General features: G+C 43.5%; 4 protein-coding genes and 1 pseudogene across 4 annotated transcripts; 4 read left to right on the plus strand and 1 right to left on the minus strand.

The window, feature by feature from the left end:
- Window positions 1-3,009: 3,009 nt before the first annotated feature.
- Window positions 3,010-33,287, plus strand: LOC136645015 (suppressor of tumorigenicity 14 protein-like). The gene is made up of 16 exons (XM_066621274.1): window positions 3,010-3,093; window positions 6,476-6,543; window positions 7,842-8,038; window positions 10,134-10,380; window positions 11,019-11,161; window positions 13,167-13,264; window positions 13,638-13,750; window positions 15,665-15,798; window positions 16,532-16,636; window positions 17,417-17,527; window positions 17,889-18,008; window positions 19,998-20,181; window positions 20,806-21,080; window positions 21,457-21,593; window positions 23,730-23,871; window positions 33,214-33,287. The coding sequence occupies exons 1-16, from the start codon at window positions 3,010-3,012 to the stop codon at window positions 33,285-33,287; spliced, it is 2,232 nt and encodes a 743-aa protein (XP_066477371.1).
- LOC136646309 (5S ribosomal RNA) lies at window positions 28,971-29,086 on the plus strand (annotated as a pseudogene).
- Window positions 33,288-33,945: 658 nt separating the features above from the next.
- Window positions 33,946-43,121, plus strand: C3H3orf52 (chromosome 3 C3orf52 homolog). Its single transcript, XM_066621275.1, has 5 exons — window positions 33,946-34,023; window positions 35,668-35,791; window positions 37,117-37,274; window positions 40,389-40,459; window positions 42,902-43,121. The coding sequence occupies exons 1-5, from the start codon at window positions 33,946-33,948 to the stop codon at window positions 43,119-43,121; spliced, it is 651 nt and encodes a 216-aa protein (XP_066477372.1).
- Window positions 43,122-58,768: 15,647 nt separating this feature from the next.
- On the plus strand, window positions 58,769-104,156 carry CD200 (CD200 molecule). The gene is made up of 10 exons (XM_066621276.1): window positions 58,769-58,859; window positions 60,770-61,105; window positions 64,279-64,590; window positions 68,422-68,567; window positions 79,684-79,785; window positions 85,639-85,720; window positions 88,259-88,585; window positions 89,842-90,111; window positions 91,645-91,749; window positions 102,661-104,156. Exons 1-10 carry the CDS (start codon window positions 58,769-58,771, stop codon window positions 102,666-102,668), a joined length of 1,779 nt encoding a protein of 592 aa, XP_066477373.1. The 3' UTR covers window positions 102,669-104,156.
- Window positions 104,157-121,560: 17,404 nt separating this feature from the next.
- LOC136645019 (B- and T-lymphocyte attenuator-like) lies at window positions 121,561-134,189 on the minus strand. Its single transcript, XM_066621277.1, has 5 exons — window positions 134,085-134,189; window positions 126,495-126,797; window positions 123,629-123,784; window positions 122,754-122,800; window positions 121,561-121,920 (listed from the first exon to the last, which is right to left on the minus strand). The coding sequence occupies exons 1-5, from the start codon at window positions 134,152-134,154 to the stop codon at window positions 121,561-121,563; spliced, it is 936 nt and encodes a 311-aa protein (XP_066477374.1). The 5' UTR covers window positions 134,155-134,189.
- Between the last annotated feature and the right edge of the window lie 6,752 nt (window positions 134,190-140,941).

Below are 140,941 nucleotides of genomic sequence, written 5' to 3' on the forward strand. Positions count from 1 at the left end.
CCCATGATTGGTGCAGTTGAAACCTTAACTAGAGGGCCAATTGGATGGTAGGATTTCGATCCATCACCCGATTGGCCAGCCATAAGTCTGGGCCAATCAGTTATGCAGGATTTCGATCCTGCATAACTTGCATACATAACAGGCTCATCAATCCTCACTTATTCATGATCCCACAAACTATGGTTTGTTAGATCATCTGGACTGACCAATGTGTGCCTTATTCCTCACTTGTCCTGGTTGCTAGTCACCAGACTGCTAAATTAAAATTTATGAAGAAGTTGAATTTTATTTGCACGGACTTCAATAAATATAATCGTTTCCTGTTAAATTTCAGAATTAATTTGTTGAGAAGCACTGGGCAGATTTTGTTACTACTAATTACTGCTGCTATCTATCTATCTATCTATCATTTATTTATTTATTTATTGGATTTGTATTCCTTTCTCCCCGAAGGGCACCCAAGTGGGCTTACCTTATAAAAATTTAAGTTTGACACAGCATTCCTCCCCTTCCCCTTCTTGCACTTCTCCAATCCATAGGAGCTGCATTTCAGTTTACAAACAACCAAAAAACATATTGGCAGATGAATTACATATTCCGTCATACCTAGTTTGGTTGTTTTTCCCAGGACACAGCTTGGAAGTGAAGTCCAACCTGGGTGTCCCCATGGAATGAAATAGATTACACCAACGGTCCCCAGTCCTTTGCTGACCTTTGCAGCAGTTCCCAAACTATGGCTTCAAGACCCATCAATGGGTTGTGACCCAATTTTTGGTGGTTTGTGCATCAAGGCTTAAAGAAGCTGCTACTTGGGGGGGGGCATTGCTGCCCAATCACAATTATAGCCACACCCCTTGGCATTTATAAATCATGCAACAGACTAGGGCCTCTAAAACGTTTGGGAACCACAGTCCTAAGATAAATCTTGAGAAAAAAGTTGATGCAACTATAACTCAGCTCTAGGTTCAGTTCTGGTGATCCTCATTCATGATTGAAACACCAACCAATGGCAGAACATTTGGACTATCCAATGTCACTAGAAATGCAATATTTTTAGTGCAGTTAGTTCACGCATTCAGAAGCCAGTGATTCAGTGATGAGTAATCATATGTTTGTGCATTGTAAACCAGCCCTAAAAATACTGTAATGCATTGGGATTGCCCTTGATGATGATTCAAAAGTTACAACGGAGCCAAAATGCAGTAACCTACCTAGTGATGGGGGTTGCTTGCCCTAAACATTGTACATCCTGTTTTTCTTCCCCTTGGGGAACAAATTCAAAATTCCAAGTTTGGAGGCTATCTGATACTGGGTTTTAATGAGATTTCAATGTTGCTGTTTTATTGATTATAACTTCAGTTCCTAGTGTTTAAGATGTTGTCAGCCACACTAAGGACCCAATCCTATCTAACTTTCCAGTAGAGATGCAACTACAATACAACCCTAAGGTAAGGGAACAAATATTCCCTTACCTTGAAGAGGTCTCTATGACTGTCTCTGACCAATGCAGGGTGCAGCACATGCCCCATTGGCATGGCTGCATTTGTGCTGGTAGGATTGGGCCCTGAGTCTTTGATACAAGGGACAACAGAAATATTAATTGATAATAATACTTGATACCATTTATGCACAGCATTTTGAAATACCCCTACGTGCTATTAAAATATCATCATTCTACCTGAATAGTTACTAAGGATGATGTGTGCATAGGGCCATGGTGTAAACAATGATAAACAGAGAGAGGAAGAAGAATTATACTCAAGATACCAAGATACAAGTCCAGTATTCTTTCTGACTATTCACAGAGCTGACTCGTTGATAAAGCCCAATGAAATGGCCACCTCAGGTAGCGGATTAGTCACTTTCACCTTCGCTGGCTACCTGTTGCCTCTACCAACTTGCTGACATACCTGCCTCTGCCAGAACTGCCAGAACTCATGAGAGATACTCTAGGCTAACTCTACTATCCTCACTTCCTGTTTCGCTCCCCAGTTTCTTCCTTTTTAAAATTAGAGAGTGAGAAGTTGGTGAAGAGAAAGAACAATAGTGACCGTAAATATGAATAGTGCATGCACAGACCCATATAATGACACCCTGAGGCATGGGATAGGACTTAGGGGCCCGGCCCTGACCATCACCAAATTATTCACCTTTAGTGAATTATTCAATAAATATTGAATTATTCTATTAATTACTAACAGCACTTTGCTAGTCTATCCTAAACGTTCATAAAAGTATATTTCAGCAAGCCCCCATGTGTGGGTGCACACACTTCAAAGTGCCAGAAATTTGAGCCCCATATACAGGTAAGTACAAGGTTCACCTTGTACTTTTAAATGAATTGTATTGAGTGTGCCTGATTTGTGTGGATGCCATTTTTTAATTACCTTTAATGACCTTACTGTTTGTTTATCTTTTTTAACCTGGTCCCTTTTCAACCTGTTATTTCAAATAAATGTCCCAAAATGCCCGCTAATCATATTACACACAAGGAATAAGACAGATTGAACTTTAAAAAATGGTGTGCAAGCTTTCCTATATTTTAAAGGATCAATAAGGTACTTTGCATCCCTCAGTAACAGCTAGATTTAAGTCTCCTTTAAGAAAGAAAGGAAGGACACTGGTCCTCGTACTATTTTATGCATGCAAAGCAAATGCTAGTGTAAGATTTCAGATAACTTTGTTTCCTGGCTTTTCTACAATGTTTTCCTAAGCAGCTGCAGGTTGTCTTGTTCATGTGATTTTAAAGGAGAGGCTTCTCCACTGAGATTCCGTTTCTTTCCCGTGCACCTGATCACACCAGTCTAGTTTGGGACAGAAAGAGTTACAGTAGGACTGACTTAGTTTCCTTCCCCGCTGTTACCCGGAATGCTAGTAGCGTGAAGAAAAATCAAGGACAACAATAGAAGACAAAGGCTTCTATTTCACTTGATCTCACTAGCAAAGATGTCCAAGTTTCATTCAAGATTTTGATATTTTGAATTGTACGGAATGAATCCCGGATGCACCATGCCGAGGTCTTTCCCCTCCAAGCGTCTCCCTGTTATATACAGCATCCCTATTTCTAGTGACTTCGAGTATCTCTCTGGACTGGTAAGAAATGGCACGCACACATGTTCATTTGGAAAATTGCTCAGGGATAATGTGCGAATAAATGCAGTCTCAGCTGAGCAAAGACAGAATCATGTTGCATGACCTGACCTGTTGATTTCTCACTCTCCCCCCTCCCTTTCATTCTTTAACAGGGTCTGTCTCTTCCCCACAGCCAGACACAAGAAGAAATGGCACATCTATGGCATCCTTTTGACAAAAAAACCAATTTGTGTGTTTGGAAAAAATGGCTACTGGAAATGTTCCCTATGATGGCCTTGACTATCACTGTCATTTTGTTGATCCTATATTATACATTATGTAAGTTACACTCCTTGAAACTGCTGTGCTTGGTTTTCAGTAAGCATGTCAAGTTAATATTTGTTCTGGTTTCAGATAGATAAACTTTAAGGTTACTTTTAGAAGAAATGTGAAAAAAAAATCCCCCAAGAAATTTCACTTTAGATAAAGAAATTTGCTTTGACTTTCCCTTTGTGAAACGGAAAGTCATTGCGTTCTTTTATCAATATGTATTATTTAATGTTCCAGGATTCCAATAATGTGTGTGTTCATCATCAGCCTAAAAGAGGGCTCTTTTGGTCTCTTTCCTAATAATAGATGCTTGTACCCAGACATCACAAAATGTTTCCCTTCTGCCCATTACTGTAGTTCAGACAAGCAAGAGCAAACTGTGACTGCTTGTTACACATTTGCCCTGCCACCAATGCAAAAGGCTTTGTATCTCCAAATGCGAAGTGAACCTATGTTGTTGATTCTATACTACAAGAACAGTCTAAGTAATGAACAGCAACAAGCTAGTATTGGCATTTACCTATTAAAGGCTTAAACATGCTAGAAAACACAGTCAAAGCCAATTTTAGGACTAACATTTGCTTTCTGAAAAGTAGGGAGAAACCACCTATAGTAACTTCCTCCTTGATTTCTGAAGCATTTTTGTTTTTGCCAACCATGTAGAAAACAGATGGGGAATGGGAGGTTATTGTTTGCAGTGCAATTTCATGCATTTTTATTTCACTGTGCCCAGTGCAGCTTACTCTCTCTGTACTGTGTTTAGGATTGCAGCCTTTTTTCATTTGCTCCCATTGAAAGCTCATTGCTGCTGGAATAGTAAATATGTCCACAGAATGTTTTAAAACCTACATAAAACATCTTGTAATGGATGCTTGTGCAGGTGATGCATAGTAAGGCATTTAATTTACACTTTATTATTATTTTTAATTAATTTCTATTTCTAATCATAGAAGTTAAATTGGTATATTTGCCAGCAGTGTTTTTGTCAGTACTGATAGCTCGTTTGTGTCTGTTTATTGGTGCCAGATGTCCCTCTTCTCCCTTTCCCAGCTCCAGCATTCTCTTTCATCTACATTGGTGGAAGTGTTGAAATTCCTAATCTGACTTACACAAGTGACCTAATGCAGCCTAAATCAAATACATTTGTACTGCAAGCTGAAGCAGTCCAGAATTATGTAAGTTCTCCTGTGAAAAACATAAATATAAGACAAAATGTAAATGACCTTTTTTGCTCCAATTTCATTAGACAGTTCCTCTTATTGGAATATGTTCTGTAAGAATGCTGATGCAAGGTGTGTTTCATTTTACCTTTTCTTAATGTCAAGGATGGGAGTTGTGGCTAGAGGAGAACTGAAGCTGTTATTGGGGAGAGAATTATCATTGGCCACACAGAGACAGCCTTTGTCTTTAATTCTATTTTTGCCACTAGATAATGGTACCATGTTGGTTTTATGCTGCAGGCACCAAGATACCAAGATAACAAGGCACTAATGTGTCCCATCTCTGATTAACCTGATTACAGGCGTGCTCCGGTATCAGCCGGGGTTCCATTCTGGAACCCCCCACAGATATGTGAAACCACAGATACTGGGGATGCCCCCTGTGCCCTGGACCCTTCAGATGCAAGGGGAGCTATGCTCCCCTTATGTTTGGAGGCTCTTCTAACTCCCACAGTGGTCACACACATCTGCTAGCTGTGGGGCTTAGAATGGCTGTTTCGGCCAAAAAAAAGTCACTTCCAGTTTTCCAGCAAAACCGGAAGTGATGTTTTTAATGCCTTTAAATGTCATTTTATACCTCAGCTCCAGAGGGTGTGCGGAGGGGGCGCATCTGGGGATAATTGAAACCATGGATACAGGATCTGTAGATACAGGGCCCCCTGTGTATATGTTTCAACCCAATCCGAACTCCCTCTCTACTTATGCATTCACACCAAGGAGGCTCATACTGCATCCTATGATGGGGGGGGGGGGGAGCTTGGAGGAGGTATCTTCAGGGTTAGTGAACTTTGGATCACTAGCCATGAGGAAAACTTCCACTGTCCCAGCAATTTTGCTGGCTCAGGACTGAGGCATGTAATGATGAGGGAGACAGGATTTGGCTACAAGCTAGTGCTGCTGGACCTGCCCCTTCCTTTCTCTCATTTTGCCTCCTTCCCCACCCAGAAGCTCCTCATTCCAACTTCCCTGTGTTCCTCCAACCTTACCTCACATCAGCAGATGGTGGCCTGACCACCAGCTCATGCGCACAACTTCCAGCAATTATCTTGTCTTATAACTTCCAGCAATTGTTGAGCGCTTCAGTGCGCTGGCCAGCACAGCATGGCCTCCAGTACAATGTCACACAACTTCCAGGGCAATGCAGGGACTTCTACCTGGATCGTGCCTGCTCCTCTGGACAAATCTTATGCCACTGGTGGACAATTCAATTTTGGACTTGGAAGCCTGAAAAGAAACAACGTTGTAGCTTCTTCTGCTTTTACAGATATGCAAAATGTTAGTTTGCACTTCGTCATGTGTGGATTTTTATTTGGGCGGGGGATGGGGGTTTATCAATTTTGATTTAAAGCCTCTTTTTAAAATGCCATTTTCCAGTACAACAATGCTTTCTTTCTTTCATTTTTTCTCCAAGTTTACTCTGTTTGTGAGATCAATACACTTTTCTGGGTCCATGCTAACAGAAGCCTCGAAAATACAAAGGATCTCTCTGTTAGCCTGCATTTCCCAAATGAATTAGTCGTGGGTCTCAAAGCTGCTTTGTGCATGAACTACATGAGTTGTCTATGGCCTGAACAGAAGCCAGAAATGACAGCTATCTTAAGCAGTGTAAATGCTCGGTGAAGAATCAGTATCAGGTTACCTGATAAATTGTTATCAAATTGAAGTACAATTTGTATGATTATTAATCCTTTCCATCACTTAGAGATACTTTGTCCAATTATTTGAGAGAAACAGAAAGAAAACGGGGAAAAAAATATTATATTATTTTCAAAAAAGAAGAGATATGATGACATCAAAACTTAACAGACTTTTTTTGTTCTTTATATTTAGCTTTCTAATTGTTTAACTATCAGTTTGCAGAATTGTATGGGTCTTCAGCCTTAGGAAATTATTACTTGAAATCTGTTATTACTGCATTCAGGTAAGTTATTTCCTAGTACATATTCTAGCTGAAGAAATAATTCTTTAATCTGTCAGCATTTCTACATATTTTCTTAAGAGTTATAACAACAAAGACAAACAGAAAAGCAAATTACACCTAGACTTCACTTTTGTTATAGTTCGGGCTATACTTTGGCTAAAATCCAAAGCATGCTCGTCATCCAGCTCAAGTTATTCATTTTAGACCAAGTTGGGTAAGTGAACATGTGCAGTGAGAGGGAATGATCATGGTTTCTGGCCCCACACCTAACCTATGTGTATTATGTAATGGCGGTGTTGGCTACTCAACATGTTTCTATTCCCCCTCTTCCCTCATTCAATGAACCTAGTGAGAAAACATTTGGAGAAAGTATGTGGTTCAGTTGCTTTGACAGCAATAAGACAGACAGCCCAATCCCACCTAACTCCCCTTGCAGCTGCTTCAACTGGGTTCATGCTGCATCCCACGAGGGAGTTTCGGGCTGTGAAGGCCTCCTTGAGGTAAGGGAACATTTGTCCAAGGGTAAGCCCTCACCACCTTGCTGGGTCTGTTTGGACCTGCGCCAGCTCAATAGCTGGTGCAAGTCCAAGTGAACCTAGGAAAGCAGATTGAGTCCAGGAAGGGGAATGAGAAATTGGTGGTGCTTGTAAGTCAGTGTGGGGAGTGGTTGGAGGCAAGGAGATGGGTGGGTGAAATAGGGTGGAGAGGAGCAGAATTGAGTGAAGTTCTGAATGGGGAGGAGACCAGGTAGTGATTGGGAAGAGGGCATTATTGGCAGTGGCAGCTCTGTTTCCTGCACTGCTTGCGGTGTTGGCCAGGGCCACACTGAATTACAGCCATAAAGAACCATACATTGTTGGGACACTCAATGCTAGAGTGTTGATGGTTGATTCTTATGGTTGATTCTTGATTTGAATCAAGGCTGCTAAATGAGCTTGTCATCATAACTCCTCCAGATCCAGTATGCAAGATGACTCCATTCTGGTTGCCCTTTTCTTTTCTCATTCTGATATTGAAGAGGTTTATTTATAGAATGGTGCAAAATGAGAGGAATGGCCCTGGAGAGATGGAGTCTACTGCAAACAGGACGAATCTATGTGTGGATTGATAATGAGTGATGTTTGCAGTTTGATTGTGTGAACCAACTTTGTTATGTGCTGCCAGACCTCCTGGAACAGTTAACTGTAACTGTTACAATGACTTATATAAACTTCTGTATGCAGGCTGATGGAGACACCATCACAGCTGAATGGGACGCCACACCTGACTTTCATTTTGTCCTTATTTTCTTTCTACAGTGAAGGAAAAAATGGCCTTCGTGCTTATTACTGGAGCACATTTTGGACCCCACAAGATTTTGTTCTCCCAATTAAAAATCTCACCTCAGTGAATCAGAAGCGAATTTTTGCCAAAAGGACACCTCTGCCTTTTAATAGCAGTGCTGAAACATTTTCTTTAGAAGAGGATTTTGATATTGTTACAATGGAGCTTTTTGGTAAACTGATATTCTTCAGGTGTTTAAAAAAAATATGTATGTATACAAAGAATTCACATAGTAACTATTAATAATTCTTAGTTTCAGATTCTATGGATTATGATGTAACGCTAAAATCAGGTAAGAACTAAGCTTTATTTCTTGTGCCACTTTATGCCACTAGCCAGCTATCCGATGTTGTTGCTATGCAGGCCCGTATTCATTTAATTTGAATTTGCTCAAGGGGGACAGTGCACCAGTGAAACAACTTCAATTCATGAGTCATTGAAATGTATGGGAGTCTGTTAAGGTTTCTTGGGTCACTCTCAAGTTTCAGTGGCACTAATGCCACTAATTTCAGTGGCACTAATTTAGCTCTAACAGACCAACCCTAAACCTATCTACTCAGAAGTAAGTCCCATTGTGCTCAATGGGGCTTATTTCCTAGGAAAGTGAGTATAGGATTTTCTCTTTCTGAAACTTCTTATCTTGATAGTGTAGCTATAGGAGGGGTGGTGTGGTAAGTCCTGAGGCACCACAATGCGCCATGTAAGTGGTCCCTCCCAGTCGCCATTGGAGCCTTTTCAAGTCGTGACATCAACACACTATACAATGCTCTCGCTGCCCAGAATGCCTCCAATGGTGAGTGGTGGTGGGGCACCTACAAAGCACATTACACTACCTACAAGACTTACAACCCCCCCTAGCTACACCATTGTTACTGATCAAGGTTTTTATTTTTAATCGTAATTACACATGCATGAGATTACAGAGCCCTGTTTTCTGCCTCAACCCTTCATGACTGATAACAAGAATCTCCTATCCTGGGAAATTATTACTGAGCCATTAGGCGTGTAGCTGAAATATTGCATACAGCCAATCTTTTCTGACTTGTTTTGTTGCTACGTTATAACAGTAGTAAATGTGATTTTGTCTGGAAAGAATAATTAATGCTACAGACTGGGTTTAATATGGACTTGTCTTTTGTACAAAGGCAAACATAGATTGTTTATATTCACATGGTTTATAGTTTGGAGAAGAAGCTTTGGAAATTAATTTAGATTATTGGATTGAGAATTGATCTCAGTCATGGATATCCTGGGCAGCCTTAGTCTCAATCCCTTATCTGTAAAATGGAAATGGTTGATTTCATACCAGTGGTTTTGGTGTCACAAGAGTTAGAGATTGTAAAAGTCCATATGATTAATAATAGTTCGCAAGAGATTTAATAATGAGAATTTTTGCATGGCTGCTTTCCTAAGAACATTTAAGTTCTTAAGTACATCTCACTTCATATTGCATTTGTGTGGTTGGCCCCCCCCTTTTTGTTTCATTTAAGGGGGGATGAAACATTGAAAAACCACAACAGTGCTAAGACAATCTATCTTTTAGCTTCCACCACAGATTGTATCCCATTCATGTGCCCCCATGTGCTGTTTATATTTTTTTTAAATTATTACTTTTTTAAAGATACAAAGTGAACATTGGGGAGTTGCATGATTGGGGTAGAAACTGTGCCAGGGTGAGAATTAAAGCTGTCTAACCCCTGGCAGTGTTTCATACACTCCCCCCCCCCCACTATTTAAATTTCTTTTTTAAAAAAAAAATTAAAACCAGGGCCAAACTCATGTTCATCACAACATCGAGTTTGGTTCTTATAAAATCCCGCAAAATTCAATGGGATTTAATTTTTGAAACACCTGCACTTAGGCTCATTTGGTAAGAAAGATTAATTGTCTCAAGCCGTCTGCTATTGTTGATCCACTTAACCAGATCTGGCTCACTTGCTTTCTCCATTAGCTGATGCACTCAGAATTGACTTGTACTGAGCGAGCTGGTGAAAGCTGCTGGCTGAATATCTAGAAATTCAAGTCCTTGGGCTACAAATCAGGTGCACGAAGGCGATCCTTTTTCACAGCCTTTGTGCCTCAGGCATGTCCCAAGGGGCGACAGCTTCATGGGGTGAGAAGATAGCACAGAGCAGTCTCACAACATTTTCAGGCCTTGTCTGATGAGAGAGACAAACCGACCTTTTGTGGTGCAGACATCTGTTCCCTGGGATCTGGGCTGAGAGGATTAATTTCTCTTTTAATTTCTTCTCCTTACTGCTTTTCAGCCACTGATCTGTTTTGGTTTTGTCTACCAGTGGCCTTTGACCTCTACGCAAAGCCTGGTAATAATAGGACATTAACACTGATGAATCCTAAGAAATCTTTTTATCAGTGGAGACTCCGAGTCCCATCCGACTATGTTGTGAGGCTAGTAGCTGTTCCTATGCATGGAGTGAATCCAGGGAGCTGTGCTTCTCACAGGCTGTCTGCATATGATTTTCTTCTCCCTCTGCAAAACAAGATCATTACAAGGTAGGAGTATAAGGAGGTAAAGCTGCTGCATATCCAAGCTGTATATGCAGCAGAGTGATAGAGCATAAATCCTGCTGAGTGGGCAAAGACAAAAGAGGCGCCTCTCTTATTTTTAGTAGGAGGAGAGCAATTTTTGCTATTCATCCCAGCAAAGCATCTTCCCAGTAGCTGTTGCTGGTGTGTATTTCTTTAGTGTGTTCATCTTATCTTATTGGGGCAGGGAACAAGTTTTTCATTCCTTTTGCTGTGTAAACCACTTTGAAAACTTTTTGTTGTTGTTGAAAATGAGAATAATAATAATAAATGTATCCTGCATGTAAATGGTCCCAAATTCAAACACAAATTCAAGATTGAATAAATCTCGGACAGAAAAGGCTAGGAAAGATGCCTGACTTGAACTCTTGGAGTGTGTCTTCCAGTGAAAATAGGCAGTAAATGGGGCAGCTCTCAGTCTAATGTAGCTTCAGACATTCAATACAACTCTAATTCAATCCTGTCTCTATTCAGAGAATCAAATCTTGTTTCAGTTTTAGTTCCAATGCACCAAATCAATGAGCTCAGACATGGATGATTTTACCTGATCAGAAGGTGAAATACTGTACTGATTTCCAGCTGTATTCAATTGGAATATATTTCAGGTGGTGTGGAATGTCCGGAGCTTGGACTCCTCCGGTTTTACGCTTAACTTCATCAAGCAATGTCATGTTGGTCACATTCTCACTGGACCAGAGAAAAGAGAACAATGTACTCAAAGCATATTTTGAAGCGGTTCCTAAAATTGGTATGTGGTCAAACCCAACTGGAAGTAGGGCACAGGCATTGTCTGTGAGCTGCTGGTCAAACATTAGATGTGATGTGTTGTGTGGGGTTGTGATCTGTGAATATTGTGGAAATATTTCTGTGAACTGAAATGTGGGATACAGTATGGAGTTAAGGTATTTTTTTCTCCCTTAGAATCTTGAGTAGTTGGATTTTTTAATACTATTGGTCACAATTTAGTATCTTTCTACAGCCAAGAGTGCTTCGGTGCAGTATTATATAACTTTTTATTCTGATATATGTTTCAACATTAACAAGGATGAAATAATAAGGAAATACGGACATCTCCGGTATCTGCAGAGGATATTTGCCTAGTTCCCCTCCCCGCAGTTACTGGAAATTGCAAATAAGGAGAAACTCAATCTTTGTGCTCCCCGTGGCTCAATCTTCGTGACCCCTCCAGCTCCCCTGCATCCTGTTACTTTTGTTTATGTTGAAGACCTTTGCGTAAAGGGAAAGCGTTTCTTACTTTAAACAAATTCTATAAGCAAAAAGTTTATAGCCAGATGAACAGGCAAGCAGAAAGTAGCCTAGAAGGGAGCCGAAATGTTCACTTCCTGTTTCCTGCGTCCCATGCTTGCGGAAACAATGTTAGGGGTGGGGTTCATAGCTGATAGGGAGAACATATGCAATGCAGGCTCATGGTCTCCTGGTATTCTCCAGATAGGGCTGTCTGAAATCCTGCAGAACTGCAGTGCATAGACAACACTGAACTGGACTAGTGGTCTGACATGGGATCAGGCAGATATGTTCAGAAATGACTTAAAAAAACAAAGTAGTATTAATTTTCTTCTGCATGATTACACTGACACCATTAGCTAGCTAATTAGCTATTAGCATCTGTTAGTTTTAAACATAGAGATCTTACTTTTGTAATTTTAGAAACACTTCGGAAAAGTGTTGGAATAATTTTCAGAGAAGCAAGTTGCAGTATTTACCCTCTCCATTCCCTCTCCTGACATATCCCATTAGTTCCCCTCCCAGCTAAATGAAACCCCCCCCCCCAATACTAGCTCACCAGTATGGAGCAGGTTGCTGGCCACAGCAGCAGGCCACTGTTGCCACTGCTTTGTGGTGGTGATTCAAAAATGGTTGCCAGTGGCACATGTGGCATGTTGTTGACAACCTCTTTATGACAGTGGGATGCTGTCCCACTGGATGGTAGGATTGGGGCCTAATCAACAGGGGAAGGCGGATCTTTAATGAGAAATGTAGGCCCCTCCCCTTGCTTAGAGTTTGGTTTTATCCACACAGAACTTGTGTGTGACAAGGGTGTCTCTTGACCAGTGCAGAGAACCAATCTGAGCATTCGGAGGAATGCATGTGAGGATTGCACCTCATCAACAAATGAAAACATTTGTTGTTCAATATGTTATGTATGCAAGTTATGCAGGATCAAAATCCTGCATAACTGATTGGCCCAGACTTATGGCTGGCCAATCAGGTGATGGATCAAAACCCTACCATCTGATTAGCCCTCCTTCCAACTACACCAACCATGGGGAGTCTGGGCGGAGCTAAAGGGTATAAAAGCCAGGGGTGTTTGCCTTGTGATTCATTGCCAGGTTCTGTTCTGAAGATAGAGCTGTTATCTCTATGCCTTCCTTTATTCGCATGGACCCACTATATAACACAATATCTGAAGACTTTAAACATTCCATAGAAATGCTAAGTACTGTATTGTTGCTGGTGTGGGAACTTCAGGACCACATCCCAGTTCCCATGTATAGAAGAGTATATCAGACTGGGTCAACTGTCTCCCACACAACCCTTTTATCACAGAAGAAATGTAATGGCAACTGTAATACCAATTTATTCAGTCCTAAGGGCACACAGAAAGATGATACCTTACAAGAAGAAAAGAGCTACAGCCCCTTCTCCCCCTTTGTTCCCATACTTTTCAAAAGAGCAATAGAAGAAGGATCACTTCTTAACAACACTGTTGTTCTGTTGTTTACAACTTTTAGTCTGTGGTGGCCGCTACATCTCTTGGAATGGGACGGTAAATTCTCCATATTACCCAAGCTACTATCCACCCAATATTGACTGTCACTGGATGATCAGGGTATGTACTCTTAGCAGTAGCTGTGAAGAGTGACAAGCCTTTCAAAACCTCTGTGTATGTTTTTAAAGGAAAAATTTCTTTCACAAACTTGAGCATAGGAAAGCTGTAAGAATAATAATTTTAGTGTTCAATAAAATTAAAATGATGATGGGGAGAAGAAGGATCACTATCAGCCTAATGTGGACTATAGATTATAGTTATTAAAGTTTGATCCTGCAATTTATTCAAATGACCATGGTACATTTGAGAACTGCTGCCTTATGGTATTTAGTAACTGCACTTGTTTGAAAGGGCAGAACATACAATGCATTTTTCTTTACCATGCTTATGTCTCCTTTATAGACTCAGTTTTTTTTATTTTATTTAATCTTAGGCACCACTACCTGGATATAGACTGCAGTTAAAAATGCTTGTAATACAAGTTCAAGAACCATCTCCAGGATCAAACAAATGTGATCGAGATTGGCTGGAAATCGATGGTGTCAGGTGAGCTACATACTTTAATTTGAAGCAACTTGTGCAATCAATAAGACCTTTTCTCTTTGACCAACAGCCCCTTCTGTTCTGTTATATTGCACACTCATTTGCAACGCCTCCTCTTTTTTCAGAGGGGCTTGCTATGCAGCAAAGAGAGGTTAGTTGATGGGTCAGAGAGGCTTTTTTTCCCTTACATCAAAACCTTGACTGGGGACACAGTCATGCATTCTATATTATAGATGAGGCTACAGTGATATCAAACTACCATTCCTATCCTAGGTTGGTTCATAGCATGCAGATTAACTGCAGTGATAGAATTTTTAGAACAAAGTATGAATTCTAGCTGATAGAAATGTAAGGAAATATAGTAAAATAGTCTTTCAATTTTTTAAAAATCAATTACAATAGTGGTAAAAATGATAGAATCTTCAGTAATTAGAAATGGTCAAAATGGCACGTTTTGCCAAGATATTGATAGGTTAGCGCAGTGTTATTCAAACAGTGTGGCGCAGCTCTTTAGGGAGGCGCCAGGAACTGAAAGGGGAGGCATGGGATGTCCTCTCGCAGCAATGCAGTCACACCTCTGGGCAGAATACGAGCCCATCGTCTGTGCTTTTTTTTAAAAGCAGAAGAAACGGGAGTTGCTCAGCTGCGAGAGTGGCTGCTGCCGCCCCGCCCTCTTCTCCCTCCACTCCGAGGCTGACGCCTTCTGTGTTCACTGCATGTTGTTTCCAAAGCTCTTTGACTCCAACCCCCATCTGGCAAGTAATGAGCATGCTGAGCTTGCAGTCCTTAACCCTTGCTGATCCTTGTCTGGTTGGTTCCTAGTTCCCAGCCTGGGATCGATTCTCATCAAAGTGAAATCTCTCTTTTCAACCCCCTCCCTCTTCCACGCCCCCCTTTCGATCTCCAAACCTTCCAGCTTTCCTCCCCCTCCCCAAATAAATGCTTCCTATTTTACCAGTCATCAGGACTCTTAAAGTTGTTTCCATGCAGTTGGCAAAGGGGGGTGGAAGAGAGAGAAGCGCACACTTTACTTGGCCAGGAGCAGAAAAAGGGTACTGTTTTTAAAGTGATTTATTGTTGTTTGACTGAAGAGGAAAGGCTGTATTTTTAAAGTGATGAATCTTGCTATTTGAAGGGAATACTTATCAGCCATTGATGAAATGATTTCCAGCCCAATCCTACCCACACTTTCCTGGGAGTAAGCCCCATTGACCCATTGAGTAGACATGCATAGGCTTGAGCTGTGCATCTCCTAGTATAGGAGACAAATCAGCTTCCTAACCAAACCCTTATCAGCTCGGATATATTTTCATGGTCTATTTTTGTTTTCCCCGCCAGCTGCTGGAAAAATTTAATTTCATTAAATTAATAAAGGGTTCAATCCTATCCAAGGAGAATGGGAGAAATGACTAGTTGGATTGGGGTCCACAGGGGTGTGTGTGTGTAATGTTGGTCAGACTGGTTGTTCACAAAGTTCATTTGATAAAACAATTCTATTGGTATGCTTACAAAGTTTTAAAAAATGAGTCCTCCTGGACCAGACAAAATCTACCTACTCCAGCATCCTGTCTCCAACAGTGATCAGCAGCTGATCATTTATAAAGCATGTATATTGCTGTGTATTAATAATATATTTTTAAGATCTGCATTTAATTAATGATATGATTAATATCAATAATATTAATATAATATATTTAACATTATATTATAATAAATATAATATTATAATATTATAGTTAATATAGTTAATATTTCTGGCCACTTCCTGTTTAATGATGTCACTTCCAGCCCTCAGGAGCATGATGGGGAGTCATGGCCAACATTCACGGAGGTCAAGGGAGCCATTGGCCGGAAAAGTTTGAGTACCACTGGGTTAACCCTATTAAGAAAGTGTGATATATCTGTAATTGGTTTCAGATATTGCAGACCTATTGCCGAAGGCCACAGGATCAAGGAATATGGATATTCCATTACAATCCGTTTCCATTCCGATGAACTAGTCACACACAGGGGGTTTTATTTTGAATTCAGAGCTTTCAGCCACATGGACCGTAAGTAGACTAACCAATAAGCTTAAGTAAGCATAACTGAAACCATCTACCCCATCTCCATTCCTTTCCCTCCCTCTTTTGTCTCTGTTGTCTCCCATATGTTAATATCTAGCTTGTAAGCCCTTTGGGGCAGGGGCCCACTCTATCTAAATTGCCATGTGTATTGATAGTGCTTATTATTATCACTAATAACACAGATAATGGAATCAGAATTATTTATTTTATTTATGGCATTTAAACTTTGCTTTTCTCCCCAAGGGGACCCTTGAATTGGGGGGGGGGGGCAGGGCAGTGTTACAGCTTTTGGAAACTATACTTCAAAGATCTGTTATACTATGACTCAGATTAATAATGTCATTTCCTCTCTCATGATAATTGATTATTTGCATTTATTTGGGTGGCATCCTGATGATAGTTGCTGCTATTGGGAGCTCCCTTTTAAACAGAAATGTTCTTTGTGAACAGAAGAAAGTTTCATTTGTAGAATTTCAGACTGGAGATATAAACTGTATCTTTAGCTTTTGTGGGGGTTCATGATTTTCATTAGGACTACAGAGTGCGGGGAAATGAATGAATACCCCCTGCTTCCTGTGCAATGCACCCAATTCTGATTTCCACCTTGTTACCCCAGCTATTTAAGTTTATTTTTTTTAATTCAACAACATGTTGAACTATGTACCCAGAGTTGTTGAGAGGGCACCTTTAGCTACATGCTCTACTGTTGTTGTTTCAGCTTGTCCTGGGCAATTTAAATGTTCTGATCGAACATGCGTTCCATTGAGCAGTAAGTGTGATGGGTGGAAAGACTGCACAGATGGAAGTGATGAGGCAGACTGTGGTGAGTTTATGAGTGTGGCTTAATGACATTGTTTTGAACGTTGGTCAGTAAATGGGCGGTTTGATTTTTTTCTTTGGATGAGGGAGGACAGGAGGAGGAGCCAAGGGGGTTCTTGCCTTAGAATTGGCTGGAGAAGCCCAGGGAGCAGGAGGAAGCAGAGAAGCCAGAGGGAGAAGTGGTTCATAGTGATCACACTTTCCAAAAGCATGGCTACTTTTGGCTCTGTTGTTACTTGAGAGAAGGAAGCCTCACTGAACAACTGGTGCAAATGGAACTACTTCTGAATAGAGCTGCAAAGAATCAGGTCATCCTGGTAAGCCTCCCAGCTACTGCGCGTGACCCTCTTCCCTCCTGCCTCTCGTGTCCCCACCCTCAAGCAGTCTGTCTCACCCTTCCTGCCTTGTTTACAGATGGGCATAGACATCAGGGGAGTGGTTAAAGAGAACTCTGACATTTGCAAACAGCCCGGTAGCAGCTCAGTCTTTTTCTACGGAGCCATGACTGTCTTATTAAAGGGAAAGACTTGGAACTCAAGTCTTTTAGAGTAGCCAGAACAGTCTGGGTGACTTGAAAAGTTGCCCCATTAGGTCTCGTTTTCAAGTTGAGTTACGGGACGGAGACTCATGACTCAAGTCAAGTTGTGCTGGACTTGCCCATCCCTGGAGGAAGCCATGGAAGTTGAAGTGACAGTCGCACTGTAGGTCTAATGTAGACTTGCTCTCTGGGGGTATCTACCATTGAGGGGAGTGCTACATTCTTGACTTTACAGTTCTTCTCTAGGCTGTAATCCTGAACAATCTAACTGCGGCAATGGAAAGTGTAAACACCATTCCAGGTCTTGCAAAGGAGATGACAGTTGTGAGGATGACAGTGAGGAAGACGGCAGTTGCTGTAAGCATGATGTCAGCTAATTTTAGCCTGTACTTGTGGATGAAGTACAAGTGAAGATATGAAGAAGATACTGGGTATTTTAGGGTTTCTTGGGGGATTTTCTTCTGCTGCCCGATTTCTAACTTCCAAGGAGTGTGGCTACAATGGTGATTAATCAGCAGTGCTTCCTTCCTCCCCTGCCCCAAGCAGCAGCTTGTTTAACCCTTAATGTGCATAGCCTAATCAGCCATATCAGTTTCACAAACCACCAAAAATTGGGTCATGACCCAGTGGTGGGTCTTGAACCCACAAAGAAGCTCTGACTGATGAGACAGCACCATTAAGCACATTAATATTTTTCTCATCTCACGGTTCCTTTCAGCATATAAAAGTTGTTCACAGCACTCCTATAAATGCTTGAATGGGAAGTGCCCAATAAAGCTAAATCCAGAATGTGATGGAGTCAGAGATTGTGCAGATGGGTCTGATGAAATGAACTGTGGTATGTATGAATGTCTGAATTACTGCCGTGATCTGAATGCCTGTGTGCTCTGCCTATATGAGGACCATAAATCAAAGTTTTATGCATGCGCTAATGTGCACATGGTGCTTCCAGGTCAAGGAGCTTTCTTGGTAACTTCAGCCGAGAAAAGCTGCAGCCATCTCTGCTCACACAACACTCTTTCCAACACTGAAGTCAATGCTTGAAGTATATGTTCATAATAGAGCTTTTACTTATTGAAGAAGCACCTGGAGACATGGCAGAGAGGACAGCCCTAGTCTCACTCTAAATTCTCTAAATTCTTCGAACATCTGAAAGTAATCACTAGGAAAATCATCGCATCACTGATATAAGTTGCCCTTTTCTTTGCCTTACTGACACAGATCCAGACTGAGGCAGTGCTCAGGTGACTTCCACTTGTGTCAGTGCCTTCTGCAATTCTGAATGCTGGACCTGCATTCCACTATTCTATCCCCCCTCTCTTTTTTCTTCTATCCTGACTTCACCCTTTATAGGTGGAAATTATCAGCATGTGTCAGGGCTTGGAACAGTCCATTGAGGTATGGTGCCTCACAAAGACAAATATGTAACTTTGCTTTTTAAACAAAAAATTAAAGCTGAGGATTTTAATTTATTTCATGTGGCTTGAAGACCGGGCTGGCCCATCCATGAGGCCAACCAGTGGCATAGCTAAGGGGGTACAGGGGGTAGCAGTTTCACTGGGCATCAAGATTTAGGGGGGCAACAAGCTGAGCTTGACACTAGTGGCCAAAATTGTGAAAATCTTGGTATGTACGAATAATACTATTATATCATTGGAAAGGTAATTTAATGCAGAATGCAATGAAACAAACCACATTAGAATAACTGTATTCTATCAAAAGTTATGGCCAAATAACCAGAAAATGAAAACACAACTGCCTTAGGAACAAAAGTGGATTTCTTTAACTCAAAACTGATCTATGAGACTGATTGTTCTGAGAGCCAATGAGATGTCATTATGATACAGCATGGAACCAATAAGGTGTTAATAGAGCCAGCTCTCATTTCCATGTATTATAATACAGCTACTCCTGTTAACTGATAAAGAGGCAATTATTCAAGTGGTGCTCTTCTTATATTTAGCAGGGAGAGATAAAAAATTCACCCCAGCACAGTGTCTCTAACCAATAAAGAGAAAACTTTTTATTTATTTACTTAATTAAATTTGATTTTGTCTTGGGGAGGGGGCTACAAAATTTTCTTTTATCCCAGGTATCAGATAGATGCCTTAGCTATGCTACTGGCTGAAGGCAGGTGGCAGATCAAGTGGGTGGTGAGCTGCTGGGGGGAGGAGGTAGGTTCCCCTCAATTTGTACTTTAAAAAAAACCTAGGCATGATGTCACTTCTGGTTGTGACATCATTTCTGGGGCATCATTTTGAGCTCTGCACCAGGCTACATGCTCATTAGCTACGCCACTGAGGCCAACTAACGCGGTCATCTCAGGCATTAGAGCAGCCGGGGGCACCCACTGCTTGTTTCAACTGATCCTTTTCCTCCACCTCCCTGAAAAGGTAAAAGACAAAGTGAAAGTAAGGAGTAAAGAGGGCGGTGGGGTAGAATGTTAGAGGTTGGTTGGCTGGTTGGCAACCTTCAGTCTCGAAAGACTATGGCGTAAGCCTATAGCACCCAGTATTCCCAGGTGGTCTCCCATCCAAGTACTAACCAGGCCTGACCCTGCTTAGCTTCCGAGATCAGACAAGATCGGGCATGTGCAGTGTTAGAGGTGTATCACCAGTTAAAGGCAGGCAGCATTTGGCATGCCAAAGACCCCTTCCTGAAGTCCTAGAGAGCTGCTGTTTATCACAATATAGAGCCAAACAGGCCATATGTTCATATGATCAGGCTTCCAAGCCTATGCTACATGTTTTGAGAATACTGTCCTGAACCTGATAACATATTGTTGTTGTGCTTACTCGATAAGTAATGTCTATGTTATTTTTATTAGCGTGTGGAAGGAGTCAGGTAAAGAAAAACAGAATTGTTGGGGGCGAAGATGCAAGGTCTGGAAAGTGGCCTTGGCAAGCAAGCTTGCAGATGGGAACATTTGGACATATATGCGGTGCCTCCATTGTTTCAAATAGGTGGCTGATATCTGCTGCCCACTGCTTTCAGGACTCTGAGTCTATAAGGTATGCATTATGTCATGTAAAAGAAATATTGTGCTCAGCTTTTGGTCATCATAGTTACGTTAACAAAAATAGAGGCCCTTTTTAAATGATTTATTTGCCTTTTATGAAGAAAAGAAAAAAATAACATAAAATACACTGACATCACAATCCTATGCATGTCTACTCAGAAGTAAAAAGCACTGATTTACTCCCTGGAAAGTGAGTGTAGGATTGCAGCCTGAATGGACTAGTGGTGAATAAACAAAAACAAAAATAAACATGTAGTGTGTACTTAAGCAGACCAAAAAATAGACACACATCTTTCTCCTTATATACTTGGATGTTTTAACTACTTTCAACTACTTTGTAAAACATATCTCATTTTTCATTATGGTGTATTATTATTTTGATTGTACAATTAATGTTTATTATTATGTATGTTTAACTATTGGTTCTACCTATGTGTCATCTGATAAAAGAGGTGATTTTTATTGATCAGGAATTTCTATTTTGGTCTAACTGATACAACGACATTGTATCACAGCTTTTACCAACTTTTGGTGTGATCCACTGAAAACTGAGCCTGTGCACTCCCCATCCAAATGAATGGAATCTGATTATGAATTTTTGTACTCTGTTTTTCAGATATTCTGCAGCAGCTGGCTGGACTGCATATATGGGTGTAAGGATCATTGACAAACACAGCAATAACCATAGAGCCATGCGAGCAATCAAAAGGATTATTATCCATCCACAATATGACCAATATATCTCAGACTATGATATTGCCCTGTTGGAAATGGAGGCACCAGTATTCTTCAATGAGCTGGTACAGCCCATATGTTTACCAAGCAGTCCTAGAGTATTTGTTTATGGAACTGTCTGCTATGTAACTGGCTGGGGAGCCCTAACAGAAAATAGTATGTTTATTTCTGGATATGTTTATTGCAAATTGCAAGTGTGAGATTAATATGTAGCCAAAAAAATTATCTCAGCTGATTAACAAGATTTTTAATGTGCTCTTAGAGGTTGGTGTTCATAGGCCATTGGGAAGGTAATCTCCTTAGATTTGAAGAAAAGTGTAATTCTGTTTAATATGTTTAATTTACAAAATGCTATGCACTAACTTTTGGGAAAATATAGGCAAAGCAAGGTTAAAAGTATTTAAGTCCTTCATAAAGGCCAGAGATTCTTCATCTGTGGGTCATTTTTTATTTTTAGTGTTTCAGCTGATAAAACATAGCATGATTTCTTTTTTTTCTTTTTTTAACCTTTGTAATGTTTCTCTTAATTTAGGTCAGCTTGCGAAAACACTGCAAGAAGCCAAAGTGAAAATAATTAATCAAAGTCTTTGTAGCAAACTTTATGACAATCTGATAACTTCTCAGATGCTGTGTGCCGGAAATCTCAATGGTGGTATTGATGCATGTCAGGTAATCTCAAAAATAACAGTGTGAATAACCACAGTGATTCATATATTAATACACTTTTCACATTGCATTTCTGGTCATAGGGGAGTTTTCATACTCTGTTGTTTTTCCTTGAAGATTTCTAATCCTAGAGACCCTTCAAACAAATCTCAGGGATTTGTCTGTGGATAATATTTGCAACAACACAGTGGTATAAGCTCTAGTTGTGGCTATCACAGGTTTCTATTATAACTTAATTTTATTTACTACAATTTTACTTATCGCTCAATTCTAACTTGTGCTGGAACAGGCAGGCCAGCAAGTTCGGGGCTGACTGCAGGCCAGTCTGGGGCAAGTGGAAATAATTCCCCTTATCCTAGATAACACTGCAGCAGGCCCAATGGGGCTACTCAGATCCATACCACCTATAGAGGTGGCGCAAATCTAAGCAGCCAGGGGCCGGCGTGCATCCGTGTGCTGGCCAAGCCAACCCCAATGGTGGCAAAAACATGCAATTTGGAACCCACCCAGGTCGGTGCAAGCAACTTGCACCGGCCGTGGACGCAGTTTGGATTGCACCTCTGCTGTATTAATATTTGCTTTTCTATTAAATGCTCTGCATGACTAAGGGCCCAATCCTATCCAACAGTCCAGCACTGATATAACCCTGTCAGTGTGGCATATGCTGCATCCTGCAGTGGGGAGGCAGCCACGGAAGCCTCCTCAGAGTAAGGGAATGTTTGTTCCCTTACCTCAGGGCTGCACTGCAGCTGCATCAGTGCTGGAAAGTTGGATAGGATTGGGCCCTTAGTCGCTACAGAAATAACTACAGATCATGCAATTAAAATCTAAAATTCAGTATGTACAGATTAGTATCATAATGATTAAAATTATTCCACTTCACGGGTGCAAAAGAAACAGGAACCGCCTACATTTATCCTATGTGGGGGCGGACGGGAATAACTTCAGCCATTTTCTTGTTTCAGAAGCTCCCCCCATAATATCTACTACCAGCCACAACCACTGTTCAGTTGCCTTTCTGCCACATGGTAAGAGAATTTGGCTGCATACACTTTCCTGAGAATAAGCTCCATTGAATACAGCAGAATTTCTGTCTGAGTAGTCTTGCATAAGATTGCACTGGTTGCCTTCTGCTGTAGCATCTCCCCTATAGATCCATATTAAGAAAATGGCAGTTGTACCTTTCTTCTGCCACATGAGGGTGCCTTTATACAACCATTATCTACCAATGATCAAACACAGGCAGCCATATTCATTCACTAGAACAGTGTTTCTTAAAGTTTGTCTTCTGCCTTACCACTTCACGTGGTCCACCTATGTGAAGTACCAGCAGAAGTAACTGGCGACGACATCATCATTACTTCGGAGTTGGGGGGCCAGATGCAATGCAATAAATACCAGTAAGAGGCTCAGAGTGGAAGGGAGGGCTTTTTTGAGCATGGAAAAGCATGCTTTGGAGCCCTTCTCATCCAAGTTGAGCCCCCTACCACTGTTGGTTGCATTGCATTCCACTGCCAGGCTGCAGGTGTCCAGGGATTCTGCAAGTACCACCAAACACCACCTCAAGTACCACTGGTGGTACTCATACCACTGGTTGAGAAACACTGCACATAAGAACATGAGAACAGCCCCACTGGATCAGGCCATAGGCCCATCTAGTCCAGCTTCCTGTATCTCAGAGCAGCCCACCAAATGCCCCAGGGAGCACACGAGATAATAAGAGACCGGCATCCTGGTGCCCTCCCTTGCATATGACATTCTGACATAGCCCATTTCTAAAATCTGCACTAGAACAAAATTCACAGGGATAGTAGCATAATATCAGTATCATTACTGGGTCTAACCAAAAAAACCCTTCAGTTTACGTCCTTCCAGCTGATCTACCTGGGACTGGCCTGAGGGAACACATCATGGCATTTTTGAAACAAATTCACCAGCAGCTGCCCACACATTCCTGAACACTTTTCAGGCTGCTGGTATTTATCTTTAAAGCCCTTTCATCTTAGGACCTGCTAAAGGATTGGCTTTACTCCTTTGGACTTGCCTTTGTGCTAAGAGATCTTTATCTTAGTTCCTTTTTTTTTTTTTTTTGCAAAGTAGCCTCTTTGTTCTAACAAGATTTCTGTATTTCTCTTTTAGGGTGATTCTGGAGGTCCATTAGCCTGCTTAGGAAAGGGGAACAGATGGTACCTTACAGGCATTGTCAGTTGGGGTGAAGGATGTGCACGAAGAAATCGCCCTGGTGTTTACACCAAGGTCACAGGACTTTACAACTGGATTCGTCAATACACAAAGTGACAGATGAGTTGAAGAGAAAACTAAAAAAGAACATATCCTTCCTGAAATGTCTTAATTATGAAGATTATGAAGAACAGAACAGATTTTATAATATGATAAATCTGATGTAAAGAAGAAACCATGTTGGCATACTGAATATATATGAGCCAAAAAAATACTGATGAATTTTGCACTGCTAAAGAATTACGTGGACTAAATGCACAGACTTTATTTCACTTTCTTGGTGGCTTTTCATTGGGGTTCCATGAGCAGGAGTGGGGAATAGAATCTCATCCATTGATCAGTATCTACCTGAAACTATTTTAAAGGTTGTTCTGCCTTGCATCACTTCTTTTGATCAAATTTATATTGCTCTTAATGTGTATGTGGTTTTTCCTCTTCCTTAAGGTCGAGATTGTTCAAGTTTGGGGATTAATGCACCCCTGTGGGTGACACAAAAATACTGCATAACAGGGATGGAAACTGGAGTCAGGTGACTTCTATTAGGCCCCTTCCAACTTTATGATTCTATGAGTCTGAGTTGCAAAAAAATGGGAAGGGTTAATGTTTTGCTTTTGCATCGAGCAGGAAGGAGGGGAGGTGGGAGCAGACTCTCTTTTCCATATCTGAAGCCCAAGGGGAAGGGCAGAAGGACGAGCCCAAGGATTGGCTGGAGGGGGGAAAAGGAGGTGAAGAAGCCAGGAAGCGGTTCCTCATGGCTCCTGCCGTTGTTACCTGGGAGGAAGAAGTTGCCTCATTGAATGACAGGCAATGGACTACTTCTGAATAGAGCTGCAAAGGATTGGGTTGTACTCTTAATGTAAGCCTCCCAAGTTGCTGCCACACAACACTTCTCCTGCTTCTATCCCCTCCTGTTGTCTGTCCCATCCCATCCCGCCTTGCCGAGTACTTCCCAATGCCTCATAGTACCTTTTGGCCCATAACCTGGCATACCTGACCCAAAAGACTCTGGCTCAAGTCGAAAAGGGAATTTTCGGGGGCAAGTCAGCAAAGGGCTCCCAATAAGAATTGTACACGAGTTGAGTTGTAGGGGTGGAGACTTTGGACTCGACTTGAGTCCCGCCATAGTGCCCAGTTCCCATCCCTGCCGGAGAGAAAGAGTTTGTGATGGGAACTGAAGACCATGGAAGTTTCAATTTCCTTTCTCTGTCCTGAATCATATCTGATCTGGCCTGTCTCAGTTCTCCAAGTCAACTTTCTATCCATCCATCTTCTGTTATGGACTTATGGGCTGAAAGCATTAAAAACACTACAGATAATGAGCTATATACAAACTTTAGCAACAGAGAGGTATCTAATCAGGGTTTCTGAGAGGAATTTTTCACAGGGTACAAAGTTTCTTTGTGGCCCCTTTGCGAAGGGTGGGGGTGAAACAGAGCAGGGGAGGGTGGTGATGGGTGAGTAAAATAGGGGCAGGGAGGGGTGAAGCAGGGTGAAAGCAGGGGAGAGACAGCTGGATAAGTCTTTGGAGCCCAGGTCTACCCACCCATGTGGCATCAGTAGTGTCCCCAGCATCCCCAGTCACGGTCGTGTCCCCAGCATCCTGTACGGGCAACAAGTCTGAGTAGATAGGAAAATGTCAGATCACAGGAAATTTCTGGGCCCCCTGCTTTGGCTCCTGTCCCCCTTTTGATCCTGAGTGCAGATACAAATTACCCCATTTACTCCCCTCTCCTAGGCCCTGTATCTTATAAGTGAAGGCGGCAATCAAATAACACTTTCCTGTGAGTAAGCCCCATCAAACACAAAGGAACTAACTTTGGAGTAGACATGCATAGGGCCGTGTTCTTGGTACATTCCTATTAAAATTTATTATAAAGCAGTACTGCCTCTGCTGTGGTAAGTATTGCGCAAATCATTAATTGTAATAAAAATGCCAGGCAATGTGCCAAGGTGTGATGTGAGGATATCTTCAGCAAGATTGCTGCAGGTCTGGGGCTGGTGAGTGCCTGGAGAAGACAGTGCCCGGTAGCCTTGAGTAGCTGGTATAGGAAAGGTAGGAGTTATTTTGTTTTGGTTTTATATATATTGTTTTTTTTCATCCTGATATGTGGCTTGTGGTGCTGTAAATGCTCTCTTTGCATATTCATGTATACTTTCCGCCCTCTAGTCTGTTCTTTGGTGGGAGGATGAGTGGGAGGGGGAGAGAGAGAGACAGAGAGAGAAAGAGTTTGTTAAAAAAAAATTACTGAATAAGTACAGAGAACATCCAACATCCATGCCCTGATAACTTTACTAAAAGATACAACAACAAAAAAGGGAATCTCTTTTCTAGGATTTCAATGTAGATGAAACTGCACAATGTCAGGGGAAAATATGAAACAAGAGGGCCTTACTGGATTAATAGGTTGAACTGTGTGGTCAGCTCTGAGAGTGAAAGATGAGCAACAGATAAATGACTGGGCTGCTCACCATTATGGTGTTTTTCGAAGCAAACGAGATCTTTCAAAGGCTGGTATCTGTTTAAGGGCACAATCCTATCCTGCGTTGGAATAGGCAAGTCAAGAGGCTTGCGCTGTATCCGGCGCAGGATAGGGGCCAGAAGCGGCTCAGTCAGAGGCAAGGGGAAATTTTTCCCCTTACCCCTGGGTAAGGGCCACTGGCCCCTATGGGTCATCTCAGACTTGCGCCACCTCCTCAGGTGGTGCATGTCCAAGGAGAGCAGAATGGCTTGGAGCCACTCTGTTCTTCCCGGGAACGGGGGTTGGGATCCAGTATAACTGCCGGATCGCAATGTTTATCCAGTATAAACATGTTCATGTTTGCATGTTCATGCTCATGCATGCATGCAAGTGTGTATGTTTCAACATACAGATCAATACCGAGATGAGGACACTACACTGTTTTGTGGGAAAGCAGCTCCAACTTGCTCAGCTGAATGACTGAACTCTGGCATTCATGATCAGTGACAGAGCCCCATGTCCACAAAAGAATGTAGTTAATGATTGATCTTTCTGCTCAGCTTCCTCACCCACACAAGAGCTTTCTGAGAGCCTCTTGTCTCCATGATTTAGTGCGACTTAGTGAAGAGCAAAAGGCACTGACATCTAACAAAAGGATGCTAAAGAATAAAAACTCACAGGGAAAGAGGTTTCAAGCATGCATGAAACGTTGGCAGCTCTGAAATGAATGCAGAATTTCAGACCTGCGTTCAGCCTTCTGAATTACAATGAAAGGTATGCCTGTTTAGAGCACTCCTTGGCAAGTATCAACATTACACTAATGCGATAGTAAATGTGTGTCCTCAAATTTTATGAAAGAATGTAACTAGAGAGCCCTCGATTCTTCTCATGTTCCGAAAGCATCCTGCACATTCGGTGAATGTACTTCAGGGTGACGAACATAAAAATTTTTGATTACTAGCATATGCCTTTTGCCGGCAGGAGACAGATTCTGCTGCTATAATGCTGCTTCTGCTCTATACACATGCACTAAATATGCCTCTTAAGGCAGAACATCTAAAGACAGAATTAGATATTAATACTTAGTGATGGTACATTCATGGAAAGCACCTTCTGCGCTCTCTCTCTCTCTCTCTCTCTCTCTCTCTGTGTGCGTGTGTGTGTGTGTTGGGGTTGGGGGAAAGAAAGAAGTGTGCAAGCATAGCCCTTTCTACTGAAGAATTCTAGAGAATGAGCTTGGGATATATTTTTTAGGGATTTCCCTGCAGTGATATGTCAAAATCCAAGAAACTTCTAGAACTTTTTTGGGCAAGTGCTGGAGGCCAAGAGCACTAAATGATGTCATTAAAGTATATTATCTCAAATATTAAAGGTATAATATTGTATTGATATATGGGGGATGACATAGAATTTTGTCTTCTGTCAGTTGGATTTCAGAATACTCACAGTGGCTCACAGAGGAAATGATAAAATGTGTTTCTAGTTCAATAGCAAATCTGTCATGGGTAGCTTCATTTTTTTTTTCCACACCCCCTATATTTGAGCCTTTAATTTAATTTTAGGAGGTCAGCTTGAATTAGGCTGCAATCCTATCCAGACTTACTGGAGAGTAAACACCATTGTTTATAATGAAGCTTACTTCTGAGTAGACATGCATAGGATTGGGCTCTTAGACATCTTAATAAATAAATGCACAATAATGTTAGTAAGGGTGCTGTCTCATCAGTGTGAAGGACCATGATTCAAAGAAATGTGTATATATTTGATCTGTGTGCACTTGATTTTTTTTTTTTTTGGCCGTGTTTCCTCTTCAAAAGTGTCCCCACTGATCTCCAAAGTCCAGTGCCTTTTTAAACATTAAGCAGCGTGGGGGATTTTATCTGAAAGCAGTTTCAGAGAAAATGGCTTTGAGTCTAAGTGCAGTTATTTCCACCTTGTTTATTTTAGTTTTCTCTCATGCAATTTAAGCCAGCATTTCTTACTAACATGTTTGAAATTTCAGAACAGTTATTGGGGGTGGGGGGTGGGTGGGTTGGTATTTGTGGAAAGGAGAACCTCTGTAAAAAAAAAAAAAAAAGATTCATGTGTGCACATTGAACATGTGTGCAAGTCCATTTGGCCTGCAGTAAAGTATGCAAAATAATATTTTTGACATATGTGATCTGAAAGGCTTGATTAACAAGACCAGGGACTTTTTTGGTCAACCCACTTTGAATATGTACATAATTCCTAGTTGCCGGTTATGTGAGCAAATGTATATGCACCTACCAGCACACCTGCCATTGGCACACACATGATGGCACAAGATAGCAGAGGCATCACAAAGCAGATGGATAAGTGATCCAGTATCCTGGATATGTGGTGATTGCATTTACAAGTCCTGGAAAAGCTCACCTTGCACAGTGGAATTAACAGGAAAACAAACAAACTGTATACATTACAGGCACAAATATGCTGAACCTGTACAAAGTGATTATTCTATAAATCAACCCAACAATACATAACGTTTCCATGCACCTGCTCAACAAAACTGCATTCTGCATGGTACTTGAGGTGATGTCTGCTGGTACTCGCAGGACCCCTGGACCCCTGCTGCCCGGCAGCAAGACCAAGGTGGTGACACAACAAACAGCAGTAGGAAGCTCAGCTCAGCTCTGGAAAGGGCAGAGCTACGAAGTATGCTTTTCCGTATATCCTGCACATGCCCGATCCCATCTGATCTTGGAAGCTAAGCAGGGTCAGGCCTGGTTAGTACTTGGATGGGAGACCGCCTGGGAATACCTGGTGCTGTAGGCTTATACCATAGTCTTTCGAGACTGAAGGTTGCCAACCATTCAGAAAAGGCTCTCTTGTCCACCCTGAGCCTCTTACTGGTGTTTGTCACATGACTTCTGGCCTCCCACCCCAGAAGTAACAGGCAATGATGTCATGGTGTGTGTGGGGGGGATACCTCAAGAAATACTGATGTCAGTTATTTGTAACATTTAAATGTACATATTTATATTTTGATTGTCGTTTTGATAATTTCTCCTATAAAAATACTTTTGAAATGTGTTGGGAACAACACTGTTTGCACCTGGCTTATCTGTGTGTGCTCCTACATCTTTCTTTTCTACATTTGTGTAGAAAATGTGTACATTTGTGTAGAAAATGTGTACTTTTCTACATTTCTACTTTCTACAACTGCTTTTAATTGTGATGATAACATTCGCCCTGCATTTTCCCATCGGAAGAGCAAATGGGTCTTATTGCTTCTTTTCTAACAGGGCTACACAGAGATCATCATCTGGCACTGTACCAGCGTGGGGCTCAGAGGCAAAGCCATTCACTTGTATGATGGAACACCTCCACCTGCAAGCTTACCAGTGGCTATAGGCATCAGCTATGCTAACCTGCTCCACTGATGAAAAGGAAGTCTTCAGTGGCAGCCTCTCACTCCTTCTTACCCTTGGAGTATAGAAGGAAGAGGAGCTGCCACCACCTCCTTTCTCCTTTCACCAATTGGAATGGAAAGGAGGAAGCGGTGGTGCTGCAGTTGAGACTTTTGGAGCAGTGGCATCTAGTCTTCCTTCTCCCACCCTGCCCACCAGCCAACAGGCTTTCTTCTAAAAATCCCTGCCTCTTGGAGATGTCAAGAGCCTTGCAGCAGCAGCTTCTCCTTGTCCTGTTCTCCCCACTGACCAGGGTCTTGAGGCCCTGCAAAAGGCCTCTGCATGATGCTCCTATTTGTAGATAGGATGTTCTCTTGGCTGATGCATGTCACTGCTGACATTGGTATGGACGGTATCAGGGCTAGGTGTAACATCTGATGAGCATGGGCCCTTGGCCAGTACCTAGCCTGGCCAATCCCCAACATCACTCCTAGAGATACACACCTACACCTTATACTTCCAAAGCAGGTGAAATAAGCTGCATGTTGCAATTTGCATTTTAAAGACTCGCCCAGGGCACTAATAACACAGGCCAACACACATTTTACTTCCTTAAACATTACACCAATTCCTGGGTACATTTGGGGTGCTGATTCCAAAAATGGCATCCGTATTGCCCTATCACGTCTAGTTTTGGAGACACAGCATAGCCTCTTTAGTGAATGGTTCAAGCAGCTTCCTCATGAGGAAGCCTACACCATGGCTTCCTCATGAGAAAGCTGCTTGAGCTATTCACTAATGAGGCTATACTATATCTCTAAAACTAGACATGATAGGGCAAAACGGATGCCATTTTTGGAATTGGCACCCCAAATTCATATCAAACCACCATAAAGTTTGGGAAAAACTTTTCTGACCCTCAATTTTGTAGGCCTGTGTAATCAAACCTACAATGAGAATTTCAGGAATCTCTTGGTGCCTTCAAGCAGACTATATCTTGAGATAAATCACGGGCCGCTTAGCCTCTCTGACTTAGTAATTTTTGGTTGCTTTGCCTTGCAGTCCTTGTTTCTGATGTGCTGCCTTTCTCTGCTAGAATTATTTCAGGGAGGTCATCACCTGTGAAGGTTTTTATTACACTCTAAGAAAAACGTGAACTTTGATTACTTCAGAGAGGGTTTGGTTGCCTGAGGTTAAGTTCCCTCCTTGTGTCTACAGAGGGCAGGCTTAGTAAGCCGGCAAACTGGAAAATCCAGCCTTGCACAACCTGAGAAGGGGAATGCGTGTTTCCTGACTGTAGGTAAATGGGACTCCTTGACTTTACGCATTGCTTTTCCCACAGCACCATCATGGTCTATATATTGTTTCTAGCATTCTGTGTCATCGTACCAATTCCTGGGAAACAATGGTCTGAGTGGTAACTCTGCTGGCTTGTTCCATGTTATCAGCAGAGACATAACGGCGAGCGACTCAAACCCCAAAGGAAGTTGGTGGTTTATTCCCCCCCCCCCCCGCTTATGTTGCCTGCGCTGAACAGTTCCTAACAGAGCATTGGAAGCAATGAATGGCCATGTTGCTGAACCAGAAGCTCAGGTCATTGAGTTACCTGAACTTGAGAGAGAAAATGCGCGTGACCTGACTGAGCCTCTTAATCCCACCGCTACGAAACGCTGTCAGGTAGGAAAATGAATTATTCATTTTGGAGTTTGTGTGGTTTTTTCTGTTTTTGTTTGGTTTGGGTTTTTTTGTTTTTTTTTTTTTGGAACAAAACAATATCATGCAACAATTTCAGCAAATTTTTGGCAATGCTTGGACAGAACTTCAAACATTTAAATGTAACGGATACTGTAAAAGTAGCAATTTCGCCATGAAACCACCTCTGCATACGCCCCAACTGCACCTATTAAACAACAACAATACCTGTATTTGTGCTGTGTACACCACTTGTGGTATTCACAGTACTTAATTTGTACTTGATGCCAGAGATTATACAAAAGTACCTACAGTTAAATCCTATGCACTTAGAAGTGAGAGTCATTGATTTCACTGGGACTTATTCCCAGGTAAACGTATGTGGGAATGCAGCCCTATTTGGTATCTAGAACACACATTTTCTTGATTTGCTAGAGTGCTAGGACTCTGAGCTATGTTGTTTTTTAAAAAAAACAGGATGCAATCCAGGTAAAGAGATACACATTTCATCACATTAATTCCAGTTGGAAAGTTAAGCCTGTACTTAAATCTCTCCTGTTGCAATACATGGGATTTTGGCTGGTTCATGCCATCATAGTATTTTTAAGCAAGAGTTCTGTATCACTGAAACTTATGTGGATTCCATGAGAGCTGCTGTCACGTAGTGGCTAAGACATGGATCTATGAATCAGGAATTCCCTGGTTTGATTCTTCCCTTTACCATGAATTCGTTAAGTGGCTTCAGGCTAGCCACTCCTCCTCAGCCTTCCACCTGCAGTATATTGTGGGGATATTACTCATTTCACACGGTTGTTGTAAGGATTACAACTGTAAGATAATACTGTACAGTACTCACAAAGCACTTTAAACACTTGAAAGTGCAAGGCAAATACAAATTAACCATTTCTTAGGCTAATTTTACAAGTTAATTTTCATGGGTACTTTTTTACAGTATTGCACAAATTTCAAGATAAGGTTTCTGTATCCAGCTAGGGGCATTTCACCTCAAGCTGAACAAGGCACTGTGTGTGTGCACAATATATAGGTCCTGCAAACAAGATTCCCCTTCAAGATCCAACATTTGGGGGGAGGGGTTAGCTGATTGGATAATTGGAAGGAGGTGCAGGGGACTGGATTCAATCTCATACACTCCTCCTTTCCTGCCAAATAGTTGATGAGCAAGAATTCAGCTTTTTTTTCCTTTTCTTTTTTAAAGTATTGAGGCTGTAATCCTATATACACGTTCTGGAAGTAAGCACTATTGAACACAGTGCGACTTACATTTCTGAGCAGAAGTGCATAGAATTGTGCTCTGATTGTACAGTTCCATATCCTCCATGTACATTGTATTGGAGTGGACCTTGCAGGGATCTGTTCATAGGATATGTTTCCAAGAGAATCATGAAACTATTAGGAGTTGTTTTTTTTAAAAAAAATAAATCCCTCAATTTGTTATTGAAAGTCTCACATGTATTTTACTGCAAAACATATATGACCCTTTGGAGTGCTCTGCCAGTCCAATTCTAGTAAATTATGGTTACCATCAGGGATGGGAAAGTCCAGCACAGCTTGAGTCAAGTCTAGAGTCACCACCCCCAGAGACTTGACTCAAAAACAAGTCATAACAGGGGTACTTTCCAAGTCATCCCTTTGCTACTCTAAAGGACTCAAGTCAAGTCGTCCCCCCTTTAAAAAACCCGCCATGGAAAAAATGTGGCTGCTGCTGGGGGTATGTGTGTGTGTGTGTGTGTGTGTGTCAGAGTTCTCTTTAACCATCTCCCCTGCTGTCCCCATGCATCTGTAAACAAGGCAGGAGGGGGTGGAGGGACTGCATGAGAGTAGAGACAGAAGCGGCAAGAGGGAGGATGGTCACACACAGCAGCTGCGAGGCTTACCAGGACAACTCAATCCTTGACAGCTGTACTCAGAAGTAGTCCCACTTCAGCGGGTCATTCAATGAGGTTTTCTCCCTTCCCCCCAAGTAACAATGGAGCCAAGCCATGCAGTGAAAAATCTGTTTGCTATGAGCTGCCTCCCCTCCCCCACTTTCCTGCCTCCTCCTTCCTGGGCTTCTGGCAGCCAACTGTAAGGCAAGAACCCCCTTGGGCTCCTTCTCCGGCCCTCTCTCAGCCAAAGAAATAATCAAACCTCCCACCCTTGGTCCATTGGTTCCTTTCTTTCCTATCAGAGATAAGGAATAGAGCTCACTCCTGCCTCCCCCCCCCCTCCAAATGATTCAAAAGGAAAGCATTAACCCTCCCCTGCTGCTTGCATGGTCTGAATGATGGCTCCACAAGGTTTTTCACCACGTACAGTAAACAGTAAGCAAGCACACCCAAACACAGGCAGACTAGAGTCTGCATGCGTGACAATGAATACTGAGTCTGGGGTCCTTGACTCAGGTATTTTTCTGAGTCTTCCACACACTCAACTCACAAGTCCACGGGTCAGCAATAAATGTGCATTTTCACAACTTGAGGCCGAGTCATCCTAGTCGAGTTTCCAACCCTGGTTACCATATAGCATGATCCTATGCATGCGTGCTTGCTTGGAAGTTTCACTGATTTCTGTGGGTCGCACTGACTTGTAAGGATGCATAAGATTGAAGACCCTATGGCCCCTTGCTGCTGGTGGAATGCGTTGCACCAGCTGGTATATGGATGTCATAAAGTAGGTGATGACAGTTTGCACTAGCAGGCCACCAATGGCCAGGCTGGAGTGGCTTCTGGGTGCAGGCAGATGGCCAAAGTGCTGCTTGGAAGATAAGCCAATGGGGGAGGCAGGATGGGCTGGAGGAGGGGGGAGCGGGTCCAGGAAGCGGGTTCAGCAGCAGCAGCATCCACTGAATCCTGACCCCCTTCCTGATCTGCCTGCTTTGCTCAACACAGACTTGCACCAGGAGGTGCAAGTTGACCCATATTGGCCAAAACTCCCATGTGGGATACAACAGTAGCCACATTGGTGCTGCTGCATCGCTGTGGAGGGAGTTGGGATTGGGCTGCTTGAGTGTTTACCATTCTTTTTCCTCCAGTCTTTATTGACTGGAAAATAAAAACTATCTGTATAGGTGAAATACAATTCTTCTTTAAGCTCAGCTACTAAAACTGAATGTTGCATGCTGCGTGCGGTTTATTCCCACAGAAGTGTGCATAGATTGCAGACGTGACTACAGATCTGTTTATGGTTTCTTCCTGGGTTACTTCCTGTTTGTAGTGCATGCATCAGAATTTCAAAGGTTGCAGCAATGAGTCTCACCTGAAACTTGTAATCTCTGTTTATATTTGTTAGCAACGAAAGCATACATGGGCTTAAGAAATGATGAATGTTTTATACTTAATGCTTTCAACCAGGCAACAGGTGTCTCCCAAAGGGGTCACATCAGCTCAAGGCGTTAGGAGCATTGTTGCTGCTAAAATCCAAGTGATGAGCTTTACTAAGACACTGAGCACATCACCAGATTAGATTATTAGTGACTAAACAGTGTGTGTGTTGACTAAACAGTGTGTTTCATTTTGAGTGTACAGGAACAAATTTGTACAGTACTTATTAATTTTCTCTAGGTGCTTATTCCTTAGTGATATTCAGGATGCATAACTGAAAGTAAAAGTACAAGCCCTGCCTGTTATAGTATGACCTGGTTGAGTCATTGCATTTCCGGCTAAAACACCATGGTTCATTGACCAGAACTATGAAATAACATCAAAGTAGATGTTTATAGATCTGAGTTTATAGATCTGTAATCTGTTATCTAGTGGTTCCTCGGGGGGGGGGAGGGGCAAGGAAGGGTATACATTTTTTAAACAAGTGAAGAGCTGGACATCTCCTTCCCCTCTTTTCCCTTTCACTCAGATGCCATCTTCATAGACAACTTCCTGGCTATGCAATGTTCAAACCGGGAAATGGATTTGAGTGATCCCTCCAAATCAGGATTGTTCACCATGGTTTCATGTTGGTGTTTTGCAATCCTGGATTGGAGGGATCACCTAATTCCCAGTTTCTTGGTTTCTATGTTCTAGCAAACTGTAGGTTTAACAAACTCTTGGTTTAACAAACCAAGAAGTCTTCTTCGGAGGGATCAGTCAAATCAGTTTCCTGGTTTGGACATCATATTTAGCAAACCAGGAAGTGTGGGAAGAAGCGAAGGGAATGGGGAGGGACTCAAGCTAATTGCTTATTCCTGGTCCAATTCCTGGTTGTTGGACTGGAAATGCGATTCCGAACTAGGCCACCACATGTGTGTGATTTCACACATTAATGATTCTCAAACTTTGTTACTTATTAACACACTTCATTTTTTATTCTTTGTGTCCCTAGGAGACTGCCAATGTGACTTCATGTTCTGAGATTGTTTTTTGGAAATGCAAACTGTGGATGGTTATAACTTCAATGTTCGTATTGTTAATCATTGTGATTATTCTTAGTTTAACTTTTCACTCAGGTAAGTATGCCTGACCTCTGCCAAGGACTCATTATGTGACCTTGAATATATCACTGTTTCACCTGTAGAATGGAAATAAGTGTAAACTCGCAGCTATTGTGAGGATTAGCATAATGTATACATGAAGGCACCTTCCAATTAAAAATGATCAGGTAAAGCAGAAGATCAGGTGAATGTAATCTTATGGGAAACCACTTTTAATTTTGAAGGTGCTGCAAAATCTGCCTTGAATCTGGATTGGAATCATGATGGAGCATAAGCTCCTTCCCCCACATGCTGTAGTCCTGAGCCTCATCCTTTCCTCCCCCAGCCTATGGCTGCTCTTTCTCAAACACAAAAAGGCATATCAGTGATGCAACCATTAACATATAATGGTAGTATCACATGCTTTGTATATACAGGCATGCCCCCATATCCATGGGGGTTACTTTCCGAAACCAGCTGTGAATCTGCAGGTATGAGGGAATGCCCCCATCCTCTGGAGACAAGGGGATCTGTGCTCCCTCTGCCTCCGGAGAGTCTTCTGAATCCGGCAGAGGCCACATGTACTCGCCCGTGGCCTCCACCATGGTCAGATTGACTCTACGATGAAAAAAGTGACTTTCGTTGTTTTTTTCAAAAAACACAGAAGTGATGTTTTTTATGCCTTATAAAGCATTAGGAGGCCTGGGGAAGTCCCTAGTGGCAGAGCTCCCCTTGCCACCAGAGGGGACACGCTGGGGGGCCCACGAATCCAATCCGTGGATAAATGAAACAGCGGATACATGATTCACAGATATGGAGGGCACCTGTATATATAAGACGCTGGTTCTTGGTTTGACTTATCTGGTTAAAAGGTCTCAGAAAACAGAAAAAACTTCCTTCTGAGAACTTGGGGAATTAAACACAATTCTGATTTTCATTGATTATTGATATTTAAAATATGTAGCTGACTTTCTCCACCCAAATAAGAGAAAAAGTTAAAAAAAGAAATGTAAATCTGCAATAACTTTAATCTAATAAATAGACAGAATAGGAGCATCAATTTCAAAATGCTCATTTGAAAAGTTATCTCAGTTCATTCCCTCTCAGTGCCACATCGGAAAATAGCCGCTTAACCTCATGCAGTTTGTTAAACTTGAAGTCAACAATGTTGCTCCTGACGCTGAAAGAAATGAAACAAGTAATTGGATGTCCTCTTAGCCTGCTAAAATAGTGATGTGAAACAGCAGTGCATTGACCTGAGCGTACTGTAAAAACCGAACTTAGAATGATGTGATGCTGAAAAGCATAGTGACCCTATGGATAATTATTACTACTAATAACTTATTTTGTGTTTGTTTCAGTGGTTTATATTGATGAAGATGAATATTGGGATCCTGAATTAATAGCAAGTGGTCATCATCATAATTTTTCAGGGACAATAAAAATTAATTGTGCTAATCCTGACCAGTTACTTTCAGAATCAGCATCTAATCTGGTTTCTGAACATCTTAGTAAAATGGTAAGTTTATAGTCAGACACTTGACTATAACATCTATATCTCTTCTTAAACATTTAGCTACATTCCTCAAGTCATAGGTATGCATGAACTATCCTCATTTTGGAACAGTATACAAAGCCAATGTGCTCATTTATCTACGTTTGACCCAACCATTCCAAAATACCTTACTGGGAGCCCAATCCTTCCCCATCCCAGCCGGTGCAGCCACTCCAAAAAGGCCCACTCTGTAACCAATGGGTGGGAGGGGGGTGGACTGGGAGACTTCAGAGTGGAAAACGGATTTGACCCATTCTGCAATGGGTCTCCTTGAACCTGCGCCAGCTCTTTAAATGGCACAAATCCAAGGAGAGCAAGGGGGTGGGGAGGCTGGATCCATTCTTCCCTACCCACCCCATTTTGTCCTTTCCCTGCCTCTGCATTACCTGCTCTAACATGACTAGATCCAGTGACATCCCAGGAGTACTACTGTGTCTTGCAGCAGTGCCCTAAAATGGCTACCAACTAAGTGCTCTGTGCTTTGTTGGTAGCCATTTTGTGACAGTGGAATGGAGTTCTGTTATGGCAAAGCGTTACAGCTAGCTGCCCAATCTAGCATAGGATTGGGCTGTTATTTTTCTACTATTATGCTACAAATGAGCTATTTTCTGTTGAGTAGCAAAGCAAGAAACGATGCCCTCCACTTTCAAAAACGTTGGGAAATGGTTTAACCACCCATCAAAGTTATCTCCCAAATATCTTTATGCCATATTTAAGACATGAGAAAGGTGTTTTCTGGGACAGATAGGTGGGATTCATAGAGGCATATTGTGTGATATCATCCTATTGACTTTATTGCAGTAATAAATGCATTCGTAATAAATACTGTCTGGCATTTATTGAGGGTTCAATGGTAACCCTGCCCCCCACTGGTCAACTGGGCAATCTGCCTTTCATAATTTGAAACTTATTTCTGTCTTTACGATCCAAGAGAGACACCTAAAGTCTTGTGTAGAAGCTCAAGTAGAGCAGGATAACAAAGCAATATTTTGGAAAAGAGTATACAAAATAAAAGTATCACAAAATCTTGTGCTACAGGACATAATTGTCAACCATTTATTCTTGTTGAGCTATATTTGAGTTAGGATCAAACTAGACATGACCTAAGTGTACAGATTTTTTTCCTGTGGTAAAATGTGTGTTTAATCAATTAATCAATCAATTAAATAATACTTTACCCCTACCAGAGTTGTAGTCAAAGCTGTTCTGCATGCACTATTTTGTTGGAGGGGGGAAGCTTTCATTGGATTTCAATGGACTTCTTTTTCCTCCAGTAAATATAGCACATGGAGGATCGTGATCGCCAAAGGTAATAAACCGTGCCAGGCATAGAGACAAATTTTGTAGCATGCCATACTGGGACGTGCTTATTTGAATACAAAGTCTCTACTGGAAAAATTAGTGTGTAGTAGTAGTAGTAGTAGTGGTAGTAGTGGTAGTAGTAGTAGTAACTTTATTGTCATTGTGCTACAGCACAACAAAATTTCTGCACCTTTGAGATACAAGCATAAATACATACTACAATTTCACCAATCACACTCTACACACTCACCCATACATTCTATACAATATGCATCTTAATATAAAACAGTATAACAGACCATAATGCCCAGGAGCATAGTAACAACTATATCACCTTATTCAGTGTAATTATGGCTGTGGGATAAAAACTGTTCAGGAATCGTGTGGTGCTGCTCTAATAGTTCTGCATCGTCTACCTGAAGGCAACAGTTCAAAGAACTTATGAGCCGGATGGAAGGGGTCTCTCAGAATACTATGTGACTTATGCAGACAGCGAGATGTATAGATGTCCTCCAAAGCTGGTAGATGAAGGTTGATGATGTGCTGTGCGATCTTAATAATTCTCTGCAGAGCTTTTTTGTCCCCTGCAGAGCAATTTCCATACCACACCAAGATATCATAGGTTAGGACACTCTCAATGGTGCAACGATAGTAAGACACAAGCAGCTGCTGTGACAAATTTAACCTCCCAAGCTTCCTCAGAAAATAGAACCGCTTTTGTGCCTTTTTTATCAACATGCTGGTGTTAATAGTCCATGTGAGGTCTTCTGTGATATAAATATCTAGGAATTTGAAACTAGCGACCCTCTCCACCTCCTCACCATTTATGTATAATGGTGTGTGTACATCCCTCTTTTTCCGGAAGTCAATTATAAGTTCTTTAGTTTTTTTGATGTTAAGTGAGAGATTATTTTCTTTGCACCACAATAACAACTCCTGTACCTCCTTCCTATAAGCAGACTCATCATTCCCGCTAACAAGCCCCACCACTGTAGTATCGTCTGCAAATTTTATAATTTCATTGGTGTTATTAGATGGGGAACAATCATGTGTATACAGGGAATAGAGGAAGGGGCTCAGCACACAGCCTTGGGGAGCTCCTGTATTTAATATCAGAGTGGAAGATTAATAAGAGCCCATCCTAACTGACTGTGGCCTATTTGTCAAAAAGTCCTTTATCCACAGACAAATGTCTTGCTGTGTGCCCAAACTAGTCATTTTAAAAAAGAGCCTGCTAGGTAGAATGATGTTAAAAGCAGAACTATAATCCACAAATAACAGCTGTACATATGTACCCCGTTGTTCCAAATGACGGACTATATGTAAAACAATAGAGATGGCATAATCAGTTGACCTATTACTCCTGTATGCAAATTGACAAGGATCCAAGGTGGGTGGAAGACCAGACTTAATATGTTTCAACACCAGCCTCTCAAAACACTTCATAATTACCAAAGTTAGAGCCACAGGTCAATAATCATTGAGAGAAGCAACTACTGTCTGCTCAGGAACTGGCACTATAACATGTCTTCAAGCAAGTAGGGACAGAGCACTGTGACAGAGGTAAATTGAAAATATTTGTAAAAACTTCAGTCAGCTCTGCAGCGTAGTCTTTAAGGACCCATCCCGGAATTCCATCTGCGCCAGCTGCTTTCCGGACGTTAATATTCTGTAAAACCCATCTCACATCATCAGGCTGCAGGACAAGTGACTGATGTGTCTGGATGTGCTGTGTTCATACTTTCTAATATACAGCAATAATCTATGTTTCTTAAGCTTACAGATGTATACAGTGATTCACCCGCTCTTGGGCGATATTTTATCTCTGCTGAAGTTATTCCAGTCAGGTAGGAAAGTAGAATTAGCTCCATTGCTTTAATTTTATAATTTAGAACTTATGAATATGGCTCAGATAAAAGATCGTGAGAAAAATATTGGTGCTCAAATTGGGGAGGGGGGAGTCTCTAAGCGTTATCTGAAAAAGTTGAAGAAACAAAAGAGGTCCTGACTCATGACTTTAATAATTCTTAATAATTCCTGCCATTCCTCCTTCCTATATATTTATTTATTAAGGGCACTTTTACCCTGCCTTTCTCCCTGAAGCTTTGACTTTTTCCCTGAGGTTTCAACTTACCTCAGTAGCACTGGAAAATTTTGAACAGGATCTGTACCCTACATGGTGTTTGCCAGGACTCAGTGTTTAAATGGGGGCTAGCATCTACCCCACAGTGTGATTGCGGGTTTCCCTGCCAAACCATATACCACATTGTGTCTGGCTGCAAACTGAGGGTGTATACTGGCCCACGGTCTGACTTTTTCAATGAAGGAAACTCTGCCCTTGAATGGCTGGATGAACTGGACATTGATATTTGATCTAGTTTAATTGTTATATAACTCCATGTATTATATGCCATACGCTAAATAAATCCTTGAAGCGGCTCAAGGCATCTTACAAAAAGCAAGTAGAAAATACCGAACAATATATTCAAAAAACAATGTATTACGCTTTGTCCCTTTCCCCCTCCAAAGCCTCCCAATCTGCCCCCCTCTCCCTCCTGGATTCAGAGCACTAATTTATCAAATCCAGAAAACTGTGGAACGTAGCAGAAGGTTCTTTAGGTGCTGCAAGGACAAACCATGTTCTGTGAGGAAACTTGAGGATAAGCATCCACATGAAGTTGGGAATAGGATAAAGAATAGATTTCTGCATTTATGACAACATTTCTGGGTGTGGTGCTTCTTCCCTGGCAACGCAGGCTTTAGAACACCTTGCACAGCACTTCTGCATGCTGAAGAGAATTGCCTGATCAGGCAGACAAAGAAAGTTAGTTACCTTTAAAGCTCCTATTGCAGTGAGAGAAAAGGCAGCTGTGGCTCCTCCTCTCTATTCCTTCCCTGGTGACTACCACTCTGCCTGTCCTTATGCACTTACAGCCCAATCCTAAAGCCGGCAGCTCTGCTGGGTGCAGTGGCACCAAAATGGCTCCCACTGCATCCAGCAGCACTGTTGAGGCCACTGCTCCTTGGGGGAAGGAATTTTTGTCCCCTTCCCCCTGAGAAAGCCCCAAACCCAGCAATGGGGCTTCTCAAGTCCTCCAGCTCGACATGGAGTTCAGGATCCCCACCCCACTCTCCCCCATCCTGGAACACCTCCCCCCACCCCAAGGCCCTCACTACCGCCTAGAGCTCTTACCTAGCTCCTGGCAGGGTCCAGCTGGTGCTGGGCTCAGTGCTGACTGGTGCTGGGCCAGCACTGGTGCTGACACCTTGCAGGGTGTCAAGGACATGCCTTACAGCACGTTTGTGACATGTTTGTGCCACTGCTGAGCTCCTGGACCTGGTGGTATTGGCCCTGTTTAGAATTGGGCCCTTAGGGACTGATCCAGAGCCCAGCATGCCAGCTTACCGGTAAGCTGGCATGCTGGGCAGTGAATGAGTCCCTAAGGGCTAAGTCCCTAAGGTGTGCACTGTCGCAAATGTACCATAAGACATGTTTGCCCACTGTGGGTCCAGTGCAAGTGGGTCCAGTGTGTTCCACTGTCTGGCAGCTTGCCTGAACCACCAGGTGGCAGAAAAGTGAGTGAGGGGTGTGGGGGGAGGGGGGAGGGAGGCGTTCCAGGGCGGGGAAAGATGGGGACAGGGCGCAAGGGAGTGGGACTGGCAGAGCTCAGCTCCACTGGATCCGGAGCCCCATGTTTGGGTTGCACAGCCCAAAACGGTACTCCTTGATTCTGCACCAGCTCAAGAGCTGCCGCAGAATCAAGTAGCCCCATTGCGGGGCTACTTCCCTTACCCAGGGAAATGGAATGAACGCCCCCTTCCCCCCAAGGTGCCACCGCGGGCTGGATGCCATGGTAGCCATTTTGGTGCCACAACAGCCTCGCACATCGGGCAGCTCAGGATTGGACTGTTAATTAGCTAACTTGCTGTTGATCACAGTAGGTGATTGAGGTGAGCAAGGAATTTCTGCCCTTACATTCAGGGGGTGGAAGGAACTGCAGTCAGCATCATGGTAGTACATAATTGCTGAGTGGATATGATGGCACCAAGGTGCATTTCTCACAGTGCAGCAAAAACTTGAAAAGTAAATGCCTTTATCTGGCAGTAACCATAATAGAAAGATATGAGGAAACACCTTTGTCACATGCATACTTTGGGGTACACTTGAAGAAAACATTGGTGGACCCTTAAAAATGTAATCTGTAAAAAGATCTTTAGAATGAAAGAAGGGAATTGAAATTGTTGTACAACCCATCAACTATTCTTGCTATGCTTGATCATTATTTCAGGTATGGAAACAAGACTGCAGCATCCTACCAATTGTGTTTCTCAGTGCCACCTGAGACGGAAGACTTCATGAGATACCAAATGAGTAAAGAGTTTGTGATGAATGTTTTAAGGCAAAATATTTATGACCAGGAAGGAATGTATGGGCTGGATGTACCTGGGTGTATAAATATGACACTTGATCCAACTTCTCTTTTACTAACACGTAAGTTACTCATGTAGAAAAAAAAAATTGAACTTCCTAGAACGCTAGAGTGAATTTATGCCCCAATCCTATTCAAGTAGTATGCTGGCAGATTGTGATGTCCTCTGGCAGATTTTGTGGGCCACTGGTGGGGCAGCTACTCTGCCATTCTGTGGAGAGCTGTCGCCGGTGCAAAGGACAAGAGGCCACACACCAGCAGTGCTGTCCTGCAGACCGGCTGTGATGGTGGTGTTATAGTGAAGGGGGTGGATCAGGCTAGGTCAGGATGGATCGGGACCGGGACGGAGTGAATCTTGGAGGCAGTGATATCAGGTTTATAACCCCTGTCCTGGGTCTGGCATGCCACCTGTGGTCGAACAGATCTAGTCCAGCAAAAGAGCTTGTATAGATCTAAGTAGGCCCATAGGGACCTAGGTATTGATGGAGGATGTAAGTAAAACTTTTCATTACTTTTCAACTCTTCCAGTCAGCCTGGTTCCCTGGTCATCCACAGGATATAACAGAGGCTGCAAGGGTGGCCCTGAAACCTGTGCACTCTTAGTAAAACATTGTATCTTTATATGCAAATTATGGCATATTCTGATTCTATCCTATTCCATCATACCCAGAATTCGGATCATTATTCCCATTCGTTTTCTTTACTTGAGTTAATAATCACCCATTAGGTTGCTCAAATATTACAATCCATAGACAAAATCAATAATATTTGACCTTAACCAGCCAGAAGTAATTTTATTCATGGAGTCAATCATTGAAAATGTGGCTTTGACCCTAGTTCTGGTTCATCAGTACCATACTCATATGTAGGCAAGTTTAAAAATGAATTAATTCAAACAAGATGTACTGTATTAATGATTTTTTTCTCCATTTGTAAATGAACTTGATACTATAGAAATACAAGTAGCCAATGCAGAAGAATGACTTGTATGCAGACTGCTGGAGCTCCAGAATGACCTAGGGAGAACCTTTTGTTATGGAGCTGGGCTTACTATCTTCAATGAAAAGGCACAGCAGATGATTTTGAATTTCCAAACAGCTCCAGGAAAAGACCCCTGAATCTACCAAATAGAGAAGATGGTGGCTACCTGGTAGGAAATCCAAGCTAGCAATGTTAAACAGAAAGGTTCTGAAAAGCACAGAGACCGAGTGGACAGCTGACAGATCATGCTGGTTATTTGCAACATTTTGCAAGATGTTGAAAGGGCACCTTGAATGAGAGGAGGAGAGGTCCATCAAAGAGACTCATAAAGACGTTCAGCCTCAAGCAGTTTCTGAATACCATGAGCCGACAATGTTGGAACAATTCTGAAAACCATTCCATGCATGGATGCTTCTTGTGCCTCAGTTAGGAAGCTATTTCTAAGCTGTGCTCACTGTGCTGCTACATGATGTACAATCAGTAACAAGCAAATGTGCATTTCTTGGGCAATAAAATAATCCTGCAGAAAGGGCTTGAAGGTCAGAAATCGATTCCCTTTTCTTATGCCCACTATTACTTCATGTTCCTCTTGTGGTTGACCTAAAGTGTAGATAGTTTTGTTTCCGTATTCTGACATGTACTTCCCAGGGACTAATGGTCTGACACAGTGTAAGGCAGCTGCCTATGTAACATTCATACACACACTTGATCATGTATAGCTATATATGCACAACAACAATCCCTCCTCTCAGAAAGCATTTGCATCAATGAAAGAGATATATAGAAAAGCTGTACTCATTTGGAAAGGTTTTAGGAAAACATTATTTTTAATTACAATGTTAACTATAACATTTTCTTATCTGAAAAAAGCCATTGCAAGCTTCTTTACAATATGGGCATTTTCAAGGTAGCAGGAAAACCATTTCTAATTAACCATCACATAATCATAGTCATTGTTGTCTTGGAGGCTGGTAGAAGTCACTGTTTGAGGTAGAATGATTTCTGCATACTCAGTGCTGTTTGTGTTTATCATGGGGGCATTTCCTGGAGATGCATGGTCAATAGTAGCATAGAATATTTCAGAGGGTGTGGTGGAAATTTTGCCATAACTCTTCTCCTGAGAAGAAGGAAGTCAGAGTTAACATTTTTACATGCTGTGAATAAATTTTCTCCCTCTTAACACCCCGTTTTTCCACAGCAGGATTTTTAAAGGGGGGGGGACTCAACTTGCGTCCTTTAGAGTCATTAAAGGGCAACTCAGAGACTCGGAAAATGCCCGTTATGACTCTTTTTCGAGGCAAGTTGTGGGGGGCGGTGACTTGGCGACTTTACTCGAGTCAAGCCATGCTGGGTTTTCCATCCCTGCTTAACACTATCACCACTCATTATATCACATAGCACAGGAATGACACCGCCAAATCTTTTCACTAGTCCTCATTACTTTGTAACCAGCCATGTGACCATTTCAGCACTGTGGGTTCCATCTTCTGAGGACTGCTGTCAACAATCGTCATTCATGGAAAGTTCCTTAAAGTTATCTGGTTATCTGGAGAGCTCCTTAAGGTTATCTAAACTTAACTTTAGATATCTAAAGTTATCTAGCTCCTTAAAGTTACTTGGTGGAAGTCCCACTGCTGAGGTCTACATAAAGGAAGTCCCTTTATGTAGAAGTCTCCAAATACACAAAGTGTGGGTTCTACTTTTTTTAAATGGATCAGCTAGTATAGGATTTGTGCCTTGAAGATGATATGGCTTAGAATGAGGCTGGTCAACAATCTGAAACGGACAGCAGAGGACAGGGTGGATATCTCTCTAGAAATGACCTTATCACAGCACCAGCAGCTTGACCTAAGAGAATACATGCATCCACACCCACATCAGATCAAGAAGGTGTTAGTAAGGGAAGTCTGCAAGGTGAAAAGCTGACCTGAGAGTGAGAGAGTTGCAGTTTCTTATCTTGAAAGCATCTTTCCCACCAATGCTGATGCCATCCTACCATCACTAGCCATCCAGCAGGCATCCCTTTTTGACAAGTAAGAGGTGAAAAAATGCCGGAAAGGCATGTGTAACATTAAGTTGTGACCTGCCTCTCATTTCCTGATCAGAAAGGGATACCAGTAAGGAGAAAACAGCCCTCAACTAATGTACTCTTGGACTCTTCCCTACACATTTCACACCAGGTAGTGACCATACAAGGCATGATGTTGTTCTTTTGATAGACTCATCAAATAAATGCAAATGAGATGCATTTTATGTGCTTTCCATTGTAAGACACTTTGAACGCTTTTATAAGTAATCTGCCTATACATTTAAAAACACAACAAAAAATGCTGGCTGCTGATGCAAGCCACAAAATTTATTTCATGGTTGAGCCAGCACTGGGGAAAAAACAACTGAAAGGCAATGGCAACTAAACTTTGATTAAATAAATATGACAGGGCAGTAAACCTGAAGGATGTAACTCTCCACTTTTGTTTCATTGGTTTCAGTGGGATTCAGTCATGACTAACATTTGCTGGCTTGTGCCATAAATGTTTGCTTGGACACAATGAGACCTGGAAACCCAGAATATTCATCTGAGTACCATACAATGAACCATTCTTGTAATAGTTGCTTCTGTCAAGTACTGGGAAGTTTCTCAATCAAAAGAGGTTACGGGGAAAAATACAAAGGTTACAGGGAATTTGCAAGTCATCCTTATGACAACCTCTTTTAGGTTCCTAAACTTCAAAGCATGACTCTGTTCAACATGTTAAATAAGAACAAGATGAGGTAAGATAGTTTGGAATGCAGAGGGGGAAAAAATCCCCCATCGATACTATAAAGTTCTCCTTGACTAACTACTCATTCCGGTTCATCAGGTTTACTTTATGCAGGGTCTGATCCATGCATAAAGCTCTTATGTTCTTATTGTATATCTCATATGTGGCTGAAAACATCACATACCATTTTAATGTAAGCCTAAATAATTTGCCTCACTTTTTTTCATATGGCCATGAAAACTGCCCTGTAGGATCAGGTCTAGAGCCAATCAGGTCTCTTTCTCCCACAGTGGTCAGTCAAATGTTCTGGGGAGGCTTACAAGTAGGTCATGGTAATGATTATTAGAAAGAATAGCCTAATAACTTCTTTTGTTATTTCCCCATGTGCTCCCCAATGAACACAGTGAAACAGTGAGACAGTGAAATGGGTCACTTTTGTTTCCTGCAGCAGGAAAGGAATGATCATACTCAGTTTTTTGTAGTGTGGGCAGCTGGTTGCCTAATTTCCCAGGCTGGGCATTTACACCATGGCTCCAAGCTGTGCTCCATGAATGCAGTGTGCACTTATCACTGTAACCCCCAGAAGGGGCAGAGGCACCTGGACCACACAAGCACACCCCAAACTAGGAGGCATTTGAGGCAGCCTCTGTGATCCAGACCAAAAGGCTCCCCCTGCCAGCTCCTCAAGCCAGCCACCCACCCAGAAATGATATTGGGTTCTCCCCCTGCCTTGGCTGACCTCAGGGTGCACACCAAATGCAATCAGCCTCCGGTTCTTCCTTTTCCCATCTCCAAACAGCTAAAGAACCACCCACACCACTGACCTATCTGCTTCATTGGGGCATCTGGGCAAATCTGGCACATGTCGGCAACCACTGGCCACTGGCAGCCACTAGCCATTTCTGCTAGCGACTCCACTGTGTGCCACAGCAGTGTGATGCTTGTGCCATCACTGGGCCTTGTACAAGAGCAGACTGGAAGATCCGCTGTTGTAGAAGGCCTACAGGTTTGGGCTATAAAATATTTTTGATACAAGTGGAAATAACTTGTTTCTTTTCTGAGTCTTCCCAATTCAAACCTAGGGAAGGCTGCTCAACCCTCTAGTTTTGCTCCAGCATTTGTTAATCAGAGGCACACTGCTTCTGAAGTCTGCAATTTGTATGTTAGCATTTAGGATTGGAGCACCAATCTAACAGTGGAAGATTGAACCATACATTTTCCACATTAGAATTATCATATTACTGTTTTATCACATTATCATTTTATCATATTATCAGTTATAGGAAAAATCTTTCAATACCTGGCCAGGATCTGAGGAAACGTCTATAGCCGGCACTGGGAAGAGGAGGAGAAATCAGACTTGAGGGTCAACATAATGAAATATGAAAAACTGTGTGTGCAATAAAGGTAGATATCACCAAAAAGGTCTGGAACAGATTACCTTAATAGGCAGAGAAAGATCAGGTGTTTTCGATCCATTGTTTTGGACAATCTCTAACTGACATTTTCATGAAACTGAAAATTCTTTTCCCTAGCCAAATTTACCATTGGGCTTAAATATTGTAAAATTATCACTTACTTTCAGTCTGAAAGCTTTTCTTTCTCCTGAAATTGGACCAAGGTGTTTTACTGTGAAAGAAAGGAAAAAAAAATCTGTTCAGAATTGGCACTCAGAGCAGATTTTTGGCTTTCACAATCGGAATATCTGATGACTGCTACGGAAAAAGGTGCTCAAGTTTGTCCAATGCTTTTTTAGTGTGTCTCCAGTTAAATGGGACTAACAGTGCCAAACTAGAGAATGCAACTATTGCATATGCTTGCATGCAATGCAACTAGTATTTGCACGCTGCTTGTTTTTTTTCTAAAGTAGAGTAAATAGCACACATGATGAAATCTCAATCTGGACTGGGACAACAATAGAGGGAAATATGGCTTTACTCTTTTGCTGCCCCCATAGTCTTAATTGAGATTGCCTTCCCAAGGCTGCTGTTTGCCCTGGGTGAAAAAGGTATTGTAGATTTGAAAAGCTCCATCCCATTAAGATGTGGTGATTCTTATTTGTATTGGTATGACGTAATTTCACATGACACAGTATCATGTGCCAGACAATTTTTCTTTGCTCTCATGTCAAATTTTTAATGAAATAATGAATAAGACAAAGTTTTTTGATTTTGAAAGGATAAACAAATTCCATCAAAAGAAAAATGAAGTTAATGGCACACCTCATATCAAACTGCCCATCCACTGAGGTCAACAGGAGAATTTGAACTATGAATGCTATCTTTCAAGAAAGTTTGGTTGAGAGTAAAGATGGAATTTCTTCATTGTGTTGTCCCCCTGATGGAATTCTATCCCAGATGAGATTTTCATGATCACCGCTTTGCCTATTTTCAATCATAATTTAAAGACAATTGTGTTTTGTCATGTATTTTGCCTGCTCAGCTGTGTCTTGTTTGTGCTTTCTTCAGTTGTTGAGTTGGCTATCCTTGGTTTTCTTGTGAATTTTTTTTTTTAATTTATTGTTATTGTGTTTTGTTTTTATTATGACCATTACCTGATTCCCTCCTGATGAAGGAGAAAAATAGCATATAAATATTGTAAATAAAATAAATATATATAAGAAAAATAAAAAGGAAATGCTGACATACTCAACAAGAGGCACACCTTAAAAATCTCAAGTGCGACAATAATCTGAATTTAAACTGGGTCAATTATATCTATCATGCCCTTATACAAAAATGACATGGATAGATTTATGCATAAAATAGTAGACACAGGGCCCAATCCTATGGTCCGCACTGCACCTCTGCGGCACCCCGGGCAGCTCAGGATTGGGCTGGCCCTTAGGACTGGGCTGCCCGTGGGTAGAACCCATAACGTTCCTTCCTTTGGAAAAAGATCTTTGTTCTGGAGAAGAATTCTTGCTTCAAGAAGGGAATCTGTGAATACTCTTTGAGAGAATACTGAAGATTCAGATAGTTGGTTAATTTTGGTTGAAGGATCTTGATGTCCATAAATGTAATCTTGGCTGTTTATGGTCCAAACCACTGCAATTCTGTCTTTGACAACCTACAACACTTCGCAGTTAGCAAATCCCCAACAACAGGTGAAAAGGAACTCCATTATGATATTCAGTCCTATTTTAGGTCAAACAAGTAAAACAAGTATAATATGTTATTTGCCTAGCAATGCAATTAATATATTTCTGGAAATTCTAGAATTTCTAGGAAATTATGGGGTGTGGGCCTAATGTCTAGCCTCAACTGGTGGAAAGCATAATTAAAGCTACAATTGTTCAACACATAGGAAATTAGCTCTTGCCAAGAAAGGATTAGCATGGCTTTGGCAAAGGGACATCCTGCCTCACCAATCTGTTTGAGTTCTCTGAGCGTGTCAACAAACAGGCAGATGATGATCCAATAGACACTGTATACTTAAATCTCCAAAAACCGTTTTACAAACTCATTCATCAAAAATTCCTGAAACAATAGCTGTCCTCCAAATTTTAGAAAATATAAAATCCAGTAATTACTCTGTATCCACTACTAATCAGAATGCATAAGCCCCTTACAAAGCAGAAACAAAAGAAATACGGTAGTTTTCCTACAAGCAATTTGGCTTCTAGACTGTACCTAGAGCTCAACCTAAAGTTGATCTCCAACTTTGTTAATCCAGAGTCAACAGAAGCCAAACTGCATAGTAGTATGAACTGGGTAATATCATGTTTGAAAAATATGGCATAGTCATTGTTGTTCTTTTGTCCCAGTAGCCCTGGATGTATCTTGAAATCTCTCTAACACTTAGTGGTGCTAATTCAATTTTCTGTGTCAGTCTTGAACTCTATCTTAAGACTCAAGCAAGGTGCAGAGTTTGTAAAGCCAACTTTGGCTTGATCTATCAATGAAGCTCAGCTTTTGAACAACAGGACTACAATTGAACAATTTGAACAGGTTTTGATGTCAGCTATCAATTAACGCAGCTTAGAAACCATAACTAAGGTGAAATTGACCAGATTAAAGAAGGGACACATAGTGTGGGGGCGGCAAGTGAGACAGAACCACCCTAAAAATTGCCACAGTCTTCTAAAATTGCCACAGTCGCCGTTGTGAGTGTGCATGTGGTCCAGCCACTGTTGTGACTCAGAAAACAGCTGAAGCACATGCACAGCTCGCAGCAGCGCCCATGGTGATTTTCGGAGGACTCCAATAGGATGGTTCTGCCTAACCTGCCATCCCCACACAACACACCCCCAGTTTAAAGACAAAACTGTGATCATTTTTCAAAGCCGGAGATAAGTCCTTAACATTTAAGACAAGTTGCAACTTTTGTGGAAATCAATGTAACTAACTGATTATTACTGTGATTATTACTAGAATATTATCCAATTATGATATATTTGTATAGCACCAGCCACACACGTGTCATTTTACAAAGCATGAGATGATAGCAGTTAGGTTAATGCATCAATGTGACATAGAGGTATTTTTTGTTTGGGATGATTTACCAGGTAAGAGAGAGAGAGAGAGAGAGAGAGAGAGAGGTGCTCACTCTTTTCAAGTGCAGTTGTATGCATGTTTACTCAGAAGCATCCCAGGTAGGACTGCAGCCTTAGAATCTTCAAAACATTTTTTTTCTTTCCAACTAATGTTTCTGGTGAGGACACCACATGTAATCTGATCTTTAACTGCCTTTGAAATTTATTTGTATTTTCACATTTTTATACTGCCCTTCCTCCACAGAGCTCAGGGCAGTGTACACAGCTGCTCCCCTCCTTTTGTCCTCACAACAACTCTGCAAGGTAGGTGAGGCTGAGAGGAAGTGACTGTCCCAAGGTCACCCAGGAAGCTTCATGGCTGAGGGGGGATTCAAACCTGGATCTTCCAGGAATAAGTCCACCTCCTAAATCACTACACCACCCTGGCTCTCAGCTTTTCACTTTTACAAGCAATAACTCTTACATGGAAAATGCTCTCTGGCTTCTTTGGGGAAATTTTGGGCCAAAGCATACTGACTTTGAAAGGCCCACATTGTTCAGAGGGGAAAAACAAAGAAATCCAACCTTACCTCTCTTTTACTGCTGTGTTTCCCATCCTTTCGATTGTTGTGTTTCAGTCAGGCTTCGTTTAGTTGTTTTCCTTTTAAAAAATGTTTTCCTTCCTTGTGTGTTTCAGTAATTTCTCTCTCTACTGGGAATGTCACAAAGACAAATCCTGTTTCACACAGTTTACAGGATCACAAACCAGCACTGCGAAAAATTTCCCCGTCATGTCATAGCCAGGGGTGCAGCTACAATAGAGATCAGTGACCTAACTTTCAAAAAAGGGAACTCGGAATGGGCCGGTCGACACTCAAAATGTGGCTTTCGAGTAAAGGAAAAAACAAACCCAGATGTTGTGGTTTGTTTGGATTCTTCATGGGTCATGAGATCAAAACTTCCACCCTGGGGTTTGTTTGCTAGTTTAAGGCATATAAATCCTGTCTAAACAATTGGCCCACTGGAAATACAGCACAAGAGAAAATGATTCAAAAGCAGAATGAAAGCTCTTTGCTGTTTCTGTTTCACTCAGTAAGTAACGTGACATCTGCCTCTTGTTTTGCATTCAAACTATACAAGTGGGCAAACTATGTAAGTGGCAAATAAAATGTGATATGATAGACTATATAAGTTTATCACATCATATTTTATAGCATCACAGGCTATACAAGTGGGCAAAAACAAACAACTTCGGAAGGAAAGAAAGAACGCAACCTTTCCAGAAACTATATTCCCAGAAACTGTAAGCACTGACAATGCTGTCTTCCTGGTAATGAATTCTTGCTCATTTTGTAGCAAACTGAAACTTCCAGAGCATGCTAGTGAGTGGTTTGTGAGGAAACGTGGTTTTTCTTTTTATAGCACTTTGAAAACATGTGGTTTCAAAGAAGAATGAGTTCAGCAGCTAGCGTGGAGTTAGGCACCTCCTCCGGACTGCTTGTGTCACAGATGTTACTCCACCAATGGAGTAACATTGGATGGTTGAGTTGTGGTGGCTGGGCCTCAGCTTCTTTGGTTTCTCAAGTTCTGGCTCACAGGGAGCTTAAGCAGCTGCAGACTGTTGGGTAGTGAAGGCTGAATGACACACGAAGTAGAAGCACTGGTGTACTGGGGGGGGGGGGGCAAGGGTTGCAGATGCCCCAAGCAGCACAGGAAAGGAAGGCAGTGCCACACTGCCATCTCTCCTCCCCCCCCCCTTGGCACCCTGCATGGAGGCCCTGTACTGAAGCCTCCAGAGGTCCTAATACCTCTGGTTTCCAGGCAAAAACCAGAAGAGACGTTTTAGGCCTTTAGAAGGCTTTTGGAGGACCTTCCAATACTTACAGCTTTATGTCTTAATATTATTATTATTATTATTATATTATTATTAAATTAAATATATTAATATTATTATTATTATAAATTATTAAGGGGCTTTAGGCCCCTAAAAATGGGGTTTTAGGCCTTACAGAGGCCCCAGAGGGCCTTCAAGGAGCCAGGAGAGGAAGGACTGGGGGAGGCCACATGCAGCCTCCTCCTGCTCTCCGAAGTCCCCCCCCCCCGGTGTGACGATTTGGGGGTGACACTCTGAAGGGAGGCAGCATTCTGCAAACTTGGCCCTGGGTGGCACAGGGGCCAGATTTGCAAGTGAGAAGAAGGCTCACAAATGGGTTTCCTAATGTCTTTTTCTTTTGCTAAAAGCAGCTGAAAGTGATTGGGAGCTGAAGAAGGGGTTTGATGGTACTGATCCAAAGCATCTCCCTGAACTACTGCTAGCCACAGGGGCAAAATCCTACAAGTACAATGCAAACCTGACTAAAGGCCCAATACTATCATGCAGTTACGACAGTGGAACTCATGCTCCGCTACCATAAATGGTACATTACTCCCAAACGCGAGGGACCCTCCAGCGGAAACAACCAGCTGCTCCCCTTGTGCTCCAACAGCTCACTCAGGTTGTGATGGAACCAGTAAGATATGGAGTGGCGAGGGATAGAATTGGTCAGTTAAAACATAGAAGTCTGACTATTATGTATTTCTGACTGTATGCTGATGGAGGGACATTGATTTTCCTGTACTCACAATTCTAACCAATCCCCAACCCTAAGGACCTAACTGGACATGTGTTTAAATGTGAAATATGGTCCAATGAAGGAGATCCAAGGCCATTTTTTTTTTATTAATAGTGCACTGGAAAGGGGCTGTGAAATCTAGTTTTAGCATTTTGCCCTTCTGTGGTTTGGATCATGATTAGCTTTTGATGGAAAGTTTTTAAAATTAGAAATAGGAGGGCTTGCAATTGGGATCAAAGCTGTGGCAGGGCAAAGCACCGAAGGCTCTCCATCCCACTGCCAAAGCTAGATTTTGAGGGCCCCCAAGTACTATCAATAACACACACACACATTCCCCTCCATTGAGTCACACTGTGCATGTGCAGCGCAATCCTAACTGCATGTTAGGCTGGCACAAGTCCCTTGCACCAGCCTAGGAGGGTTGCAAACATGCCGTAAAGGACATTTGCACCTCCTCAGGAGGAAGCTGTACCAGCGCACAGAGGTGTGCTGAAGCATGGAGGCTGCATCCAGCCTTGGGGGCAGCTTCCCCCAGGTTAGCTGCATCAGCTGAACTCAGCCGACACAGGGGTCTGGCAGGGGGGAGGAGGTGGGGAAGAGGTGGGAGGGAGGCCTTCCGGGGTGCAGGGTGGGTAGGCGGAGGGCGGTCCTGGGGGCAGGCAGGGAGAGCAAGAGGCAGGGCTGCGATGCAGCTGTTATGCCAGATCCCAACCCCCATTCCTGGGCAGTGTGGAGCAGCTTCAAGCCACTCCACTCTCCTCGGACTTGGGCCACCTGAGCCACTTTGGGCAAGTATCCTGTGCTGAACACAGCACAAGCCTCTTGGCTTGCCTGTTCCAGTGCAAGATAGGATTGCACCCTTAGATGCATATCTAGGCTGGCCCTTAAACTGCAAAAGGAAAACATGCATTTCCAAACATATCGTACATGTGCCAGGAAGCTGTGACCATTGTTGCTCTCCGCATATGTCTCCAAATCATTCATGGCATGTGTTTTCCTTTAGGGCAACACCATTTTTGACATATATACTTAGTATCAAATCACATTGAAGACAAGTCAACGCAGGATGTTGGAGTCATCAAGTAATGAACACTTCTCTCTCTCTCTTCCCCTCTTGTGTGTGTGTGAGTAAACCATTTGAGGGTAATGTGGAATGCAGACAGGTTCCTTTTTATTATTTCATTTAATTATAATAATAAAAGAAAAAAGAAGGGGAAAACACAAAATAAGAAGATGAAAAAAGGAGAAAAAAAGTCAACATTAAAGATACATTTTAAAATATGCAAAGAATACTTCTAAGCATGTAGCACAGGTGAAGTTGAATGTGCTAAGTCGATGTTTCTCAAACAGTGGGTTGGGATCCACTAGGTGGGTTGCAAGCCAATTTCAGATGGGTCCCCATTCATTTCAATATTTTATGTTTAATATATGAGACTTGATGCTACCATGGTATGTGACTGCATTTGGGGAAATGTCACAGACCTGTACTTTTAACAAGCTACTATATATATTTGTTCAACAATGATAATTAATGGGATTTACTCCTGGGTAAGTGTGGGTAGGATTGTAGCCTAGGATTGTTAAAAATTTTCCTGCTTGATGATGTCACTTCCAGTCATGACATCACTTCTGGTGGGTCCTGACAGATTCTCATTCTAAAAAGTTGGTCCTGATGCTAAATGCGTGATAACCACTGTTATAAGTACTAACAGCTTTATATCTTAATAATCTAAATTTCCACCCATACATACCTATATCTCCAATAACCCCTTTTATCTTCTCAGGAATGCAGAGGTATTCCTAATCTTTTCTCTCTGTGCTCTTTAACAGTGAAATTTCCCTCTTCTCAATCCAGTTTTTGTTGTTGGGTGCCCTGTGGTAAAGTTTTGCACTGGTCCTCCCATGTTGCCTTACAGCCTCCACCCTGATTGGGTGCTACCACTGTACAGGACCTGAGAGTTGAGGGGCTGGTGTGGCCTGTTGAAACCTCTGATGGACCACGTTGCCAATGGCCTCGCTTTCCAAAATGTGCACAGCCTCTCCTTGCTCCATCTTTGTTCCTTAGCTGACATTCCTAAGAGTCAGCCAGTACTTTGCCCTGGAGGTAGTGTGGCAAGGCTCCTTCTAATCAGGTTCATGCTAATAAAAGGCCATGGGTCAGAATGGAAAGCTGTAGCCCTGCAGGGCATCTGTCTGTCAACTTCTTTTAAGGGCTTGCAAATTTGGGTTTTCCACCTTGCCGTAATCTCACTTGCAAGCACAAGTCTTCCTGATTAATAAGTTAAGTTCAATGGCCAGGCCACCTGGACAGTCCTTTCAGTCTCCTTCTTCAGGAAACCTCTCCCACCAACATTAGTATGGGTGCTACCCACATCCTACCATACCTTCTGTCCCTCAGGAACATCTCCAACTGGGATGCAATTAAGGCTTTGCGCCCTCCTGGATGGACACACCTGAACCAGGAACCTCCTCACTGCACACTCAGAAGATTTTCCATTATTCACTAAGGAATGTCCGTGTTTTCTTTGTCCAAAGTCCTATAACTGCCCCTTGCTCTGGGATTAGAAGTTTTGTGCTTTCTCTCCCACTGAAGGCACCCATACTGTCCATTCTGACAGTCTCTTCCCCCAGTAGAGAGTTCCACATAGTCAGTTTTTCATGGGGTTTTTTCCCACTTGGAAAGCCTCTTGCTAGGTAGCTGCCCTCACCTTCACTAGAGCTACTTTCCCTGCCAACTAAGGGACACCATTTTGGTGGGAGTGGGCAGAACGGGGCAGAGAAGGGGAGGAATGGAGTGGAGACCGGGGCGGGGAGGTCAGATCAGGGCCGGGAAGGGGGATGGTATCAGTGGCAGTGGCACCACCACTATTCTATCCCCCTTTCCTGTCTCAATCAGCTTTCCTGGGTCTACTCCCACCAGCTAAATTGCTGGTGGAGGTCTGACCCATTCAGGAAGCATAGATTACCCCCAGGCAAGAGAACAAATGTTTCCTTACCCAGAGGAGATCTCCAAGACAGCCCCAAATGCAGGATGCAGCACATGCCTCAGTGGTGCGGATGCATTGGTGGAAGGACTGTTTTGATAAGTATGGACTGTTTGACTTGTAATGTGACTTTTAATTTGTTTCTAGTTAACCTTTGAAATTTTTTTTCTGTCAACTCTTTATTATCTGATACGCAGTCAAGGTAGTGATTATAGTGTTGGTCAAGGACTGGGGAGAAGGGAAAACCAATGCTTGTTCAAATTTTACAGTGTTCAAATTTTCAGTCATTTTAAAAAAGCTAACAGGGTGACCTAAGACAAGTCACTTTTGTAAGTGAACTATGCCACAGGGTTGTTGGGAAGATAAAACGTATTTATTTTAAAAAATTTATACCCCACTTTTCTTTTACGATTCAAAGTGGCCGACAACCACAACACAATAAAACAGCAAAATATCATATGTATAAAACCAGAAACCAGGAAAACAACAGAAATAAAATGTCAGCACTAGAAATGAAACATAATGTGGAAAGTAAGATAGGAAAGTTCCACAGGTGGGACGCCAACACGGAGATGGCCCTTTCACATGTCCTCATAGTTGCACCTTAGGACAAAATGTCTGTGGCACTAAGATACTCCAGAGAGCTTTGCCAAAGGATTTCAGAATAAGAGTAGACTCATCTGGAGTCCTTCTCCTGCTAAACATAAAAAGAGCACCACTTGAAGAATTGCATTCGGGCAGCCCAATCCTGAGCTGCCCGCCGTGCCCAGGCTCGGTGGCTCCGTGGAGGGCTGCCGCCAGATCCTGCACCTCCCGCGCTACTGCGGGAAGCTCGTCAGGAGAAGCTTGTCCCCTTCCCCCAAGTAAGGTAAGCAGCCCCGCAATGGGGCTACTCTCTTTAACGCCAACCAAACGGCACTAAAGTTAGGGTGCTCGTGTAGGGCGCGCAGCCCTGCATGAGCGCTCTGGATCCTGCGGAGCACAGCTCCGCGGATCTGCCTCTCTCCCTCCCCCCGACACACCTCCCGCCTGCCCCCTGGCACACCTCCCGCCTGCCCCCGCTGGCCTCCCCCCTCCCTGGAATGCCTCCCCCATGCCCCCACCTCCCATTCCGCAGCCCAGCGGTCTGGGAAACTGCCGAGCCGCAAACCTAGTCCACTGCCGCACACTAGCCCAGCTCCAGCCAGCGCTGGGCTAGCTCTGGCTAGCACGGATCCATGCCGCGGCCCTCAGGATTGGGCTCTTACCCAGTTAGCAGGGGTAATTGTATTATGATATATGGAAATGAGCGCAGACTCTTATTAACACCTTATTGGTTCCATGCTGTATCTTAATAACATGTCATTGCGACATGTCAATAACATAATAACATATCATTAGGTCTTAGAACAATCAGTATCATAGGTCAGTTTTGAGTTAAGAACATCCCTTTTTGTTCCATAAGGGAGTTGTGTTTTCATTTTCTGGTTAATTGGCCGTAACTTTTGATAGAATGCAAATATTCCAATGCGGTTTGTTTCATTGCACTCTTCATTAAATTATCTTTCCAATGATATATAACATGATGGTACCATTTGTACAGTCCAATTTTTTTTTTCACTAGTGTCAAGCTCAGCTTGTCGCCCCCCTAAAGCTTGATGCCCAGTGCAACTGCTACCCCCTGCACCCCCTTAGCTATGCCACTGCTTCCGACTGTTTCAAACTGCATTCCCTGCTGTTCTTTGGACTTCACAGGCAGCAGCGCTGATATAAATAATTAACTATCACACAAGATAGAAATAAACACATTTCTCCTGGGATTTTGAAAACTGATATGTAACCAAAAAGTACCCTGAGAGTGAAAGAAGAAGTATCATTATTCCTTTCACTTCTCTATAATTTACCGTAACATATAGTAATGTGTTTAAAGTCAAATGCAAACTGATCAGAGGCTCTTATCTTATCACAGAGGCAAGATGATCTCTGCTGCTCTTCTCATCTGCATCCTCTGGTCTGCTGAGGCAGGTAAAGACCTAATGAATGGTGATTTGATCTGTGTGGTGATCACACACTATGGCACAATCCTATCTCAGGAAAAAACACCCTAATGGGTTAGTGGTTTTCATTGATTATTGGAAGATGAGGGAATGGTAGGTCAACAGCAGCAGATCAGAAGGTGCTGGCAGGGCTGGGTTTAGGAGCTGCTAGGCCCAATTGGAAACATTTTTTGTGTGGCCTCAGGTTCACAGGTCTGTAGAATCTTAGAGGTATAAATAAAATTTATTCTACACTTTATACCTTTATGATAGAATGGTAAGCAATTGAAATGTGCGCTTAAAAAGTGCATGTGAATTAATAGACACAGGGCACAATTCTACCAGGTCTACTCAGAAGTAAGTTCTATTTTGTTCCTTACTCTCAGGAAAGTGTGGTTAGGATTGCAGCCTAAATGGATCTGAGCATATTTTACAATAGAATTGCATACATGTAAGCCTACAAGTCAACAAACAAAATGTATAGATTACCTTTGAAAACTAAATAGTTATGAAACCACTTATTTTAGTGACTGTGAAATGATTTAGTAAAAATATTGGTTTTATTTTTTGTTTAGAAAAAAATTCAAAATGTCCATTGCAATGTGTTGTTGTGTGTATATTTGATAATATTAGTGCCGGGGGCCCTAAGGTGTAGAGCCCAATTGGGAGCAAGTTGGTCCAATTGGCTTAAAGCCAGCCATGGATGCTGATAGGCTGAGTGAGGAGAAGAAAATAGCAGTGAGAGAGGCAGCAGTTTTTTTGTGTAGCATTGACTTCTGATATGATATTGTCACAGACTGCATTTGACAGCTGATGAACTGATGGACCAGTGCTAATATGCAATGTAAACATAGTGTACATGCACTGAGAAAGCAGAGTTCGTCATGGTTCAGCCCTGGCAGTTCTTTTCCATGCCAAGGCTCAGACTCGGAAGATGTTTTACAAGCAGGTAAACTAGAAGCCTGAGAAGCTGCAGAGTGCATTTCCCTCACCTCTGAGTAATGACAGAGCATTCCTCCACACCAGTGTTTGATGGGAAAGATTGTGAAGTCAGAGAATGATAGCGAAACTTGGTGAATTTGTTCTTTGCGAAACTCAAACCTTAGCATTTCGTTTACTAGAGATGAAGGGTGTACAAATCAATGGTAAGGTCACATTTGGAGTATTGTATACAGTTCTTGTCACCACATATCAAAAAGGATGTAGTGGAACTGGAAAAGATGCTGAAGAGAGTGAGTAAAATGATTACTGGGCTGAAGCAGCTCCTTACAAGGAAACTACAGTGTTTGGGGTTCTTCAGAGTATGCACCCGGGAGGATGGACATGATTGAGCAGTAAAAATACAGAGGATGGATAGAGTGGACAGAGGAATGTTCTTTTCCCTTTTGCATGAAACACGAGAACCAGGGGAAAAGCTACTAAAATTGAGTGATGACAGAGTTAGAACAGACAAAAGAAAATATTTCTTTACCCATTGTGTAATTAATCTGTGGAACCCCTTGCCAAAGGTTGTGGTGATGGTATCTGCCCTAGATGCCTTTGAAAGGAGTTTGAACAAATTTAGGGAGGAAAAGTTCTTCAGAGGTTACAAGCCATGGTGGGTATACAAAGCGACTGATTTTAGAAGCAGGCTATCTTTGAATGCCAGATTCTAGGGAGAGGCAACAGGATGCAGGTATCTTGTTGTTTTGTGTGCTCCCTAAAGTATCTGGAGGGTCACTGTGTGATACAAGAAGCTTGAACAGATGGGCCTTTGGCCTGAGTCAGCTTTTCTTATATTCCTAAAGTGGGCACATAACATGAGATTGCTGTGACCAATGATAGGAATGGGGTTTATTTTATTGTGAAAAAATGTCGGTAGTCTGAAGAACTTTGGTCACTGATGGTTTTTGCTTGCAGGTGCAACACCGGTGATTTGCAAGTCCGTTCAGATCGCCACTGTTGGAAAAAATGTGACTTTGCTGTGCACATTGTCGAAACACTATGATGTTGTCCAAGTGACCTGGCAGAAGGAGAATGGAAAAACCAAGACCAACCTAGCAACTTACAGTGATGCTGATGGCTCTAAGGTGCTCAGCAAAGACCAGAGTCATGTGCAGATTTCTCAAAGTGGTCTGAGTATTTCGGCCCTCACCTTCCTGGGTGTTCAACTGAAGGACGATGGCTGTTACAACTGCATCTTCAATACATTTCCCTTGGGTTCTATCCCAGGCAGGATTTGCCTCAAAGTCTACAGTAAGTTATATGATCTCCAAAAGGGTCTGTCATCTCCCTGGAGCACCTGTCAATCTGAACTCCTTTCATACAATTCCATTTAACGGTACCACAGCAAAGCAATGAAGGATAGGGCAAGAAATACATAATTTAAGAGATTCTGTATTGTAAGCAGTTGGGAACCCTTGGTGGTTTGTGCCTTAAGTAAGGAGATATTTATTAAGAAACTGTAGAGGAATCAGAAGGGATTTGAAAGGGTGATATTACATACCTTGAACAGCATACAGCCACTATTGTGCAGTGGCATGGACCAAAGTTTAAAGCTTAGGGCTAAATCACACATAACAAGTATGCACCACGTAGCAACATTCTGGTGAATGACTGACCGCATATACGACATGGCCTTACCAAACTCACCAGGCTTGCCTCAGTAAGTCCTTCCTTGCCACCTCAATTGTTTATGTGTTTTCCATGCACTTTCTCTGGAAAGAATGCAACTAACTGAGTTCCTTCCTGCTTTCCAGCAATGCAAGGCATTTGGGGGTGTTAAAGGGCTGCCACAAAGCATTCTTGGGCATGAGCCAGTAGCCTTTAATAGCAATGACTGATGGGCCTAACTATGGGGTTTACAGAACTGTAAGCTGGCACATACCTGTATTTGAAATATGTGATTTTGCCTAGTGATCTTCTACTTTTAAAAAAGGCAGCTGATGGGAAGGCACAAAACAGAACAGAACTGCAGGGAATAAGGGGCTTTAGCATTTTGCCCCCACTGTAGTTCTGATCCCAAATACATCACTGTGCACTATTTTAAATGGGAAAAAATGCTTCCATTGGCTTTTCATTGATGCTTCCCTGTCTGTTTAAAGAAACACAGGGACAGCATGATTGAGATGAGAACCGTGGTGGGGGCAAAGTCTTAAAGACCCCCTACACCCTTCTGTGTTTCCACCTTATTTCACAGTCATCTTACCACTGCAGCTATGTGTATTTAAAAATAATAATAAGACCACCAAGCAATTTCTGCATTTCAGGTAATGTCTGGTTTAGCCTGTAGACAAATTGAAACTGTAATTTAAGACATTGCCACCTAACATTCAGACGCACTGCTGCAGTTTCATAGTGAGACTGAACTCTGACTTCCTTAGGGCATTTTTAAAATGGTGTCATACAAAAGAGTCAGGGCACTTCCAGATGGGGTATTTAGTCCAGGATTGTTAAAATTAGTTCACTCACTTTTTACTGGGGTTTCACACTATGTTGTCATCTCCATAGTTACACCATCACAGTCATCAATGGGGGAAACCAGTGAATAATGAGAATAGTGATACAGTAGTGCAATGAGTGTAGTGAACACTACTGTTTGGAAATTGTTCTGGCTTCTCCTTTGGGAGGTGCATACCCAGCTTCAGCAACAGAAGCTGGGCACAGAAAGGAAGAAGAGCCTGACTGCAATCTTATACATACTTATCTCGGAGTATGTCCCATGAAACTCTAACCCTTTGAGTAGACATGCCTAGAATTGAGCTGCTGGTCTATTGCAGCAGTCTCCAAAGTGGAGACAACTGTGCATCAGCAAAGGTGTTTCTGGTGCAGATGGAGCTTACTGTTCCACCTGGGGGCTTCCCTGTCATGCTGCAGATCTCCCCTGACCATTGTGCTGGCCAGCTGCGTATGCCGGGAAATCTGGGCGCAAAACCTGTAGGGGCGACAGGAAATGGCTGGCCGGCATGAAGGTCGGGGTTGATCTGCGGAGCGACAGGGAGACACTCCCCCAGGCAGAATGGTAAACTCTGTTCATGCAGGGGAAGGATTACAGTGGGTGCTGAATCTGGCTCACAAGCCAGGGTTTGGCATCCACTGATCTACTGCAGTCATTATGCTGAAGGAACATTTAAAATCTGTGAGTGTGATTATGAGTGGAAAAAAATGACAATGAGACCGAACTGTGCATGCCCTCAGTGCCTTTTGCAAATCATTACTTTCCCGACCCTTTACTCATCAGTTTAGAGGAGACGTACAAGAAGTTTTTTGTTTGTTTGTTTTGGCCTTCATGGTTATGAGAAGTTCCTACAGAGTGCTTGCATTAAGGGCCAAATTCTATCCCACTTTCTAGAGCTAATGAAGCCTTGCCAACAGGGCATGCGCTGCATTCTGCAGTGGAACAGTCACTGAGGCCTTCTCAAGGACTGCGTTGCCGCAGTTTGTATGAGATTACAGGTCAAAATGCCCTGGGAAATTCCATCCGAAATCCCCAGGTGAAATCAGGTGATGCCAATATAAGCAAGGTAGTATAATTACTGATCTCCTTCTGCAGCAAAACCACCCAGTGGGGGGGGGGGGGAGAAGAGTGTTTGAACATGCGAACTTTGAAAGAGAGAGAGTTGGTACCTTGTTATGGTACAATTGTAACTGTGAACATGTCTTTCTAAATCATTGCTTCATCCCTCAGGCAGACCATCAGCTTGGTTCACTAAATGCACCAGACAGAGGTTGCAACACTTGTAGTTCTTTTCCTTTAACTGGAGCCTCATTGGAGAATGTTGGTTTCTGTACATAAGCCAAAACATAAAGTTAGACAAGGCTTCAGGTCAACAGTCTGGTTGACCAAGCAGTCTGGTTCAGCCAAGCAGGGACTACGTCTGGTGTGCTTAAAGGGTAGAAACATATTTGATGCAGCCTAAAGAAGGCTAGATCAATGTTGGTAAGGCAGTTCATATGAAGCTGCCTGGCAGTAGTCAGACCATTCATCCATCCAGCTCAGTATTGCCTGCAGCAGTTTTCCAAGGGTCTGTTTCAGAAAGTGGTGTTTCCAATCCAACCCTGGAGATGGCAAGATTGAACCTGAGCCCTTCCCCTTCTGTTTCATCTCTGGCATAATCCCAGACATAGAGAATCAGACCCAGATTCCCCCTTCCTTTACTCTCCACTTCTAATGGCTGGGCATGGCCTAAATGGTTGGAAAATGGGCATGTTATTCTCAGGGAAGCAAACTCAGCTATCTTTTAGTGGATGACAAATGTGGGACTTGGACCAGGGAGACCTGTGTTCTGCAGATCCCCAAATTGTCATAAACCTCCCAGGGTAGGTGGCAGAGGCAAAAAGTTACTATCTCCAAGTCGAGTATGCATCACCAGGGTCGTTTGAGGATAAAATGGGACAGATATGACTCTCGAACTACTTTTGTTTTAAAGGTCTAACAGAACCTATGTTGGATGTGAAGCGTGTTGCTAGTCCAGGCAATGAAGAAACAGAATTGCTGGAGATCAGCTGCTCGGTTACAGGGAAACCAGCTCCACAGATCACCTGGAAAGGCATCAAGCCCCTGTTGAAAAAGCCAAGCCAGTCCATCATCTACCATCCAAACCAGACCGTGACTGTTGTTAGCAATCTCGTGCATGTCTCCACCAAGGACGCCTGGGAGAACCCAATAACATGTGTGGTGCAGCATCCATCTTCAAACACTACAAAAGAATTGACTTTACCTGAAATTGAGATGGAACAAGGTGAGTTTGACCATGGATGGTTGAGTACTGTACTTCTTAGTGTTACAGGATGTCATTTAAAGGGACTGCCTTTTTTTAAGTTCATCAGGTAGAGGATTTGTCACCTCCACAGTAACATGTGTCGTGTCTTGGATGTCTCCATCATCTTTAGCTCTTTGCTCTGTAGTCATCTTTCTTCACTCTCTTCTTGTGGCACAAGTATTTTTGCTTATGTGTGGGCTGTGCATGTGCTTGGGTTGCTGTTATTTACAGCAACTACAGTCAAAAGAAAATGCATCCTGTGACGGAAAATGCATCCTGTGCCCCTACCTAACTCCTCTCACTGAACACAGGGAGAAGCAGAGCAATGCCTCCTGTGAGGGAAGCAAGAAGCTTGCGCTGTATCCAGTGCAGGATAGGGGCCCAAAGCAGCTCAGACAGAGGCAAGGGGAAACTTTTCCCCTTACCTCCGGGTAAGGCACCCTTGCCCCTCTGGGTCTCCTTGTACTTGTGCCACCACTTGAGATGGAGCTTCAAGCAGCTCCAAACTCCCCGGGAATGGGGGTTGGAATCTGACATAACTGCCGGATCCCAGCCCCACCTCCTGCTGTCCACCCACCACCTGCCCTCCCCCTGCCCAGGAATGCCTCCCTCCCACCTACTCCCCGCCTACCCAGAGCCTTGTGTCGGCCCAGCTCGCCACAGAATCCACCATGGAGGCTGGATTCAGCCTCCGTGTGCTGGCACACCTCTGTGCGCCGGCATGGTTTACTCCCAAGGAGTAAGTGTGCCATAAAGCATGTTTGCAACCCTCCTGGGCCGGCGCAAGGGACTTGCGGCGGCCCATGTCATTCTTTGGATTGCGCCCTGAGCCACACAACTCTGTGAGCCAGTGCCTCTCAGTGGAACACAGGGATAAGTAGAGCAAGGGCTGGCAATAGCACAAGTTCACAGGAGAAAGGCTTTTCAAAAACGTGAGGTAGTAGAACTTCACACTGAGCCAAAAATACACTTCATTTTATGTTCAGTGTAAACACTAAAAAGACTTAGGGCCCAATCCTATCCAGTTTTCCAGTGCCGGTGCAGCCATGCCAATGGGGCATGCACTGCATCCTATGGTGGGGAAGCAGTCACAGAGGCCTCCTCAAGATATGGGAACCGGTGCTGGAAAGTTGGATAGGATTGGGCCTATTTTTCTGTTATTTTCCTGTTATTATCCCTTGCCATACTGATTTAACAAGGGTTAAGTTAAAAGGGCCATGTAGGCCACAGGCTTCTCTCAGGCAGTAGTAGCACAGGGGGGGAAAACCAGGCCTAAGGGTTCTTTCTAACCAGGAAGGGTTTTATAATTCACCCCCTGAATTTAGATTTGCTCCTTAAGGGGTTGATTAGGGCAAAATCCTGATGCAGTTCTGTTTTTAAGTGTTTGCATGGGTAACCTTTGTAAGCAAAAACCAAGTCAATATCTCATTGGGCCTATTGAGGAATCTGTGAAAACACATTTTACCTCTTTTTGCTGCCTTATGGGTCAAATTTCTAAAAATCCCTTCTTAGTGGGTCATGGAAGGAATATACTTCCTGAATTTCATGTTTCTAGGTCCAGGGGTTTGGGCTGGGCATTGAAGAGTCAGTCAGGACATTCGTTTCTGTATATATAGATTGCAAGTTAGAAAATGTACAGTGATGGCAAAATGAACTTTACAGCTGTTACCTGTGCCTATGCTGGTGATGTCAAGAGATGAATCAGCCCAGGACAAAATGCACATGTTTATAGTGGAACCAGCATGTCACGGAACAACTTACAGCCCAAACCTATGCCGGGGTCTGCGCCAGCAGTCTGTGCACTGTCCCAGCAATGGCTGTTTTGCAAGTCCCAAGGGACTGCAGCGCCAGCGGAGAGGCCAGCATCACTAGGCGCTGGGCCTCTGAGCCAGCGGGACACTGAGAAAGCAGGGGCAGGGGGAGGGTGGGGGGAAGGTGGGGGGAAAGTGGGGAGGGGAAAAACTGGGTGGAAGGAGGGTGGGCCAGAGAGTGGCCTGGGAGGTGAGTGGGAATGACAGCAGAGGCTGCTGCCAAATCCTATCCCCCTCCCGTGCCATGGAGCCTGACACGGGTATCCTTGGTTCTGCACCAGCTAAGTAGTTGGTGCAGATTCAAATAGACCTATTGGGGCTGTTGGAATTCTACACAGGGTAAGGGAATCAATGTTCTCTTACCCTGAGTAGTCCTCCAGATTAATTTCTGGCCCCGCAGGACACAGCGGTGGCCATTTCGGCGCTGCTGTACCACGTGCACCAGGGCAGCATAGGATTGGGTTCTTAAGAGGAACTCCACTTGTAACATTGTGCACAGGCCAACCAGCATTTCTTCAATACGTCTCATTTAGGTTGATGATGCTTACTGATGCACAAAGTTTTTGACTTTCATCGTAGAACAGAACACCTATCTGATGTTCAAACACTGCACGGATTTGCACTTATGCAGGGATTCTCTAAGATCTTGGTTGCACAAGACAGGGCCTAGGAGAGGGGGTAAAGGGGGTAAGTGGTACCGGGGCCCAGGGTCAGAAAGGGGGCCCAGGAGCCCAAGGAGGGGGCCCCAGAACTTTCCTGAATTCTTACTTTTTCAATCTCATCCAGACTCACTGCCCATGCAGGGTGCTGGGGGCATTAACGTGGGCACATAGTGGTGACTACTGCCACAAGTCATACACATCAGGCCCAGAAATACACACATTCCTTAACAGTGTCACATCTGGGAGGGAACTGACCTGCTACAGGTTTGGCTTGTGAATCCACTACCCATTAAGGAGTGTAGAGGACTCAGGGACTACAGCTGCTGCAAAAGTAGATTTTGGTGCACACAAGACACTTTCCATTCTAGTGTGAACCCAAATACAATGATACTAATATCCTGTGATGATTTTCTATATTTGAAAGATTTTAGAGAGACTTAGGACTGTGTTTTCCGTATCTAGCTGCCAACGCCAGGCAAGCAGGTAGACTTGAGCTTTGTGTTGCGAAAACCGGTAGACCTGGGCTCCAAAGACTAGTCCAGTTGTTACCACTTTTCCCCCTCCTCTTTTGCCCCCATTCTGTCCATCCTCACTGTCACCGCCACTGCATTTCACCCCACTCTCTTTGGGAAGAGGCCCAAAAGAAACTTGTACCCCCTAATAAAATTCTTCTCCAAGGGCAGACGGCAGACCACCAATAATAATAATAATAATAATAATAATAATAATAATAATAATAATTATTATTATTATTATTATTATTATCATCATCATCATCATCATCATCATCATCATCATCATCATCAACAACAACAACAACAACAACAACAACAACAACAACTAGGTATTTATATACCACCTTTTCTGGTCATCGGATTACTCCTTGGACTTTATTCAAGGTGGTTTACATAGGCAGGCATTTCTAAATCCCTCAAGGGGATTTTTTCAATCACAGAAAGGTTCTCTCTTTCAAGAACGACACAACATTTCAGATGGATCTTTCTTGGTCTGGTCTCACTTCTGGCCTCCAGTTGCCTCCCACGCAGGTTGACAAGCAGCTCCTTCATCTCTCACTTGAGGGGCAGCCAAGATGCTTCTTTGCTCACACCAAAGAGCAGGTGGAATAACTCATCTCAGCTTGTCAGCTGCTTCAAGGTCTTGCCATTCACGGAGCTGCCGGTGGCCTCGAACTGGTGACCTTCTGATGTTATCTTCGGGCTAACGGAGGCTCTACCCTCTAGACCAGACCTCCTGCCTGTTGCACAATTTGCTATTTTTTCACTGCTTTTCCTGAGCCCTGTTTCAGGAGCTGTTCTTATTTGTTTATCTATCTGCAGAACAAAACAAAGGTCCAGGGACTACTATCATAGTTATCTGCATATTGGTTTCCATGTTTCTCCTGGGACTAATAATCTTTGCCATTTCCTGTTGGAGAAGACTGCATGATCTCTGTCAGGAGAAGAAGCCTGATCTTCTCTGTCAGGTAAGTCTTTCAAAAACAAACAGCTTGTTTTTTTTACGTTGGGGCAGCATTCTTAAATTGATTGCAAGCACTGCCCACCACCACTGCTGGTGCCACCGCACCAGCCTACCATCCTGCCTGCTTCCTTATCCAACATCACCACTGCCGCCACCTCCTCCCTACCTCCTCTCTCTTCCCCCCTTGGGCATGCTCTGCATAAACAGGACTCACTCACCACTGCTTCTCACCACTCTCTTTCTGCTGGATAAGGATATGGAAAAGAAAAGAGTGGTCAGATCATTCTATCTAGAGCATCTCTCTGTCAATGGAAGCTTAAATGTATATTTAAATTTAAAATTAGCATGTCAGGGGAGCACAAGCCCAATGTGCTCCAAACATTGGCAGGGCAAAGTACCAAATTCTCCCTCCCCCCACTGTCCCAATTTGTGGCCTACTTCCTATTTTAGCCTTAAAAAAATTCCCCATCTGACCTAGTTGTGCAATTAGATGCATGTCTGACAAGGCCCCAAGTAAACTTGGGCTGTCACTGCCTCTCAGCCTAACCTACCTCACAAAATTGTTGTGAGGATGGAGAGAATCATGTGCAATCACTTGGAGGAAGGATGAGATAAAAGCGTAACAAATAAAAATCTGTTTTGATGAAGGTCTGAGGCAGGGGTGTTGTTGAGGTTGAGGGTTAACACGCATCAGAGATGCCACCTGGCCAGACCCACACCTGAACCTTCAGTGCTGGTAGCAGTACCCAATGTGCCATCAAAGGATTGGCGGAAGGAGGGGGAATGCAATGCTCTGCTGAAGGGCCATCAGCAACCAGCTAGCACTGGTCCAAAGTCAACATAGAGTCACTGAGGCATATGCACTGCCACCCCTTACTCCAAGGGAATTCACATCCTCAGGTTGGATGAAAGACACTGAAGTAGAGACAGTAGATGCAGATGTAGTCTTTTTTTACCTTTCGTGTAACTTAAAACACCGTTCCAACTGGACTAATCAAAATACAAAGAAAATGTTGCTTCACTTCTCAATTTTCTCTCTCTCCTGCCTTCCTCAATGGCAGGAGCTTTGGAATCTATGCCTGGGACTGTTTTACATAGAGGCCGGAGTGCTGAGGAGAACTTAGAAGACTGGTGGGGGAATATCAAATTCCAATTTGCAAAGTGGATCACTCTGACCTCCAGACTTTCTCATTCTCATCCTTCTGGGGTACCTCCCTCATAAAAAGTGGTCTCTGAGGAGGTGTCCTTTTCTTCTGAGGTTCTTGTTGCCTAGCCCCATTCCTCAGAAGGCCCCCCTTCCTGATTTGGTCCTCTCTAGTTCTCTTCAGTCTCCTTTCTTCCAAGTTCTCTCCCTGGTCTTGTCCCAATTTCTTTTGCAATGCCTTTCCAGTCTGCTCTACTTTGCCCCCATTGGCATCATCTTTTCCCTTCTCCACTCCAAGTCTTTCTCTCTCTACCTATTTCCTATCTTCTTGCTCCATCCCTCCACCTCACACTCGCTCTGTCTGCCTTCCCTGCCTCCTTCCATCTCTCTTGCCCCAAAGCCTTTTTTACTGGCTGATACCAGCTCTCATCTGTTACTTGGGGGGCTAATGAGCTGCTTGCCTGCTGTTTATAAGCTGTGTGACAGACAGCCCAATCCTATGCATGTCTACTCTGAAGTAAGTCCCATTACAGGCAGTGGGGCTTACACCCAGGTACATGTGAATAGGATTGCGGCCAGAAGCACATGATGATGACATCACTGCCAAGGGCTTCCCACTTGCCAAGGGCTCAGGAAAACCGGGCCTGCTCAGTGCTGCAGTGATCCACAATTTGCTACAGTCAGTTTGAGAAAAGATTTCTCAGCAGAAGCTTCTCTAGGGAACAGAGTTTCATGCAAAACCCAACAATTTGCTGTAATACATTGCCTTTCTGCCAGGTTCTTCCTGTGTGTCCTGGGAATGTAATGTGTAGAAGATATCCCTGCCCTGGAAACCAAGTCCCAGTGAAACCGCTTCATGAAGGAGCCCTTTTGGACAGATGAAAGGTCTTCTGGACCAAATCCTGTTGTGTGATGAAACTTCACAAGCCGTAATTTTATTCTGCTCACTCAGATGTTTGTATTTTAGTGATGAGATCTATCTACTTTATTCTATATAAAAGTTATTGATTGTTGTTTATGAAGTTAAACTGTAAATTGATGTTCAATAATACTTATTTAAAGATATATCTCTGAAGGTGGATTAATAACCATCAAACATATTTATTTCCTACCCGTCCTGGGCACTGTGACTATAGAATTGCGAAATCCCCAAAACTGTTCTAACTTCAGGGGATCATCTGAAAGCAAAACTCCTTTGCTGGAGTCAAACCCTCCGGTTAAAGGAAAACAGACAATAACATTAGTGGTTCCAGAGTGTAGTTTGGAGTCTGTTCCTGGGCTGAGAGAGAGGTTTGGAAAGAGTTTAACTTGTGCTCCAGCTGTCCATACTCATAACTTAGAACAGGGGTGCTCACACTTTTTTGGCTTGAGAGCTACTTTGAAACACAGCAAGGCCCGGAGATCTACCAGAGTTTTTTTTACAATGTTCGCGCCATCATAACATATAACATTTATGTGTACAATGTATGTTGGTGTACCTTGAGCCCCACTGAGTATAACAGGACTTACTCCTGAGTAGACATGCCTAGGATTAGGCTGTGAGGCTGCAATCCTAGCCACACTTACCTGGGAGTAAGCCCCATTGAGTACAAAGGGCCTTACTCCCGGCGTTTCCTCCCAGAGGCACCTGAAGGGGGGGTTGGCACTCCACGATCTACTCATTTTGCCTCGCGATCTACCGGTAGATCGCGATCCACCTATTGAGCACCCCTGACTTAGAATGATCCATACATATTGTATGCACAAAGCAGAGGTGTACCACACCTGCGGCAAAACATGGCACATACCCTGGGCGCCAACTGGGGAGGATGCCAGAGCATGAGCTCCAATTGTTTCCCCACTCAGGAAGCAATTAGAGCGCATGTGCCCTCTCAACAGTCAGTTGGGTGAAATCACCCGGCTGGCTGCAGAGGTCACACTCTCGCTCCAACTGCTTCCTGACTGGTGAAACAATTAGAGTGCATGCGCACTCTCAGCAGTGGATTGGGAGAAATCACCTAACCAGCTGCCAAATGCGCACTTGCGCTCCAAAATGCTTTCCGAGTGGGGAAGCAATTAGAGTGCGTGCACCCTAAAGACATCGTGATGCAGTGTGGCGTCATGATGTCAGGGTGTTGCCATGGGTTCCAATAGCCCTGGGTACGCCTCTGGCACAAAGCACTTCTGCATGGTACAACATTGCCATATGATTGCCAAAATTGCCTTGATAGCTTATGAGATGCTGCTGCTGTTAAAATGAGGAACTGAGAAGTCCCTGTGCATAAATATAAAACCTGCAGGTGGCACTTGAATGCTGACCATTCTTCCTTTTTCTGCTGTGGCTTTTGACAGATGCAGCTGTAAAATCAGTTTTTCCTCTCTCTGTGTCAAGAGGGGAGGAACAGGGCAAATGGAACAAAGAAAAGTGCGTGCAGACAAAGTGTGGAGAATACTTTCCTGTTTTCTGTGTTTATGGTTTTGAATTGTTGCAAGCCGCCTTGCCCTTGCAACTTTGAATGCTGGCCATTCTTGGCCACCTTGGTCTCAAGAGGAGAGGTGGGGTAGAAATCTTTTCAATAAATGTATTATTTATACAGGTGTTTATATACCGCCTTTCTTTGGTCATCAGATTTCTCCTCAGACTTTAATCCAAGGCAGTTTACATAGGCAGGCTGTTCTAAACCCCCGTAGGGATTTTTACAATTGAATAGTTCTAGTCTTTCATAGAACTCCTCCTTCCAGCTGGATTCCTTCCCAGTCTGGCCTCCCTCTGGCCCTTCACCTCCCACGCTCCACTTGACGGCAACTCCTCTCTGCCACCGAGGGTCAGCTCATCAGTATATCAGCATGTTGGGTACTTCCGGTTGTTTCAAACTGGCAGCCTCAGATCTTCAGGCATACAAGGCGGCAACTCTACCAACTGAGCCAGACCTCCTGCCTATGTAATAATGTCAATTCATCACACCAGCCATTAAAAGAAATGAAATCATTGCAGACCAGCGCATTTTCTGAAACATAACAAAATACATGGCTGCAATTCACTCCAAGAGGGTAAGTCATTAAAGGCACATAAGTGGGTGACATTGCTCACATGTTTTTTTAGAAGAAAGGAAAACAATTAGTGCCCCGCCCCCCAAAATCTAGTCGCCTTCTTTTCCACTGGTCCTACTGCGTACAAGATGTGGTTTCCTTTTAGCTGAGGACACTGTCTAACTTTGGTCATTTACCTTTAGCAAATGCCAAGAAGATTATTACAGTGAAATTATTTTCTAAATAGTTCTTCTCTAAAATAGATCACGTTTATTTTAGCTGAGTAGATCCTTAGTTGTCCCTTGTAGAGTGCTGCCATCTGGTGTTGTTTTGTGTAATTAATGGGGACCAAAAGACAATTGCATTTTGACAGGTGTGCTTAGACTGGAAAATCTTAAGGAGAAAAAAAACAGCTGTGGGTGAAGCTGATACAAATCAGAATTGTGGTGCATGGGAAAGGGTGCGGTGAAAACATTCCTCCCCCTCCCAATTACATTTGGGGGAATTTTGGGGGCAAGGAAGATAGCTTGAGGAGAAGGACTTACACTTTTCCTGTGCACTATCATCCCAAACTGGACTACCCTGCCAATGGGTGCTTTTTGTTAAAGAGGAGACATTTATGGTCTTAAGCACACATTTTAAAACTGCAATAATCATAACATATAGTTTAGCCTTGTGCTTGCAACTCGCAACACATTTACAAGGGACTAAGGGTGCAATCCTAACCAACTTTCCAGCACTGGCATAGCTGGGCCAGTGGGGCATGTGCTGCATCCTGCAGTTGGGAGGCAATCATGGAGGACTCCTCAAGGTAAGTTAATGTTTGTTCCCTTACCTCAGAAGTGCGTTGCCCTTATGTCATTGCTGGAAAGCTGGTTAGGATTGCGGCCTAACAGTCTAATCCTGAGCTGCCTGGTGCCCAGAGGAGCAATGGTGCCAAAATTTGTCCCCATCCCTCTGGTAAGGGAGCAGGCTCTGCACTGGGGCTACTCAACTTGTGCTGGCTATTTAGCCAGCACTGAGTAAAGTGGTTCCGAGTCGGGCTATGAGGCCCAACGCGGGGGTCTGAATCTGGCAGAGCAGAGTTCTGCTGGTCCTGCCCTGCTCCCTCCCCCCACCTCGCCTTCCACCACCGTTCCCCTCCTCTGGAACACCTCCCCATTGTCCCCACACACTGCTCCACTGCCCAGAGCTTGTCCATAGCTCTGGGTGGCATGGGGAGGACCTCTGGCCGGCGCTGAATTAGCGCAACTAGTGCCGAGCTGGCAGCAGCCCAGCAGTGAGTGTTGCAGGTGTGCCTTATGGCATGTTTGCAATACTCAGCACTGGTGGAGGGCCAGCATTGGGTTGATTGGATTAGGCCCTGAGCCTCACTGAATGCTGTGGGACATAGTTGTGAGTAATCATTAACTGGCTTGGTCTGTATAACTCATGTTGAAGTCACTATTCCATATCTTGTGTACATTTGAGCTTCCAAAGAAATGTCATGGAATGTCTTGCATCTCACGGCAAAGTATTGTGTTTACATTTGTCTATACCTATGTATATATATGTACAGTTTTGCCAAGTGAGAACAGCACTTTCAGAGTCTGATGAAATGGGTTCTGGTTGAAAGCTTATGACACAATCGATCTGTTAGTCTTTAATCCCTGCAAACTGGGCAATGCAGCATTTTTAAAGCTGAGATTGTCTTATATGTTTAGCTGGGGGAGAGCAACTGACTTAACTCATCCCAGCTTACTTTGCCTCCTAGTGGCTGTTGCTGGTATTTCCCTGGTCTTTGTCTTTTTCATTAGACTGTGAGCCCTTTTGGGACAAGAAACCAGTTTTTCCCCATTTCTGTTGCTGCCTACACCACGTTGTACACTTTTTATTGAGAAGCGTTATATAAATATTATCAATAAAATAAAGTGCCACTAGATGCTTGGTTGTTTTTGTTGCAGCAGTCTTGGGTAATTTTGTGCCTTGGAATAAAGTGGTCATGAACTTTAGAAAAACACTATAAAACCAACAAAGTGGATCATGCAGAAAATTGGCTTGGTAACTGGAGGAAAGCAAACTGCATGAGCTCCCATCCTGGAATGGTTCTGTCCAACCTACTAAGGCTCATCAAATCATTTGTATGTGATTTTTGCAATATACTTTAGTATAAGCAGTACATCCTGTACACAGTCTAAAAACAAAATTAATGGCCCAATATCATCTGAGATGGGCAAATCCAGCGCAGTTTGACTCAAGTCGAGTCACAAGTCCCTGCCCCTTTAACTCGACTCCGCCTAACAGGTGGACCTTCCGAGTTGCCCAGAGCAGTTTGGTGACTTGAAAAGACTCAAGTCAAGAATCTTTTCCATTAAAAAGTCAGCAGAGGAAAAACACGGAGCTGCTGCTGGAGTGTGTGTGTCGGAGTTCTCATTTAATACTCTCCTGATATCCCCATTCCATCTGCAAACAAGCCGGGAGGGGGCAGAATGGACTGCGTGAGAGTGGGGACAGAAGCAGTAAGAGGAAGGAGAGTCGTGCACAGCAGCTAAGAGGCTTACCAGTATGACCCAATTCTTTGCAGCTCTACTCAGAAGTAGTTCCATTGTGGCCAGTCATTCAATGAGCCTGCTGGAGCCATGCCATAGTTTCTGCTGGATGGCTAGGAACCAACATCCCCACGCCTTTTCCCCTCACTTGTCCAGGGAAAAACCTTCATCCAATGATCATCGGTTCCTTCAGAGATGGACAAGAGAGCCCACTCCCACCCACCCCCGCCTCCTGCCTCCTGCAAAACCAAAACATTAACCCTTCCCTGGCTCTTGGCTGGAACTTCCCTGCTGCTTGCCTGGTCTGAATGGTGACCCCAGGAGGTTTTGCATGCTGCAAAAAGAGTAAGCAAGAACACCAGACACAGACAGACTCAAGTCTGCATGTGTGGTGACTCAATTCTGGATCAATGGCCTCAGGCGCAAGTCAGTGCCAGAGTCACTGACACACCTGACTATCATGTACATGAGCCAGCAAAATAACATGTGTTTTTGCAATTCTGATCAAGTCACCTGACTCAAGTTTCCATCCCTGCTGTACTCTGTTTTTTCAAGATTCAGTTCTCATGTTTTCTTTAAAAATGAACACACATAGTAACTCACAAAAGAACGCGTGCACAGGTATAGACACCCAGATGCATGCATAATATAATGTGTGAATATATAGCCTTACAGCCACAGTATATTGTGTTCATTTTGTCAATTCCGGAGAAGCACAATTAAAAATCAGTAGCCATGCTTACAATACACATAAACATAAGTGCATTCACGAGGATGCAAGTCCCATTGAGCTCTGCAAACATTTAGGATCAGGCCGCTGCTGTAAGCATTTGGCACGTGCACTTTTAATCATCCACATATTTGCTTAAAATGTTTAAAGAGAGATTAAATAATGTTGGTGTCATGAGACAAATTGGCTAAATTTCCATAGTAAAGCTACTGGACAATGTACCTACTGTTCCAGAATGTAATAGGGCAGAACTATCAGTACAAGAACTGACTCTGGTGCAACTGTGTTCTGTCTACTGTGGTTTCTGCCAATTTCTCCCATAGACTTATCTGATCTCCTCGAGCGGTGCCCTTCTAAGTTGCATGCATATCAAATAAGTCTTAAGTTTTTCATTAGTAAGCAGTCAAGCGCAAAACAATGATCTATATAAGAGTATCGTAATCAGAACCCTTCTTGTCCCTTTCGATCAGTTTCATCAGTATGTGCCAATAGATGTGGAAGAAGATGATGACTATTATGCGCGTTCAGTAGGAATGCTTAGAACTTTGATTCATCTCTTAGATCTGGCCTGGTTTTTTTTTTAAAAAATTTAAAAAAATATTACCACAATTACAGTGTCTTTTCAGCTGTAATTGATAGTTAGGTAGTCTAGCAAATTGCAGATTCTTTAAGGATTTCTTGATGCACAATGCTGACAAGACAGAAAAAAACAAAAAGCCCTCTAGAGTTTTTAAAGAGAAGACTTGATGGGCATAAATTGGAGATAGGGAATCTAGCCTTTACAGAGGGTCAAACTTTGACTATCTATCTCAAAAAGTCCCAACCCTGTCCCAAAGGTTGAGAAAATCTCTCTGTGTCAGAAGAACAACGTACCACATTTCATTTTTTCTGAACTGAGCTTCAGTTTGTTCATTTTCATCCAGTCCATCATTGACTCTAGACACCAGCTCAGCACTCTCCCCACCCACATGGGGCTTTGCAAGCACAGAGGTTGCATTTGGGGGAGGGAGTTTCCAGGCAGTGTTGGGGGGGGCATAGGCCTTGCTATGAAGCAACCTGAAATGGTGATGCAGAGCAACAACCTTGGAGGGGTGACAAATGGATGAGCTCACCTCCCAGTCTGCCTGCCTTCCTGCTGGGGGCTCCAATCCTCTTTTGATCTTCTGAGAGCAAGCAAAAGAGGATCATGGCAGTAGCAGCTTCTGAAGGGAAAAGGAGGTAGGGGGAAAAAGCCACCATGGCTCCAAATCTATTCTCCCTGCCCAAGCGGTGGTTTGGAACCTGCTTCCTTCCCCTCCCAGTTACCAGAAGCAGAGCATGCAAGCAAGCTTCCTGCTCCACGCCTCTTCTGTTCCAATGAACTGAAGCAATGAATGCTGGATTCCTAGCATGCACCACTTCTGTTCATTTGAAATAGAACTGGCATAGAGAAAAGAGTCTGAGTGCTGCACTCCAGGAAGTAAAGGGAGGGAAAGGAAAAAGGGTGGATAGAATTCAGATAATCTCTCCCCACCCACTTGTGACTTTGTAAGCACAGAGTGGCATTGGGGGAGATGCAGTCTGTGTGTGGGCAGGCACAGGCCACCACTGGGGGCCCACATATTAGTTTGGGGCATCCAGCAACTAACATGCCCCCTACGTGTGCATGCAACCCATACACACAATCTCTTGAGCAGTGAAAGCAAACTTTCTTTTTATTTCTAAAATTATGTTTTCTGTGCAGCATCTGACAGCGTTTCTTCATCACCAAGAGACACAGACTCTCTACTGAAATCATTTTTGTCTTGTTTTTGTTCGTCTTGTATTGTAGAAAGTTCTAGTCTGCCTTGACAAGCTGGAGGATTGATTGGTGTTATTTAACTTCCCTTTGTCTAACCTCCTTACCTTTCTGGCTGCCTGATTTGTATTTAGAGGTACCAGACATACCCACAGGGTGGGTGGATGTGTGAACCAGACATTGACTCACATATATTTTGCATGGGCTCCCACTGTCCTGGAATCAGTGTCTCTTATTGTTATGGTGCTTTTGCTCTCCTATCAGCCATCTCTTCTGCCTGCCTGCGTACAAAGAAGGAAAGAACGCATCACATAGGGAAGCACAATTTCTCTGTCTCTCAAACTGCAGATACTAGTTTATGCACTGCACAAACACACTCTGTTGTAGAACAGTGTCTGGGCCAGCAACTATTGTTTGGAATGCTACTTCTTTCTTTCGAAGGCTATTTTTTTTATTGCCCCCAACAAATCTCACAAGATCTGGACAATAGCGCATAGATACAGGGAAATAAATGTCCATAAATATCCTCAAGCATGAATTACAATTTAGGCTCAATTTTTTTTCTTTATAGTAATGCAGTTGCAACCTGGGCCAGGCTTTCCTGGATCTTGAGGTCCCAGGAAAATGCGTCTTCTCTCCCCCCCCCCCCCCCACTCCACCGCAGCTGACCTTGGGCTCTGCATGTGTCTGCTTTAGAAGACTGTTTGGAAGCTGCGATGGGTTCAAAATACTGCAGCAAGATTCAGACTTCAACTGATGTACAGAGCACATCTCAGCAGTTTTAAACTGCCAACCCATCTTTTGAAAACCAAAATCAATACACTTTATGTATTTTTAAAAAACAACAGCACTGACTCCTGTTTTGTATCTGAGCACAAAGTGTGAAATTCTTTAAGGCTGCAGATCAGTGGTTCTCAAACCACTGCATTGGAACCCCCTTTTTAGAATGAGAATCTGTCAGGACCTGCCGGAAATGATGTCGTGACCAGAAGTGACATCATCAAGCAGGAAAATTTTTTATCAACCCTAGGCTGCAATCCTTCCCACACTTACCTAGAGTGACTATCATTGTTAAAAGCATGTACATAGTAGCCTGTTAAAAGTACAGATTTGTAATATTTCCCCAAATGCACAGTTAAGAATGCATTTGTTACAGATATTACAATTTGTTACAGATTTGTAACATTTCCCCAAATGCAATTTAAGAATAAAATATTGAAATGAATGGGCACCCACCTGAAATTGGCTCACAACCCACTTGGGCCTTGACCCACAGTTTGAGAAACACTGCTGTAGATGTTTTGGGAGCAGACCCACAGGACGTCTCCTGCAGGAGGAGCAGTAACGTATCAGCAGGAACATTCAGGTGCCTTTTTTGAACCTATCCAAAAAAAGAAGCATTCGGTTCTGCAGGAGGCAAACTGAGAAAGTTGTCTGGGAGCATATGCTAATATCTGTGCCATCATCTTTCCCAAGTGCTGCTTGCGAGACACCATGTAGCTCATGTTAACATTATGGTTTCTATCCAGCTTGTCAAGTGCACTTACCGGGTGTAAGGCTTAATGAAACATTGAAAATTGAACATGTTGAGACTTCTGGCTGAACGTGCATAGGCTCACTGCTTAATGTAGCTGTCATAATTATTTGGGATAGTTTTTAGTGTTTGCACATTTTTCGACAACAACACACAACTATTGCCCTAACTCCAAGAGTTTGGGGATAAAAAGAGAAAAAACTAAGCCATTGAAACATGTTTGCTTATTTAATACTGCCGTACTCGTACCGCTGCCCCAAAGGAGATGAGACTGTGACGGAATTCAAGATCAGCACTTCCAAGTATGTACTCGTATCACTCATCACAAGAGTTCCCTCATGTTGCTAACTCCAGTAGGGGGAGCATTGGGGGCTTCCAGAATGCCAACTTTTCTCCAGTCGGTGGCTTTGTTATCCCTCATTGCTCCACGATTTAGCTGGACACAGCAGCTGCTCTTGGATGCACACCACTTCCCACACTTCAGAAGCATGCCTGCCAAGGTAAGAAGGACTGATACACTATCCAGCTTGTCATGCTTCCACTCAGGCCCATCCCCCACCTCTCTCTCCTGATTGCAAGGCTCTGAGGGACAAACTGGGGCTGTATCACTGACGTGAATAGATGAATGAGGCTTAAGGATAAAACTTACATTTCCTTTATTGGTGTTCTCTCTTGCGCTTTCTGTTCAAGTAGCTTAAGAGAGGTTTAAAGATGTTGTTTTGTGTTTAGTGCCAGCAGCGGAAGCAATCTAAAGTGACAATACTATGCACACTTACTTAGAAAAAAGGAACATTGAATTCTGAGGTACTTCCTTCTAAGTCACATCATGCATGGGATAGGGCTGCAAGAATATTTATGACATTATGACAAGAATATATAATGACACTTTTCTCACACTCTATGGAAATGTCATTGATGTCAGGGAGAAAGCATTCAGTTCAGATAACATTTTGGGGCTGATCTTGGCCATTGTGTGGAGTGGTGAGACATCGTACCCATTCTCTCTGCCCACTTGGTGTATAGTCTCTGCGCCTGCCACCGATGCAGGTCCAAAATGTGTGCATGTATAAATAATATGCATAAATAACATGCATAAGTGCATAAATGTGGCCATGTATAAATAGTGAAACGTCTAGGTTGTGGCCTGCACATATTGGGTTTTATGCACCTAGGCACATTCTGTTGCTGCATGGATGTGTGCAAATGGTAGAGGCAGGGGTGGCATGCTCGGTGGGCAGAGAGGATTGGTACAGCCTTTTTCTGTTTCCCATGGTGGGTTGGATTTGCCTGCAAGTATCCTGCAAACCAGTCCCATGTTTAGCACTCTGCATGTTTTCTAGCAAGTGTATACCGTCTACAGCTGAAGTGTAGACAAGAGAAATGCAAAAACAATTGAAGTCACATGTTGCAATGTTCACAGTCTCATCAATGGATGCTTACTCAGAAATCTCCAGTATAATGAGATTTGCTCCAAGGCTAATATATATAGTTTTGCAACTGCACACTGCAGTCCTACACTTGTATGGAATTAAATCAAATCGAGTTCCTTGTGATTTACTCCTTAAGTAAGCATGCTTAGGGTTACAAGTAGAGAGTGTGTCATTTGTGTGTATGCCTAAACATGGTTAAGGCTGGATAGCAACTGAAAAAGGGCAATTCCAACCCCTGCTAACTTTGTCGAGGTACTTCTTAAAGTGATACTTCTCTTAAATTTAGCAGGGGTGAGTGACTCTCCCTTTTCATCCCTGCAAAGCGCCTCTTCCAGTGACTGTTTCCTGGTATTTCTACTGTATCTTTTAAGATTGTGAGTCTTTAGGGGATAGGCAACCATTTATTTATTTTATAGGCAAAGCACTTTGTGAACCCCCCCCCCCGATGAAAAGTGGTGCATAAATATTTGTAATTATAATACATCAATTTATACTGTGAAAGGCCATCATGGTGACATTGGTACTTCTGCGTGTGAGTGGCTATTATTTAATATAGATTCTAATGCTAGCCTCCACATGTTTGGATGGCTACTCAAAGGCGTAAAAACCATTGACCCCAATAACTCATGAACTTTTGAAGTTCATTTCATTGTGTGTCATTGCTCTATTAATCTGGCTGTTACAGCCATAGGACCACTAAATGAGCAACAGTCAGGAGATCTGAGAAATACATCTCCTGGGTCTATAGCCACCAAGATATATGATATTCAGTGCATATGTAGGGGGTGGCTGGTCTCCAAACAACCTTTGTTTTTCTCGTGAGCTTTCCTTTATTCTGTTAAAGAAGAAGGTATCCTGAGATGCCTTTCTTCTAAAATGTCCCAATTTTTTAAGCCAGGACTGTATTTTAGAATAGTTTCTCTCGCTTCAGATGCAGAGAGTGCTGACGATCAGTAAAGATCCAACAGTGTTTTCATATGCAAGGCATAAAATACCTTGACACTTCTCTTATGTTATGTGAACATTTGAACATTGCTTATGTACACAAGAAGTACTGATAAAGCCAATGAACATTCTGGACAATGTGGGTTTTGCAAACAATTGAAGCAACTGCTTTTTAACTGATTTTAAGTTTCATGTGTGAAAATGCCTTAGGAGAGTCTTAACCTTTTGCAGCTCAGTCATCCCAAGGAGAATTTCACACTGCTTATGCACTCCCATACTTTATTTCAGTTATTAAGAATTGCTGTTTGATTGAACGTATACAGCAACAGCTGGAACTTAAATTTCTATTATAGGAAAAAAGTTGATTCGTTCCACAGAATTTTGAGTGAAAGACAATAAAAAAATCATAAGAAAAATAAATGACAAGGATGAAAACAATACAATTTGTGGTCAATAAGAAAATATATTCTTGAATTCTATTAGCCCATCAGTAGTCAAGGGCAAATTTAAACCAATTTCAAAAAATGTTGAAAAACATGGGCCATGTCTAACTGTTGCTCTGAATGATTGTTTGTCCATTCCATTTTTTTATTTTCTATTTTTGGAAAATATCATGAATCCTTGATTTCAGATACTCCAAGAGGGTCTGGGAGAGGAATTTTATCAGGGGATACAAAGTTTCTTTTGGTCCTTTCCCCAAAGGGGGAGGAGGTGAAACAAGGCAGGGGAAGGGTGGCAATAGTTGGAATAGTCTTTGGACCCCAGGACTACCAGGATTCCCAATGCAGAGCCCAGGTCTACTTGCCAGATGGTATTGGCAGCTAGACATACTAGTACAGAAAAACAAACACACTCCCGATTCTTTCTAAAATCTTTTAAATATGGCAAATCACTGCAGAAAATTAGCATCATCATATTTACGCTCACAGTGGAATGGAAAGTGTCCTGTGTGTACAAAACTCTTTTCTCTATGCTCTATGCTCTTTTTACCTATTTTTTTACTCTGACTGCTGTTTTTTATGATGTGTTAATATGTTTTTATTTGTTTTTAAATTATGTTTTTATATGTTGTAAGCCGCCTTGAGTCCCTTTGGGGAGAAAGGTGGGATAAAAATAAAGTTATTATTATTATTATTATTATTATTATTATTATTATTTTCTGCAGCAGCTGTAGTTCTGCAGGTATGTCCCTGAGCTCCTCGACATTCCTTCACACCACAAGCCAAAGAACTCCTGTAGAAGGCCAGTTTCCTCCCAGATCTGACACTGTGTTAAGGAGTGTCATGTATGCATTCGTTGGCCCAGTGCATATGGCTTGCGGCACCCACAGTAATGTTCCCAGCATCCCACACAGGAAGCGGGTCCGGGTGAGATTGGAAAATGTAAGCTCCCAGGAAATTTCTGCTCCCTCCCTTTGACTCCTGGGCCCACTTTTTGACCCTGGGCCCTGGTACAAATTTACCTCTACACACCTTGAATGCGCCCTGTTGTCAAGTAAGCTTTATTTATTGTGAAGATTTAGACACTGCCTTTCAGTCAAATAACCCCTGAAATGGGCTTAAAATAAATTACAATGAGCATTACACACACATGAGCAGAGAGAGAGAGAGAGAGAGAGAGAGGTTAGTAGCCAGAATGTTCTTTACTTCAGACCTGCAATCTCCAGGCTGCTGAAGAATCCTATAGGATTTGGAATCTTGGTGGTAGACACCATCTTACTTGTTATTGGACCTAAAGAAGGCATCATCCTTCAGTATGTGCATGTATTACTACCAAATATCTATTTCTGAGACAATTCTCTCTCGGCCTGTTCATATTCTCTATTCCAGATCCTCTTTTCTGTGAGGCATTTAAACATTTCTATTGACCTTCAAGTTGGGACTTAATTGTTTCTCCTTTTGTTTTTCCTTCTGAGTTTTCCTATTGTTTCTTGCTCTTCTGAACTCAGACTCTTCCTTCCTTGATCCTTTAGTAGAAAATACCGCCTTTGACTCATTTCCCTCTCATTCCTTAATCACGGTCTCATTTCCCATCCATGATAAATCTGTTTCTTCAACATTCTTAAGTGTTTCATGCCTTATCCATTACTATCTCCTGCTACCTGATTAAAGAGGCACTTTTTAAGTGGTGACTATCTTATGTTGAATGGGGAGAGAGTGATCCTGTTCAGACCAGCATGTTCTCTCTCTCTCTCTCTCTCTCTCTCTCTCTCTCTCTCTCTCTCTCTCAGCTGTTTGCTTGTGTCTTCCTTGTCTTTTTGCAGATTTTGATTAAGCTAGGCAGGCATTGGTAATATTCTCCGAAACCTCTTCCTAATATGCCCCTTCCTGTGCTTTCTATTAGTTTGTATCCTGGAATAGCCATTATCCCACTGATTCATTCCTTTCCACCAGATAAGTTCCACTCCAGTAAAGGAGTCATCCAGGTGGTTTGCAGGTTTCATCAAAGCAATGTAACTACCAAGTAACACATTATAACAATAAGAAGGCGAACAAAAACAAAAACTGGCAGACAACTTGAGAAAAATGAAACTGAAACACAGCAGAGTAATCAGAAGAAACCGATGAAACAAAAACGTTTTTTATTCCCCCCTTAAAATGAAGCATCAAATGCCAGCTGAACAGTATGGTGGAGGGAATTCTGTACTGGGGAGCTGCCTCTAAAAAGGCCCTGAACCATTCCCCCACTTTAGTAGAGGTGGGATACAGGGCAGAGCTTCAAGTGCACAATGCAGACTGGCTCATGTGAGATAATACAGTCTTTCAAGCCCCAAGCCATGTCGGGCTTAACAGATAATAACCAGCACTTTGAATTGCACTTGGAAACATAATGAAAGCCAGCATTCCAACAGACAGGTTCCCAAAAGCACACTACCTGCTGCAGTTGTAGAAGAAGGACCAGTTGTAGTCTTGTTCTCATGATGTGGGAACTCAGCAAACCACATCATCTCTGGAAAGGCCTAGTAAACCAGGCAGATGCTCTAAGTTCCTCAGAGTATGTATCTATCGAACGAGTAGTGTTATTTTTCATCTATGTAGTCTCCAGAAGTCCTGAGAGACCAAGGTGTAGAAGGCTCCATACAGAGCTGATGTTCCTCCTGCCGGCTCTCTTTCCCACCTCTGCGTTATGCAGATAATAAAATCCTTCTCCTGGGACTCGTGGTGTTAGAATCTCTGGGAGAAAAGCTTTATTTGTAGGCCTCATTCTAGGGCTAAAAGCCTAGTGCAACAAGCCCTTTGGCCCTCACACTTCAGCTCATGCCAAAAGGTACTTCTAGCAAACCAGAGACTGAAATACCTGGAAGAGGGGCATAAACCTATGGCCCAACCCTATGGGCCTTCTACAACTGTGGATCTTGTGACCCACTGTTGTAAAAGGTCCAGCAATGGAACAACATTGCACTGCTATCATGCATAATGGAGCCACTGGTGGCTCCCTGCGCATACCAGAACTGCCCAGATGCTGTGCCAAAGCTGGTAGGTTGTCAGAATGGGCAATCCATGGGTGGTTCAAGGGAGGTTTGGAGCGGTAATTGGGCCTGGTCAGGGGTGTGTCAAGGGCAGGCCAGGGGCAGATACTGGCAGCACCAGCATCAGCACCAATATCTTATGCCACCCCCCCCAGCCTGGGCTCAACATGTCCCCTTGGACTCACTCAGATTTACTCCAGAAGAACAACTGGCACAGATGCGAGTAGGCCCATTGGCGACCAGGCACTGGCAGAGGTAAGGAAAAGTAAAAATTTTTTACTCTCCATAGCATGCAAAAGAGGCTGCACCCAGTGCCACTGTGGGCTTTTTGGAGAGGGCAGGATCAAGGAGTTCTGCTTTGACAAAAATTTGAAAATCCCTGGCATGATGTTATGGAAGTCCTACAGCATCCTCCTTCATTATGCACATACCCAGTACCTAAGCAGAGCACTGAAATAGAAAGAGATCTGTTGTTTATCCATAACACACCTCTCTTTTTTTGTTCATAGGGAAAGGAGGGCTTTTGCTCTCTGTGGACTTTTCAGAGTCTGATTATGGGTATTGTCTCTCTCGTTCTTGGCAGGGTACAGGGTAAGTCTAATATGATCAATGAAGCTGTGCATTAGGCTGTGTGAAATGTTTAAAGACTAGGAGCCAATTACCACTGGAATCTCATGGGATCTCATGATTACACTAACACTGCAATCCTATGCATGTTTATTCAGAAGTTAGTCAAGTGTGTTCAATGGGGCTTACTTCTAGGTAAGTATGTATAAGATTGCAGCTTAAGTGGTTCTTCTTTGGCCCTGAAACAAAAACATGTGCACCTGCATGACACATGCTCTCATTGTCTTCGTGTTTTCATGAAAACCCTCTCTTCATTTTTCTGTACACCAGCATTTCTCAGATGTGGGTCAGGACCCACTAGGTGAGTCGCAAAGCATTTTCAGGTAGCACCTAGCTCAGCCACCATTGAAAATACCCAGCTAAAAATACAGGATACTGAGCTGCTGGGTGTGGCAGGCTCCTGGTTGGAGAGAGGCATGGTGCTTTGCCCTGAATAGGTGGGAAGATGGGACACTGGAAAAGGGGGGGGGTTCTGTGTGGTTGGAGAACGATCCAAATCTGTGTTCTGGTTTGACTTCCAAGCTGAAATGTTTGGATTCTGATCTATGCAAAATAACATCATGAGTGTACTGTGTAGTGGGACCATTGTCTGATTGTGGCTTAGGTTTGAAGACTAAGGGCGCAATCCTAACCGGCACCTATGCCAGCATAGGAGCCCTGGGAGGGTCACAAACATGCCGTAAAGCCTCCGTGGGAGGAAGCTGCATTGGTGCATCTAGATGTGCTGACGCACAGAGGCTGGTAAAAGCCTCTGTGGCGGCTTCCTCCCTACTGCTTCAGCACACCTGCGCCGACGCAAGTGGAGAAAGTAGGTTGGGGGGTGGGGAGGAAGCAGAAGGTGGCATTTCTGGGTGGGGGAGGGCGGGTGATGGGCGACCCCAGGGGCGGGCGCGCTGGGGCTGGAACCCGGCAGTTTTGCCGGATCCCAACCCCCGTCCCTGGGGAGAACGGAGCAGCTTCAAGCCATTGCGCTCTCCTCTGACTTGTGCCACCTTCAGAGGTGGCACAGGTCCGAGGAGACCCACTGAGGCCAGCAGCCCTTACCCAGGGGTAAAAGGAAGAGTTTCCACTTGCCTCTGGCTGAGCCGCTGCTGGCCAGTAACCTGCATTGGATGCAGCACAAGCCTCCTGGCTTGCCTGCTCCAGCGCGGGTTTGGATTGCACCCTAAATTGATGATGTCGCTTCTGGCAATGACATCACTTTCAGGTTAATGACATCACTTCCACTGGGTCCTGACAGACTGTCATTCTGAAAAGTGGGTCCTGGTGCTAAAACATTTGAGAACCACTGCTCTACACTACTGCAGTCTTCTGCCAGAATCATGTAATAAAGAAAATCATATAACAAGCTGGAGAGCCTAGAAAGAACTACCAGGAGATGTGGAGAGAAGCACTTCAATCCTCTCACATGGGAACCCACACAGCATGGGAGAGCAAGGGAATGCTTGTGGAGATGTGGCTAGTGTGGCAAGAAGAGTTGCAGGATTGGCAACAATGACTGTCACATGATGGCAATCATGGGAGGCCAGATGAAGAATCTCTGTGCTGGGTAGGAACCCAGATGACTTTCCAAAATAATAAATATTTTAAATAGAGGAATAACTACAGGTAGGAGCATGATAATCTTACAAAGAATGAACGTGGTATGCAGCACTGTGAATGACGTCAGGGAGCTATGCAGAAGACTGCTCAGTGGAAACAGTCATGAAGAACTGGGAGAGCAAGCTGAAGAGGAAAATGTGGTTGAAAGATGTTGGAGGGGAGGGTCAGATGGGAGAATGTCAATGACTTCATACCTTCTTTCCTTCCTATCAGGAACAATTTGTTGTAGGGGGTGACAGGTGAGGCAGAACTGCCCTACCATAGTCCACAGAAAATAGCCACAGCCTCCTCTGCAATTGCACATGCACTGCACCCACTTTCTGTGTGCTCCCATGGAGTACATTTGCAGTACCAGGGGAGGCTGTGGCCATTTTCTGTGAACTATGGTTCTGCCTTACCTGCTGCCCCCACACGATACGCCCGTGCTCCCTACTGCACTGACATCACAGAAACAACTGAAACGAGGCACCTGCTCAGCTGTAAAGGGCCTTCCAAAAATCCTTGAAAACGTATAGGTGTGATGTTGGCTACAAGGCCTTTCTGTTTTATTAATTCCTGACAAAGATGGTAGGCTGTATCCTCAGCTCTGTAACAAATGAAATATGGACACAGGCAGTTCACTTGGGCCTGTTGGTAGGCCTGAGGCTTAATAAAACAAAAATATCCTATGCAGGCTTTTTGTGGTACTGAGATTGGTGACCAAGGCACTGCAGCTTCAGCCACCTCAGGGAAGCCAAACAGCTGATCTGCCTGCCTCATCCTGTCTGGCTCATTGGGAATTGCTCTTTCTGTGTCTGCTGGGCTTGGTGCACTGTTTTGTCTTAACTGGAAGTCCAAAGATTTGTTGTCATTTGATGGGAGTGTCTGTTATTCATTACAAATTATTTCGTGTTGCCACAGGTGACATCGTGACACGAAATGAAGAAGTGGAGCTGGGTGGCAACGTTACCTTGAGATGTATTCTAACAGGGACTCATGATATTGCTCAAGTTTCATGGCAGAAGCTAATTGATAACAACTTTGAAAACATTGCAGTCAATTCTAATTCAACAGACGCAAATGTTCTTGGCCAATACAAACATCAACTCAATTTCACAGCTTTAGCCCTCAATGACACTGCCATCACCTTCTGGCATGTTAGCACCAAAGGAAATGGTTGCTACAGATGCGTATTTCATATATTTCCCGTACCAGAAGTCCACAAAATAACCTGTCTTTCTGTGTACAGTGAGTATTCCACTTTCATACTCAGTAGGGGTTGAATTAGAGAGCATTTATCTGATTACAGTACTTGCCCGTTATAATCTACAAAAACAGGTGGAGCCTGTTTATCTGCAGAATTTCCATCCACATACCTGGACCTGTGTGGAGAAAGACTTGACCCCAGCTGAGCCCTCCAAAGGCAACCATAGCTGTGCTCCAGTCACCTCCAGGCCCATGGAGGCCACGCACAGCCTCTACAAGCCTCAGAATGGCCTTTGGAGGTCCTATAAAGGCACTTCTGGTTTTTACCCAAAAATCAGAAGTTGTCTTCCAACACTTTCGGGAGCCTTTCTGAGGCCCGTGGAGACTGGCGTGCAGCCTCCATGGGCCTCAGAAATGCCTCTGGAGGTCCTAGAAGGGCACCTCCAGTTTTCAGATGAAAAACCATAAGTGCCCTTCTAGAACTTCTGGAGTCCCTTCTGAGGCCCATGGAGGCTGCACACGGCTGCCACTGGCCTCAGAACAGCTCTGAACATGACCAAAGCAAGGCTTCAGTCACATTTGGAGGTTGGTGGTGCCTGGAATTTGCATGACTTGGTTTCAAGCAAAATTCGGTATCCACGAGGAATCCAGGAACAGAACCCTCGCAGATAACAAGGGTCCACCTGTGTTTTCTTTTTGTGGTCTCTTGTCACTACCTTCTGCACTGCTGGAACAATAAAAAGAGTACAGAGTTTGCTAGCCTTAGTTTAGCATTGCCAGTAGGGCCATGGGCAAGGTTATCTCTTTCATCAAAAAGCTCTATCGGTAAGTGAAGGGAAAATAAGGACATTCAAATTTATATTCAGTAGAAATCTTCAAGCCAGGAATCTGAAAGAAACCAAATAGTTTAGGTCTGTATCTGATGGCAGACAAGGACGTGTGGTGGGTGGGGAGGCAGGTGAAGCAGAGCCTCCCTACCGGAGTCCTTCAGAAAGCAGCACCACCACCATGTGAGGTACACAAGCACTCCCAACCCACTTGCAGAGATATGAAATGTGTCCTAAGGTCCTGGCTTCAATCAGAACTTTTAATCAGTATTCATGAAAAAGGGTTCCATTTACCATGCACAGTGTTGGGGAATGCTTAGGCTGAACTTTTCCTTCCTATTGATCTCTGTCATCCAATTTCCCATTTAGAAGCTGGCAGATTATTTAGAGCTGCCTCATTTATTTCAAGATATTTTCTTCTTCATTCTGTTGTCCATCCAAGCTCCTCATGGTGACTTGTTTGTGTCACAGGCCACCTCACAGCATTTGTACACTACGAAATCTCAGATGGGTACCTGAATGCCACCTGCTCCGCAACTGGTTTTCCACGCCCCAACATCTCCTGGGCTATACCACCAGATGAAAAGGATGAAAAGGAAATGACAAACCCCAATGGTACTGTGTCTGTCATGAGCAGAATCCATGTAAAGATTCCAAGCAGCAAATCTGCCCAAGAGCAGATCTGCAAAGTTACACACAGAGGGAACGAGACATTTTTCAATGTGCCAATGAAAGAAAAAGGTCAGTGAACAGAGCATGTGAATATGGGGCCTGTCTCTGTAACAGCCACATCAACTTTCTTTGCTTAACTCTTATGTAGCTGCTTGTATTGTGCTTTTGCTTCTGTTCTAAGAAACAGAATTCCCACAGATGGAAAATATGGTGAGAATAAGGTCCAAATGAGGGAACGCCTGGGTTCAAATTTCACTGGAGAGCATGAAATAGCAGTGCTACGATGATGATGATGAATTAGCTTTCAAAAGCCTGAGAAATGCATTACTTTGTTCAGAACTTAAAATGGGTTCTGGAAAGAAGCTCAGCATCAGAGGCCAAATATTCCACAGATCTTGGCAAACAGACTCATATTTGTATTCTTCAGTAGTCCAGAATGTACAGGGGGAAACTGATGGTGGCTGATGGACCGTTATTCAGTTCGTACTATACAGATAGAAGAAGGATAAGACTATGTGCATTTCTAACACCCACACAGTTTCGAAACTCATGATAGCAACAGAAGAGTCTAAGTTTGCCCAGGATCAGTCTCTTTAACATTGGTTTTCTGACCTTTCATGGGCTACAAGGACATTGTTTTAAAGTCACACTGTTGCAAAATTCATTAGTTTCAAAACTGTTTGGGTGTTAGAAATGCACATAGTCTTATCTCGTTCTTCTTGCTTCAGTATCACACACACTTCATAACAGTCCATCAACCACCATCAGTTTCCCTCCGTACAGTCTGGACCAGTGGTTCTCACACATTTAGCACCAGGACCCACTTTTTAGAATGCGAATCTGTCAGGACCAGAAGTGATGTCATGACTGGAAGTGACATCATCAAGCAGAAACATTTTTAACAATCCTAGGCTGCAATCCTATCCGTACTTCCCCAGGAGTAAGTTCCATTTGCTATCATTGTTAAAAGCATATACGTACATAGTAGCCTATTCAAAGTACAGACGTGTAACATTTCCCCAAATGCAGTCACATGCCATGGTAGCATCAAGTCTAATATATTAAAAATAAAATATGGAAATGAGTGGGGACCCACCTGAAATTGGCTCATGACCCACGTAGTGGGTCCTGACCCACCATTTGAGAAACACTGGTCTGGACTAAGTACATGCTGCAGTTCTGTACAAGGTTCAGAATTAAGTACTGGTCCCAGAATTCCTTGCTTGAAGAGCCAGTTACTGTTTCTTCAGACTGAAAGTATATTAGGGTTGCAAATGTGTTTGCAAAGCTCAATGAAATTTCAGGAGCAAGAGGAGCATCTGATATTACCTATAGCTAAAGTTAGAATTCAGTGCCCTGAATAGTGGTTTAACCCTTCCTAGCACTAGAGCTAGGAAGCTCTATTATTTAGTAGAATAAATTATGCAAATTCATCAATTTGCATATGCATGTTTTCCATAATGTGTACAGGTTGCAGAATTCAGAATTTCTGGCATAGTTTTAAGAGTTACCTTGATGCAGAATTTTGATTTTGTTTTTTTGTTTTTTAATAAAGAATATTATACTATGCTGTCACAGCAGTGTTTCATTTTCTTCTGATAGGCCACTGGAATCCAGTTCCCACTGTGCTAACCGTACTGGCTGTAGTTGTTGTGATCTTGATTATTGTGGTGGTGTGCTGGAGGCGACACAGGAGAAAGCAGAGTGGTAAGTTATGGAAATCCGAATCAGGTAGTCAACGTCGTTTCCATGCAGCCTCTTTGAATGGCTGCTGCCCCTGCATAGGAAAATAAATCGTGGTGTGTCCTGCCCTTGCTGTTCAATTTAAATGTACAGCTTTTAAAAGGAAGCGTTAGGGTGACTGGCCATGTTTTTTCTTCTGGATTTTAGATGGGAAATAGATACCTGCTGCCTTTACCCAAAATACCCACACAGGCAGTTGTAAACTGCTTCTCTAAGCCTTGTTCTTCAGAAGGTCTTCGCTTGTTCTTCAGAAGGTCCCTCTACATTTAGATGAGAGGGAGTGGAGAAGAAGATTGATAGAGTTCTGTCTATGGTGGGCTAGAGACAGCAAGCTCAGGGTCAAGAACACCCTGAGTCTGTCAGTGCCCTGCCTCTCAATGCAAGTTGCATCACTGGTGTCATGGACCACCGGCCCTGACAGTTCTGCAAAGATTCACACAGAGGTCTTTCCAGCTTCTCTACCTGTAAGCCTTTTAAGTGGAAATGCAGGAATGTCTCTGAGACTGTCTGCATGCAAGACATGCACTCTGCCACTGAGTCTTTCCCATTGCCATTCCATCTCTCCTGAAGTCACATCTTGTTTTATTTTATCAGTAAGGATGCTGCTAACATTGCAAATGCCCTTCAAATCTTGAACAGCAGATTGGAAAACCACTATGCTTCAGCGAAGAATTATTTTGTATTCTAGTCCACACTTTGAAATTAAAGCATCCATTTCAGATGTTCAGGATAATATTATAAAATCAATATCCGTTTCAAACGAACTTCTCTTTAGCACCTTCTTGCTGGAAAATTAAACTTTCATAATAGAAACACCAGCTTTAAAAAATGTAAGGCTGAAATGAAACTTTTCTTAAATCTCTGAACAAGGCTGCCTAAATCTTCTGTATAAAGATTTACAGAAGAAATATATAAAAAACTAGCATATATACTGAACAAGGCTGCCTAAATCTATAGGCTGGTATATATTCAGTATACCTACACTAGTTTTTATATATTTCTTTTGGCATTGTGTTAAGAGTTAATAGCGTCTTGTATTGCCATGACTTCCAGCCTTTTTTCCAGAAATATATCCTGCTGGGAATGTCAAGAGACGCCCCATTAAGACAAATTGTGCATTCAAAGGAAAGGCATGGGAGTGCCTTCCTGTGGAATCACATCTTGATGCCAAAGGTCACAGGGAGGCAAAATGCTGGCTTCCTTTCTCAAACAGAAGAAATAAGCAGTTATGAATTTTGATTCCCCACAAATTCAGTGAATGGTATCAGGAGCTTAATATTTGGTGGGTGATATGTATACATCCAGTGAGAATTGGCCCATGACTCCATATCAGCAAGACTTCAAAAGAAGACAATGTTTTTCATTCACAGGAAAGTGTACTTAGCTGTTAAGAATTAAGGTACAGAACCAATCTCACCTCTAAAAAAATAATTCATTGTGAATTTTGTACTTCTGTATGCATAGTCAAGTACAAAAAAGTCTTGTAGGGACCAACTTGATGCTTTCCCGGTTTGCAAAATTGTGACCTGGAGCATTTACTGTGTAGTAGAATTGCTATTAAAATATATAGTAAATTACATTTACAAAAACTGCAATTTTTAAACTTGCTAGTGAGATCCATCTTTCATTATGATTGATAGGAGAGAGGAAGGGCCCATAAATTGCAGTGATGCACACATCCTGTTCTGCAAAGAATGAGGTTGCCAATGTTCTGGGTGGAAAACAGGTTTTGTCCCCAACATAGTGGTGTTTCTAAGCATAACAATTCATTTAAGTGAGAGAAATAAAGGAGTGCACATATAACCCCATCCTGGGTTCTGGTTTTTGGTTTTTGGTAGAGTAAGTTCTCTTCAAACACATACACTAAGGACCCAGTCCTATCCAACTTTCCAGTGCTGATGCAGCTGCAATGCAGTTCCAAGGTAAAGGAACAAACATTCCCCTACCTTGAGGAAACCTCTATGACTGCCCCCATCACCACAGTATGCAGCGCACACCCTGTTGGCACAGCTGCATCAGTGCTTGAAAGTTGGATAGGGATGGGCCCTAAGCAGTGATGGGATTGAGCCGGTTCGCACCGGTTCTATAGTACCACTTCCTAGTTCACCTCTTGGTTCGGAGAACCGGTTGTTGGCTGGGGAGCGCACGTGCAGCTATGACCCTCCTGCGACTGCGCGGAGAATGTAGGAGAGGGGCGCAAATGGCCAGCGTGCAGCCTCGCTGATGAGGAGCAGTTCAGCTGCTCGCCACACACCTCTCCTCCCCGGCTAGGCTCACTAGGCTCAGCACTCCCGGTGAGTTGGGGGCGCGGGAGGAAGAGGAGGGCGCTGGATCCCAAAGAGCCCCCGCTGCCCCCCCGAGGGCGAGCCCCCCTCCCCGCCGCCATGTGTCCCCACCCACTAACGAGGGCAACAGGAGCAGCTGCCCGCCCGTGCCTGTCCTCCCCAGCTGAGCTAGCAGGTGGGGGGGCGCGGGAGGAAGAGGGGGACGCTGGCGCCGCTCCTGCTCAAAGAGCCCCCGCTGCCCCCGAGGGCGAGCCCCCCCTGCCACCATGTGTCCCCTCCTGCTAACGAGGGCAACGGGAGCAGTCAGCATGCAGCCTCGCTGAGGACTTCAGTTCAGTGCCAGCATGCTGCCTCGCTGACGAGGAGCAGTTCAGCTGCCCGTCCAGCGCCCTGAGGATTGCAGCCTCCGTGACTAAGATGAGATGCTTCCTTCTTCACATTCCGATTGACAGTGGCTGCAATCCTAACCACACTTTCCTGAGAGTAAGCCCCATTGAACAACATAGAAGTTACTTCTGAGTAGACCTGGTTAGGATTGTGCTCAGTGCCTACATAGAGGTAAGTTCCATTGTGTTCAATGGGGCTTACTCCCAGGAAAGTGTGGCAAACTCTGCCACACTTTCCTGGGAGTAAGCCCCATTGAATACAGTGGGACTTACCTGAGTAGACACTGTCAGTCAGAAGGCGAAGAAGGAAGCATCTCATCTTCGTCACTGAGGCTGCGATCCTATCCACACTTTCCTGGGAGTAAGCCCCATTGAACACAATGGGGCTTACTTCTGAGTAGACATGCCTAGCATTGCATTGTCAGTCTGGAGGAGAATGAAACGCAGCCCCCGGACCTCCAAGGGGCACCTCCTCCTTCCAGCTCCAGACTGCAGAAGTTTTTGGAGCTCCCCCTCCCCCTTTGATCCAGGCAAGAGGGTCAGTCTCCCAGTGTCTCACCCCACCAGTGGCTCTCCCCAGAAGACTTTTCGCTCCTAAGAGACATCAAACCCCCCCCCCCCCATCTCTCACACAGGAAGGGACTGAAGATCGCTTATGTCTCCCCGGCACACTTCTCCAGCTTGGATGGGCTCAAGGTCCCCAATGAGAGGAGCCAAGGGAAGACTTGCCTTCTCCTGTGAAGTGCAGGTGCAGCTCCGCAGCTGCTCGCCTCCTGCTGCTGCTGCTGCCCAGAGCAGATGGGTTGCCAACCCCTGGACTAAGCAAGCTAATTACTGGGCTGGGGCACCTTCCTTATGAGGAAAGGCTAGGCGTTTGGGCCTCTTCAGCCTAGAAAAGAGGCGTCTCAGGGGGGACATGATTGAGACATACAAAATTATGCAGGGGATGGACAGAGTGGATAGGGAGATGTTCTTTATGCTCACACAAAACACCAGAACCAGGGGACATCCACTAAAATTGAGTGTTGGGAGGGTTAGGACAGACAAAAGAAAATATGTCTTTACTCAGCATGTGGTTGGTCTGTGGAACTCCTTCCCACAGGATGTGGTGATGGCCTAGATGCCACCTGGCCTAGATGCTTTTAAAAGGGGATTGGACAAATTTCCAAAGTCCATCACAGGTTACAAGCCATGACATGTATGGTGCAACCTCCTGATTTTAAAAATGGGTTATGTCAGAATGCCAGGTGCAAGGGAGGACACCTGGATGAGGTCTCTTGTTATCTGGTGTGCTCCCTGGGGCATTTGGTGGGCTGCTGTGAGATACAGGAAGCTGGACTAGATGGGCCTATGGCCTGATCCAGTGGGGCTGTTCTTATGTTCTTATGCAACCCTGACCCCCTCCCCTATTTTAACAGTAATTATTGCCTACTCTTTATTCTATAATTTCAGGGAACAAATGTTCCCTGCCCCCCCACCACAGGATGCAGTGCATGCCCTATTGGTACAGCTGCACTGGCACTGGAAAATTGGATAGGATTAGGTCCTAAGTCCTCTTAACTGTAACTTTCCAGCACCAAGTCCTGGAGGTCTCCTTGTGACAAGGAAATGTTTGTTCTCTTACCTCGGGGCTGAATTGGCTCTGGAAAGTTGGATAACCCTTAGGCTGCAATCCTACTCACACCTGGGAAGCAAGCCCAATTGACTATATAATGTGATTTGCTCCTGTGTAGGCTTGCATAGGATTGGGCTGCTATTCCCAGTGTGCTGAGGATGGTACAGTTAGCATTGCTCCTTCTCTCGAAGAAATGTTCCTTTAGGTTATTCTCCCTCCCCCCATGCAAGTGAAATGCCAGGCTGACTAGAAATTGAAGATTTTTTGAACAAGTTTGCAAACTGGGTTTAGGTCTTATCACCTAATGAAAAAGAACTGGAGAAGCACTGGGAAGAACTTGTGATCAGGGTGAACCTCAAAACCTGCAAGGCTTGTTACATGTGCTCTTATTTTCATTTTTAGGCTGGGTTGTGGGTGCTGGGCACCTACACAGCTGCAACACTTTCAAAGGACTGTGGTGGGGAGGTTCTGCCTCACCTGCCTCCCCACCCACTGCAGGTCCCTGCTTTGCACTCCCTGGTCAGTAGCAGCCCTCAAACTTGTGGGAGATTCACCACTAGAGTAGACCAAAGTGATGGGTATCTGCTGTTGCCTGTCGGAAAGCAACCTAGAAGAATAGTCCCCTCATAGTACCTTTTTGCTCATTAGTGAAACTGTCCATCAAGGCTGCCATTCTCTCTCAAACCCTGGAAGTCAACAACTCCCCTTGAACTTGTTGGCCTTCTGAGTAGACGTGCATTGGATTGCAAAGTTGGAAGTTGGAGGGGGAAGCTTTAGAGTTCACTGGAATTCTTTTTGGGGCTGGGTGGTAAAAGCAATAGAGCAGCATTTCTCAACCAGTAGTACTCATACCACCAGTGGTACTTGAGGTGGTGCCCAGTGGTACTCATGGCAGGACCCCCCCCCCCCAGACTTCCACTGCCTGGCAGTGAGACCAGCAATACGATGCAACAAACAGTGGTAGGAGGCTCAGTTCTGCTTTTCTTGCACTCAAAAAAGCCTTCCCATCTACCCTGGGAGCCCAATCCTATGCATGTCTACTCAGAAGTAAGTTCCATTATAGTCAATGGGACTTACTACCAGGAAAAAGTGGATAGGATTGTAGCCTGAGCCTCTCTCTTACAGTGGTTTGTTGCATCATGTCTGGCCTCTTAGTATGGAAATAACTGGTGATAAAGTCATTCCAGTTACTTCCAGTTGTACTTCCCAGAGGTGGGCCATGCAAAATGGTACAGTGGGTGAGAGGCAGATGCTGAGGAATGCTGTAATAGAACAAAAAAGAAGGGGAGATAAATAGATGTTACTTTGCTGTTGTTGCTTTTGGTTGATGATGAGGTGTCAGACTATGTGCTCAGTGCACTTTTGCTGACCAGATGTTCACCACTAAAAGTGAACCAGATCCTTGAGAGGATTGACTGCTCTGGTAAAAATCACCAAGTTCCCACTGAGAAGGAAGGTGGCCCAGCTCAAAGGCCAGTGCAGCAAGTTGGTTTGTGCAGATGTGAAGGTGTGGTGCTGTGCTGTGCTGTGGCACAGATGCTGCTGTGGTGTCTCCAGAGGTTGGTAACCTGGAGCCCTGGCAGTTCCCACCTCCTCTTCTTGGTGCCTTCCTGATTTCATTATACAACTGCCTTGAGAATTCAAGAAAAAATGTCCATTTGAAGTGTGCATGTCAGCTGCATGTTTATCCTCCTTGGAAACTAGTGGCCAGAGGCCTGTAAGTATGACTATAGAGGACAGAATTACAGCCTTGCAATTTGGATTTAGACATTGGGTTACAGTAACTTGGTTAAAGTTACAGTGCAATCCTATGACTGTCTACTCAGAAGTAAGTCCCATTATGTTCAATGGGACTTACTCCCAGGAAAGTGTGTACTGTACAGTATAGGAGTGCAGCCGTAGTCTTTCAACTTCCTTTGCGACAAACAATTGAAGCTGAGTTGCTCATTGCTCATTAGGACATAGAACCTGTTGTTAATTTAAGCCACCTTAGAGTCGATTCCCCTGTGTTTTCTCCAACCCCACCATGATATGTGTGGGAATGTCAGAACTATGCAGCGGGACAAATTCTGTGGATCTTCTTTGCCTGACTGGCACACCACTCAGAGGAACAGTGATGGTTCGGCAGCAAAGACCAATCTGATCAGCCGTGCCCAGGTTGTTCACATATTACAGCCATTTGAGAGAGGGCATCACAGGGAAGCAACACCTTGTATGCTTGCGCATATGCGTGTGTGAAGTAAGTCTTAGACTGTGAGAAAGGGATGAATCTTCAGATTCATAGCAAAAAAGGAAAAGTAGCAGTCATCGAAGAAGGGACACGAAACTATTGTGGCTGCTTCTCGAACTCATTAAGTTAATGGAACGACTATTGTGTCCTGTGGAAAAAAGGACCTCTCTTTCAGACTGTGAAACACAATTCTACAGCTTCCTCCCCCTTCCCCATTTAGGCTGTGGGCTGACTTTCAGGTACATTCATTTACATTTAAGGTTGAAGCCTGCAATTCTAAGTATATTAGCAGCCCACTCCTGGCTATGTTCACGCTTATAGGAAACAGTTTGCTTGCATTTTAAGTACCTGCTTCATGGTAGTATTTTGAGTTCCAAAACAATCAGATATGAACTGGAATGGCGAATGAGAGATTCTGCTCCCAGATAAAGAAAAATACACATCTTTTCTGTCTGCTTCTTTCTTTTTTTTTTAATCCATATTGCTTTAGCGAGTGTTATTATAACATTTCAAACTTGCTGTTTTATCTCTCTTTACTTACAACACAAACAGCTACAGTTCAACCCTACCTAAATCTCTCCCACGGATGCCGCTGCACCAACGGAGCATGTGATGCATCCTGTGGTGGAGGCAATCCCAGAGGTCACCTCGAGGAAAGGGGACATTTATTCCTTACCTCAGGGAAAGCCTCCACTTCCCGAATAGGTCTACTTTGACCTGAGGTAGCTGTTTTGCTGAGACAACTCCAAATAGACCCAGAAAGGTGGATCAAGACCAGGAAGGGGGTTGGGGGATTGGCAGAGCTGCCACCACTGACGATTGCCTCTTTCCCACTATTGACATACCCCAATCCCTCCCCATCCCAGTTCTATTCCTCCTCCCAGCCCCTTTCCACCTATTCCCTGCTTCCCACCAGCTCCACCACCTGCCAACTTACTGGTCCCCGGTCATCTTCACAGGTCACTGTTGCATTGCCACTGCTGTTCACCATTTCTAGCAACAGTCCAGTTGCATGCGATAGCATATCATGGTTTGTGACATTAGAAAGCCACTGTGCTGCCAGAATGCAAATTCCGTCAGTACAGTAACCTGATAACATTGGGCCTCGGGTCTATTCAAATTTGTCATTTGAACTCATGTTGTCTTGTTTTCTGGCTTGGACACTGGCAAAACTGCTGCTTAATAGTCAACTAAGATGAAGGCTGGTTTATACCTCCTTGCCAGGGTTTGAACTGGGACCAGTGTTTTGCCTGGGTAGTGTGTATCAAGAGACAGGGAACAACAAGCAGATTGAATTTGGTCAAAGAAAGAAAAAAAAGTGCCAATTTCAGAGCTGAAAGACAAGAAGCAACATAGGAGAAACTGCAAGGGGGTGATGGTGTTTTGGAAATTGATGTTATTTTAGAAAGTAAGCACTGCCTTCTGCAGGTCTGCCTGCCTTAAGCTCAACCTGTATTTTTGTAAATAAATAGTTTATTACAAAAGGCATCACAAATATCTAGTACAGGGGTGTCCAAACTTTTTGGCAGGAAGGCCGCATCATCTCTCTGACACTGTTTCGGGGGCCGGGAAAAATAGAATTAATTTACATTTCAAATTTGAATAAATTTACATAAATGAATATATTAGAGATGGAACTTATATGAATGAATGAAGGTCTTGCAATAGCTCAAGGCCTATAGAAGTCCTTGCACAAAGCAAGGCCGGCCTTTCCTTCGCTGCTGCATCACAGGTGTGAAACAGCAAACAGTGGAGGAAGCCTTCGTCCCACAGCTCACGTGAGATGTCAAACAGTTGCCTTCACGCTGAGAGCAATTGCGTCAGGCCAGCATGGGCTCCAGCAAGTTTCCAGAGGGCCAGAGGCTGATTGGAGACTGGGGATTCCCCGCGGACCAGATTGGCAGTCCTCAAGGGCCACAAGTGGCCCCAGGGCCAGGGTTTGGGCACCCCTGATCTCGTACAATCTACAAAAAGGTAGCCAATTCTATGAACAGCTTCCTTGAAAAGTCTTAGCATTCAGGGAAATGGGGAGCATATTATATTAGTCCATGTAACACTCTGTTTCACCTCTCAGAATACTGTTTCCTGTGCAGACAATGGAGAGCTAATCTTTTCCAAACAGTAGCCACATTTCCAAGCAGGATGTGTCACTGCCGTCAGAGCCCTGACCCTGCATTTTACTTTTCTACTACTGTTGTATATCTTGCAGCAATTGGGCTAGTGGGTTTTGGGTTCTGACTAGCTCAGAAGTTCTACACCAGACCAACAAGCACCCTTCAATGTATTGTGGGATAAAAGAAATCATTTGGAGTAAAGACAACTTTGGTTTTTTTCATACTAAGTAAACATCCAACAGTCCTCTGCTGTGTGATCTATTTTTGGTCAAATATTAAATTAAGCCCATATTTTCCCTGCCCCTCCAGTGATCTCAGTACTTTGAAAACAAGGCTAAAAATGCATGCTTGGTTATGTTTCAGCCATGATTGTGGCAATTTATTTGCTTGCCTGCGCTGGATCCACTTGGTAGGACAACAGCTGTTTGTAGTGCACGGCCAAAGGTATATGACACTTTAGATGAAAAAGAAATTCACAGAAAGCATTTTTAAAAAATATATTTATACACAGTTGGCCAATTCCCACCTCTTCTCACATACCCAAACAACATTCACTTTGATTGATTCAAATACACACAGAGCACTCATCACACACAGAAGCAGAACTTTAATTAGCATTGTGAAGGCAGGAGAAGTCATTTTTTTACACTCCACAGCTAGCTATTAGTGGAAATTATCTTTCTGGTCTTCAGCTGGTTTTCCCATGAATCCAATAGCATAGCTAGAGGGAGTGCAAAGCACTAAGTTTTGCAGGGAGCCGCACCATGCTGTGCAAGTGGCCCCTCCCTCTTCCCTAGGAGCCATTCCAGGCTGCTAGAGCAAAACAGAGGCATAAGTCTCTTACTTTGCTCAGGCAGCCTGGAATGGCTCCTAGGGAAGAGGGAGGGGCCACTTGCACAGTACAGTGAGGCTCCCTGCAAAACTTAGTGCCTTGCACTTCCTCTGCACTGTCTTCCTGCATGAATCTTCAAGAGAGAGAAGCAACCCAGAGCCTGAAACCTCAGTGCTCATCAAATCTCCTCAGCTATAAGGAAATGGAGGGGGCGGCTTTTCTGTAAGTTGGTGAGAGAATCAGCCACAGAACAACCCATACAGATAAAAGACTGAGGTAGGAGAGACAGGAATCTGGCTTCTGCTGTGACACATAAATCTGGGCCTGATTAATACACATTTCTTTAGCTTCATTCCATTCTTCCACCTTCTCCATACAATGGCTTGCTGTTGTTGCCAGATGGCAGGTGTGGGAACAACACACAGTGCTTATTCGCTCATTCAGTACCATTCAGAAGACATTCACCTCCTACCCCATGCCCCTGGCCCAGGAAGTGGATCTCTAGACAGAAGCATTGGCCAGATTCTTCCTAGTAGTGTATCCGGCTCTGGGGCAGCAATGAATGCATAAAGTTATTCCTTCTAGTTCTGATAAGGAGTATGTTGCTCAGGAAGACAAACCTAAGAGTTTGCCACTAGATTTTTCCACGTTAGACATGCCCAGTGATATCTGACTATGAGATACCTAGTCAGATCATAGTCATTTGTTATATTTTTGAACTGCAATGTGTTCTTTGGTTTTGTTTTGTTTTGCTTTTTAAAATTTTTTTTTAATGTTTGGTTGATGATGCATACTAGGGCTGATTCATACATTACTGTTGTGGTGGGGGCCCTAATTCCATGTGGTCATGTTCCATGTCACATCAGTACGAACGTGATATCTTATCTGGATGGTATGATTAGTTTCCATGCCAGCAGTGCCTGTCCAAGAGAGCTGGCATGGGAAAAGAAAGTACAGTCGATTCTCATTAACTTCTGATTAGGTTTTTGGGAAACCGCAGTTACTAAATCATTGATCCTATGAGGAAAATGGGATTAGGTTCCTGCAGACCATATAGTGGCTATATGAACTTTATGAACCTGAATCTTAACTTGAACTCTATGGTCTGGGTGATTGCAAGGACAGTTCAACAGCTTGGTAAAACACTTTCATTAACACTGAGCTTCACTGCCATTGTGGAAATTGTGGCTGAAACAGCATAAACCAGTTAGCACTTCAGTTAGCACTTAACTGTGACTTGTTAAGCTGGAAAAAACAACAGAAGCTGCAAGAACTGCCAGAGGGCCTCTCAAAATTCTTTTAGATACTGCAAATGGGCGTAAAAAGGCCACATATGTGGTGACATAAGTAACACTTTTTTGACGCAGATTGTCTTTAACATGATATAGATAAGATATATCTGTTCTCTTCCAGGATTTTAAGGGATTCAAACCACAGCCAGAGGCTTATTCTACAGAAATGAAAAATAATCTGACTTTCATGTCTGAGAAAGTCCCATCATGAAAGCAGCATCGGTTTAAAGAAGTAACACAGCCGACTGTGTGATCCAGCGTCTCTCAAAGGATGTTTATGGGACAGACCTAATGTCTTCTGCCTCTACTTGGACAATGGCTGCTCACCAACCTTCTTCTTATCCATTTAATTTGATTTTTCATATCCAGCAAGAAAATGACAGAGGTGAATATTTTCTAGGTAAAAACAGGTTCTTTCACAGGCCTAGTGTTTATATCCCTAATCTGCTAGGTAATGTTTGCCATAGAGACGCCATTAAAATGTGTGTGAAATATGATGAGTTCAGTTGATAAGCCCAGTCACTAATTAGATGCATGTGCCCCAGACATCCTGAGCCATTGGCTCATTTAAGATTGCAACGAAAACAAAAACCCAAGTAGGATAGAATCAACCATCCTTCAATTTCTGCTACTTTCACACTTGCCTGCATTGTTGAGTTTTGTTCTTTATGCTTATTCAAACGGTTCTAAGCCCTATGCTAGACTACCATCCTTCTGCTCCCTCTTGTTTTTCCCTTCCCATTTGACTTTCATTGATATACTGGTGCAACTTCACTTGCAAAATTGGCTTTTCATCCTCCTCATCCTACTGCAATCCTTTGTGCTCCTCACCATCTCTTTTGAAATTGTGTCAGATGGGTCTCCAGGGGCTCTAGCAGGAAGGGGGAATTGGCAGAAATGAAGCAGAAGGCAACTAATTCACTGTAGCTGGAGAAAGTGGCTGGAGTAAGCTGCTAAATAAAGAGTCAGTAGTCCCTGAAAAGCCTCCATACTGCACTGCCAATCCATAGTGAAGAGGCAGGCACCACAAGTGCACTTTTAGACCTAGTCTAGATATTAGATCAGTTCTGAGACAGGAGGACAACCTAGAAAATACTGGAAGGCAATACTGAATGGCCATAACAGAACCTAGATTCTCCATAACCTGACTTGAAGATGTCCATTCCAAACTAAGGTCCCAATCCTATCCAACTTTCCAGTGCCACTGCAGCTGGGCCAATGGGGCGTGTACTCCATCCTGTGGTGGATGGACAGTCACAGAGGCTTCCTCAAGGTATGGGAACATTTGTTCCCTTACCTCAGGGCTGCATTGCAGCTGCACTGGTGCTGAAAAGTTGGGTAGGATTGGGTCCTAAGCCACCAGTAGGGAACAAACCTAAGGCACTTTCCTGAGAGTAACACAATGGGACTTACTTGTGAGGACACCTGTGTAGGATTGCGCTGATTCAGTGCAATCCTATGCATGCAAGTGTGGATAGGATTATCTTTCTGTTTATTCAGGCATTAGTATAATGCTTAAGATATTTTTGTGCCTTCATGCTATTTATTGTGCCTCCTCTGTGACTACCTCTATTGAAAGTCCTTGCATTGAGTATATGGAAATATTTCCCTGAAAAAGAAACCAAATAAAGGTATTTCAAAACAAAGTGACGTGAGAGTCTTCTGTGGTTCCCTTTGGGGTTTTTTTTCCCTATCACACTGAAACCCAATCTAACAAACTACGTTCTTGATGCAAAATTGCTGTAGGTGACTCCAGTTTTAGGGTTGTTTTATGCTCTAGATCAGTGGCTCTCAAACTGTGGGTCGGGACCCACTTGGTGAGTCGCGATCTGATTTCTGGTGGGTCGCAAGAAGCTGGCAGCAGCCATCTTGGAAGATGGCAAAAGACCTAGGCGGTGCCATTTTGGAAATGGGCAAAGCCTGGGTGTCGCCATTTTAAGCTTCCCGGCATTGAGACGTAACTAAGAGCAGCTCGCAGGTGTGCAAAGAAAGCAGCATGCCGCTTTTCCCCAGAAAGCGTGCTGCTGCCTTCCAGCTGGACCTCCCTCTGCACTTGCAAGCTTCCATCAGGGGGGCCAATTGTGGAGTGCAGGCAAAGAAGGACCGGGAGAGACGTGGACAAGCCAGCCAGGTTTCTCCCCATCAACCTTTGTCAGCTTGGCTGCCTTGATGGGATGGGCTGCCTCGGGGTTGCAAGACAGCAGCTCCCCCCCCCCCCACAGCTGGGCTGGGCTGGAGAGTGTAGGCAGAGACCTGAACACAGGGCTTGGGTGAGTAGAGGCAGACCCCCGCGATCTCCCCTCTTGTAAGCCTGCCTTGAAAGCAGCATCACCGCCACCACCACCCCACTGCCATTCTCGTCCTCTGCATCACAACCTCTCTCCCTCTCTGAAATTGCCTGGAAACTGTGATCCTTTCCTGTCCTGGCTAGCACGTCCTCGCTTTATATCTTTGCTGGGGTGAGGGGGGATCCCTGGTTGCCTGGCTGCCAAAAGAGCAGCCAGGAGGGGGGAAGGGGGAGGGCAAGCCTAGTATGTGGGGGGGAAGCACCCAGAGAGAGTGCTGCTCCCCCAGCTGCCTCTCTGATGTGCACCCTTCCCCTCTTCTTACTTCTCTCTTAGGCTGCAATTCTGTCTACTCTTACCTGGGAGTAAGCCCCATTGACAATAATGGGAGTCAATTCTGAGTAGACATGCATAGGCTTGGGGGAGATGACGGGAAGCGTCCCTGCTTATCTTCCTTCTGAGGGGGATACTACTGTTTTTATTTCCTTTATTTACAAAAGTTGAAGCTACTTCTTGTATTGAGGTGCATGAGTAGGGTGCGCTTGTTTCTGGCTAGTGCTGAGCACAGTATTAATAACCACATCAGTGTCTGTTAGTTTCAAGCATAATACAAGAAGTAGCTTGAGATTTTGTAAATAAAGACAGAAATAAAAACAGTAGTAAAAAATACAGAAATAATTTGTTCCAGATGTAGTTTTATTTTTTGCTTGATAGCAATGGTAGCGAGGGCAGGGAGAATTGGAAGAAACTTCTGAGCTGGAATGCTGTCTCTTGACATTTACAGTTTGAGTTTCTAGGCAAGAACTTCCTACTTGATGACATCACTTCCAGCTCTCACACCACAGTGATGTCACTTCCTGTTTGATGATGTCATTTCTGGCTATGACATCACGTCCAGGTTGCTGACATCACTTCTGGTGGGCCCCAGACAGATTGTCATTCTCAGAAGTGGGTCCTGGGCTAAAAAGGGTGAGAACCATTGTTCTAGATCAGGGGTGCTCAATAGGTGGATCACGATCTACCGGTAGATCGCGAGGCAAAATGAGTAGATCGCAGAGTGCCGACCCCCCCCTTCAGGTGCCTCTGGGAGGAAACGCCGGGAGTAAGGCCCATTGTACTCAATGGGGCTTACTCCCAGGTAAGTGTGGCTAGGATTGCAGCCTCACAGCCTAATCCTAGGCATGTCTACTCAGGAGTAAGTCCTGTTATACTCAGTGGGGCTCAAGTTACATTGTACACATAAATGTTATATGTTATGATGGCGTGAACATTGTAAAAAAAACTCTGGTAGATCTCCGGGCCTTGCTGGGTTTCAAAGTAGCTCTCGAGCCAAAAAAGTGTGAGCACCCCTGTTCTAGATGGCTTTTTTTTTTTGTCCTTTTTAATTACGCAGGCCACAAAACTGAGGGTCAGAAAAGTTTTTCCCATACTTTATGGTGGTTTGATATGAATTTGGGGTGCCGATTCCAGAAATGGCATCCGTTTTGCCCTATCACGTCTTGTTTTGGAGATATAGTATAGCCTCATTAGTGAATGGTTCAAGCAGCTTCCTCATGAGGAAGCCATGGTGTAGGCTTCCTCATGAGGAAACTGCTTGAACCATTCACTAAAGAGGCTATGCCATGTCTCCAAAACTAGATGTGATAGGGCAAAATGGATGCCATTTTTGGAATCAGCACCACAAATATACCCAGGAATTGGTGTAATGTTTAAGGAAGCAAAATGTGTGTTTGCCTGTGTTTTTGTAAACCCCCTACATAAAATGCATATAATACTATAATGGTGACCATTTGAAAAATGCTCTTTGAACGTGTGAAGATCATGTGTGTTACCTTGATATAATTCTTACAACTTCCTTGTAAGTAAGTATAGTAATAACATTCCCTTAATGCAGCTGGGGAGCTGAGGCTGAGTGACTGGCCTTTCTAATGAGTGCAGGGCAGACCCACAAGTCCTGATTGATAGCTTAGACACTCCTGAAAAAAACAACAAAGGAAACATACCTAAGAACCTCTGCTAAACCATAGCAGCAATAAAGAAGGCCAATTCTATGCTTGGGATCATTAGAAAAGGTATTGAGAACAAAATGGCTAATATTATAATGCCTTTGTACAAATCGATGGTAAGGCCACACCTGGAGTATTGTGTCCAGTTCTGGTTGCCGCATCTCAAAAAAGACATAGTGGAAATGGAAAAGGTGCAAAAGAGAGCGACTAAAATGATTACTGGGCTGGGGCACCTTCCTTATGAGGAAAGGCTACGGCGTTTGGGCCTCTTCAGCCTAGAAAAGAGGCACCTGAGGGGGGACATGATTGAGACATACAAAATTATGCAGGCGATGAACAGAGTGGATAGAGAGATGCTCTTTACACTCTCACATAACACCAGAACCAGGGGACATCCACTAAAACGGAGTGTTGGGAGAGTTAGAACAGACAAAAGAAAATATTTCTTTACTCAGCATGTGGTCGGTCTGTGGAACTCCTTGCCGCAGGATGTGGTGATGGCATCTGGCCTGGATGCCTTTAAAAGGGGATTGGACAAGTTTCTGGAGGAAAAATCCATTACGGGTTACAAGCCATGACGTGCATGTACAACCTCCTGATTTTAGAAATGGGCTATGTCAGAATGCCAATGCAAGGGAGGGCACCAGGATGCAGGTCTCTTGTTATCTGGTGTGCTCCCTGGGGCATTTGGTGGGCCGCTGTGAGATACAGGAAGCTGGACTAGATGGGCCTATGGCCTGATGCAGTGGTGCTGTTCTTATGTTCTTATGTAATGACCTACCAATTTGAAAACTTTTGATTTAATTTTCTAATAACACAACCCTATGCACAAGTACCTGGAGGTAAGACTCAATGAACAGAATGGATTTACTTCTGAGTAAACATGCATAGAATTGCAATGTAATTATTTTCTTTCATGTGTAGGTTGTACACGCTTCACTCCAATGTAAGAGAGCTGATCTTGTCAGAATTAAGGGGCACATGGGGCACCTAGGGCAGTTCTCTCCTCACCCCACGGAATCATTCCTTGTAATTACTCCTTTGACAAGCTGGCATTCTGTTCCTCTGCATTCGTTTAGTCATGATGAATGGATCATCATGCATTGTATTTGCATATACTTGTCTCTGATCATGAAGGAAGTCCTTTATTGTGGGCTTCATAAGTCAGTTCCATGGCAGTGATATGATAAAGACAGGAAGCTGAGAACATTGCTGAAATTAAGTTTCCATTTCCTCGGCCAGAACTACACATAACCAGTGCCAAAGTCATTTTCTCCCATACAATCACAATTTAATTCGCAGAGCAGGGAGAATAGTTCATCATGGGAGACCAGATATTTTGCACTTAGGTATGTATAGTGGCAGTTTCAAAAAGCTGACAATTTTAGGCGCCCTATCATATGTCAGTGGTTTTGACATGTTCTGCCTTCAGAGGTCCTTTCTAGATTGACCTCTCTGCTAGGGTAGAGGATTCTGGGAAGCACTGGCCCAGGTGTATTGGACCTCTTCATCACTCTGCATGAACTCTGTGTGTGTGTGTGTGTTTGTGCGTGTACTCCAGGACATAGTCTGGTGTATGTACTCCAGGGTACATGTACCCTGGGGTACATAGACTATGTACCCCAGGACATAGTCAACACTGCCCAGTAGCATCACATGAAATTATGAGTGGTAGCAGACAAGCTGTTTATCATAGTTGCTTGGCTACCATTACTGATCTTCTTATTGAGCTTCCAAGGAACCCTGGAGCTCTCTAAAATGTTTAGTAAACCTCTTCCATAAGGGAAGCACTTCAATTGCCACTACACCATTGTCCTCAGGAGGCTCATTCCATCTTTCAGTATGATTCTCAACACAATTAGCAGAAATGATGCTTAGTCCCACTTGGTTTAAGCCCCATGTGCCTTTACAAAACCCCTTACAATATAAGAAAATCTATTGATACAAATGTTAATTCTTGTCCTGCAAAACCTGACCACAGATCAAATTGCGATAGAGGATAAACTTCTACCCCACTCTGTCCCTCAATGAGTGTTTCAAATTTCTGGCAGTTTTCTAATAACTGAGGACTGCTATTTCCATTTTTGGAAAGTTCACAAGTCATGGGAAAATTCCTCCCTCTTGCAACAATGGAATAAATATGTCCATTTTCTTTAATCAGAAGGATGTTCTGCAGTTCATTCACAGCCGTTTGGTGTCCCAACTGATACATTCTTTTTCTTATTTCAATTACTACGAGCTTTACTCGTAGCTTTACTCAAAACACAGAGCGATTTGCTTGAAAAGTGCAAGTATGCTCTAAAATGGTAGTCCTAAAAAGAACAACAACAAAAAAACCCCCACACACATACAGTACTGAGCAACAAAACATGGATTGGAAAGAACAATTCCTGGAATCCTGTTGTGCCTCTACCCTAACCTACAGTGTTTTCTGAAGGAAATAGCTAACACTGGGGCAGCAGCTCACAAACATCACTTTAATAGAGCTCCTGTGGAAACAAATTCAAACAAAATGGCAGCCAGTTTCAGTGTCTGGGTTAGATAACACACAATGAAAATCAAGCATCATAGGAAAAATGTGGTTTATTGGGCGAGGTGCTAGTAGGTGGGGTTACAAAATTGTTATGCACCCAAAACTCCCTATGTTGAGCTTCCTCTCTAAGCTGCCACTATAACATCCTTCCTCACTACTGACCTTTTTTGTGAAGCTTTGACCTAACACTTTAGTCCCCCTTCTATAACTATGCCTGAATCAGTGCACATATTAATCATTCTTAACATTTGTATAGCACATGAGTGTGCAAAGCATGTATAATCTTAATGTAATCCTTAGAACAATCCGATATACAATTTTCTGTAAGGCTGCAGTCCTAACCACACTTTCCTGAGAGTAAGCCGTATTGAACAAAATAGGACTTCATTCTGAGTAGACCTGGTTAGGATTGTGCCCTAAACCCCATTGTACACAATGTGATTTTCGCTGGAATAGTCATGCATAGGATTGTACTGTGAAGCTGAGGGAGGGGCGTGGCTTGCACAAGGCAACCTAAGTAGAGGCAAGATTCAGACCTGGGAAACCCTGATTCCCAACTCAGGCTACAATTCTACGTACATTTACATAGAAGTAAGCCCCATTGACTATGAGACTCATTAGATATGAGTAGTACTGGGCTAGCTATGTATTGGGCTGTTAGCAACTCTGCTACATGAGAACATAAGAACATAAGAACAGCCCCACTGGATCAGGCCATAGGCCCATCTAGTCCAGCTTCCTGTATCTCACAGCGGCCCACCAAATGCCACAGGGAGCACACCAGATAACAAGAGACCTCATCCTGGTGCCCTCACTTGCATCTGGCATTCTGACATAACCGATTTCTAAAATCAGGAGGTTGCGCATACACATCATGGCTTGCACCCCATAATGGATTTTTCCTCCAGAAACTTGTCCAATCCCCTTTTAAAGGCATCCAGTCTAGATGCCATCACCACATCCTGCGGCAAGGAGTTCCACAGACCGACCACATGCTGAGTAAAGAAATATTTTCTTTTGTCTGTTCTAACTCTCCCAACACTCAATTTTAGTGGATGTCCCCTGGTTCTGGTGTTATGTGAGAGTGTAAAGAGCATCTCTCTATCCACTCTGTTCATCGCCTGCATAATTTTGTATGTCTCAATCATGTCCCCCCTCAGGCGTCTCTTTTCTAGGCTGAAGAGGCCCAAACGCCATAGCCTTTCCTCATAAGGAAGGTGCCCCAGCCCCGTAATCATCTTAGTCGCTCTCTTTTGCACCTTTTCCATTTCCACTATGTCTTTTTTGAGATGCGGCAACCAGAACTGGACACAATACTCCAGGTGTGGCCTTACCATCGATTTGTACAACGGCATTATAATACTAGCCGTTTTGTTCTCAATACCCTTCCTAATGATCCCAAGCATAGAATTGGCCTTCTTCACTGCCGCCGCACATTGGGTCGACACTTTCATCGACCTGTCCACCACCACCCCAAGATCTCTCTCCTGATCTTTCACAGACAGCTCAGAATCCATCAGCCTATATCTAAAGTTTTGATTTTTTGCCCCAATGTGCATGACTTTACACTTACTGACATTGAAGCGCATCTGCCATTTTGCTGCCCATTCTGCCAGTCTGGAGAGATCCTTCTGGAGCTCCTCACAATCACTTCTGGTCTTCACCACTCGGAAAAGTTTGGTGTCATCTGCAAACTTAGCCACTTCACTGCTCACCCCTGTCTCCAGGTCATTTATGAAGAGGTTGAAAAGCACCGGTCCCAGGACAGATCCTTGGGGCACACCGCTTTTCACCTCTCTCCATTGTGAAAATTGCCCATTGACACCCACTCTCTGCTTCCTGGCCTCCAACCAGTTCTCAATCCATGTACTTCAGATAAACTTGGACAAAGGCTCAGAGGCTTGCCCAAGGCCATTTGGTGAGTTCATGGCAGAGGCAAGAGTCACACCAAGGAAATCCTGAATCACAGCTCAGTTTCTTAACCACTAGGCTCCACCAGCAATCATATAGTTGGAGGAGAGAGAAGAGAGAGAGTGAAGAAAAAAAAAAATCAGGAAAGCACCAAAGGGTCCTGTTATGGCATGAGACTGAGGCTTGAGTCTATGTTTTCTGTAGCCTGAACCAGGGCTGCAGTCACTGGACCCCCTCACTTTCTTGCAGTGGGGAAGCTTTCTCACTCCCTGAATATTGTACTCTGGTGTTTCAGGCCCGGTGGTGTAATGGTAAATTTTGAAGAGCAGGGGCTTGTCGTGTCACTTGCCATAATATAGCCTTGCTCCACTTTTTGTTTTAAATCATCTTTCAATTTCTCCATATGCCTCTGATTCCTACATTGAAAATTATTATTGTTGTTGTTCTTGTTGTTGTTGGAGTGGGATGCAATAGTTAAAATCAAATGTATTAAATTGAACATTGAAAATATCTTAGTTATATATAAAAGATATATTAGAGTCCTAGTCTTGGTATATTTATCCCAAAGTAAGTTTCACACTGTCCAGTAGGACTTACTCCCAGGTAAATCTGCATAAGATTGTAGGAAAGCTTCCTGTTCCACCTTCCACCAACCTGTTACATTCCCTCTCTGCCTCAGGAACACCCTCTTGCCATCCTCTCCCAGCCCCAGTGTCACTTTACTTACTCCGCAGGTGCCCAGGGAGTAAGTACTCCCTTGCACTCAGACCTTCTTGCTGGCACTGCCTACGGTTGCTCAGGCAGCTCTCAGGAAAGATGATGGTGAAGATCAGTGGTTTCCAAACTTTGGGTAGGTGCCCACAGGTGGGTAATGACCTGATGTTCAGTGGGTTGCCATAGGGTGATGGAAAGATCAGATAACTATCTGCCTCAATCCCTGTGCTATTCAAAAATCAGATACTGTAGCTGCTAATTACCCTGCAAAGAACTTGGCTCCTGCAGGGGCATAGGGAGATAAATGCTTGAGGATCTTTTTTCTTGTTATTATTACTTATAAATAAATACAATATTATTATTTTTTGTAGATCTCCTTTTTTAGATTTCTGCCCAACGTTACATATACGCAACAGGGACCAAATGTGTACAGTTGTAAACTGGGCTAAAATGGGTTTTAAAGTCTGGTAAACCTAGGTGGGTCCTGATTATCATTTGAAAAAGTGGGTCCTGGTGCTAACGAGTTTGGGAACCACTACTCTAGATCCAAACATATGCCCCCTAGGCAAATTTCTCAGTGTCCCTCCTGCTGAGCCTGATGCTTCATCTTGGCTATGGGCCTTTGAAAAGTTTCAATGGCAGCATCTGCATGTTCTCCTGCTGTAGAAGTCCTGGAGTTCCAGTTCTCCTTGACTACGCTTCTGAGATAGAAGTTAAATGAAATCCTTATTTTCAGAGTCCTCCATAGGTTGGTTAAGGGGAACTGTGCTTTTGAGGCTTGCAGCCAATCTCTAGTCCTCCCCCTTAAACTGTAAAAAAAATAGGCAAAGGAGTTGTGGTCGCTCACAACACTCACTTCAAACAAAGGAGGAAGTTATAGAAACATGCTGCCATGCATATTGCCAATTTGATTGCTAATGAGACACAGTAGTTAGGGGTTCCAAAGGCCAAGGTTACCTATCATTCTCTGCTCAGATGAGGCTTGCATTGCTGTAGGGATCATGGGGCTTGTTTGAAAAAGGGCAGGGTTAGACACCTTAGCCTTAGAGCCTTCTCCAGCCTTACAGGGCTCTGGCCCTTCCCATTCACCTGGTCTCCAACCTGCTCTTAGTCCTGACCCTTTCTTTATAGTCCCCTGGTCTTGTTTGGTCCCTCCCCCTTCCTGGTGCTACCCACCCAGCTTGGTTGTCTTCTAAACCCCCACTTCTGGGAGATGGGAAGGTTCCTGCAGACATGTGCCTCTGTAGCTCCAACATATGCAGGCGCACTTTGCTGAATGGGCTGACAGCTTGCACCCTCTCCCATCGATGCCTTTCCAGGACCTGTTCCTGTGTCCACTGGGCAGTCCACTCCCTGGGTCTAGTAAGACCTGATGACATCCCTGTCTATAGATTTAGCCTACTTATGTGCCTTGACTTGGAGGGGTGGGGGGCATAGTTCAGTTCATCTGAACAGAATGCAGAAATTCCTGGGTTCAATCCAGTGGCCTAGATGCCTTTTAAAGTGGGTTGGACGCTGAATGGGAAGTCTGGACAGAGGCTGCCTGGCTCTGATTTGGTATGTGGAACTCCTTGCCACAGAAGGTGATGTGATGACACCTGACAGCCTAGATGTCTTTCAAAGGGGGTTGGCCAGACAGGGGTGCTGGACTCAGGGCAGGGCTGGCAGACTCGCTCCCTCACTGTCCTTGGCTCTGAGGGTGGGGGGGGGGCTTTTCATGGCGTTGCATAGGTTCTGTGGGCAGGTAGGCCTTCTCGTGGCCAGCTCTCTGGAGCAGTGAAGCACCCTGTCTGGGTCTCCCTGCGTGTCTGGAGCTCAGCCCAGGTGCCAACATTTCAGAGGCAGGCTGCGAAGGGGCGAAGAGTGCAGAGCCCAGTGTGCCCTGCTGGACTGCTGTAGGCAGGGACGCCTCCCTGGGGGCTGCTACCCACTTGCATCAGCAGACACAGGTCAGACCAGTCCTGCTTGGGGGAGAGAGAGGGGAGGCTCTTGGGTCCTCTCCCAGGAGTAGGAGAGTCATCCAGCTGGAGGGGGGTCAGGAAGGGGAAAGGGGTCTGGGAGGATGCAGCAGCAGCACCCTGGGGGGCCCAAGGAGCATCTCCCCCTCCTGTCTGCCTGCGATGTGGGGCTGGACAGGGGTAGGTGGAGCCCCCTCCACCCCCCACATAGGTCACAGGTCCAGCCCACCTGAAGGGGCACCTGGGCAGGCGAGCCCAGGTGGCTGCACCTGGTGGAAGGTGGAGCTGGAGCTGGCAGCAGTGACGTCAGGGGAACCCTGTGATGCCACAGCTTAGCTAAGGGTGGCCCGGAGTATCCATCCATCCATTTCTCCCTCCCTCCCTCCTTCTCCCCATCCATCTCTCTGCCCATCCATCCCTCCCTCCCTCCTCCATCTGTCCATCCCTCCATCCCTCTCCCCATCCATCCATCCTTCCCTCCCTCCATCCCTCTACCTCCCCAGCCAGGGAGTGGAAGGAGGAGCAGCAGCAGTGGAGGCAAGTAACCTTAGCAATTTTCAGGAAAGGAAGCAAAGCAGCCTCTTATTCAACAAAAAAGTCCACAAAGGGCTCACAATCTAAAGGAAGACCAGCAAACAGCCACTGGAAAAGACATCGTGGTGGGACGAAGAGGGATAATTACTCTCCCCCTGCTAAGTAAAAGACAAGCACCACTTGAAAAAATGCCTCTTTGTCCAGTGAGCAGAGATTAGTATTGAACTAGCAAATTGCCTGTCATTGTGACGGAGAGTGTGTGTAGAAGAAGAGGACCTGTATACTGCACAGGCATTGACTTCCTCCCCAAGAGTTCCATCTCTGATACTCAGGTGAGATGGAACCTTGGGAACCTGCTTTCATAAATGTCAGCCATTGATTTCCCAAACATTCATGACGTAAAATAAGCACTGGCTGCTGAAGTCTCGTTTTTTCTAAGGATGCAGTTACACATATGCTTAATTGCACAACTTTCCCTTAGCAGGGTTTAAATTTAATTATAAATGGTGTGTGTGAGAGAGAGGGAGAGAGAAAGGCTATGCGTGTGTTTGTGAAACACAATGAAGCTGCACTGGAAGGTAGGGGGAGTTAATAGTTTGCTTGTGCCACAGTCTTGATCTCTGCATGCACCATTTTTCCCCTTTATTGGTGAAATGATACAACAAATAAGACAATTACTAAACAAAACATCAGTGTGAAAAGAAAATAAATAAAAGAAACGCACGATTTTTAAATAGCACACCTTCCATTGGCTTTCAATCTTTTTTTTTTTTCCATTTAAAAATGGCCTGTGCATGATCAGGATCAAAACCATGATGGAGGCAAACTTCTAAAGCTTCCCTGCCCCTCTGCTGCCGTTTTGCCACATTTCAGATCCCAAAACACTTGCTAGTTATAATTAAACCTAAACCCTAATTGGGTCAAGTTGCATGTGCAAGCACATGTATAGCCATTCTCTTCATCTCGCTTCTTTGATTTAGCTTCCTGACAAGACTGTTATATCTAGTTTTCATTTTGTGCATGATATATTTTTGACTCACAGATTTCCACATACATTAGAAATGTGAAAAAAAAAACATTTTATTACTGTGGCATGCAAACATATCTCTAATGACTCATTGTGATACTGAGGAAGAAAGGAAGTCTGGGGCCTTTATAGAGTCATAACCTTAAGGGGTTTCACTGATTTTCTTTAGAGTCACATTTTTTCTCTGCTTGGTTAAACTGTTTTTGGTGAGCAGCCATGGGAATCTTGGTCATTTGATTGTTTTGGCACAGAATGGGGAAAATGTAGATATACACCATTGCCACTTTTAAAATGTTGCTTCAAATAAAGTAAAATGAAACATTTACCCATATGTAGTAACTCATTCCTAATGTAACTCATTTCCATAGAGCACCTCAGTAAATCACTGGATTTGAACTAGGATTTGAAAAAAAGCCCACTTTGGAAGGGAGGGGCAGGGCTGCTTTATGATTCTCATGAACCCTAGGCACTTTTTGGCACAGGCTTTGTGGACCCCTTGTGGATCCCTCCCACCATAATTATATGAATATCAGAAATTATTTTTGATATAACTTTTAATACTTCAACATTTTTTTCTATTTTAGGCAAAATTTAATACGCTTTTGTGGACCCTAAACGTTTCATTTTTCCTGTTGTAAGAAAAACAAACATTTTTTTCAACCCTAAAAGTTCATTTTTTCCTTCTGATTTTTAAAGAAATTAAAACATTTTCATGGGTCTCTAAAAGTGTCATAGGCCCTAGGCACTGGGCCGACTATCCTAATGGATAAGTCAGCCCTGGGGAGGCAGTGAACATTTCTCAAGACAGTTGCTGTTCAGTCGTTAAGTTGTGCCCAACTCTTCGTGACCCCATGGACCACAGCATACCAGGCCTCCCTGTCTACCACTAACTTCTGGAGTCTATCCAATTTCATGTTCATTGTCTCCGTGACACTATCTAACCATCTCTGCCCTCCCCTTCTCCTTTTACCTTCAATTTTTTTCAACATCAGGGTCTTTTCTAAAGAGTCTCATGGGATGATCAAAGTTTTTCAGCTTCAGCACCTGTCCTTCCAATGAACAGTCAGGGTTGATTTCCTGTAGGATTGACTGATTTGATCTCCTTGCAGTCCAGGGGACTCTCAAAAGTCAACAAGACAGTTGAGGGTGAGAAAAGAGAAACAACTATTAAAGTGTTTAGTGGACTAGGAATTGACAGTGACTCATGAAACTCCTATGTGAAACGTACATTTCACAGTTGATCAAGTGGCGTTTGAGACCCTTTAAGCTCTGTCATAGGGTTCTTCTAATTGGGATCTGAGAATCAGTGCTTTTGTCTGCCATCTAGTGTATGCCAGCAATAATACTACAGCAAGTAAAACATTCATCATTGCAGAACTTCCTTTTAAAACATGAGAGAATTAAATGAGCCTTCCTACTCCTAGTTCCTACTTTCTGCTTTAAGTTGTAGCTCTCCAGCTTGTTGAATGTAATCAGTAAGTATATGAAATGACCTTCCATTGAACAACACTGCTTCTGTGTGATGCCCCTGTGAGAAGATCAGAGGCAATGGACCGTTTGTGTTTGTTATTTTACCCAGCGTGTAATTAATCTGTGGAACTCCTTGCCACAGGATGTGATGATGGCACCAGACCTTGATGCCTTTAAAAGGGAATTGAACAAATTTCTGGAGGAAAAATCCATTATAGGTTACAAGTCATGATGGGTATATGCAGCCTCCTGGTTTTAGTAGGCTACCTCAGAATACTTGATGCAAGGGAGTGACAACAGGATGCAGATATATTGTCTGTTCCCTGAGGCATCTGGTGGGCTACTGTGAGATACAGGAAGCTGGACTGGATGGGTCTTTGTCCTGATCCAGTGGGGCTATTCTTATGTTCTTAGGGGATCACCAAAAAATTTTCATAGAGCACTGGCACAACACAGGATACCATATGGTCACTTCTTGCTCTTTCTTAAGGAACTTGCTGCTATGCCATAAGTGAGACTTAGGTCCAAATCCTAACCAACTTTTCAGCACTGGCATAGCTGTACCAGTGAGGCATGTGCTGTGTCCTGCGGTACGGGGGCAGTCACGGAGGCCTTCTCAAGGTAAGGCAATGTTTGTTCTCTTCCCTCAGAGTTGCATTGCCCTCATGTCAGTGCTGGAAAGTAGGTTAGGATTGTGCCCTCAGTTTTTTATTGTAACAAATGTATTCTGGTAATACTATCAAGAAATCAAACCCTTTGTTTTTACTGATGAGGCTTTGTGGGAACTGAACAAGACATGCAGATCTGACTATGTTTTGGTGCAGAAATGAGATTTCTGGTTCTCCCCAGTCCTGTTCTGTCCTATTTTGTGTCCTCAGGACACAAAAACTAAAAAGAATTTAACTATGGTATGATTTGAAACCAAAATATTGTCTGAAGTATTCTCTTCAGACATGCTTTACAACCATCTGCTTTTTATCATTCTGGACATAGCACTATTACGACTGTGTTTGTTTTAGGTGCCCCCCCCCCCAAAAAAAAAGTGACTGTAAATTGGTGTTCTGGAACTTTTTCAGTAAGGCATTTTGTATTTGGTTTGTTATTATTAGAGGTGTGATTTTTCACTTTTCTTTTTTTGCAATTTCATTTTCTTTTTACAAAAATGAGAAGTGCAGAAAGTAGTGTTGTGTTTTTATTCCAAAGGCACATTTTTATAAATTATAATTGCTTTAAAAGTGCACTGGGTAGGTGATATAGATGGGATAGTGTCAGCAGATGCAGCCACAGTCCTTACCCATGTATCCTCCCCAGTCTAGCTGAACCAGCCTACAGTAACCAGTATGTAGAGGTGTTAGAAAACAGTTTACATTTTTTACAGATTTTAGGTTTGGTTTTTGTTTTTTTGTTCTTTTTTACAAAAATGAGAAGTGGTGAAAGTGGTGTTATGTGTTTTTATTTTATCATCCAAAAAAAATCACACCTCTAGTTATTATTAAGGTCATGGTTTTTCTTTTATTTGCATAAATGTGGTTCCTCTTTCCCTCCTATATGTAAAACAGCAGTGCAGCAGCTGTGATCGTGGAATTGTTAGGAAGAGATTTGTGAATGTTTCATGCTTTAACTGTTAGGGCAACCTGGAGCCTGGGGACAGTGCAGTCACAACTCCCATCGTGGCTCAGGTTGAGAAACCACAGCAAGGTTCAGTGGCATCATATCCCTCCCTAGCATAAGTTGGTAAACCTCTGTTTTGCTATTTTAAAATACTGTGTGTAGTGTTAAAGCAGAGGTTTGTGAGATCCGGGCCTGGCTTCCTGTGGAGGAAAGAAAAATGTTTTTTTTTCCCCTTGAAATGTTTTATGGCTGTCAACAATAAACAAATTTAGTTCTTTAAGTTCATCTGACTGTTAATCCATGAATGATCATTTAGATTTTAAACAGAATTTAATTATAATTATAATTTTGGTTTTCTTTAGCCACTAGTAACCCTTCAGAAACAAAGTGTAATACCAGCTAACATTTAAACCACAGGGGTTTTTTTGTTTTTTGTTTTTAATGCAGGTTGTTAACTTGATAGTAGAATCCAATGAATCAGTAACAAATACTCATTACCTGAAGCACCTTGGGAAACAAAGTAATATGGCTGCTACCATACCACTACCACTATGTTTGAAAGAACTTGATCATGTAGGAGGGATCTTAGTAACTTCTGACACCCATGTTGACTTGTACAGGAGGCCAGCACTATACACTAAGGGTTCCGAAATCCTGTTATGGGGAATAACTAGGGTACTGCCTAAGATCATCTGATCAGGTTATTTGTGTTTGAGGTCTACCTGCTAGACCAAACATTACATCTGAAGTCAATTCCTAATGCACCACTTAACACCCACCATTTACCAGTGTGTAAAATGTGTGGTTTGAACCACTGCTGGCAACCAGTGACTAAGAAGTGGGGCATATTTATCCATCAGTGACCAATGGCTGTCATCATCCTATTTCCATTCAAAACTACCTCTGATCTCAGCTGCAAGCAGTTCCACTCTCTTCTGTCAAGTGCACAACCCACTCTTATCTGTACACAACACTCTTTCCTCTACAGTTAGTCTGCTGGTATAAGATGCTGCAGAGCTTCCTGTTTTGCTTGCATATCTCAACTTTCAAATCAAAGGTGGGGAGATGAGTACAATAAACCAATGTTCTAGTTCTTACATCTCCCTTTGTGTTTTTTTTTCTACTTCCTTCAAGATTCCGTGTGCCCTTTTAGCGGAAAGTTGTCTCAAATTACTATACATGTTTCCATTTCATCTGATTACCAGAAACGCTGTGGCTGGCAGTCTCTTACACTAGTATGCTGAGCACTAACATCCTTATTGTAAACCAACGGACTCTCTTGGCACGTGTCAGACAGTAAGGTAGTATTTTGTAGCAAGCGATGTAAGGTAGAGGATTCTCCAATGGTCTATTGAGCCAGTAAGCACTAACCTTTTATTTATTCGGTTATTTATATCCTATCTTTCTGCCTCCAAAAGTACCCCAAAAGTGACTTACAATGTTTTAGTAGTACAATGGAGTAAGAAATCTTCCAGGCCAATGCTGGTACCAACAGGAGCCAATATTACTAACTGAGCAAAGAGGCACCTTTCAAAGTGGTGTCCTTATATTTAGTAGTATATCTAGTTCTGGGAACTTCATGTGATGGGTTCTTGACTACTCCAGTATCTGTACATATACTAATAATAACAGTACATTTGGGCCAGTGTGTTCAAAACTGTTCAGCTTGAACCTTACCAATATTAAAACTGAATATGTCAACATAGATTGCTACGTGAATGAAAGAGTACAAGCTGGTTCTGATCCCTCCCATGTACCTGGGCATACTCACTGCATTAGTTGTAGAAAGATGAATCAATACAGTAGACAAGACTGAAACTTAGTCAAGGTTTGACCAAAGAAGACTGCATTGCAAATATTTATAAATCTAATGACCATCCCAGAAAGCATTTTCACCCTGTTCAGAGTCAATAGCTGGAATATGCACTCCCATTTGTAATACTGTCTTGCGTAGCACCCTCCCAATCTATAATTTATTGTATGCACCTGTTTTTTTTAGTTCATTCATAATGTAGTTAACCCATTTCTACCCAGCCCACAGGTATACACATTTGATCCCTGTTGCATATATGCAACGTTGGGCAGAAATGGCTTAATTACTAAATTATGTACAGTAATTGATCTTGAGCCCAACTCAATTTGCCCATTATTTTGACTTGTTTCTTTCTGTTTCCTCCTGTTTGAATTACTAAGATACCACCAATCAGTGATGCCACTCCTGAGGATGGGATCCGTAAAATATATGATTGAAGATTTGCTTTTCAGTTAAGAGAAAATAATGCATTCATTCTGTTCACTAAGAAACTCCCATGAACTTGCAGTGAACGGGAACGGCAAACAAAAATGACAGAAGTTTCTAAAAATGATGGTCCATTCTTTTTTGTTGTGTGTATTTCTAAGGATTCATAATCACTAGCAGTTGGTGGCTAAGGGTAACAGGGATCTTGTTACAAGATGCAGATGAAATATAAACTTTCTTCTTCAAAGAAGGAATTTAGTAAAGGAGTGCTAGAGTACTATTTATGAAATTAACAGTACAGTGGTTTGATTAGATCATCATCCAGAATCTGTGAGGAAACTTATAAGGACATGATTGCTAAGGTTCAGCCAATCAACATCAGATTCATTCAAATGATCAAAGATTTCAGCAGAAGAATAAATACCTCGCTAACAAAGAAATGTCCTGTCAGAAATGGATTGCACAATACCGACATAGGGCCCAATCCTATCCAATTTTCCAGTGCCGGTGCTGCCGTGCCTATGGGGTATGCACTGCTTCCTGTGTTGGGGAGGCAGTCTTGGAGGCCTCCTCAAGGTACAAGAATATTTGTTCCCTTACCTCAGGGATGCACTGCAGCCGCATCGGTGCTGGAAAGTTGGATAGGATTGGGCCCATACTAAGTAAGGAGCATACTGTGATGTCCTTTGAGAAAGTGTGCTGAGGCACAATGGAATATCTAATATGGTACCAATCAGTGAGAAGACAGATGTTGGCCACACTTATTTTTCATCCCAATGGCAGCATATTCTATACATTCAGTTGCCACTGATGGTATGCTTCTCTGAAAAGGTTCATCATAGTTCAGTGTTGCATAAAGGAGAGTCTCCTGGGTTACAGGTAAGGGCTGATGAATAGTGAGGACAGAGTAATCACATCCAGGATTTGAAATTGTTCCAGTGGCCTTCCAGCAACTGTTATCATTGTCATAGTCTGCACTGCCATCTCGAAACTGTGGCAAGCAAGATTTAGCACCCTGGCGGCACATAGATCCCTCATCTGAGTCATGGATGGTGCTATCACTGCAGTGTTGGACATCTGTATATATACTGAACTAAAAAAAGAAAAGAGTTTATTAACATTTCCTTGCTAGACTGAGCAGACAGTTAAAAGAATTATATAACACTTTTGCAGGACCTGCGATTTGTTGAGCAGTCACCATTGTTTACCCACAATGCTGTGGAATGATATTGCTCATAAATAAAATGGCAACCATAAAATAAAATGGCAGCCAATAGGACCTGGCTGTGGAGAGAGTTGCTGCTGCTCCAAACCATAAGCCTTTCAAATGTTAACAAAGTTTCGAATATGAACACTGTTTGTATCAATTTGTTACAAAGTGCATTTGTTCCAGAATGAAAAAAAAATTAAAGCAAATGGGCCTTTTGATTCATTTTTTTCACTCAGTTCTGTTATTATTATTATTATTATTATTATTATTATTATTATTATTATTATAATATAAGAATATTTATGTACTTTTCAACAAAAAGTAGTTCACAAAGCTGTTTACCTAGCTAAACAAGAAAATGAAAATACATCCTATATTATTTATATTTGACTGGCAGTGAAGTACGTGACTTGCCACAATGTCCTTGTAATCTGAAACCATTGACTTGTGTGCACTTTCACTTCCTGCTTTCTCCTTGTGGTTCACTTGACTTTGCCTTGTGCTGGCCCACCATTGTCCACCGGGCCACTGGTTTGGGATGTCAGTCTCTGCCCACAGCCCTACCCATTCATGCACAACAGGGTCCTACATTCATTTATGAAATGTTGGTATTTGTATGTAAGACTGTGCATTTTTGAGCATGCAAAAAGAAGATATTTCAGGAAGCCTAAGGTATAACCAAGCAACAGCACACATAAAACAACTACCAGACCTACCATTTTCATTTCACTTTGCAAAATGTCATCTGTCTTCTTGTTTCTTGCTGGAGAGATAAAGAAAAAACGAAACACAGGACACTGATGAACCAACACTATGAACATTTTCATGTTATTTGTACAAAACACAGGCACAGCTCTGAGATTGCATGATCTCAGAAACCTAGGGTCTGGGAATAGTTTGGCATTAAAAAAAAACAAACTTTCTGAACAGTGGTGAGAGGATCAGTGGTGTAGCAATGATTTCTGCACCCTGGGGCAGTGACTTGTGGTTCCACCCTCAGAGTACAGACGCAGAAGTGGCATGATGATATCACTGCCAATTACTTCCGGGTTGTGAGCTGCTGAGCAATGGTGGTTTAGCTTTTTTCTGACGACAGACAGAAGCGAAAACACAACCCTCCAAGGAGGAGGAATGGTGTGTCGCCACCTTCCCCTTCCTTCCTTGCCTCCCACTTCCTTGTGCCACCACCATAGTGTTTTGATCCCAACTGAAACACTAAGAGGCAGCAATGCCAGGAAGGGGAAGGCGAGAAAGGAGGAGGAAGGGACGGTGGGGCAGTCTGGCCACCACCCCATTCCTCCTCCTTCCTCACCTCCCCCTTCCTGGCATCACTTCCTCTTAGTGTTTCTAAGTGAACCCTGATCCAGATTGAAACACTAAGGCCGTGGCCACCATCTTGGCTGGTCCTCACCAAGTGACGCTCCATCATGGAACCCAGGGTGTACTGCCCTTTGCACCCTGCTAGCTACGCCACAGGAGAGGATAGCAAGAGAAAGAAAAACTATCAGAGCAGGAAACGCCTGAGAGTTGAATATTTCTGTTCATGGAGAAAAGCAGGGAATTAGAGACCAAAGAGGACTTGAGAGTTCACCTGAATGTTTCCGTGCAAAACACAGCAGGCCAATGAAGCTCAGAGTGAGGAGGCACAGCACTCCCAGGACAGACAGGCTAGAAATAATCCATTGCTTGCTTTTTTCAGTGGCCCCGCCATCTTCTGTAGTATTTGTAGCATTTTCAAATGGTTCATCTATACAGATAGCGCATTTTAAAAGCCATTAGCATTCAGTCCAATAATAGCATGCTTTAATAAGAGCTGTTTGCTCAACTGTGTATGTGTCTGTGATGGGGGGGCAATAAGATGATACTCCTATAGAATGATTGGGGCTTGCATTTTATTCTTTCAGCGTAAATAGCTATGTGATACCCCACTCTGACTTGGGACTGACAATGGCAACTAGGGTGAAGAGTGACAGCAGGGAGAGCCATCCAGCCTGGAATCATAATGAGGTAAAGAGGAACCTTCCCATCCCCTCCGTGGTACCAATCTTGATCGGGACCCTACACAGCTATTTACATTTTCAAAAGCAAACATGGGATTACGTAATTGGTGTGTCATCTAGTTGGTCCATGGAAGCTTTCAAAAATGATACTACAATGCATTATAGTCTGAGATGCATCACCTCTCAATGTTCCTAATGCAGTCCAGAAAGCCCGAAAGATTGCAATGAGAAGAACCAAATGTTATGCTGAAGATCTGTGATCAGATCTCTTGGTTTTTAAAAAAATAAAAAAGCAGCTATGGAGGGCCTGAACTGACACAGAGAAGTGGAGCTGGACTATTGAATACTTTCTGCCACACTAAATTCTTGATCAAAACAATCTTCCTCTCCAAGATGCTATGAGGTCTCTTAAGGTGAGAAAGCAGGTAAGGGTGCAATCCTAACCCCTTATGTCAGTGTTTTCCAGCACTGGCATAGCAGTGCCAATGGAGCGTGTGCTGCATGCTGCAGTTGGGTGTCACTCACGGAAGCTTCCTCAAAGTAAGGGAATGTTTGTTCCCTTACTTCAGAGCTGTATTGCCCTTATGTCAGTGCTGGAACACACTGACATAAAGGGTTGAGATTGCGCACTAAGTGTGTACCTAAGGTGTCAATCCTGTCCACACTTACTTGGGAGTAAGCCCTGTTGACTATAATGGGACTTACTTTTAAGTAGACATGCATAGGCTTGGGTGGTAAATTGTGCTAGTTCAGAGGCTTTCACTACTGCCTGCTGAAATCAGATTTGCTGCTATGATTCAGTTTGTTATTATTAGGGATTGAACATTGGATCTTCCATACATAAACTATGGATTATACCATTGAGTTCCACTCTCTCTCAATCATAAGGGGCAGAGAAGGAGAAGGCTGGGTAACAAGACTGTCCTGCACACTCATGAATCAGGTATATAAAAGGTCTTTGGATTTGAATAATTTTTTGCTGCCTACAGGTAACAACAACAAATGTCCAGGGCACAATAAACCAAAAATGCTATAACAAAATTAGCCATTCACATGGTGTTGCAGCTGCAATCACGGAACGGACAACTGTTTTCTTATAGGCAGGGCTGGGTGGCACTCCACACAGCTCAGAGGTGTGAACAGTCTGGGACCTCCCTAGAAAAATGAGAGACTCCACTGAGCTCAAATAACCTCTACCTGGGCTATGGTTGTAAGGTTCCTGTCTCCTTCCATCCACTCCTGGGTATCAATAAAAAGTTGAAAGAAAGCATGACTGGCAGTTTTTCTGGGCAATGTGTACCCTGACATAGAGAATTTGCTTTGATGTGTCTATAAGGGAGAGAATAGAATGAAAGAGATGCAGTCTAGGGTTACAGCATCTTTTGGGGTGCAGAGCTGCCAGCTGAAAATGTAACTTCAGAATTTAATCCTTCAGCTGAGGATTGTGGCTGAAGTGATGTGGAGAATGTAACCTGTTGCTTTTTTGCAGGACCGTGCTACTTAACTCCATCAACCTGGATATTTGTAAATAAAGCAAATATATAAAGATACTTTAAGTCTCCCATCTCCAGAAGAAGCCAGAACCAAGGTATATCTGCATTCCTAGAACTTCTCACTACCCCAGGAAGTGGGATGCGAGCACATAAAGAGACATCTGCCTGATCCTATCCCCTGCCATTGACACTGATGCAGCAGCTGGTGGAGTAAGCCCTGCAGCCAGTGGTGGTGGTGGTGGTGGTGGTGGGGAGGGTGATCAGGAGGCCTGCCAGAAGTAAATAAAAATGTTACCTCTGTGTAGGCCCTCTGATGGCCTATGGGTTTTTCTTGGACCCACACCAGCTACGTAGCTGGAGTAAGTTCAAGGAGAGAAAGGAGGCAGCATGGGCTGAAAAATAGGGGATAGGATCTGGCATGTGTGCCACCAAGATCCTTCCCTTCCAGCTTGCTTCCTGTCCCTAGCCTACCGCCAAACGTTCCCCTCCCCACCCCTGATACCAATTTACCAACACGTGAAGAACTTTCCGAAGCTGCTAGTGCACCTCTTGCCATTTGTGGCAGTAGCCTGGGAGGTTCCAACAGCAGTTCAGCTTTTGTGCTGCTGTTAACGGCCTTGCACTACTGGAACACAAATCTGGGCTCGATCCAGGAGCAGAAGACCCCAAATAGGATTGTGGCTGAAGTAAAATGAAAGCTTGACTTTTATTGGTGATAGTTATGTGGAATTCATGGGGAGGGGGAACAATAGAAACAATGATTGGTGAGCAGCAACCATCAAGTTGTTGACCAGACGATCAATATTCTATTCCTTAATTTTTGCATTATTTCTACCCTATCTTTCTATCCACAGGCCTTCATTAAAACCTGTTGTAGCATACTGCAGACAGATTTAATTTTAAGTATCTACACTCTGTGAATTGGAGACGGGCATTTATTACCATGATTATTTAAGGCACTTACCTTGAATAATGACTTCTGTGGAATGGCCGTTAAGTGAATGATTCCCCGCCTTACCAGCACAACGATAGTGTCCGCTGTCATTTTTATGAACAGGTGAAATAGTTAACACAAAAAGCTGGTTACTCGTCCATGAAGTATTGTGCCTTTCTCCATCCTGCACTTTGAAGTGACCTTTGTACCAAGAGAGAATGGGTTTTTCTTGGCAATATGTAACTGTACAGTTGATAGTGGCTGTGTTGCCAGACCTTGCTGTGTATTGCATACCTCTTTTGACAGCAATGGTGCAGTTACCAGGCTTGCTACCTGAAAGAGAAAGGTGGAATGGAAATGATGTTTTGCAATCCTCAAATATGCATCATTATTATTATACTCCATCATGGACTATGCTGGACTGGTTGTAGTCTGCAATTTGGGATCTAGCCAGGATTCTTGGAATAATAGAGATACCAGCATAGGGTTCTTGCTGTGGTAATTTGCTCAGGGCCAAGAGTGTCAAGGTGGTTCATCAAACTTCTAAGCATTGCTCTAAGGCAGCAATTTTCAACCTTTTTCATCTCATGGCATGCTGGCAAGGCACTAAAATTTTCAGGGCACACCATCAACTTTTTGACAATTGACAAGGCACATCACACTGCTGGCTGAGAGCCCACATCCCCCAATAGCCCTACTAATAAATGGCCCTCCCCCAAACTCCCGAGACACACTTGCAGACCATTTGTGGCATACCAATGTGCCACGGCACACTGGTTGAACATCACTGCTCTAAGGCTTCCAATGACAAAGGCCACAATATTGACCTTCTTCTTCCAGAAATGCCCAGATTCTACCTGTACATCTTGATATTTTCCTATCTTGCTAATAGGAAGAACCCCTATTATTCTAATAGGAAGAACCCCTATATTGCTAATAGGAAGAACCCCTATTCCTATCTTGCTAATAGGAAAGAACCCCTGCTAATTGGGTAAGAGGCACTTTTTCAAGTGGGTGCTCCTTTTTTTAGCAGGGGGAGAGTAACTGGCCCACCTCACCCCAGCAGTGTCTGTTCTAGTGGCTGCCTGCTGGTATTCATTTGCATCTTTTTAGATTGTGAGCCCTTTTGGGACAGGGAGCCATTTAGTTATTTGATTTTTCTTTGTAAACCGCTTTGTGAACTTTTAGTTGAAAGTTTTAGTGAACTTTTAGTTTAGTTGAAAGTTGCGATACAAGGACATCTGCAAGAGGGATCTGAAGGCCTTAGGGATGGACCTCAACAAGTGGGAAACCCTGGCCTCTGAGCGGGCCGCTTGGAGGCAGGCTGTGCAGCATGGCCTTTCCCAGTTTGAAGAGACACTTTGCCAACAGTCTGAGGCTAAGAGGCAAAGAAGGAAGGCCCATAGCCAGGGAGACAGACCAGGGACAGACTGCACTTGCTCCCGGTGTGGAAGGGATTGTCACTCCTGGATTGGCCTTTTGAGCCACACTAGACGCTGTGCCAGAACCACCTTTCAGAGCGCGATACCATAGTCTTTCGAGACTGAAGGTTGCCAATATACAATATATATAATATACAATAATCTTCTCATGTTCTTCTTCAATTCTGCTGTCTCCTGGGGTTGCAATATCAATGAACTAAACTTGATTTTTCTTTTTGTCAGCTACTGTTATAGCTGGAATACAGTGTTCTAGATATCTGTTTGTCTGTGTAGTCTGAAGTCCCAAAGCATATTTGTTTGGTCATTCTCAGTTATTTTGGCAGCAGTCCTAAGCAAATTTCCAGCACTGATTTAAGGGCAATGCAACTTCGAGGTAAGGGAACAAACATTGCTTTACCTTGAGAAAGTCTCTGTGACTGCCCCCCAACTTCAGGATGTAGCACATGCCCCACTGTCACAGCTATGCCAGTGCTGGAAAGTTGGGTAGGATAGTGCCCTTTGTCAGGTTTACATTCCCATGAGTTTCAAAGTGATGGTAAATTATACGGTCTGCAAATATACTAGTGACCCATAGTTGCAACTCTGTCATGATGTTCTTTATACTCAGCACTGGTGATCTTGCTACAAGCACTGATCAGATATTATATAATGATAACAATCATTATTATTTCTTCAGCATTGTGTGCAGTCGCCATCTCCATCCCCAGGAATCCTTAGCCTCTATGGAGGGGTATTTTTGGGGTGGGGGTCTCTAAAAACTTTTGATCACAGTAGCTGCAGATCCCTTGAAGCCACCTGTGTTCTTCAAGAGGTAGATTCCTCCAATTACTATCTGCAGAAAGTGGCATGAGATCTCCTGTTGCTATTGAAAACAGTGAAACTGTTCACAAGGGAACTGTATGTGCACAAGAGTGGAACTGGAAGTGGATTGATGAACTGAATTTGAGAAGAGAACCAGTGTGCGGCTTGTGGAAATGTGAATTATCAGGGAAATAGAAGTTTGCAGTGGGCAGTGTTGTCTTAACAAACTGAATGTTGGGATTGTTTATCTAATTTATGGAGTTCAGAGTTTTAAAAATGATATGGTTGATATCTGCAAACCAGATTACATTGAAAAATTATTGTTTTTTGGGCAGGAGTGGGGGTGGTCAGCCCCCTAACATTGCCCATGAACTTCTTTGAAGCAATCAGAGGTTAGGCTTTAAGTCTATCCCTCTGGCCACTGAAGCTTACTGACTTATTTGTCATAAAAAATCACTTGTTTTACAGCGGTAAGAGTTGTGCTGTAGTAGATGAGAGCGTGAGTAAAGAAGTCATGCGTAGGAAACAGGTCCTTTCAAAGGAAAGTTCCTACCCCATCCTAGTTTGAGGGAAAGATGCGTCCCTCACCCAAACCATTTTTTTTCATTACATGTGGTCTATCAATTCACAAAGTATTTACATTTTTTTCTGAGCATGTGGGCAGGAAATCACAGGTTTTTCCCAGATATCACCCTTAACACATCCTTAACACCTGGCATTCCAAACTGTTCAGATGTTGATGACTTGTCTTCTGACCCGACATGTATAAAAATACACACATATTGACTGAGGCAGGTGTTTCTTCTGAAACTTGGAAATTATGGATTAGATTATGCATGTCTGATATTTTAGCAACATGTTTCCAGGTATAATGAACATATCATTCCACCCTATGCAAATGTGAATGAAAAATAGGCATTAGTTGCCTTTAAGTTACAGCCACTAGCACCACACTGTCATTTCATATGATCATTCCTTTAACAATGTTTTGTATGTCTACCACCTCTCCCCATAGAGTCATGACAGGTCAATGCATATTTTCACATTACGCATTCCCAATGACCATCCAGCTATCTGTGTTACCATGTGATTTCCATCATGTATCTCCCAACTACACACTAGAAAGGCTGCTATAACCACATGAATAAATGGGAACCTCTAGCCTCCTATAGCATCTCAGGTAACACTCAGCGCAAAAGAGAAAACGACATATCTGTTTCAATTCCATGCATTTTTCCAACTCAGTTTTGAAATGAATAAGGCAGGTAACTACTGCAGAGAGAGGGCCCAATCCTATCCAAGTTTCCAGTGCGGCCATTCCAACAGGGCATATGTTGCATCCTGTTTGGGTGGGCGCAGTCACAGAGGCCTCCTTAAGGTAAGGGAATGTTTGTTCCCTTACCTCTGGGCTGCACTGCGGCTGCATCAGCTCTGGAAAATTGGATAGGATTTGGTCCAGAGTCTTTTAGGATTTTATGTTCTAATAGGTCTTTACTCTATTTAGAAGTAAGCCCACTGTGTTCAATAAGAGGCTGCAATCCTATCTTACTCCCAGGAAACAAACACCTATAGTTGGAAAGGTCTAACTCAAGGTCTAACTTTCTCTGGTCTAACTCAACTTGTCCACAGCCAGTTCAGAGTCATTCGTGCTGTATACTGCTTTGTTAAGAGTCAATCCCAGGAGGTTTCAGGATGAACAAACCTTGTGAGAAAATTGGAGAAACAGTTTCAGTTCGTCCTATGTGACTGAGGGCCCAATCACCAGTGCAGCCTCAATGCAGCCCCAGGATAAGGGAAAAATGTTCCCCTACCTGGAGGAGGTCTCTGTGACTGCCTCAACACCACAGGATGCAGAGCACATCCCATTGGCACAGCTGCACTAGCACTGGAAAATTGGATAGGATTGGCTCTAAGTCACTTCTCAAGGGTCCAGAACTCCCTAAGTCCAGACATCAGAAACTAGAGACTGTCCTCAGATAAGATGTGCTTGTTTTGTTCTCTCAGACTGGAGAAAAAGTTGGTATGCACTGGGCTATTTCAGTGAATTGCAAGCAATAATAGTTTACTTGGTAGAGGAAGCCTGATGTGTTGCTGTTCTCATGCATCCAATAATTCACATTTGTAGCCACAGTTTTTCCAAACCTGTATAAAACTTTCCCCTTTCTATTAAGACTGATTTATAAGATGCACCCATATTATCACTGATTCTCCTGCTTTGCTATCAGGCTGAAGCAGCTTCTTCAAGTGATGGGTAAGGAGGAGGTATTGAACTGATGGGGCATTCCACACCCCATGCCAGCTCACTATCAGCCCACCACCTATTAGACAACTACCCTAGGTAGTTTGCCCTATGTTCTTTTCCCTTGCTTGCAAGTGAGAGGGTGATGGGGCTGTGGCTTACAGCAGTAAAGCTGGTGGAGGAGATAGGAGTCCCAGAAGAAGAACCACCAGGAAAAGGATTGCTATCTTGTTACCTCCTGGTGCTTCTCCAGAACAGGCCAGGGCATGGAACACCCTAGGTGTCCCAAGGTCCTCCCTAACCAGTGACTTTTGAAGAAGTAGTGGTCAGTGGAGGAGATGCAGGACAGAAGATAGGAGATGCAAAAGAGAATTATCATTACTGCCACTGACTTCACTACCTATCTCCTCTGTTCCCAGGCACATCTCCAAAGTTCAGAGGATCTTGGGACAAGAGTCTTTTTCCACTCCCAGAATCCTCCCTGGCCAGCCAATCTTGAAGAAGTGCCAGGTGGTAGAGGAAGTAGGGAGGTGGAAGTGTTAACAGGAATAGGCAAAATATGTGGTTGTAGTGGAATGTCAGTGTCTCTTCAGGCACCAGTCTAATCCAGGAAGAACCTGACAATAAATAGAATTAATTTTATCAACCTGGTTTCATAATGTAATGGTCTTGTCTTGCAAATGTTCTGCTTCCTCTTCTCTGTGCTCAGCTTCAGTGAGCATCATTTAAGATGATTGCTAAGCTGTTCTCAGTTATAACAGTTAGCTATTGTACTGTAGTGTCTCAGTACCAATTGTTCTGTTGGTTTGGTAAAAGAACTGGGTTTGGATACATATTTGAATAACTGCACTGTATATAGGATGTCCAGTGCGGATAGCAAACATGTGAAATGTAGCTTTGGCTCATGCTACATATGTAGTGCTTTTAATATATAGAACAAGGGTGTCCAAATTTTTTGGCAGGAGGGCCACATCATCTCTCTGACACTGTGTTGAGGACTGAATTAATTCACAATTCAAATTTGAATAAATTTAAATGAATGAATATATTAGAGATTGAACTTATATGAACCTATAAAAGTCCTTGTACAAAGCAAGGCTGGCCTTTCCTTCGCTGCCGCTGCTGCACCACAGACGTGAAACAGCAAGCAGTGGAGGGAGCCTTAGTCCCACAGCTCACCCAAGAGGTCAAACAGTCACCTTCATGCTGAGAGCAGTTGTGTCGGGCCAGCATGGGCTCCAGCAAGTCTCCGGAGGGCCAGAGGCTCATTGGAGACTGGAGGCTCCCCACGGGCCCAATTGTGCGTCCCTGAGGGCTACAAGTGGCCCCCGGGCTGGGGTTTGGGCACCCCTGATAGAGTACTGAAAGATAAGTTGTGCTTCCTAGTTAGTAACAAAGAAAAAACAAACACATTGTGATTTTGCTTTCATTACAGCAAAATGAATGTTTACGATGCATGTTTACTAGGAAGTTCCACAAAATTCAGTGGGGCTTACTCCCAAGTAACAATGGATACACCTGCAGCCTTAAACTTTTACTCCACTGTCAAAATGCAAAACAGTTTAGTTTACAATCCATTAGTCATATAAAATATTGAAACCAATAGAAGAGGCTGTATACAAAGTATCTTAAAAGGAGGCCAGTAACAAATAAAATTCATAGCTGTCTGTAAGCTAAAACTTTAGGCTAATAGTAAAACCTCTGATCAGCTTCCCAAAGGGTCCCAGAACAAAAACACCTTTGCTGTTTGCTTTTGTGTCATGAGGGTTACTACGAGTGAACCAACCCAGAACTTGGTTTTAACTGTTCTAAAACATGTTTTGGATATGGCATGTAAAGCCTTCCTTGCAACCACATTCCTTTCCCTAGAAGGCTTTACACCAAATCCTGGATGCACAAGAGCTGACCATTGTTAGTAAATAACAAAAAGCACACTTCTTGTTCTCAAGGGTCCTTTTGCATTTGTTACTTCACTTTCAGGATGAACACCTGGGTTAAATTAAGCCCTGTCTCTTAGGGCGCAATCCTAACCAGGTCTACTCAGAAGTAAGTCCTATTTGTTCAACATAAGAACAGCCCCACTGGATCAGGCCATAGGCCCATCTAGTACAGCTTCCTGTATCTCACAGTGGCCCACCAAATGCCCCAGGGAGCACACCAGATAACAAGAGACCTGCATCCTGGTGCCCTCCATTGCATCTGGCCTTCTGACATAGCCCATTTCTAAAATCAGGAGGTAGCGCATACACAACATGGCTTGTAGCCCATAATAGATTTTTCCTCCAGAAACTTGTCCAATCCCCTTTTAAAGGCGTCTAGGCCAGATGCCGTCACCACATCCTGTGGCAAGGAGTTCCACAGACCGACCACACACTGAGTAAAGAAATATTTTCTCTAGTCTGTTCTAACTCTCCCAACACTCAATTTTAGTGGATCTCCCCTAGTTCTGGTGTTATGTGAGAGTGTAAAGAGCATCTCCCTATCCACCCTGTCCATCACCTGCATAATTTTGTATGTCTCAATCATGTCCCTCCTCAGGCGTCTCTTTTCTAGGCTGAAGAGGCCCAAACGCCATAGCCTTTCCTCGAAGGAAGGTGCCCCAGCCCAGTAATCATCTTAGTCGCTCTCATTTGCACCTTTTCCATTTCCACTATGTCTTTTTTGAAATGCGGCGACCAGAACTGGACACAATACTCCAGGTGTGGCCTTACCATAGATTTGTACAACGGCATTATAATACTAGCCGTTTTGTTCTCAATACCTTTTCTAATTATCCCAAGAATAGAATTGGCCTTCTTCACTGCCGCCGCACATTGGGTCGACACTTTCATCGATCTGTCCACCACCACCCCAAGATCTCTCTCCTGATCTGTCACAGACAGCTCAGAACCCATCAGCCTATATCTAAAGTTTTGATTTTTTGCCCCAATGTGCATGACCTTACACTTACTGACATTCAGTGGGGCTTACTCTCAGGAAAGTGTGGTTAGGATTGCAGCCTTAGTGTACTAACGTATCCAACTGGAGTTGCGGCTGTGTCTTGCCGTCATGCAAGACATGCCATCTAAAGCAAGCTGTCATGCTTATTTCAGTGGCATTCTTCTCAATAAGAACATAGTTGACAAAAGATCTTCTTACCATAGGTACATGGACCGTCCAATATCAGCATCAGGAAAAGAGTGTGCAGGACAATGCTACCTGCATACATGGCCTGGAAATGTCCTCACTTCACATTCATGGTGGAAACTGAAGAGATTCTGTTGGGATAGAGCTTGTTTCCAGAGACAGAGCGGGCAGCCTCTTAAATTTGCCTGTGATGGTTCATGATGTCTGACTGAAAGGTTTCTGTCATCTCAACAGGGTAACAAGAAACTAGAGAGAGGAAGGGGGTGGAAAATGCGTTTGTCAGTTTCGTTCACAAGAGATCTTCCTGCAATGGTAGGGCTCTGAAGTGTCTGCTGCTCCTTTTCAAAACCTCTTGCCTTCAAAGCCAAGCTGATACAAGCCTTTCTGATTTGCTTCTTGGGCTTCTTTTGCCCTGAAAGAAGAACTGCTGAATGAACAGAAACATGAACTGAAAGCCAGCAACGTCTCTTAACAGCTTTTGAATTATTTCAACATGTCAAGATGGGGTTATTAAAAACATATGGTTGCAATAAGTCTTGTTTAGGCCATGCATGCAGATCTACAACCATAGAGTGGTAACAACATTGCCAAATAGAATTTGTGATGGATCAAATGATAGGTTATATTCAGTTCATCATGAAGCCCCTGGCTTGAAAATAGAAGTGTGTATCTTTCTTCCTCACAAAAAGCAGCTCCATGGGGGGGGGGGGGAGACTGTAGCACAGGGGGAGGAAGTTAGCCTCGTGCTGCATTGTTGTAATGCTGAAAACCTGTTGCATATAGCTGCTTTGGGGAAGTGATTTTTAATGGGACAAAAGCCACTTCCTACATGCCATGGTCCTGATCTGCAGCTGCACCCCTCCTTCCATAGCTGTTTGTTACAGTAAAGAGAGAGAGAGAGAGAGAGAGAGAGAGAGAGAGAGAGAGAGAGATTTCAGTTTCTGATCCCATTTCTTAATGACCAGCTTAGCATTAACATGTACCAGCTTGGTTCCAATCCAGATAATGTACAGAGTATGATTGTTGTAATGGATACAGTGACCATACTGAATGATTCTACAGTGTGGTTACATGGTCAATATTTTATTTTTGTTAATGTCAACGTGTGCAAGAGACACACGTCGAAACACATGTACTTATTACTAGGGAAGTCTGCTTGGAGAGCAAAGATCCAGACCAAGTAATGCGGCAATTTTACAAGACTGATGGCAAGAGGCCACAGATTCAGAGGCCAGGTAGGCCACATTTTTCATTGAACCATGTATTCACACATCCCCTTCAATGCTTCATGGAGTTCAATGCCTTAAACCTGAATAGAGATCTGTTCATTCTTTGAATGTAAATGGAATTTTCACACTTCCAAAATGTAGACAAAGCTTTCCAGGTCCAGATCTTACTGGAAAGAGCATTCTTGGTGTTTTGTGACTACAGCCACATTCCTGGACCAGCGGCAGGCCTGAGGATCAAGGGGGCTAAAAGCCCTAGGTGCCATGCCTGTGGGCCTTGAGGGAGTGGCACTACTTTGCCCGCCATGCTGTCACCACCTCCGTCCGCCAAGCCACCTCCACCTGCCCTCCGGAGCCATCTGGGGGCAGGCAAAGTCCTGTGCAGTGTTTGGGACTGCTCCAGAAGTACTATTCAAGACCACATCAGAAGCCTCAGAAGACTTCCCAAGCAGTCTCAAATACTACACAAGGCTCAGTGCAGCTAGGTAAGTATTCTGGGGGAGGGAGGTGGCACTGAGAACTGGGGTACCACAACAGCCAACTCCATAACTGCCCTGGACTCCTGAGTTTGGAAAAACAGCCACAGACCCACCAAATCCCTGTTATCTTTCCCTGTTATCCCATGTCAAGCCAAATTGACTGCATGCTCAGTGATAATCTCTGCTTCTCCTTTCTGTTTCTTTTCTGCTTTTTCTGATTCTTATATATTTCCATTGGAGGCCTTCCTTCAGAGGCGTGGCACATCGGTCAAGAGCAGTGGTTCCCAAACTGTGGGTTAGGACCCACCGGTGGGTTGCAACCAGGATGACCAGATGTCATAACCGCAAAAGAGAACAAGGCACCCCAAAATGTAGGACATCCAAGAAAAATGTAGGACATGATAAAATAAAAGCTAAAAACATTCATATATTGATTTCATGTGGTTAATTTAAACACTAGATTACTTATTATTACATTTAAAACTATATTACATATAACTTGTTACATATAATTTATTAATTACAAGAAAACTAAGCACTGCCTGCATGGGTCTGCTCACAAGAAAAGAAGGACATTTAAGTTCTTTTGCAGGACACAAGGTTAAAAAAGAGGATATGTCCTGGAAAAAGAGGACATCTGATCACTCTGGTCACAACCCAATTTTTCATGGGTCACAAAACTGACAAGCTGATAGCTGACAAAGAAAATGTATTGAGCCCTTTGAGAACCAAAATGGAACAGCAAGCGTGTGTGTTTAGTCGTGAGTAGGCAAACATGCCTCAGTCCATTTCTAAGAGCAGGCTAAAAGGGGTGCAATGCCACCAGAATGGTTCTGATCCAATGAACAACAAATCCTCAAGAAGGAAGTTCCCTCCCCATCCAAGCTGACAAGGAAAATGTACAGAGCCCTATGGAAAGCAAAACTGAACTACATGTGCACATTTTCTTTTATGTTAACATGCCCCAGCTCTTACCAAAGGCCAGGAAAGGGACACACAAGGCCACCAGGATGGTCCCAATCTGAAGAATGTGGATCTCAACAAACACTCCAAAAGGCAGCTTCCCTCCCCCCAGCATAGTAAAAAGGGTAAAAACTGAGGCTTGAGCTGCTGGTAAAGTGAAACTTCAAAAAACAAAAACAAAAAAACCCTCAAAGCTAGGTGGGTCACTATAGAGTTTTTAAAAGTGGGTTCCGATGCTAAAAAGTTTGGGAACCACTGGTCAAGCGTGTTTATTTGGTGGACGAGACTAGCTCCCCCACCACAAGTGGGCAAAGTGTACTCACAGCCTAGCTCTAGGCTCAACCCTTGCCTTTGGTTTTTAGGATACAGAGAGCTACTCCCAGCTGTTGCTGTTTGCTGTGGCCTGAACCATCCAAACCTATGTTCCTTGTCTCCCACTAACTTCCTATATTTTCCTTCTCTCATCTTTCTTTGTGGCAGCCCAAATCTTCCCCTAGGTTCCTCTGGGCTAGGTTCCCTAGCCCACTAATGACCCTTCTTCCTGCACATTTCCCCCCTCTTCATTCTGCCCCCTTTCAGTTCATCTACTCTCCCTTCCTCTTCTCTGTCGTCCTTTTAATTGCTTTCCACAGGGCTCCATGTTGTTAGCTGTAGAATTTCCCCCATCAAGATTAAAGTGTGTGAATTAATTCAGCTAGACTCAATTTGACCCCTCCTCTTTTGGTTTTTGAGCACTTAAGTAAACCATTGTGCATGGATGGGTGGACTGGGTCCAGGAGGGAGGCGGAATTGGTAGTGCCAACACACACCGCATCCTAATCTCTTTCCCAGTCCTGATTCGCCTGTATGGACCAACTTTGACTTGCATGAGTGGCTGCTGGGGCTTGGGGCCAGGGGACAAAAATCTCCTTACCATGAGATCTCCAGCAGCCAAAAATCCTCAGCGAGATAGAGTGGTAGCCACGCTGGTGCCACTGCATTGCCATGCGGAGATTTAGTTAGGATTGGGCTGCAAGTCAGATACTGACCACATCCATCAGAAGATCCTCTGAGTATCAGGTAGTTGCCAAATGGACAATGGGGCAGGGCTTTGACCTAAGGTCCCTAGGAACTGGCACTGTTAACCATGATGAAAGCTAACTAGAAAGGCAAGCTTTTTCTCAACCAATGTGCCACTTAGCAACCCAGGTTAGGATTGGCTATGGTCAAGACTGGCATGGGTGTTATTCTTAACCTTGTATAAGGCAGTCCTGGGAAACACGGAAGAACTGGCATCCAAAAGAAAAAGGCTGGCAGAAAGAATGCATCTGTTTCACAATCCAGTTTTGATTTTTTAATCATGACTGGAGATCAGAATTATGTCTGCACTACATCAGGAGCAGCTTCTAATCAGGTTGGGAGATCTTTTCAGGTGCTTTTTTTTTTTTAAGCTTGTGGTTTCATTCTAACTTTTCAATGTGAATGAAATTAACATGGAACCAGGCAGCAAAAACACTTAAAAAAATCAAACAAATCAAAATCTACGTTTATGTCTCTGACTTGTTAACATGTGAAGCAAAGGGACAAGAGATGGCAGCTTGCCAGCCTCCTTGGTTACTTGCTCTCTAATACGTGTTGGCATTCAAGGTGGTTTACAATTTATATGAAGCAACAAACATTGCAAAACGTTATCTCAGACCAGTGCTTGTCTCTTGAGGAGCTGATGGCGTGAGCTCCCCTGGTCAAAGCACATTTCTTCTGTGTTTCTCAATTGGATCTTCAGGTAGCCCCTGGGAAAGTGCAGGAGGGGCTGCTCCAACACTTCTCTGAAGCCAGTGGAAATCAGCTGGTCTTTGCAGGAGCTGATGATGACAGCTTCCCTAGCCTAGGCACCTTTTCTCCTGTGTTTCCCTCAGGGAACTAAATAGGACCAGTTCTTTCCAATATAAGTTGCAATTCTGAAATATTTGGGATAACATGAAGCAAATTAAGAATAAAATCATACTACTATATTTGCCAACACACTGCAAGTACGTCTTTACTATTGGTGATGGAAGCAACATGGTCTTTCAGTGCTATTACTGGACATGAGAATACATTCAGACTGGAAGGAGGGACTTAAATACTTTGGGGACAAAATTTGAATGAAAAATTTTAAGTCTTATCTAAATTCTTTGGAGAAACACGTCAGAGACACAAGAATTTATAGCTCTCGGTACAAGATACTTGTTTAAAAGTGATTGCAATCACCAAAAAAATCTGTTGATCCCTTGATAAGTTCTACAATAATGAATTTTCATGGGCAGGCCAAATTTGGACCTGTTAGAATGCAAATTGAGAAGTTTCAAGGCTACATAAGAATAGCTATGAAGTGTAATGTTTGTATGAAAAAAACAAATGACCCAGATTTGAGCTAGCTACCTTACCATGTTCGATTGATCAAAGGCGAAACTGAGCTTCCTGTCTCATATAATTTGCCAGACAGCAGTCCTCTGTGATAAAGGGCTACTATGTTAATGAGAAAAGTGCAATACCAACATTCTGACAACAAAGAAAAAGAGTGGAGGTGAGCTATGTGGAGGTGACTTCATGTTCTGCTGGTGGACCTTGGTTGGATTGAGGTCTCCCAGCAGGCTTCTTATATCATGCAGAACTACTGCAAGTGTATTTGGCGAGCATATGGAACTAACATATTCAATTTAATGTTAAGATCTATTACGAATTAAGGAGGAACCACAACAAAAAGTTGCAGCATATCCCCAACTACAAGTTCTCCTGTTCAGGGCTATGTCCAGGCTGCAATGAGAGCTTTATAGGGGAAGCAGTAAAGGATGGGAGCATCTTTTTTTCTTTTCTTTCCTCCTGAAACCACCCCCTGCTGTGCTGTGGAGTGCTGCAGGGATCAGATTTGATCCTTCCAAGCCAACAGTCTAATGACATTACAACATTACAACAGTGTAATGTTTGTATGAAAAAAACAAATGACCCAGATTTGAGCTAGCTACCTTACCATGTTCGATTGATCAAAGGCGAAACTGAGCTTCCTGTCTCATATAATTTGCCAGACAGCAGTCCTCTGTGATAAAGGGCTACTATGTTAATGAGAAAAGTGCAATACCAACATTCTGACAACAAAGAAAAAGAGTGGAGGTGAGCTATGTGGAGGTGACTTCATGTTCTGCTGGTGGACCTTGGTTGGATTGAGGTCTCCCAGCAGGCTTCTTATATCATGCAGAACTACTGCAAGTGTATTTGGGGAGCATATGGAACTAACATATTCAATTTAATGTTAAGATCTATTACGAATTAAGGAGGAACCACAACAAAAAGTTGCAGCATATCCCCAACTACAAGTTCTCCTGTTCAGGGCTATGTCCAGGCTGCAATGAGAGCTTTATAGGGGAAGCAGTAAAGGATGGGGGCATCTTTTTTTCTTTTCTTTCCTCCTGAAACCACCCCCTGCTGTGCTGTGGAGTGCTGCAGGGATCAGATTTGATCCTTCCAAGCCAACAGTCTAATGATCCTAACCAGGTCTTGCACTGCAGAAACTTGCGCTCCGGCAGTGCAAGGCCCTCTGTGACAGTGTGAAAGCTGGGATGCTGACATGCTCTACCAGGTTGCTGTCGTATGCAGCTGGAGGTACGGTGCGCACACCAGCAGCTCCCGGAGGCTGTACTGGTATTGGTTAGTGGCAGGGGCACAGAGGAGGGAGGGCAGGGGGCAGCTGTAGAGGGATGAAATTGATCTGTTGGTACAGCTCCATACTATATAGTGTGGTGGGGGTAGGATTGGACTGTGCATTTATTATTGCTAAAAGGGCAGTGGTGTTTAAGTGGCTACCTCTTTTCCCTTCTCTTGAGATTGCAGAAGGGGATGTTTGGGGTATTTTTTTTTAAACAAATCAGTAATTGTTTAGGAGGCTTCTTATTATTTTTAATTTTTTTAACTTATGTTTAATTTACTTAAGTCGCAATCCTAACCCTTTATGTCAGTGCTTTCCAGCACTGGCATAGCGGTGCCAATGGTGCATGTGCTGCATCTGGCAGTTGGGTGTCATTCACTGAGGCCTCCTTAAAGTAAGGGAATGTTTGTTCCCTTACCTCAGAGCTGCATTGCCCTTACGACACTGCTGGAAAGCACTGACATAAGGGGTTAGGACTGCACCCTTACTTGATTTGATTTTGTCATATGAAGGGTATTAAAATGTTTCCTGACTGATGAT

The sequence above is a fragment of the Tiliqua scincoides genome, chromosome 3 (assembly GCF_035046505.1).
Source record: "Tiliqua scincoides isolate rTilSci1 chromosome 3, rTilSci1.hap2, whole genome shotgun sequence".
NCBI lineage: Eukaryota > Metazoa > Chordata > Lepidosauria > Squamata > Scincidae > Tiliqua > Tiliqua scincoides.

What these genes read in the sequence shown, in the direction of transcription:
- LOC136645015 (XM_066621274.1), top strand. Translation starts at nt 3,010, where the DNA reads ATGCCGAGGTCTTTCCCCTCCAAGCGTCTCCCTGTTATATACAGCATC. An exon ending in TCGAGTATCTCTCTGGACTG is followed by an intron (nt 3,094 to 6,475) that starts GTAAGAAATGGC and finishes TTTAACTATCAG; the next exon opens with TTTGCAGAATTGTATGGGTC. An exon ending in GTGGTATTGATGCATGTCAG is followed by an intron (nt 21,594 to 23,729) that starts GTAATCTCAAAA and finishes TTTCTCTTTTAG; the next exon opens with GGTGATTCTGGAGGTCCATT.
- C3H3orf52 (XM_066621275.1), top strand. Translation starts at nt 33,946, where the DNA reads ATGCATAAGATTGAAGACCCTATGGCCCCTTGCTGCTGGTGGAATGCG. An exon ending in TAGTTTAACTTTTCACTCAG is followed by an intron (nt 35,792 to 37,116) that starts GTAAGTATGCCT and finishes TGTTTGTTTCAG; the next exon opens with TGGTTTATATTGATGAAGAT. An exon ending in CTGAACATCTTAGTAAAATG is followed by an intron (nt 37,275 to 40,388) that starts GTAAGTTTATAG and finishes ATGTTTCTTAAG; the next exon opens with CTTACAGATGTATACAGTGA.
- CD200 (XM_066621276.1), top strand. Translation starts at nt 58,769, where the DNA reads ATGCAAACTGATCAGAGGCTCTTATCTTATCACAGAGGCAAGATGATC. An exon ending in CGTTCTTGGCAGGGTACAGG is followed by an intron (nt 85,721 to 88,258) that starts GTAAGTCTAATA and finishes GTGTTGCCACAG; the next exon opens with GTGACATCGTGACACGAAAT. An exon ending in AACCTGTCTTTCTGTGTACA is followed by an intron (nt 88,586 to 89,841) that starts GTGAGTATTCCA and finishes TTTGTGTCACAG; the next exon opens with GCCACCTCACAGCATTTGTA.
- LOC136645019 (XM_066621277.1), bottom strand. Translation starts at nt 134,154, where the DNA reads ATGTATGCAGGTAGCATTGTCCTGCACACTCTTTTCCTGATGCTGATA. An exon ending in GGACGGTCCATGTACCTATG is followed by an intron (nt 126,798 to 134,084) that starts GTAAGAAGATCT and finishes TTTCTCTTTCAG; the next exon opens with GTAGCAAGCCTGGTAACTGC. An exon ending in TTTTGCACGGAAACATTCAG is followed by an intron (nt 122,801 to 123,628) that starts GTGAACTCTCAA and finishes TTATCTCTCCAG; the next exon opens with CAAGAAACAAGAAGACAGAT.